Genomic DNA, 144,179 nt, shown 5'->3' with positions numbered 1-144,179 from the left:
AAGATCCAGGGTGGATAAAATAACAGTATAAGTCATTCTCATAGTGAAGACAGCAACAGTCAGTGTCTGTATAAAAACTTGTGTAGAGTCAACCAATATATTGATTTCTCCTACATATGTATTGCGAAAAGGTCATGAATTCAAAATTAAAGAAAATCCAGCTCGCTGTGGCCTACCAACAGTAATTCTTCCCGTGCAATACTGGCGATTAGAACAGAAAAGGGGGTAAGTGACAATGGTGCGTGAAAGTACCCTCCGCCATACACCATAAGGCTACTTTCGCAACAAAGATGTAGATACAATAGTGGATGTAAACATTTTCCATCCATCCTGAATCCTTGAACTTTTTAATATTTTACTTCATTGATTACTTGAAAAAGAATTGATAACATCGCTTTTAGAAGACCAGTAAACTTCCGCTTCTTTGAACTGTCATCTATAAAACAGCTTCAAACTTTTTATTCCTGTGCAAATGAGTCAAAGTATTAATTATTTGTCGTTTAAGCGTATAGGCGAGAAGAAGTTTAGTAATGTTTTGAAATTATGTTTAAAGTCTATCGAAAGTTACTAAATGCTCTATTAACAAACACAAAATGAGTATAGTCTGGGTAACTTGCTCTCCGCTTCGAACAAAAGGCAGTTTTTCACGTATCTCGAAGTTTATGACATCGTACTCCTGAACTATGTGTCGCACAACGATATAACTTTGTCGGCACATTGAGTGTACTGTCTGCTAAATGTGTTGAGAATAGAGTTAGCACTAAAGAAGTGGTAAATTATAATGTCATGCCTGATGCGTCAGTTTTACTGCATGAACGGTGAAATTATAGTTAGCGAGAAAATTTTTTCCTTTCGTCATTTTGTGGGAGGTGCCAGCGAGAAATGTTTCTTAAAGGTTTGAAGTTATCAGTAAAACTTGTGCATCTTACTAAGTGATTTCATCTTCAAATACTGGATAAATGTAGTCTGAGTATGTGCGTGCGGTGATTACGCTGCGTCTAGATATAGACACGATTTTTAACTGCAATATTTGTCTTACCGTGATAAAAGTTAAATGTAAGATTATACCTTTTAATAAGTAGAATATCACAGGATTTTAAATTTTTAAATTCTGTCAGTTATTGTGTGAATGATTGAAAATCTATTTTTTGTTGGCTCTGGAAGCCGCTTGACGGGGAACCTGCAACGAGATTGGATGCAATGAACCGTATTAGCCGTTTACCAGTATAGCGACTGAAACTAAATGGGGTCTGTTTTGTTACGTTTAAAAGACACTGTATTTTCGGTTAACCACATGGTGGGGTTAAAGACTTAATCTTTTATGTACTGGAACACGTCTGCAGAGTTTGCAAACACGTAGGAAAAAATATGCGAATCATGTATCATTTTTCTCTTCCAGATCCAAAGCATCAAACACCTCACCTTCTCTGCATCCTTTCACTTCACGCTTTGTATGGTGAAAAGTTTCTTCTTTTCCTTCTACCTCACAATCAACGCTTCACTTCAATACATTACTCTGGGGAAGATGTTTGGTTTCAGAAATTTACCGTCCAGTTCTTGGAAGCTCAGAAAATAGTAGCGCATATGAAAACTGTCGTCGTTTTACACTGCAGGAGTATTCAGTACTGTGGAAACGGTTGGTTTTTTATGTCTTCGTAAATAGCTCACACAGATGCTACGTCTGTTCATTTTGGATTTTATCAGGCAAACCAACGGCAAAGTTGTTTAATTAAGAACCCTCATGGGTTTGCTCAACGCAAGCGTACCACATTCATTAACTTACCTCTAGTTAACTACAGCTTTCTATTCGACGACTGTATATAATTTTCAAGCCTTATTAAAGATTCATCCAAATGCACTCGTGAGGATTTCACACAAGGTGTTTGCTCTCCACTTCCCTAAATCGAATGATCGACATGCAAATAATCTTGCAACAAACAGTCATCATTTAATCGTGTTGATCCTACAGTAAAATTAAATTCATCACGCTCTTTTCATTCATCACTGAGGATTTCTCTTAGACGCCTTCGTATTGATAGCTTTAGCTACTTCCCCAAATGTTGCTTTTCGTCGGGTGCTATTCACTGCTTGACACCCCTCCTGCGAGCGTCTCACAGTCGTCTCAATCTGTCACAGAAGGATGTTAACGTGCCTTTGTGGCTGACGGCAGTAAGTGAATTTCTTTGTGAGTGGCGGAAACATCTGCTACCAATCTGAAGACTATTGTTTGGCTTACACCACACAATTATGTACCAATTTTTCGTTTCCAGTGACAATGTATATAAAAAAATGGCTTCTTCGAGCATTATGTATCGCTAAAAGCGTGTAAAGTCTGCCCATGCATTATCGCTGCTCGCCAAGCCAGGTAGGCACCGTCCACAGAACGTACGATTCTTCAGAGCATCTGTCCAAAATGTCCGGTCGGTGGCATCTATTGATTGGCCACAGTACCCACAAAATATTCCAGTTACCACGAATCGAGGCGTCAGAGTACCCCACATTATCACTAAAATCGGCCATGATCGGACAATCAGAGTAGCCTATGTTCCGTTTTAAAAGCATCTTTCCACTTTCTGCTTATGACAAGGTGTACTGAAAATAATCGTTTACATTATGTGCCCTCTCACCATAAAACTTGTATTTCTGCTTACTGAACACCTACACCTACGACAGCGCCATCTTGATTCACTCTTTGTTACTGTATATTACTAACGTAATGATTTATGTTACCTAATATTCCCTATTTTGTAGAAACTGTATCGATTCCGAGGAATAATGCTAACCGAAGGACTGAAAGCAAGATTATAACCCTATCACTATCGCACAGATAACTACCATGTAAAATAACAATTCGAAAGAAATTTCGCAAACTATTACATAATGCAGTGTATTTACCTACAATTTTGAATGTGGAGCTGAAGCTGTAGTAAATTTGATTACGGAATATTAAATTACGGTTGCCAGCTGAAAACTGTGGAGAAGTTAATAATTGTTAATTATTAAACCGAAACAGGCTTTACATAACTATTCATAGGTATGTAAGTAGGCAGCAGTGGAAAAAGATGCATGCTTAGCTTGAATGGAAAATCCACGAATGATGCAATGGGTTTAAGTTAATTAATAGTGCAATGAAATTGTTTAAATTAATAAAACTCAGAATGATTATGTATTAGCAGTACTAACGCAGATGTACTGAGCAACATCACACACTGTAATGCCGTCGTCAGGTTTCGTTGAGCGAGAGCGCACTTTTGATTACTGTTTTATAATAAATGTTATTTCAGAAGAGCTCGTAATATATTGATTAACTAACAACAAACACTGCTCGGAAACCGATTACGAAAGTCAAAAATATATAAAATATTTGCAAACACACAACGAAATTACAACAATCAGTTTTGTCCACGTTGAATCTTCGCTTTAAGTTACTAGCAATTTGAACTTGCATTTGCTATGCACATTTTTTATTTAGTTGTTGACAGGTTTCAGCACGAGCATCACCATACACACTGACCTTAAGTTAATTATTACTGCACCTAGTTTTATGAACTGATTGTTTTTAAATTAACTGGCAAATGCAATAAAATTTCTCTCAATTGAAATAATGATATCTCTTTTACTTATGATTCACTCAGCAATAATGGTGAAAGGACAGGAACTTGTTGATGGTTAGAGAAGAAGGACAATCAGTGCCACTAAAGGCAATTATAGTTAATCAGAAACACTGCAATTTTCAGAATACACTGCAGTTACGACGCTGGCAAGCTGCGTACAGAACTAAGCAATTAAATGGCTCGGTCTTACTTTGAAGCGAGCGGCAGATAGTGGGACGTAATGCATTGTTTTGCAGTAATTAATGGCAACAGGCTATTCTTCAACAACGAGTTACTTACAATAACTATGACCACTATTCTTCTTCCAGTATTTTAATCACCAATTCTTCTTGCATACTTTACACTGTGTCTTGATATCTGGTGGCTCATCCATTTACAATGCCTTGCCGTACTTAAAACACCATTTCAGCAACACACAATCCATTATCGCTTCAGCACCGCCACTCTGCGCCCATACTTCAGCACAGTTAACTTGCAACTCAACTTCTGTCTCTCTTTCTGTGCGCTCTCGCACCGAATGATATTATGACCATAGCTGAAACATGTTCTTTGGATGTTATACAATACGGATTTCCCTGACTTTGGTAGCTTTTCTACCACAAAATTTTACAATTTCATTTTCCAATAGCACTTGAAAGTTTCTCAGGTTAATACTTAAACTCTGGTTTTTATGTGTCTGTTTGGTATCTGAAAAACTGCTATGAAACTTATATTGATATCGGAATGTGTAAATCGCAGTGCATGGCGACATAACTGCGTTAAAATTACATTTTGAACAGAAATATTCGGAGCTCACGCTACACGATGCGAAATCCAGACTAGTCAGTACATCTAACAATTCACCTGCGATAAAGCAATCCGTTTTCAATTAAATTTACGTGTGCTAGATGACTGCAAAATAAATGATTCAGGTTAAAATGTTGACTCTAGATATAGCTAAACTTCATCTTAGTGTTGTAAACAATCACTGTAATTATTGTAATTACAGAGCAAATGAACATAAAGATTAACGCATCTGACTTTCTGAAAAAAGAACTGCTTGGAAATTCACAAGATAGCACTGTACTGAAATCTTCTACTGATATTCTGCTTCTGAACTTACATGATATCATTTTCATAAATACACTCTGACAATCACTGTGCCTTACAATGGGCGTGATTATTGGTGATAATTGAATTTATTGGCTTATCTGTGCGCACGGAACGATCGTCTGTCCTGCAACCTGATACTATTAGGAATGTTGATCTGACTGTCCAAATTTCGTTTACCGTACTTGCGATATGCAGTGCAAGACTGTATTTCACCAATTTTCACAAAAATGCTTCTGCAGCATACAATTCGCGATGTGCAGTGCGAGTATACAAAACACATTCATAAAGGTAATGAATGAAAAATGAGGAAACAAACATAACGACTGATAAATGAAAACAAAGACTCCAAGTATGACTGTGCTTCATTAAATCATAACTACAGTACACGCTTTCATAAAGTTCTCACATCTAGATAAGTTAGCAAGATATTTCTTGATAATTTTTATGTGTACAATCACTTTTCTTGACACTAGTTTCAACTGTGAAACAAAACCGTATGTTCCATTATAAAATTTCAGCTGCAAACTTCAGCCATACGCAATTTCCTAGTAATAAGAAACTACACAATTACAAATATGAAAGAAGTGGATTACATTAACACTTCAGTTCGTAATCCTTTCATTAATATTTGCTCGATATTTTCAATATTCCTCAAAACATACTATCACATAATCCGTTTTGAATAATGCTGCCTCCACTACACGGCAGGCCAGCTTCCATCCTTTTCAAACCAAGTACATTGCCAGACTGTCTAACACACATTGCCTGCTTCTCTCTTCAAAAGAAGCAACCTCTCTGACCAACGGGTCTCAAGAACAGACTTACAAAGAATATGGTTTTATGGATATTACAGAGTTGAGTACATTTATCAAATTCACAACTGCCTTGACATTTATGGTCAAATGTAATGTACGTCCCCTTTCATTCTTCGTAAATACTAGAGAGCTTTTAAAGTAATGAGCACTGACAAAATTAATAAAGTACACACACAACCAAGAATTTACATCGAAATTACAGAATTAATTAATTGGTAATTATGAGGCACTTCGTTGCAGTGTTATAGGCGCCTCCATTCATATCAAAAGTAATATCGTCTACTGACATACGATAATATATCGTCACTGATGTAATAATAGTTCATTTTCTCTTTAGACGAGTTCTCCCCAGTTTAGAATCAATAAAAGTTGGAAGTCTTTGAGTAAGCAGTGTACGTATTCAGTGTTTTCTAGTTTTTGCGAACAAACCAAACTTTATACTATTTACGTTGAGATCCTATACTAAGGGGAAAACTAATTCAATTACCGCGGAGGACTGAGGCGTCCGTTACCTCTGGAAATTAGTTACTCTTTCCAAATCAAGAAGAAAATATAGTTCTCTTAACACAGTTCACCAACTTTCCATGAGGGACGGGCTGCTTTGTTATTTCCTCTCTCCTCTCCTCTATGCAAAGTTTGTGTGCAGGGTGAGGCTAATCTCATCCGGTCATTGAAACCAGTTTTGAGTGGGCTAAAATAAAATGTAAACAAATAGCATCATGACATTAATTAAATATATATGAATGAATCTGTGGAACTAAATCAATGAAGATCTATGATATATATATATATATATATATATATATATATATATATATATAATATGCGGAGTATCCCATATATATATATATATATATATATATATATATATATATATATATCGTGTATGCAGAGTATCCCTTGTTGCCAGGTAAGTGACGGTCTTCCACCGACCGTTTTTTCATAGGTGTTGTTCCCACATACCCGGTGGGATAACCTCTGGTAGCAGCGTTCGAAAACCGTGTGTGGGAACATGACTGACGATGAAAGATTGCGTCATAGATGGTTCATGTAGCCTAAAGTCATAATGGTTAAGACGACTGCTTGCAAAAATCAAGATACCTGACTTTCGAGTCCTGGTTTTCAACTGACAGTAACTATTCATTAAATAACCATCATTAAATGTTGAAAGTCTACTAGTTGCCCTACTGCAGACTAAATTTTGGGAATGGGCTCCTCTACTATGCAAACAATTGTTCTTTTTAATGCCCAAACATGTTTCAGCTCCATTGTGCCATCACCACATCAAATGGAACTTTAATTCACTTCTGTAAAATACACACATGTTTTAAGTAATAATTATTGTAATAAAACTAGGCCTAAATTTTTATGTCTGTTATGATTATTACCTTATTTTCCATAATGCTAGATGGTTTCAGTAGGACTACTGTATAAACGAAGTGAACTGAATGAACACTTTAGTGTTATGCTGTTACCTGGATTCCGTGTGTTCGTTAACGAGGCTGTCATCGTTTTATTCAGGAAGCCAATTCTGACGGCCTTGCTACTACCCGAAAGGAATATTCATTCCACACACCCATGTATAGCAGTACTTTCTGGAATACTACTACCATTTATTACGATATAGAGGTGTTGCCGAAACGGAAGCAGTAGACGCTGAGATATTCTCCTGTATCATCTCAATATCCAGATATTTAACAGTCTAGACGGTTTCGCTTTACTACGTGGGCATCTGAAGTTCTCCGAACGTACATTGTCAATGACAATTGGCATTGACTTCCGTTGGTGTTTGCCACATAGTGCGCTTCATTGCACCATGGAACACGCATTAAGCCATTTAGATAACGCAGAACATTAGACAAATTGGACTCCCAGTCAGTTTTACCAGAGTTTCAACACCTTAGTGTATTTTAACTTGTTTGAATGTTCCTTTCAGTTGTATATTTATCCGAATACTTTCAGTTATTTTCATAGTATCTGTCCTCAACTGCGTGCTCATTTGCTAGGAAAATAAACGCAGAAAAAAACAATACATTCCTTTCCAGAACCATGTTCATAAGGGACGATTTTGAACTTCAAAAAACACAGTGACACAACATACACAGAAAGATTTTAGTCCTAATTTTGCCACATAATCGTTACTTAAAATGTGTCTGTATTTTACACAATAAATATGCTCTCCGATAACGACACAAATCTGTTGAAACGTGTAAGCGTATTTAAAAACACAGTTTTCGGCCTGGTAGGCTGATCTGAATTCCCTCTGTTCATTACCTATTATCGTTCTTAGAGTAACATGAAACGTTCAGACCATTCACTTCCGGTTAATTCGTTCTTTTACTTTACTGGACATTAAAATTGCTACACAACGAAGATGACGTGCTGCAGACGCGAAATTTAACCGACAGGAAGAAGATGCTGTGATATGCAAATCATTAGCTTTTCAGACCATTCACACAATGTTGGCGCCAGTGGCGACACCTACAACGTGCTGACATGAGGAAAGTTTCCAACCGATTTCTCATACACTAACAGCAGTTTACCGTCGTTGCCTGGTGAAACGTTGTTGTGATGCCTCGTGTAAGGAGGAGAAATGCGTACCATCACGTTTCCGACATTGATAAAGATCGGATTGTAGCCTATCATGATTGCGGTTTATCGTATCGCGACATTGCTGCTCACGTTGGTCGAAATCCAATAACTGTTAGCAGAATATGGAATCGATGTGCTCAGGAAGGTAATACGGAACGCCGTGCTGGATCCCAACGGCCTCGTATCACTAGCAGTCGAGATGGCAGGCATCTTATCCGCATGGTTCAAATGGCTCTGAGCACTATGGCACTCAACTGCTGAGGTCATTAGTCCCCTAGAACTTAGAACTAGTTAAACCTACCTAACCTAAGGACATCACAAACATCCATGCCCGAGGCAGGATTCGAACCTGCGGCCGTAGCGGTCTTGCGGTTCCAGACTGCAGCGCCTTTAACCGCACGGCCACTTCGGCCTCTTATCCGCATGGCTGTAACGGATCATGCAGCCACGTCTCGATCCCTGAGTCAACAGATGGGGACGTTTGCAAGACAACAACCATCTACACGAACAGTTCGACGACGTTTTCAGCGCATGGACTATCAGCTCGGAGACCATGGCTTCGGTTACCCTTGACGCTGCATCACAGACAGGAGCGCCTGCGATGGTGTACTCGACGACGAACCCGGGTGCACGAGTGGCAAAACGTCATTTTTTTTGGATGAATCCAGGTTCTGTTTACAGCATCATGATGGTCGCATCCGTGTTTGGCGACATCGCGGTGAACGCACATTGGAAACGTGTATTCGTCATCGCCATACCGGAGTATCACGTGGCGTGATGGTATGGGGCGTCATTGGTTAGACGTCTCGGTCACCTCTTGTTCGCATTGACGGCATTTTGAACAGTGGATGTTACATTTCAGATGTGTTACGACTCGTGGCTCTACCCTTCATTCGATCCCTGTGAAATCCTACATTTCAGCAGGATAATGCACGACCGCATGTTACAGGTCCTGTACGGGTCTTTCTGGATACAGAAAATGTTCGACGGCTGCCCTGGCCAGCACATTCTCCAGATCTCTCACCAATTGAAAACGTCTGGTCAATGGTGACCGAGCAATTGGTTCGTCACAATACGCCAGTCACTTCTCTTGGATTCTAGGCGCTCAGTCCGGAACCGCGCGACTGCTACGTTCGCAGGTTCGAATCCTACCTCGGGCATGGATGTGTGTGATGTCCTTAGGTTGGTTAGGTTTAAGTAGTTCTAGGTTCTAGGGGACTGATGACCAGAGCCAATCACTACTCTTGATGAACTGTGGTATCGTGTTGAAGCTGCATGGGCAGCTGTACCTGTACTCGCCATCCAAGCTCTGACTCAATGCCAGGCGTATCAAGGCCGTTATTACGGCCAGAGGTGGTTGTTCTGGGTACTGATTTCTCAGGATCTATGCACCCAAAATTGCATGAAAATGTAATCACATGTCATTTGTAGTATAAATCTTTGTCCAAAGTATAGCCGTTTATCATCTGCATTTATTCTTGGTGTAGCAATTTTAATGGCCAGTAGTGTAATTTTTTGAAAGAGTATTCATATTTTAATCTGTGTCTCTGTCTCCTGTTGCTTCTGGTGAAGTGAGGAAACGCGGCATTGACGTGTGAACTTGTGACAACAGTTGTGGGGCGCCATGGCCAGTGCTACGAGCCTGGAGGATCGCCTGCGGCCGCTGTGGACGGAGGCGGAAGCGGAGGCGGCGGCGGCGGCGCTGGCGGGGGCGGCGGGGCCGGTGGGGGCGTGCACCGATCCTGAGGACTGCGCCTTCCACAGGAGCGTCCGCGGCCGCGGTGGGCACCCGAGGGTCCTCGAGGTCGCCATGCCCTGCCACTGCCGCCAGGAACACTCCTTACAGGTCTGCGGTCTTTCTCTGTTCTCTCACGTACTGACAATGACTTGTCCTTGGTGAGGGCTCTGTAAAGGGGATAGCTTGGTCAGCTGTGCAGCTATTAGAAATAGAACTAGCGATTCCGATTACTAGATCAAATATTAACACCCAGGAGAACAGTTTACCGAACGCATATCTCTTTAGTACTGCCATAAGATGAGTCTCACTGCTAGGTTTGAGAAAAGTAAGCCAAAGACCTACAGGGACAGCAGTACTACAGTTTAACCGTGACTTACAGTGCGCGAATATTTCTGCGCATTGTAGCGACACAGTCCTCCCGATCCGCTATTAAAAAATAAATTAAAGTGCCCAGGAACTTAGGTCCTGTGTTATAGGCTCGCGATATCGCTTTGCAGATCAGAGAGACCGCAGATTCTCGGAAGCGACGACCCAGAAGGCCAATGAAGCAACTTGACCGCCGCGCGCTAACGGGGCGTCAAGCAATGACTGCGCGCCAAACAGTGTCTCATCAGTTCAGGAAACAGAGATAATTAGAGTATTACTTCAGCAAATAAAACTAAAGTTTATAAGAGAGAAAAAAATGGCTAAAGATCGAGACAAGACAGATTGACACAAGGGAGCATCAATATCATATGATAAATATTAAAAACTAATGTCAGAAGCAGGCCGAGTAGGGGGTTGGGGTGGAGGGTAATAGCCAATCTGTGAATGGCTGGCACTTCTTAAGAGGTATTTTCCTAGCGGAACGTACCATGCATTCAGTCTCATTTCCGATACAGACTTTTTGATGCACACTTCCCAGGGAGACGAGGTAAAATTCAGTTCTGGCGAAGACATGATGGTATTCACTTCTCATACTGATCTAGTGAATAGATGAAACCGGAGTGGTATGTGCTCTGGGTAACTGGTAACGGTATTCGAACTCGTTTCTACCTGCAAACCTAAAACCACGTTTATATTCCTGGAACAGCTGTGAGATGTTTTGGATTCTATCACTAGAAACATGTTTATGTCCATAATATTGCGCTATTCCTCTGCTTAAAGCGTTAGCAATGCGGCTCTAATAACCTTTAATGTACATAATCACGGTTTTTATTGGGATTTTCACGTTCCTAGCGAACGGGCGTTATAAGGCTGTTGATGTAATTAAACTTTCAGTCAGCTTCCTGTCGTTGCGTAACTTCTGCCAACTCAGATGTAAGCACTGGTACTAAGGCAGCAGATTTTTCTCACCGGTACACAAACATCAGTGACCTAAAGTACTCTCATAAGCAATTCAGTTGTGTATATATTTGCGAGTTATTTACAGCTAACGCCGTTTATCGCTTCTTGAACCCTATTTCCTTAGCATTTAACATGCGGAAAGAGCAAAGACAGTAGTCACATTTGCTATGGAGTACGAGCAATAGTCGCTGTGCCACTGTCTTATTTTAACTAAGAGAAATCGTTATTTGTACGTTTTTAGTCTATTTACGGCTTTCGGCCTGTGTTTCACGCAAAAATGAGCGAGTTTCAGGTCCCTTTAACAGTCCTGTTTGACGTACTAGTTGCCGGAATGATTCGATTGTTACCAATGTTCGGATATAAGTTGTCTTGCACATAATGTAATTGAAAGAAATTGAATGAAATAACTTCATGCGATGTAGTCAATTAGTATTTACCTCCAACTACGCTCTTCTTCCGGATGTAAATAAATTATTAATACCACGTTTCGGAGTATGCATATCAGAAACACGTTCGCATCAAAAATAATTGGTTCTATAGGCTGTGTCAGCGTGACAATAGACACTCACATGTGTTGAACATAACTGCTTTTTTTTTTTTTAAACTATGACTCATGATTTTCATTCAGTGTGGATGATAATAGGAAGTGTATTTCAACGAAAATGTTTACCAATCATGTGAAACATCGACACTGAATACAATACTAAATGGAGACAAGCTGGAAATACTTGAAACTGGTCACACATTAAATAAATAAAGTTCTTCCAGCCCAGGTGAATGGCTGTTGTTATTCAAATATAAACTATATTTCACAACACTCACAGAATTCCTTTGTTTTCAGGTGACGAATTTTTGTTGTAAACGTTTCTCGAAAAAATTGGACTACTTTTAAACCGTATGCTTTTGACACCCACTACCAAATTTCTGTGGTGAAAGGCACTGAACCTTTTCTTCTCACACTACTCAAGCATATACTAATTGCTGTTCGCATCTTTTTTTTTTTATTTGAGTGCCACCCAGTTGCATTCTGTTGTACACAATTCTCTAATTCGCCGGCAGTTCTCCTGCCAAGCAAGCGCAGACGTTCGCCAGGCAGTCTGACTGGCAGGCGTACTGCTGAGAGGTACAGAGGGGACCGGTGTTATGGGAGCGAGCACCCACGCAGACAGAAGTTGACACGGATCCGTACAAAAGAACAGTTTTCGTTCTCGTTGTCCTATTTACCGGTCTTTACTTTAGAGAGAGAAAACATAGCTTATTAAGGACGATGTGTGGAACAGCCTACTAATGGCTCTCGGCCTGATTTTCACACATAGATAGTGAATTTTAGATCCTTTTACCTGTCCTGTTTGATATACAAGGTACCGCAATAATGCGATTGTTACCAATATTTAACTTACAAATTCTGTCTTTTCCAGTTCAAGAACTTCCATTTAACTTCCCTGACAACTATGTTCTCCTAAGGCCCATACCAAGTTAGAGGTACTGCACGATTTATTAAAGTTATTCTACGACTAATTTCACTTGTTCGATCCATTTGATATTGCTCCTTAGCGTTGCTTTGACGTATTTAAACCACACTGTGGGCTCCAAGCGTTTACCAATAATCTTGTAACCTGATACTATCAGTTTATTCCTTGTCGTTCTAGGCATTAATTGGCATCTCGCATTCGTCCAGAAAGGGCCTTGGAGTTGATCATGTTTCAACACTAGCGGCTAAATATGGAGACAAAGTAATACAAAATGACCTTACAAAATTGTTTACAGAATGCCTGCAGAGGCAAAGAATTCCAACAACCGAGAACTAGAGTAGGCTGTAGAAACTGGTGTGATATTACGATGATAAAACTTGTTCCGAAACCAGAATTGTAAGCGATTCCAGGACAGTGTGCAGTGGTCACGAGTAAAGTGTATTCGTATTTAGCAATGGGCAGGTTCGTGTATGTGAGGAAATTGAGAACTCTGTTCTCTAAAACAAAAAGGAATCGCAAACATATCCGAGAATGGAAAATTTTTCGAGTACAACCTAACTACTATCAGTACCTAAAGCTTTATTTAACCAGGAAATAGGCTGTATTCGTAGAATTAGAGGTTCTCCCTTCTCGGATACGTATCTTTCGTGCCGGTGTCCATAATATCGTATTTCACGGTCTTTGCTGGACTCTAAAGAAAATAGTCTTATGTAAATGGATAAAAGGAACACAGTTTCTGACATTCGATTTCCGGTAACAGTTTAATTTTTGCATTAAAAAAAAACACTCGTTTTGGATTAGCGTGTTCCATTTGCTAGGCATTCTTTGTCATATGATTTCTAAGAAACATATGAGGGCTATTCGAAAAGTATGAACCGTTCGGTTGGGAAATGGAAACCAAGTGAAAATCCGATGAAACTTCGGACAGATGAGTTGGTCAGTGTCTCTGGTATGCCTGTCGATCGCGTCACGTCACTCTTTTCAATTCTGAGCACACAGTGATCACGTAAAGATGCTTAAAACAACAGTTCCTCCCTCCAACCCGGACTTGGCTCCCTCTCATGTTCATCTCTGCTCACATGAACCGCTGGGTATGAAGACAACATTTTAAAGACAGTGTGTAAAAGTGGGGGATGGCGAAGGGGGCTGCCTTTTATGACGAGGATATTGATAAGTTGGTACAACTCTACGACAAATGTCCAAGTCGGAGCGTCAACTATGTACAGAAATAGTTGGAAGGCGCAACTAATTGTTGCAAATATAACATTCTTGATTTTCACTGTGGTTTCCATTTCGCAACGTTCGGACTTTACTTTCCGAATAGCCCTCGGGTTTCAGTGCACCGATGTTATCTGTACAATCATTTCTCGAGTTTTCATAATAAGAGATATCTGCAAAGAAACAGACATTTCTAAAACCTGGAACGTGAAACTGGTCTCCAGAGTCGCCGATTTGAGCCGTTTCTCGATGTGGAAGCCTTGTGAGGCGTAGTGCCCTATACCGATCCTGCCTTTGAGGCGGTTAAGTGGGAGATGTGCCTCAGAGCTGGATAGTGACAGAGGGTGACGCGAGACTGGACGCGCACGTAGTTTATGTGTCAGCCGATAGAGGACAATATTGGATAGGGTGACTGTGATTTTAGTTTCGATTGTGCCCATTAGAGTGCACTAAAGTAATAGAATGTTTTTCATAAACTGTGCTAGTATTTTCATAAAGTGTTATTATGTCTTTTTGTGTATGAACAATGTTATAAATGTGTTTTAGCAGTATGAATGATGCGTGAGTGTGGTTTAAGGTTAATGTGAAGATAATTGTTTAGCGAATTATGTAGTAGGATTTAGTGTGGGAACATTTAGAAGAAGTATGGATGTGGACAAAGTGGAGTTTTGTAGAATAGATTGGTAAAGTAAGTTTATGGTAAAGGATGAGTAAATTCAGGTATAAATAACAATAGTAAATAACTTTATGGTTCAAATGGTTCAAATGGCTCTGAGCACTATGGGACTCAACTGCTGAGGTCATTAGTCCCCTAGAACTTAGAACTAGTTAAACCTAACTAACCTAAGGACATCACAAACATCCATGCCCGAAGCAGGATTCGAACCTGCGACCGTAGCGGTCTTGCGGTTCCAGACTGCAGCGCCTTTAACCGCACGGCCACTTCGGCCGGCAATAACTTTATGCATAAACAAGACTTCAGCATATTAGATAATTACGTCGGTAAAAAGTGCTGTCGTTAGGTTTACTATTTTGAGATTGGTTATTGATGAAAAGCGCGGACTGACGCGGGAGAATGTTGTTTTGCTATTGGCTGTTGAGTACACTGAGCGATGGTAAAGCAATATTCTTGGCGCGCCTTTCTCTGCTGGTAGAGAAGACTGAGAGTATTCTAGAGAAGAGTGGGAGCCTAGCCATGAAACAGTTCGGACGTGTGTAGTAGAAGTTCCGATGGAAACGATAAGTTGCTGGATCTAGCATTGTTTCAATCATCAAAAGTGTTGGAAAGTGACGGCAAAATTGTTCCGATATGTGTGCAGAAGTTTCGGAATTTTTAAGTGAATTTTGTGACGAGAAAAGACATATATTCGGCGTGTCGTATTGAGCAGGTCGGTGGCTAAAAACTGTGACTGCATTTGGTACCGACAGACTTAATATTTGGCGAGCATTATCAATCAAAAACAATCAGTATTTTTGTAGCTATTACGTTTTCGGGAAATGCAACACCATAAACTTGCTAACGTGAGTGAAAGGGATTATCAGTGACTGCGTTAAGACTAGCACGGGCTTGGCAGTGATACTTGTTCACCTAAGTTTCAGAATATATTAATTAAGGACAAAATTTCCAACCTTTCATTTGTGTGAAAACTTTCTCGCGAAACGTAGATTAGTGACTTAAATTGCAGTCTGGTTCACGTCGACGTACAGTAGTTTTCACTCGGCTTTCCTACTGATGATCTGCTGAGACAATGCTCTCAGGTAGGTGCAGGTCCGTCGTAAAGGGACGGAAAGAACCGCGCAGCCGCACTTGTTCTCGAATTTGGTATCCGACTCGACACCAGTTCTCGAGTGCACCGAGGACATTTCTCCGGCTGATTGTCACCAGTGAGCTGCTGAGGTGGGCGTGTGCCGTGTTGCAGAAGCTGGGCGTGGGCCACTACCCGCAGCTGCTGCGGCAGGTGTCGTGCCGGCGGGACGCGGCCTGCTGCCTGGAGCCGTACCGCTGCCGCCAGCTCAACCACAGCGTGCTCGTGCTCGTCGACAGCCACATTGTGCCCGACGAGCTGGACGAGTACAGCGCCGAGAAGCTGCCCAAGGAGCTGCGCGACTCGCACTGGAACTTCAAGGCCGTCAGCGTCGGAGTCGGCTGCCAGTGCGTCATGGACGTGCTCGCCTCCTAGGCAGCAGGTGGGGCCTCCATACACCCACCCAGCGCCCCACACACACATCACACTTTCCCCGTTGTCTTTCCAGTGAATAGATTTCATACCTGAAGTCTCATCCTGGAGGTCTTCGAAGCACCATTCAGCAGCTGTCACAAACACGGAAAAAAGATGACAATCAAACGCCTTAGTTTTCGAACTGTTGATGAAGAAGAAAGACGATTCTCATTTTTCTTTTCGGATGCAGTCTTCCCCTCACCTACTCCTTCCGCTAGTTGAAAAATGCGACCTGCATTGTCCTGTCGTTTCACACTTTGTTACGTAATAATCAATAACATAAATCCTTATTGCATCCCGGAAAACACAGGCCATATAACGTCTTCCAGATTAAATCGGATGTGTCTGCATTGGAAAAGAAATTTCACCTACTGGATTCAGTGGTGTTATGCTTCTGGCATGAAATGTTGGAGCTACGTTTTATTCACAGTTACAAATCGGAGATACAAACTAAGACAGTTCACACGTTACTCATAAATTCATTTTCACCTTCGCTTTTAATGAGTAATTAACATTTCCACAATGATTTCTCATTACTCTCATTATTATTTAATGCCTATGGTGTCATTTATTACGCAAATCATTAATCCCCGATCGTCCAAAATTTCTCAGTATTTTCATCTGTGGTCACAGTTTTGGTAGAACTATCATTTAGCTCAACAGTCATTTAGGTTACAGCAAAAGAACACAACCACTTCTGAATTGTCATCCATTCATAAACTGTTTAAAATTACGTAACGGCTTTTCGTTAACTTTAAATGAATTTCCCCCGGCGACAAACAGTTCAGAACAAAAAATTTCATAATGACACTGTATTTTGGCGTATACACTTGAATGAAACACACACAACACAATTTGTTTAAAAAATAAAAAGAACTAACCAAAGCTATTGCGTTGATCCAGCACCAAACAACAGCTAACTTTCGAAATAGCGAGAAATCTGTGCATGATGATTATGTTTCCTTTATACTGATGTGGTATATAGAGAACATTGATTCCCCTAAAACAGGGACAAAAGATGATAATATCTAAAACTCAAAAACTGAAGTGCTGATTGAATCAAACTGAGTAAAACCGTAGAACACAGGGGGCTACGTAAATGAAACATGAAGCCATAATTACAGAAAAGGTATTTGTGATCGATTTTAGAACATGATTCAAATGTACAAAATTCTTTATCGGTTTCTTATACCATCTGTAGCGGTAATACAAAGCACGAGGAGCAATCTATTTAAATACAGCTATATGCGATGTTTTATACTGCGTATCGTGCGCTTAATGCTAAGGTAATTACTTTTGTGCTCTCACGGATGTTAGGATCTGGAAAAGAGTACTTTGAGTGACAACAAGCCACCATGAGGCATTCCAGATATTGTGTATAGGATTTAAATCACGAGCATGAGTTGGAGATTCTTATGAGCTAAACTGCTGACTGCTTGCACCATTGGGAGTTCTGAATTGGCAGTCGGACAATATAAATATTTCGTTAACGCTGTGCCATAGTTTTTACCTGGCTGATTAGGAAATCAGAGGTGTTGAAAGTACGTAAATTCCGAATAGCTAACATTATCTGCATCATTAATCAAGTAACAAAGTTTCTCTATACAAATGATAAATTTAGAGTCTTCCTTAGTTCCTTCCCCGTTTTTATTACTCATTGAATTTCTGTTAGAATTAATAGTTAAAGATACGATTTTCGCAAATCAACTCATTCATTGTATGTTTATTAATACCTGTATGTAATATGCATTATATTCTCTATAAATCGCTTTTGACAGTGAACAAGTGTTCTCGTATTTTTATCACAATAAATTAGTTTCAGTATTACTACTGACTGAGAATATGGTAGAGAAAACAAGAAATAAGAAGCAACTAATCCATTCTAATAAGGCAGTACCATCTCTTCTATTCAACATTGAGTACGCAATGGTTCGTAGAGTCACCGATATCTCTAATAAAAATCTGCATTTTTCCAGACAGGCCTGAATTTGCTCTCTCAAATTTCGATACAAATAGAATGACGTGCCATGTCGCTGAGTGACAACACCACTTTCATCATAAAAAAATACATTATCCTTCTTCAGATGCTTTCTTAATAGTTCTTACCTTAAGTAAAACTATCAGAAGATAAAATAACACACACACAGTCAATTTATTAACCACCTGCAATTCAACAAAGGAAAACTGTCGTTCATACCAAAATTGAATATCGTATTGCATTACAATATATGGGATGCAACAAAACGATAGCACCGTCTGATGGTATTTCCGGACGTGGGTTCCTACCCTCAGTCCGCCCTCTAACAAAGGCCGCTCCAAGCTGGTAGGTGTAGTTCACCTTGTATATCGCATGTATTCTCAGCACCCGAAATGCCGACTGTTCAATTAAGAGCAATGAATGCAGTGAATGAAGACCTTATCGTTTAGCAACAATCTAGCTTTTCACTTTTAGAGGTTGAAACAATGAGCCATTGTTGATCGTCTTATCACGGGATCAAATGCTGTTTTATTCGGCAATTCATCGTTTTCAGCTAATGTGTCCTACATGTTCCAGCTAGACCAAATAGCCAACCCGTACCGGCGCAGACGTAACCAGCTCTCCTTATTCTGATACATATCCACACAGTCAATAAAATAGTGGCATTTATGATGGCAAAGATGCATACCACTTTGCTAGTGACAGGCTGTTTATCGCAAAGAACAGAACGTTATGAGGTCATTTGAAGAGTTTTGTGTAGTCACACCTGCTTTCGCAAGAAAGCAACTTGCCTGCGTGCTTCCTTAGCTTGGGTTGCTAACCGTAGCAGCTAACGCTGTGTTGAGGGGGTCATCCTCCTTGACTGTTCAAAGGACGCACTCTGGTCGTGTCCAGGCAGCTCACCTCTCCTAACACTTTCTCTGGAGTCCCAGTCACATACAGTGAATTTGCAAAGTGGAATGATACGGTCGACAAATCTTGTTGCGCACTGAAACAGTTTTGATATGATGTCATGTTAAGGAGCCAAAGTTCCAGTCGTACTTGCGTATGCCAGAATTTGACTGAGTGCCGTTTCCTTGACAAATTACAGAAGGAAAGAGAATTCATTTCAGAGAGTATAATATGTATATGTGTATGTAATATGTATATCAGTTTTATTTTTCTTAGCTTACTCCCATGTTCTGTTGCAGTATGGGACCCCGCACCTGGACTTCTCCCACAGATGACCTCACTGCTATGTATCTGGCCGACGTCGGTGTATTTACGCTCCGCACGTGAATTGATGTGTCGCAAACACACTTTCAGTATTATACATTAATGTGAATTAAGAAATAAATAATTTTGGAACCTAAACTAGACTAGAAGTAGATCTCTTATACGAAAGACTGACTAAGACTGAAGCACACCATTATTTTTTAATTAATACTCATGCTGGTTTTCAAAGTACAATTACAGTTTACCATTACTGCACTTTACTCCATCTAAATTAACAATTAATGTTTCTTTCGAGCAGAGATTCACGAAGAGAAATAAGAATCGTCTCATTACTCTTGTTAGTAAGCAAATGTATACCTTTATGTAAAGAAACACTGCAGTATTCTGTAACTGTACACTGTGGACATGTATAAATCTCAATAAACTTATTTCGTGACTAGGATATTCGAGTAAGTGTTAGTGAATGTAAGGCAGCAAATATTCTAGTAAAGTTTTTACTAGGTAGGCCACATTCTTCTTCTTCTCGCCATCCGTGTTATACCATGGTTTAGAAGATATTTTATGTCTAATGAAAGACAAGACTTTAATTTTAAATTTCCTGCAGGATTCCCTCCTAAGGCGATGGAGATTGAATTGCTTCGTTCTTCACCTACATGTCGTATATAAAGTAACCATATTTACTACTTTAATCATTAATTTAAGAAAGGTCAGAAAGAATATCGTTTTGTTTCAATAAGTGTGTCTGGAGTATGGCTGATTCTGAGAATAGGTGATTCTTAAATCGATAAATAAGCAAGAACTGGAAGGGACTAAGCGCGAACTGAAAGGAATGAAACGTTTAACGATAGCAAAACGAAGCATAACTTTTTTGACCACATATTTGTCGGGACACTTCAGGGTAGTACAAACTTAGAGGGTACTTTATTATATTAGGACAACGAGTCTTTCACTCTGAAGAGAATTGTATTCTGTGATGGGTTTTCTGATAGCGATCTGAAGCAGCAGCTTTGTTTTACCGAGTGAGTCATTCCATAACTTAATTCCATGTTTTAATTTGACATGATCTCTCTCTTACTCCACCAAATTGCTTAGAGAGTCTCCTACATACAATGCTGGATTACTAAGACGTATGTTTGGTGTTAACTTTCAGATGCTTCATGTTTTCTTTGAGACAGCAAGAAGCAGATTGATGGTGCGTCTGATAAACGTTCTAATGTTTTGCATCTCACACACGTGTACGAAATGCACAGGTGAATTTCTCATTTCATGTTGTAGTATGTAATTTTGTCTTTCATTTAACAGATTATATGTTGCCAAGTTTACACGATGCACACCAGATAATTCACTGAGTACAAATTGGATATAGTTCTCTGGTACTTCAATTCTATTTGAGCGGTACTTTAATCCATACAAGAGCCACTATCAGAAGTTTCATAACTTCAATAGACGCCACTTTTGTATCAAACTATCTTAGAGTGAAAATGTGATCTGTTGTCGATCAGTTTTTTCGAAAGCCAGCAGAATGATATTTCTATATGAATATTTCTATATGATATTTATATGAATGGTTGTTATTTTCTGAGGATAGTCATAGACAGTACCTTGTAAGTTACATTCAGCAAGGTGATGCCTCTGTAGTTACCTGTCTTCAGATAGATGGCATGGGGGTTAAGAGAGTTCGCCTCTTCAAACATTTGGGATCTTGGTTTACGAGCAATAACAGCATAGAAATGGACATCAAGGAAAGAATAGCGGTAGAAATGAAATACATGTATTCTCTCAGGAGACGCTTAGCTCATAACCAATATCAGCGAATACTAATATGATAATGTATAACACAGTGATATACCCAACAGTCATGTTTGGTTCAGAAATCAGGAGTATGACTAAACGAGAAAAAGAAAACTATTAATATTTGAAAGAAGAATAATGAAAAACTCAGGAAGATGTGAGGACTGATCTTAGATGAAATAAAATAGAGAAGGAGACAGAGTGAGGAAATATACCTTTTGATGTATCAACCAACAATACTATCGAAGCTGAAGAGCAAACGAATCCAGAGGGCGGGTCATGTAGCCCGTATGCCAGAAGAAAGAAAGGTGAAGAAAGCACTTGAAGGGAACCAAACACCAGACGCCCTATAGGTCGACCAAAGCTGCGCTGGATGGACGACCTGGCGAAGGACCTGGTAGCCCTGGGGATCGATGACAGTTGGAGGAAACGAGCAAAAAAACAAAAAAGAACGAAAGCAGCGATTGGTCTGTAGGGTCTGTGAACGCTGAATGTGTGTGTGTGTGTGTGTTTATGTCTGTACTTACGATTATTAAAATTTTGTATTCTTACGTTATGACTGTGTGCCTTTACTGCTTCACAATAACAATGGCAGCAGTAATGCGACGGATAGTTGGAAAATTATGAACGATCGGTAGCGAAATGGAAACCACAATGAGAATCAAAACTGTTCTATATTCGAGCAGAGATGACAATCAGACGGAGCCAAGTCGTGGCTGGATTGCGGGTGATCAAACAGTTCCCATCGAGAGCGCTGTAAGAGAGTTCTCATTGACCCTTCAGTGTGCAGCAAAGAACTGTCATGAAGAAGGAAATGCATGACAGTTACGTTATGAGGCGTTGCACGAAATCATGCGAAATTTCTTGTCAGGCACCCATACTTGACGTGAGACACTATGTTCTAGGCATCTTCACTCTATGAGTTTATAACTGGGAAGAGAGACGTGACGCTAATTATGGGCATACTAGTGACACTGCCCAAGATGTCTGCGCAAAGCTTCACCGGATTTTAACTGTGGTTTTTATTTCACGACCGATCTTTCCTTACTGTCCGAATAATCCTCGTATAATGTGAACATACTGTCTTATTTTAGAGGACAGGGTTGTTGTCTTCCATAGCAAACGCAATTTATTAGTCTTAAGGTTACTTCGTTAACTACTTTTATATTTTAATAAAAAATAAGAAAAACAAGTCCGATGAACGTGGGTCCGGAAACGCATACTTTCAGAGATAAACAGATGTTTATAGGAAGGGCTAAGCGAAGCTTGGTTGCCGACGTTAGTATAGTGTTGCATTGGCGCTACTTCAAATGTCTCGGCAGGGTATTTGATGTCGTATTCATAGTACTCTGCCTACCATTAGGTGGTCTGCAGTCAGTTGTGTGGTTCGAGTCGTGTTGTTGGCCACGGCAGTATGTCACGTTTGTGTGTCTGACTGTACAGTACTGTCAACCCTGGATACGTATCTTCGCGTTTCATCTTCTTCCAAAGGTGGATTCAGTTACGTTTTTATTGTTATTGCATTTGTACGTACAAATGGTGTAGCACATTTACATTTTCTGTCTTCCAGCGCTTGTTAGAAATGGAGTGTTACTACTCAATAAGTGACATGGCGGATGTGATATTCTGCTATGGTTTAGCACTCGGCACGCCTGACATGGAGGATCCCTGCAGAAGTATCGAACCATGATGCCTCTATAGCCGTCCATAACTACTAAGTGTTACCGGTGCAGGATTTTGTGGACTAACTGACCTCTCGATAATGTTCCTTAAATATTCGATGGGATTCATGTAGGGTGACCTGGGCGCCCAAATCTTTCACTCAAATTGTCCAGAATGTTCTTCAAATCAGTCGCGAACAACTGTGGCCCGGAGATTGGCGCGTTGTCAACCATAAAAGTTCGATCGTTGAATGGCTGGAAATGGTTTCCATGTAGACGAACATATCCATTTCTAGCCAATGATCGATTCAGTTAAACCAGTGTAGCCAGGCCGTTCCATGTAAATACAACCTACATCATTGTGGAGCCTGCACCAGTTTGCGCATTGCTTTTATTGACAACTTGGGCCAATGGCTTCATGGGGCCTGTGCCACACTCGAACCATCTGAAACAGGGACGCATCTGACCAGACCACATCCAACAGATATGGTCACGAGCCCAGGAGAGACGGTGCAAGCGATGTCGTGCTGTTACCAGAGGCACTCACGTCGGTCGCCTGCTGCCATAGCCCGTTAACGACAAATTTCACCGCAGTGCCTTAACGATTTGTTCATCGTACGTGACACGTTGATTTCTGCGGCTGTTTCCCATAGTGTTGCTTGTTTTTTTCCTTTTTTTATCACTGCCAACTCTACGCAAACGTCGATGCCCTTGGTCGTTAAGTGGAGGCCGTATGCCTCTGCGTTTTTTTATAGTGAGAGAGGTAAGGCTTGAAATCTGGTGTTTTCGGGACACTCTCGAGATTGTGGATATCGGAGTATTGAATTCTCTAACGATTTCCGAAATGGAACGTCCAATGTGTCTAGCTCCAGCTAGCATTTCGCATGCAAAGTCCGTTAGTTTCAGTCGGACGGCTATAATCACATCGGAAACCTTTTCACATGAATCAGTTGAGTACGTATGATGCATCCACCAATGCACTGCCATTTTATACCTTGTGTACATGATACTACCGCCACCTGTATATGTGCATACCGCTATTCCATGACTTTTGTCTTCTCAGTGTATATTTGTGACACACGCGAATGATTAGGATTGCAGCACAGTTTATGGAGTATGAATACTTCAGAAGCGTATGGAGCACCGTAGTGTCGTAATAAAGGCCTGTAAGTATTGAGCCAACGAGATCCTAGCCAGGGCCTTTGGAAGTTCATCATGCGGTTTGGAATCCATAAAGCATCGTCAGTTGTTGGTGGAGGACATTAACGATAAAGCTGCCAACTGACCATGTTATAGGCCGGCCGGTGTGGCCGAGCGGTTCTTGGCGCTTCAGTCTGGAACCGCGCGACCGCTACGGTCGCAGGTTCGAATCCTGCCTCGGGCATGGATCTGTGTGATGTCCTTAGGTTAGTTAGGTTTAAGTAGTTCTAAGTTCTAGGGAACTGATGACCTCAGCTGTTAAGTCCCATAGTGCTCAGAGCCATTTGAACCATTTTTTTGACCATGTTATAGATATGTTTGTGGCAGATGTATGACAGATTTCAGGCGAAAGTGCATGGCACGGAAGCATTGGCTCTCGTCGCTCTTCTTACCAGATTTGTACGTTTCTGCCAACAAATGACCAGGAATTGCCCCTCTGAGCTGTGGCGTGTAGAGTCGCCTGATGAAAGGTCAGGGTCTCGGGTCTAAGTAACTCTCTGATGTAGCAATAGCTATTCACGTTTCCTTCAATACGTAGGATTCGAGAACTAGTGTTGTGGCATAATGATTTTTGTCTTCTCTGCCGCTTAGCAATGAAATTATCAGATTGAGGTCAAGCTTTGTCTAATCCATATACAGCCGTCACTGTAGGATAGGATGAAGTGAAACATATTCGACAACATTTTTGGAAGGTTACTATCAACAACCGTCAAGTAATGTATAAAATGCTTGTTTGACCATCAGCTCCTTTTGTTTTAAACACAAATGGAGACCGGTTTCAGTCACAGACCATCTTCACGGATTACGGTTAAACAGTTAAAGCACAACATCACATCTGCCATTACTTAAATATTGGGCACGTCTCATGTGTAGAGCATGTCATGAGTTCCAGTATACAACATAGTCGTAATGTCGTGGATTAAACTGTTTTAACCCTAATCCGTGAAAACGGTTGGTGACTGAAACCAGCCGATAGTTCGGTTTAAAATAGAAACAGCTGATGGTCAAACATGGATTTTATACATGTTAGACAACTCCACGTGAATACTGCCAGTCCGGCGGTCAGAATTACCTGTCGAACCCTCAACGCAGCATCTGTCTTTTGTAGCGCTTTAAGCCAGCCAACAGTATGGGCACGCCTGTTACGTACGTTATAGCCATACGAAAAGATACTCGGCTGTGGCCACAAACGCTGTTGTGTACAACACTCTTCTGTTCACTGATTCAATACAGGCATCGATGTTGTACCATTATCCTCAAAGTTGCTTGAAATGAAGCTGTAACTAATAAATTATCATTCCCAGAGCTGAGACGATATCATTCTGCCATCTTTGTTATAAACTCGCAATCAGCGAGAAGACTCCGAATCAAGGTTAGATTAGAATTTTGTCTCATAGATCCATAGTGATGAGATCCTCAAGGAAGGAGACTCATCTCATAAAACAAGAATGTGTAATGCATATTGACAAAAAAGGATAACCTGATATTTCTTTCACAAATTGTAAGTTAAATGGACCTTAGATGTGGAACCTGAAACATGTTTTTCCTTTAAGAGGTAATAACAAACTTGTCACAAAACATGTAAATACACAATAAATTTAAATGAATATGATAATTCTTAGGTTATTGGAGTTACGCATCATCAAAGAGAATTTTAGTTTATAAGACTCTTTTATATGGGTCAAATTACCGTAATGAAGCTGTAAATCAGTCAGATTTAACGCAAAAATCACGATATTTCATACTAATAACAAATGCACTTCAATCGGTTCTGCTAACGAGGAGAACACGGCAAATGCCATAATATACATCTACGTCTACATACATACTCCGCAATCCACCATACGGTGCGTGGTGGAGGGTACCTCGTACCACAACTAGCATCTTCTCTCGTTGTTCCACTCCCAAACAGAACGAGGGAAAAATGGCTGCCTATATGCCTCTGTACGAGCCCTAATCTCTCTTATCTAATCTTTGTGGTCTTTCCGCGAAATATCAGTTGGCGGCAGTAAAATTGTACTGCAGTCAACCTCAAATGCTAGTTCCCTAAATTTCCCCAGTAGCGATTCACGAAAAGAACGCCTCCTTTCCTCCAGAGACTCCCACCCGAGTTCCTGAAGCATTTCCATAACACTCGCGTGATGATCAAACCTACCAGTAACAAATCTAGCAGCCCGCCTCTGAATTGCTTCTATGTCCTCCCTCAATCCGACCTGATAGGGATCCCAAACGCTCGAGCAGTACCCAAGAATAGGTCGTATTAGTGTTTTATAAGCGGTCTCCTTTACAGCTGAACCACATCTTCCCAAAATTCTACCAATGAACCGAAGACGACTATCCGCCTTCCCCACAACTGCCATTACATGCTTATCCCACTTCATATCGCTCTGCAATGTTACACCCAAATATTTAATCGACGTGGTTGTTTCAAGCGCTACACTACTAATGGAGTATTCAAATATTAAGGGATTCTTTTTCCTATTCATCTGCATTAATTTAGATTTATCTATATTTAGAGTTACCTGCCATTCTTTACACCAATCACAAATACTGTCCAAGTCATCTTGTATCCTCCTACATTCAATCAACGACGGCACCTTCCCGTACACCACAGCATCATCAGTAAACAGCCGCAAATTGCTATCCACCCTATCCAAAAGATCATTTATGTAGATGGTAACAACAGCGGACCTACCACACTTCCCTGGGGTACTCCAGATGACACCCTCACCTCCGATGAACACTCACCATCGAGGACGACGTACTTGGTTCTATTACTTAAGAAGTCTTCCAGCCACTCACATATTTGTTAACCAATCCCATATGCTCGTACCTTAGTTAGGAGTCTGCAGTGGGGCACCGAGTCAAACGCTTTCCGGAAGTCAAGGAATATGGCATCCGTCTGATACCCTTCATCCATGGTTCGTAAGACATCATGTGGAAAAAGGGCGAGTTGCGTTTCGCAGGAGCGATGCTTTCTAAAGCCGTGCTGATGCATGGACAGCAACTTCTCTGTCTCAAGGAAATTCATTATATTCGAACTGAGAATATGTTAGAGAATCCTGCAACAAACCGATGTCAAGGATATCGGTCTGTAATTTTGAGGATCCGTCCTTCTGCCCTTCTTATATACAGGCGTCACCTGCGCTTTTTTTCAGTCGCTCGGGAATTTACGTTGGGCATGAACCATGGACCCTGCCATTGGTGGGGAGGCTTGCGCGCCTCTACGATACAGATAGCCGTACCGTAGGTGCAACCACAACGGAGGGGTATCTGTTGAGAGGCCAGACAAACGTGTGGTTCCTGAAGAGGGGCAGCAGCCTTGTCAGTATTTGCAGGGGCAACAGTCTGGATGACTGACTGATCTAGCCTTGTAACACTAACCAAAATGGCCTTGCTATTCTGGTACTGCGAACGGCTGAAAGCAAGGGGAAACTACAGCCGTAATTTTTCCCGAGGGCATGCAGCTTTACTGTATGATTAAATGATGATGGTGTCCTCTTTGGTAAAATATTCCGGAGGTAAAACAGTCCCCCATTAGGATCTCCGGGCGGGGACTACTCAAGAGGATGTTGTTATCAGGAGAAAGAAAACTGACGTTCTACGGATCGGAGCGTGGAATGTCAGATCCCTTAATCGGGCAGGTAGGTTAGAAAATTTAAAAAGGGAAATGGATAGGTTAAAGTTAGACACAGTGGGAATTAGTGAAGTTCGGTGGCAGGAGGAACAAGACTTTTGGTCAGGTGAATACAGGGTTCTAAATACAAAATCAAATAGAGGTAATGCAGGAGTAGGTTTAATAATGAATAAGAAAATAGGAGTACGGGTAGGCTACCACAAAGAGCATAGTGAACGCATTATTGTGGCCAAGATAGACACGAAGCCCACGGCTACTACAGTAGTACAAGTTTATATGCCAACTAGCTCTGCAGATGACGAAGAAATTGGTGAAATGTATGATCATATAAAAGAAATTATTCAGATAGTGAAGGGAGACGAAAATTTAATAGTCATGGGTGACTGGAATTCGAGAGTAGGAAAAGGGAGAGAAGGAAACATGGTAGGTGAATATGGATTGGGGGTAAGAAATGAAAGAGGAAGCCGCCTGGTAGAATTTTGCGCAGAGCATAACTTAATCATAGCTAACACCTGGTATGTTTGTACAATCCTCCTGCGTGCAATATTTCTAAAATGCTAAATTTAAAATTTCAGCTTTCGTTTTGCTGTCTTCCGTTGCCAGGACAGACTGATCAGTCAGTGACTGGATGGAAGCCTTCGACCCGCTTACCGATTTTATGTAAGACCAGAATATCCTTGGGTTTTCAGCAAGATCTTTTGCTAAGGTATGACGGTGGTAGTGGTTGTATGCTTCGCGCATCGCTCTTTTTACAGCAGCACGAATCTCTACTAACTTTTGCCTGTCCTCATTCTCCCGATCTTTCTTGTACCGCGAGTGCAACTGTCTTTTCTTCCTGTGCATTCTCCGAGTTGCGCTGTTAGACCACGGTGGGTCGTTTCTGTCCGTAACCCACTTTTTTGGCACATACGTGTCCAATGCGTGATTTACAATGTGTTTAAAATTTTCCAATAATTCTTCCACGTCCATCGTACCGGAAGTAAATGAAGTCGATTCATTTACTAAATGGGATGCTAACAACTGCTCATCTGCTCTTTGTAGTCAGAATACTCTCTTAGCCTTCTTGACCGACTTCTTAACTTTCGTAACCATAGTCGTAATGACAACATCATGATCACTAATCCCTGTCTCAACACTGACACCGTCGATGAGGTCTGGTCTGTTCGTGGCTACCAGATCTGAAATATTTCCATTATGCGTTGGCTGTCGATTTAGCTGCTCAAGACAGTTTTCGCATAATGTGTTCAAAAGTAATTCACACGACGGCTTGTCCTTACCACCTGTAATGAATCCATAGACATCCCAGTCTATACTAGGTAGGCTGAAGTCGCCTGCGACTAATATAGCATGATCCGGCTACTTCTGCATTACAGAGTGTAGACTCCCTTTGAATGATTCTAGAACTGACACGGTGGAACCTGGTGGCCGGTAATAACTCCCAACAATTAACTTTATTTCTCCTAGCCCTGTTAAACGTGTCCAGATAACTTCACAATCACACTCTACTTCGACCTCAGTAGACACAATATTTTTGTCAACTGCAATGGAGACACAACCTCCTAAGGTGTCTAATCTGTCTTTCCGACACACGTTCCAACCCTCACTAAATATTTCAGAACTTCCTCTCTCAGGTTTCAGCCAGGTCTCAGTCCCGAGAATAATTTGCGCGCCACACGCTTCCTGGAGGGCAGTAAATTCAGGAACTTTATTCCGAACACTCTGAAAATTTACTGCTAATATCTTGATAGCTGAAGTGTCTCTACACTGAGCGCGTCCTGATTTCCCTGCCTGCACGTCGACTGGTGAGTGTTCATCAGGACAGCTCGCACTACTGCCTAGCCTAAAAAACCCCCATTTACACACCAAAAGTACCCTGCTACCCGAGTAGCCGCTTCCTTTGTGTAGTGCATCCCTGACCTATCTAGGGGCATCCTGCAATTCCCCACCCAATAGCGCAAGTCTATAAATCTGCAACCAAGACCGTCACAGAGTTGACGAAGCCTCTGGTTGAGACCCTCCACTCGGCTCCAAACCAAAGGACCCCGATCCACTCTGGGAACGATGCTGCAAATAGAGAGCTCTGCTTGCACCCCGCGTGTGAGGCCAGCGGTCTTCACCAAATCCGCCAGCCGCTTGTACGAACTGAGGATCGCCTCAGAACCCAAGCGACAGGCATCATTGGTGCCGACGTAATCAACTACTTGCGGTAGACTGCACCCCGTACGGTCGATAGCCGCAGGCAAGGCCGCCTCCACATCTTGGATGAGGTCCCCCGGCAGACAAACCGAGTGCACGTTGGAATTCTTTCCAGCCCTGTACGCCACTTCCCTAAGGGGAAATATTTCCCAGAAAGTTCTCTCTCTCGAAGGGAAGTCAAAATAAACAAAGACGTTTCTCGGCTTGTCCGACCGGCCGTTTCCGTAAAAACGACGGTCAAAAGTTTTCGAGGTATTTATGTGCCTCTTAGCGAGCAGCTAGTGCGAGTGCAGCGGCGGCGCAGTGGCTAGGGGCGCGGCTTCACGCTTTTGCGCCCAGTGTTCGAAACTTGATTATTCTATTTATTTTTGTTTTTTATTTATTTATCCTTGTCCATAGAAGAGTACTACACGAAAGTCTTGCAATGTATATGGAAACAGTGTTATCCTTGTTCGTCTCCTAATTATATGTCTAGTGAATGAGTTTAAAAAAAATGAAAAATATATAAGCGAGTGTGAAAATTATTTGAAATTGTTGTTGGTAAACGTCCTGAAGTGTATTTTGATTCATAATCAATTGCAAGCTCCAGTTTTCGATAAAGTGATCCGTTCTGCGTGGTTTGCCAATGCGTTAATTCTTCAGCGATGTTAATGAAGTTTGTTTCGCGAGTGAGATTCATACGAAGAAATGTCACACTGTCAAATTTGCCTATGCTCGAAGCTCGTGGTATTCGAAATTTCTATGTTTCGAATGTTACTACGATGGGCACCAAAGCTTCCTGAAGAATAAGCATAAGAATTAATATAAGAGTTAATATAAGAATGAAGTAAAAGAAATGAGAATTTTTAAATAATTGTAACGATGCTTACATAAATTACATAATAAATCTTTGACACTTATTGTGAAGCCGAACTGTAATTTTGCAGTTAATATAACACCGTAGTAATCTCTGACAGGATAAGAAACATACGTGTAACAACCTTCTGCGTACTTGGGTAGATAAATGAAAAAATAAAATAAATAAAATTAACAACCAGGTTGCGAACACGGGGCGCAAAAAGCGACAACCTGCAACGCTAACCACTGGGCCACGATTTCGACTCAGATTAGTACACACTGAAGGTCTTTGAACTACGTCAAAAACTCTGACCGCTGTTTTCTCTGAAACGATCGAGTGTTTATGGATTAGCCGAGACACGTGTTCGATTATTTTGACCCCTGTTCCACTTGAGCAGTTAAACAGAGAACCGACTCGTGGTGATAACATATTAGACCTTCTGGTGACAAACAGGCTCGAACTATTTGAAACAGTTAACGCAGAACAGGGAATCAGCGATCATAAAGCGGTTACAGCATCGGTGATTTCAGCCGTAAATAGAAATAGTAAAAAAAGATTTTTCTGTTTAGCAAAAGTGACAAAAAGCAGAATTCAGAGTACTTGACACCTCAACACAAACGTTTTATCTCAAGTACAGATAGTGTTGAGGATCAGTGGACAAAGTTCAAAACCATCGTACAATACGCATTAGATGAGTACGTGCCAAGGAAGATCGTAAGAGATGGAAAAGAGCCACCGTGGTACAGCAACCGAGTTAGAAAACTGCTACGGAATCAAAGAAAACTTCACAGTAAACATAAATATAGCCAAAGCCTTGCAGGCAAAAAAAAAAAAAAAAATTACGCGAAGCGGAATGTAGTGTGAGGAGAGCTATGCGAGAGACGTTCGACGAATTCGAAAGTAAAGTTCTATGTACTGACTTGGCAAAAAATCCTAAGAAATTTTGGTCTTATGTCAGAGCGGTAGGTGGATCAAAACAAAGTGTCCAGACACTCTGTGACCAAAATGGTACTGAAACAGAGGATGACAGACTAAAGGCCGAAATACTAAATGTCTTTTTACAAAACTGTTTCACAGAGAAAGACTGCACTGTAGTTCCTTCTCTAGATTGTCGCACAGATGACAAAATGATAGATATCGAAATAGACGACAGAGGGATAGAAAAACAATTAAAATCGCTCAAAAGAGGAAAGGCCGCTGGACCTGATGGGATACCGGTTCGATTTTACACAGAGTACGCGAAGGAACTTGCCCCCCCCCCTCCCCCCCCCCCCCCCCCCTTCTTGCAGCGTAGGTCTCTAGAAGAGGGTAGCGTTTCAAAAGATTGGAAAAGGGCACAGGTCATCCCCGTTTTCAGGAAGGGACGTCGAATAGATGTGCAGAACTATAGACCTATATCTCTAACGTCGATCAGTTGTAGAATTTTGGAACACGTATTATGTTCGAGTATAATGACTTTTCTGGAGACTAGAAATCTACTCTGTGGGAATCAGCATGGGTTTCAGAAGAGACGGTCGTGTGAAACCCAGCTCTCGCTATTCGTCCACGAGACTCAGACACGGGTTCCCAGGTAGATGCCGTGTTTCTTGACTTCCGCAAGTCGTTTGATACAGTTACCCACAGTCGTTTAATGAACGAGGTTAGAGCATATGGACTATAAGACCAATTGTGTGATTGGGTTGAAGAGTTCCTAGATAACAGAACGGAGCATGTCATTCTCAATGGAGAGAAGTCTTCCGAAGTAAGAGTGATTTCAGGTGTGCCGCAGGGGAGTGTTGTAGGACCGTTGCTATTCACAATGTACATAAATGACCTTGTGGGTAACATCGGAAGTTCACTGAGGCTTTTTGCGGTTGATGCTGTAGTATATCGAGAGGCTGTAACAATAGAAAATTGTACTGAAATGCAGGAGGATCTGCAACGAATTGACGCATGGTGCAGGGAAAGGGAATTGAATCTCAATGTAGAAAAGTGTAATGTGCTGCGAATACATAGAAAGAATGATCCTTTATAATTTAGCTACAATATAGCAGGTCAGCAACTGGAAGCAGTTAATTTCATAAATTAGCTGGGAGTAGGCATTAGGAGTGATTTAAAATGGAATGGCCATATAAAATTAATCGTCGGTAAAGTAAATGCCAGACTGAGATTCATTGGAAGAATTCTAAGGAAACGCAGCCCGAAAACAAATGAAGTAGGTTACAGTACACTTGTTCGCCCACTGCTTGAATACTGCTCACCGTTGTGGGATCCGTACCAGATAGAGTTGATAGAAGAGATAAAGAAGATCCAATGGAGAGCAGCGCGCTTTGTTACAGGATCATTTAGTAATCGCGAAAGCGTTACGGAGATGATAAACTCCAGTGGAAGACTCTGCAAGACAGGCGCTCAGTAGCTCGGTACAGGCTTTTGTTGAAGTTTCGACAAATACCTTCACCGAGGAGTCAAGCAGTATATTGCTCCCTCCTACGTATACCTGGCGAAGAGCCCATGAGGATAAAATCAGAGAGATTAGAGCCCACACAGAGGCATACCGACAACCTTTCTTTCCTCTAACAATACGAGACTGGAATAGAAGGGAGAACCGGTAGAGGTTCTCAAGGTATCCTCCACCACACACCGTCAGGTGGCTTGCGGAGTATGGATGTAGATGTAGATGTAGAAAGAAGTTTCTGGGAAATCGGTTTATGGCTCTTACCGAGTTCTCCTAGTAATGAACTCATCATTGGAGTAAAATTAATTGGCTCCTCTTAACCTAAACTTCATTTTCGTTGCGCTATCGACGTGTTAAAGCACACCTAAGACGAGTCAGGGAGGCGTAATTCTAAGATTAACAGGAACATTGTGTATACCACCAGTAAAATGACTGTTAGAGATCTGGGGAACGTATCATGGCGATATAATCTTTACGTGCAGACCTGCATATTACTGGCTGCTGGGCGGAGACAATGAGAAGATGAAACAAATCACTGGGGTCCAAGATTCAGGTGAAGTTCAATTACTGTCCTGGGCAACGGTTATTTAACAAAGACAATGGGACAATAAGGATACCGGCTGTCATGTTTACGAACTGTATCCAGACAACTGACAAAGAAACAAACTACAGTACACAAACCGGAATAAAGACATGATCCTTTTCATAATGGGGCATGAATCGTGCCAAACAAAAAGTGACGAAAGACTGTAGACAAGTGTGAATGTGCCGAGATCGGCACACTAGATAATGTCGTGTTTGCTGTGTCGCCTAAAGGGTCATATTAGGGGCTACCAAGCTGCAAATGTAGACTCTCGGTGTGAATTAAGAAAGCTTGATTACTGCTAACTATAAATAACATTGCTAACTAATAATTCATATGTAACTGCTAACTTTCAGGAAGAAAAGAGTGTAAATATCAGAAGCGTGGAGCACTTCTGACTTCATTGTTTTATTCACAGCTGTTATTTTTTCAGCAACTGCAGTATATATTTCAGAATAAAATTAAGTCGTTAGTTGCACAGACAGTTTTATTTCTTTTCACCAGTAGCAACAAATCACACTGTCTTCTTCAGAAGTCTACAAAATTAGGGATATTATAAAAGATTAGACCTTGCCCACATTTATGTAAAGTATAAGAAACGTATTAAAGTAACTTACTCAGCATTGGTTTAGCAGATGTCATTATCTTCTTCACAGAAGTATGACCCCGTGGCATGTCCAAAACTGTGTATATCGTATGTAATTATTGGAAACACGTATTTAATAGTTGTTTGTATTTCATTTTTATCTTGTATAATAGCTTCTAATTTGATTCTATATACCAAATATTGTTAGCATAGGCATACCGTGTATAGATGATTATATTTATAAAGTATTAGTGGCAATGTATATCCGGTTTACGATCTTTCATTCTTACCAGCAGCTGCGTGGCAGCGCCATCTAATGAGGTGATTCTGCATTAGGCATCAGTACTAGCACACGACGCTGTGGTACATTATGCTAACTACTAAAGCCCCATCTTATTCTATAATTTCATCCTGTGAACGTGTACGCGTTATGCAGGTCTTGGAGTCACTCACGTCCATCTAGAAAGGTAAGGCCTTATCATAAGGCTTCGGCAATATGATTGTATTTCTGAGTGTCCGATCATTGGTCAATTATCTAATCCGTTTTTACTATTTTATATTTCTAGTATTTACTGAGTTTAACGAAGGCGATGTTGGCCCGATGTACTCGACGATACCCTTTAGCAACACTGTCTAAAGGATCATCCAAATAAATACAAAATTAAGGTATTTGCTCTTTCAGTATTTGATCTGTTTATACATGCTTTTAGGTTATCCATGTCTGCACAACGCGATGGCGATCCATAAATAGATGTATTTGTTCTCTGTTTTCTATGTAGATCAGCCTGAAGATGCTAAATAAGGTGAAACGCGTAGTTGATAAATAAAAAAAACTAAAATTGCAACCAAGACTGTATTTCAGCTAGTACTCTTAAACACTGGTTTGCTGATTCATGCTTCAGATGGATTGGAAGAATTTCGACAAATATTTAATTCCTTACTAGATTTCATTCTGATTGTTGTCCAACAGTAGAAGTATCTGTGCGATAGCGATCAAGTTATAATCTTGCTTGCATTCTTTCGGTTAGAATTATTGTTCGGAATCGATGTTTTTTCTGAAAAATACTGAACAGTAGGTAACACGATCATTGATAATTAATATACCGAAGAATGTGGGTGGGTTATAGACTTACATAGCTGGGCTTAAATCCCTCTTCGACTATCAAGAGTTAGGTTTTCTTAGAATTTCCTAAATCAATTAACCCGAATATTTGGATAGTTCATTTGACCCTTTAGCTACACTGTCTAAAGGATCATCCTAAGAAATACAAAATTAAGGTATTTGCTCTTTCAGTATTTGATCCGTTTATACGTGCTTTTAGGTTATCCATGTCTGCACAACGCGATCGCGATCCTTAAATACATGTATTGGTTCTCTGTTTTCTATGTAGATCAGCCTGAAGATGCCAAATAAGGTGAAACGCCTAGATGATAAATAAAAAAAACTAAAATTGCAACCAAGACTGTATTTCAGCTAATACTACTAAACACTGGTTTGCTGATTCACGCCACAGATGGATTGGAAGAATTTCGACAAATATTTAATTCCTTACTAGATTTCATTCTGATTGTTGTCCAACACTATAAGTACCTGTGCTATAGCGATCAAGTTATAATCTTGCTTGCAGTCTTTCGTTTAGAATTATTGTTCGGAATCGATGTTTTTTCTGAAAAATACTGAACAGTAGGTAACACGGTCATTAATCATTAATGTACCGAAGACTGCGAGTAGGTTATAGACTCACATTCGCAATAGCTGGCTTAATTCCCTCTTCGACTATCGAGAGCTAGGTTTTCTTAGAATTTCCTAAATCAATTAATCCTAATATTTGGACAGTTCGTTTGAAAAAGATGCAGCAGATTTCCTTACCTGTCCTACTTGTACCTGAGCTTCAGCTCCCTCTCCAATGACCGTGTCGTTGATGGGACGTTAACCTAATCTTCCTCTCTATATGTGACCGATAGATCAGTTATTAAATTGAATAGCTTCATCGCTCTGTTACATCGGTTATCTGTTTCATGAAAATGTATTGCAGCGAGCGCTTTAGGCATCTGTCAACCAAAACATCCATATTGCATTTCGTTGAAAGCTAATCGAAAATCAATAGATCAAATCTTTAACTTTTGCTGTCCTGTCGTCCTCAGTTGAGTGTAATATTATGTTGATAATTATCACTATAGTTCCTTCTAATTACAACTGAATAAAATGAATTTTTCACATGTGCGTTTCGCCTTCTGAATGACAATGTCGTTAGTGCCTTGAAAGATATACATATTTGTGTTTATACTATTTCGTTAACGTACTGTTGGCTTAGGTTACAAGAAATTCTAACACTTATTGATTTTCTATGACGTAATAGTAGTTTAAATTATTACTTACAAATATCGTGACTGCTGCGCTACATGTTTTCTTATACCGATTTTAGAGCTGTACTTCTGCTTACTGCCATTTACACAGCACTAGGAAATAAACACTCATTTACTTCATGTCATATTTTGGATGTTACTGCCAACTTCGAATGTATGTTTCAATATATTTGTGTGTGTGTGTGTGTGTGTGTGTGTGTGTGTGTGTGTGTGTTTGTGTGTGTGCGTGTTGTCGCCAACTACTGAACGTTATTGCCAGCTTTTGAATGTGTATCTCGATATCTCTGTGTGTGTGTGTGTGTGTGTGTGTGTGTGTGTGTGTGTGTGCGCGCGTGTGAATTTGCATATGCGTGTCCGTGTGCGTGTGTGCGCACGCGCGTTTATGTGTGTGTTTGTGTGTCCTACACTGTGTGAGATTCATTTTTCATTTATAGGTGGACGTTTCACACGCTAACTATCTAACAAATTAATCTGCTGATAATGTTTTACATGACAGTCCTTACGTTGGTGCATGGTTCCACTACACATTATCTATAGGAGCAGTATCTGGAATCGTAGAAGATAGTATTTAATGAAACCGTTTATTCAAGGGTTTTAACTACGAAAACACATGATTAAAAATCCAGTTCATCATTATATTTATTAGGGTACGTGTAGGTCTGATGTGGTAAGTACTAACTACTGATTCCCAAAATATTTATCTCATAATGAAATTTATCATAAGTAACGCATTTCTTTTTAAACCATCAACTCAGTTCATGGAATGAAAATTAGAAATAAGAATAATCTTCACAAAGATTTTAAGTCACTTACTTTTGCCCGGAAAGGTGTGCATTTTTCAGGAACAAATGTTTTCAGCAGCTTTCTAGCATTTATAAAAAGTTTAACCACTAATAAAGATCAGTTTAAGAGGAGCCTATAGAATTTTTTGCTTGGTAGACCCAACTGATGTGTATTTAAGACTGTTTGGAAGTGGCGTACCCGTGAAAGATGGGGCAACACTTCAAGTTATTCGTCAGAGAAAGATCTGCTTAATGTAATCTTCGACGCACGTGTTATCTCGAAGGTTTTCCATATGCATGACCTACAAGATCATTTGATCTGAATTCATGTGACTTTTGGCTCGGAGGATACCTAAAAGAAAGCGTTTACCACGGACACGATCTATACCTGATCCAAAGGCCTGTATACAAGAAGATGCTGCTCGGATTCCACAGGAACTGCTGCAAGCAACTGTTGATCACACGGTTTTAGGATGCAGCATCTCGTCGACATCTCTCGTGCTCATATCGAAGAAACTGTGTGAGCGCCGTATAGTAATAGAAGAGCTAAAGAAACTGGTACACGTGCCAAATATCGTGTGGGGCCCCCGCGAGCAGTCAGAAGTGACGCGACACGACGTGGCACTGACTTGAATAACGTATGAAGTGGTGCTGGAGGGAATTGACACCATGAATCCTGCAGGGCTGACCATAAATCTGTAAGGGTACGACGGGGTGGAGGTCTCTCCTAAACAACACGTTGCAAGGCACCCCAGAAATGCTCAATAATGTTCGTCTGTGGAGTTTGGTGGCTATCGGAAGCGTGAAAACTCAGAAGAGTGTCCCTGGAGCCAGTGTGTAGCAATTCTGGACGTTTGGGGTATCGCATTCTCCTGCTGGAATTGCCCAAGTCCGTCGGAATGCACGATGCACATGATTGGATGCAGGTGATCAGACAGGATGCTTACGTACGTGTTCAAAAATGGTTCAAATGGCTCTGAGCACTATGAGACTTAATTTCTGAGGTCATCAGTTCCCTAGAACTTAGAACTACTTAAACCTAACCAACCTAGGGACATCACACACATCCATGCCCGCGGCAGGATTCGAATCTGCTACGTTAGCGGTCGCGCGGTTCCAGACAGTAGCGACTAGAACCGCTCGGCCACTCCGGCCGGCTACGCACCTGTCACCTATCATAGTCGTGTCTAGAGGTGTCAGAAGTCCCATGTCACTGCAACTGCACACGCACCATGCCATTGCAGAGCCTCCACCAACTTCCACAGTCCTCTGTTGACATGCAGGGTCCATGGATTCATGTGGTTGTCTCCATACCCGTACACGTCCATCCGCTCGATACAATTTGAAACGAGAATCGTCTACCAGACAACTTGTTTCCAGTCACCAACAGTCCAGTGTCGGTGTTGAAGGGCCCAGACGAGGCGTAAAGCTTTGTATCGTGTAGTCATCAAGGATACATGAGTGGGCTATCGGCTCCCAAAGCCCATGTCGATGATGTTTCGTTGAATGGTACGCACGCTGAAACTTGTTGATCCCCCAGCATTGTCATCTTAAGGGGTTGCGCTTCTGTTACGCTGATCGACGCTCTTCAGTCGTCGTTGGTCCAGTTCTTGTAGGACCTTTCTCCGCCGCAGCGATGTCGGAGATCTGACATTTTACCGGATCCCTGATATTCACGGTACATTCGTGAAATGGTCATTCTGGATAATTCCCACTTCATTGCTACCTCGGAGATGCTGTGTCCCATCGCTCGTGTGCCGACTATAACACCACGTTGAAACTTACATCTTGGTAACACGCTACAGTAGCAGATCTAACACCTGCAACAGATATTTGTTGTCTTATTTAGGCAATACCAACGGCAGCGCTGTATTCTGCTTGCTTAGATATCTCTATACATGAATATGCATGCCTATACCAGTTTTCTTTGCGCTTCAGTGTATAGTGTACATTATACGTCTTGCATTTGCAGCGCGAGATTTGCACCTGGTGGCCAAAATTGGAACTAATTTTTTCCCCAGCTAGAATCGGCTCCTCAATAACACGTTAGCGTATCTTCCAAGTACCGCTGCCAAACGATGATTCCAGCCCGCATAGGACCTCTGTGAGTAGCTGCAATTTAATAATAACCCAGTAGTCACTGCCTCTAAAATAAAAATACGTTTTAAGATTTTTTTGACTTATTCCACACCCATGAGGAACATTTAAATTATAATCTATAAAAAGGATGTTACCATACATCGTTTTTTTTAAATACGTATTATGCATTCTTATTTTACGATGTGTTCTACGTGCTTGAGGGTCTCCTCATTATGGATCTGAGGTGCAAGATGTATACCAATCTAATCTAAGGGACAATGCATTGATAAGCTGTGAGAAAATAGTGAGTGAGACCTCAAAAACCCTCAGAAGGGAGTCAAGTATGTTCTAATGCAGCCATAGAGGGAGCTACGTGGGGGTTTTCCAGCTTCAGTCCTCGTACCAGCCTCCTCGTCGCCTGCGCCCTGATCCAGTGCTGCTCGTCGCTCGTGATGGCTTCTCAACGCCACCGCATTCTTCTTCTCGTCGTCTCTGCAATCGTGGTTGTATTTCCCTGGCACGTTCTTTCCGTTGATTCCGTTGCTCACTACAGACGATTCCACGTGTCTGTATAACTGTCCTGAGCTGTCGTATTAAGAACCTGCGGCTCAGCAATGGTAGGCAGCAGTAAGATTTGGGTGTGTGTGAGTAAACGAGCGATGTGAGCGGTTACTGCATGATTCTTGTAGGCTACTGGTGGTGCTATATTGCTTAGTGAAAATATCCGACGTGGTGGTTCTATCTTACTTGTGTGTTTCCATTGCGTCGTACCTATCGTCTTAAGAATATCGTGCTGTTGAGTGGTATTGATTATAACATCTACTTCAGCATGTGAAGTTATGAGGATCAGTACCATTTCGGGATTGGCACACCAGGATTAACAGCCGGGACACCTCGAGTTGGGTGGGTGGCTCGCTGGAGGACGGCTGCCGAATATTCCTAAACATCCCTGGCCGCACTTGAGTTCGTAGCTCGAATGGAGATAATGTTCTGCAGCGGACGCGATCTGTGTTTTGCTGGGCACAATGTCTTTAACAGTGGTCGCTATAATGGTTTAACTATTTTATTGACACTGTTTCACTAAATGACAGTATAAAAAATTGAATGTAGCAAAAGGTCTGTTGCCTTTCTTACGTCATTTCCCTTTCGCAAACACAAGTGTCCGGCAAATTGAGGCACAGCATAGATAACATAATCGGTTTTATCATTCAGTCTCAATCACACAGAAGGCAGTAGCATCTTAGGATGATACACATAAACTCATAAGACTAAGGGTTTTTTTCATTAAATTCTTGCTAGCATTCCTTTCCTCAGGATTAATCAACAGATCAGAGTAAATTACTGCATTCAGGATGACAAGGACCATTTTTGAATACTGACTTCCGTCTTCGAAAATTGTTCCACTAGGGAAGATTTGACTGTAATCACTCTTTTCAATCCTCAAATGAACACTAAAATGATGTGTGCCGAATTATAAGTGATTGCTAAACTGAAAATAAACTAAACTCATTCAAAAGAAAAACTGGTTGCTGAGTCTGATGGACCAACTATTCAGCTCTACACAAATTACTGGAAATTACTTGCACGCCTACGCTAACATTTAACGTTAGCTTGTAACACCAAAACTTCATATCATTCATATTTTACATCAGTAGTAAATAAAAAATGTTCTGTGTTTTACATGTATTCGGCCGCTATTTATGTTTATTTCTGGATTTTTATTGAATAGGAACCATTTCCATAAGTGTAATGTAACCTGTGAAAATATTGTGACGTCCACGTACGTGGTCGACAAAACTGTAACGATAGGATAAGAAAAACTATAGGCAAGTCTCTCTGTGTTAAGGAAGCAAAAGTGCACAAATACGAAAGGTAGAAGCCGCGTGGAGAGCACGCCAACTTAAGGAATAGCACCAGTCAGTAGCTAGCCAGTATAGTGAAACCACCTTGGATCGAATACAAGGGTTAAATCTAGATAGATGTGCTGGAATATTGTCTCGAACGGTCGTTGGCTCCGATAGCAAATATGTGGAATGTTTAAACAGTGCTCCGTAGAAACAGTTAATTAGAAGAAGAGTCTTGTATATGGTGAGGCGGAAATTACACAGTAATGCAAGATGTAGATGTAGTGCTTTGCATCAGTGGCTCCAGATAGTGTACTGTAAAATATTCTTTACTATTGTAAGTCACGTAAGTAGAAGGATCATATTCCTTCCAGCACATAGTCAAGCATCCATTGCTTGTAGGTGGTGCAGTTGTGGAATCCAAGCAGCTGCTGCTGGTAAATTCAAAAATAAAAATGTTGTTCGTGAGAAATTTAAAAATGGAGCATGATGGTGACAGGAAATTAAAAAATGCAAGATTGTGCGACTAGTCCGGTTGTTTTAGTGATAAATCAAAAAAAAAATTAAAAATCCAAGATGAGAGAAGTTGCTCAGTTGTGTGAGTTGTCATTATGGTGCTATGTTCAAAGATATCTGAACAACTTATGTAATTTATGAAAATAGGTTACTTTACTCAAATTATGTATGTATTTCGCATGATGTTAAAAAATATCCAAACGCTCTGAGTTTTTAACTCATTAAAAGTATCGAACTGACATGAATTGTTCGACATTTTCAAAAATAACTGAATGATCTGAATTTTGCACCATGTTCAAAAGTATTCAAACAACCTAAATTATTCGTCAAAAATATGTAAAAGGTTGACAGTACAGAATTTTCATTTCCCTGCCTAAAATTACTTTTTTGTCTATAGTTCGATTTCTGCCTGTCCAAATATAGAAGCTTTGTTAGCAGCACATATGCACACAATCACTCATACAATCGCACACACATGCACACAAACACACACACACACACACACACACACACACACACAGACACAGACACACACACACACACACAAACATCTGAATTTTGGCCCCTGTTCAAAAGTATGCATGTGTCTTGTATCATTTTTCAACAGTACATATGCCTCATCTAAACTGCATAAATTGGCAGCATGGTCGAAGTAGTTGGATGGCCTTCATTATTTATCACAACTATGTGATGGGAGTAAGTTAAGATATAATCATGTCCAAAATCTGTGAGAAAAATACCTCAGTTACACAATGTTTATATCAAGTGTGACACTGCTACTTTCACATCCAAAATACAGGCAGAGTGTAACTGACACTATTTCCACATATAAATGGTACTGTAACGATACAGAACGCATGTGTTCTGGTAAAATAAAACGCTAAGCAGTTAGTTGTAGAGCGGATATAAAAGCAAAGAAACCAATGCAGGTAGTGAGTCAACAGGCGTGGCTTTCGAGTGGACCATTGATGTCAGCTAGTCGTTGGGGGTTGCTGAGGAGTTACTCATGGCATCCAAGTCATGCTGTCAGCGATAGGTAGATACCATCTACATTCTCTTTTAGTCGTCGGTATCTGGAGACACACCTTAGGCCTAAGCGAGATAGTAAACAAAAAAACTGACCACGTACCATATTAGGGGGAAAGAAAACAACAATACACAAAGTTCTTATATGAAGTACCACAATGCTATTTTCATGTTCAAAATGACCATCAAAATACGTAACGCGTTTAACTTACAGTGTTTCCATGTCTAAAATGCATATCAAACAAAATATCAGCAACACACGCAATGTTTATGGTAAATGTTAGAATGATATCTCCACATCTAAAATATCTGTCAAAATATGTAAAGCATGCTGACATTCTGGTCATAGGTTTACGTAAGAATGTATGAGCACATCAAGCACTATTGTAGTGGTAGGGGGTAAGATAGTGCATCATGTTTACACCATAAAAATATAATTAACATTATTTCATGACTAAGATAGCTTTTCTTCATTCTTTACATGACTGATATTATGGGTCACAGATGTTCTGAATTTTGACATCACTTTTACGACGATTTAATACAACGAATCTACTAAAAACTACATGATTTGATGAGATCATTAATGTGTTTTACAAGTTTTCATTTAATCTAGATATTTCCATAAAAATATGTCAAATACGAAACATAACCAAAAACAACGCTGGAAGAAGCGTCCATACAAAGATGAAAGTCTGATAATCTATAAAAAACATACCTTTGCACTAAAATGAAATTATTCATCAGAAAAATAAAGATTTCAAGTATAAAACGCAGTCAGGTTTCTTATCATAATACGCAAGTACAGTTACAGGATTATGACTAAAGACAAAAATTCGATCTTGCACAAAAATAAAAATTATTTATCAAAATGCATAATGATTTCGTGTACAAAACATGCATGACACTACCTTCGCAACTGAATTGTTCTATTAACATTAACTAATACACATCACTGGCATAAAATAAATACTGATAAAACTTACAGTTTAAGCAGCACATGTCCACACATTAAACTTGATGTCTGTAGTATACTGATTAAATATTTCCATGCATGAAGTGTCTGTATTACCTATCAAAACCTATGTAGTTTGCTTACTGGAACTGCTGCTGTGACTTGCTGGTTAGTCATCACCATTAGTTTGATCTCTGTACCACAAGTGAAAGAAACCAAAACACAAAAATATTTGTTCAGTAACTACACGAGATTTATGGATACCACTGCCAATCTAACTTACAGCTTAAAGTGTCCTTGGTGAAAAGAATAATTTGATTCTTGTACTAAAGGAAATATGCTGTCATACAGTGAAGACTAAATGACACTGATGAAATAGCATCCCGAGCAGTTGTAATAAACGTCTTTATCAGTAAGAAACGATAGTTCCTATTCTTTGAATTACTTCTTAAAATAGTCTGGCGATATATTTTGTACGTAAAACTGGCATGATGTCGCTTGACATAAGAATTGTGGAGCTGACATATTTTTCACACACATCTTAGACATGTGGACAGTATAACGTACACCCTTTACATATATTTTATAACTAATAGTTGTTTGGATATCTTGACATGATGTCCTTTTATGCAATTTATGTGAAGCTTACGTATTGTTGATAATTGATACAAGTGGTTTCCGTTCTTTTAATTATGGCTTATATCAAGTGTGGCACAGAGATCGAGCTATGGATGTCAGCAAGTGGTTCTTAACTTTTAATTTTGATGTGGAAATGAAAATATTGTATACACTCTTATATATATATTTTGATGAATAATTCAGGTTGCTTGAACAGTTCTGAACATGGCACAAAATTCAGGTCATTCAGATACTTTTGAACATGGCACCAATTTAGACTATTCAGATAAAGCTTGCATGTTTTGATAAATAATTCAAGTTATTCAGATACTTTTGAACATGGTGCCAAATTAAGATGCTTTGGAAAAGGTACAAAATTCACATCAATTGAATACATTCGATTAAGGAGCTAATTTATCAGATTTAGATGAGATTTACTAATTTTAATAAATAATACATCCTTAAGATATTTTTGAATATGTCACCATAATTACAGTTATCACTAGTGAGCTAGTTGCAACATCTTGCATTTTTAAATTTACCTTGAGAACCATCACGGATTCTGTGTCTGCAGCACCATAAGAATAGTGACAGATGCTTGAACTATGGCCTAGAAGGGACACAGCCCTTGTACTATTTATTGTGTGCTCTTGTATAAATATAGTTTAATTTGTATGTGTGTACAGATTGTTATTGACTCAAGTCATGCAACCTGTTATAGTCCAAGGCCCATGTCCTCTAAAGCACCTTAGTACCATAATTACAAAAATTCTGTCATATTTTATTAACTTTGTATTACCTTGGAAAACTACTTAGTGATTTAGTGTCGTTAAAAAGGATCACCAATTTTGATTGTTACGTAATGTTGTAATAGAGTCAGATTTCCATCAGATGTCAGCTAGTAATATGGCAGTAAATTAATTCTGGGAGATTTAGCCAAAAAAACATTAACAGAAACCATCAGTTCCTTTTGTTTATTGTCTCATTGGTTGCAAAGTGTGGTTAGGTTATGCTCATTTATGTATACTTGAAATTTATGGACATAATTGTAAAGAATTAGGTCTGCAGATTAATTTCTTTGGTTCCCTTAGTTATTGTTTTGTTCAGCACCATACAGGAATTTTCATAACCATTAAAATGAGGGAATGATTTGCTGATTATTTAGTGTTTCACAGTACAGTTCATAATTAATATTACACATGAAAGTTGGTTCAATAGCTTCTCATGAAATAGTTAATACAGACAGTTAGTAAGTAATTGTAAATGTGGGTTTAATTATTGTGATTCCATAACTCAACAGAAACCATGTCCAAATGGGACTGATGACACACTGCTACAACACATAATCACAGATTAGTGTGACCTAACAGAAACTGTTTGTAATAATCATTGTTTTGTGTGCTAATTATTATGATATATTTGGAGAAGAAAAATTAATTTTGCATTCGATTGTCTAAATTAGCCCCCATGGCCAAACTTTTCGTTAAAAATTAGCTCTCATAATTTCTATAACTTTGTGTGTGAAGAAGTGTTCAACATGGAGCCTTTGTGACAGGACACTGTACACATTTCAGCTTCTAGTGGCATTACAATGTTGTATTGTAGTAAGAAACGAAACAATAAAATATTTTCTAGAACTTTTAAATTGTAAAAAGTGGGGAATGTAAGCTGTAAAATGCAGTACAGCGTGAAGTTAATACAGTAAATGATGATAATTTGCAGGCCAAGGAAGCACTGACTAGTGACAGGATTGTGGGGCACTGTAACACCTACAGCGCCTCTCGGTGTTGAAAAAACAAAAATATCTCCCAAATTAGCTCCCATGTCCTTAAAATATCAATTCACAAAATGACCCAAGTCCCTCCACAAGTAATAATTACGAAAAATAAATAAAAAACAAATAGAGGGAAATATCTAGTATAGAAAACAAAAGGAAAGAAAAGGAAAATTTAATTATAAATTTTAGAAGCATGGAAAGGGGGAAAAAGTAGAAAATATTAAAATATTTGTTATTCCAATACGTAAGAAAATCAATATTATAGTCATAGAACTTAGGTCTGGGCCACCAAAGATAGTGTTTATTAAAGTATAAACAGCCATACATTGTAATTACGATACTCCAGTCTCTAGTCTGTTCTAGTTCGGAAGTTATTTAGGACGTACAGCTTTAGAGAACAACAACTGGGACTTTATTAAACAGGGATCAAGAACAGATCGTGACCAGATTGTTTTTGAGGATTGTCAATTCAAGACTTAAATTTGGACATTTATCAGATTATATAAACGGGAAGGTGAAAAGTAATCTCTTTGGCTTTAATGTCAATTCGTGTGAATATTTAAACACTTTACTGAATTGAGAATTTAAACCGGATTCGGACTTCACGCGACTAGTGATCATAGTTAATGATTGTTTACGGATATTAAATAGAAATAACTTATTTTCCGAAAGTGACAGGATATTATCTAACATCTCTGATGCTAGCGGGAATCCTACTTAGATATCTAATTAAAGAACTTCTTTGACTGAGATCGTATATGTGAACCTATTTATTAATAATTCTTGTCAATAAACTGACTTTGTTAATTTGAAACATAATACAAGTCTTGAACATTAATTTAACTTAGATTAATAAACGTTAAGGTTACATGATCTACGCCAAGAACAAACTAGCGATTCGTAACTAAAACAATTGAACAAAACGTTAAAGTATCGTCGTCTGTAAACATTGGTAGTAAAGCTACTAAAGATTTTTTCTCTCAGAGTTGGGAAGACTATACATGTAGTGACCCACGCTTAACATTGGTTTTTAAAAGTAATCAAACTGATACTTAGCTGGGACAATATTAAATAAAAGCAAAACCCTTCAATGACAGTCAATGTGTACAAAATAAAATCAAACTTTCACCTATTAGACGAAAAAGCGACAACAAAAAAAGGGCTGCTACAGCACCCAGTGCAACTGCATCAGACAGAAAATGCCACAGACACATTTGCACTGCAAGAAACTTATGTAACCAAAGTTGCAGGCACACTGAATATGGGCCGGCTGGAGTGGCTGTGCGCTTCTAGGCGCTACAGTCTGGAGCCGAGCGACCGCTACGGTCGCGGGTTCGAATCCTGCCTCGGGCATGGATGTGTGTGATGTCCTTGGGTTAGTTAGGTTTAATTTGTTCTAAGTTCTAGGCGACTGATGACCTCAGAAGTTAAGTCACATAGTGCTCAGAGCCATTTGAACCAACACTGAATATTCTGCAACTAAAACAAGATGCAATTCTGAAATAGTGAATGGCTTGATACGTGTGGTACTCTGTTGTGGAAATAGTAAGGATAATGATTACGTTCTAATGTAAATTGATCGTAATACACATTTACTTTTCCTTATTCGTGGAACATTAGACGAAATGATGCCTATATTGATTGTACAAAAGCATGTGCGTAGTTTGTTGTTATACTGTCCAGTGTATAAGGTCTCCAACTGAAAAACATCTAATTGTACGTGTACATAAGAAAACCAACTTGAATTAGGCAGTTGTAAGTAATAATATAACTCGTTTTGTTCGTATTAAAAGATTTTCTTCTCAACAAGAACTTAGGAGTGCTAATATTTTCCTTCTTTTAATGTTCAAATGAATGCACTAGTGAATAATAAGTTTCACATGTTTTATTTTTATAAATAAAGGTACAAGATGTTTCATAATGGAATATTAAATCTCACCAAAAAGTATACATATGAAAATTAAATACGATAATTCTAAGTAATCACAATTTTCTAAATTATTTAAGCACGCTAAACTTGTCATGTCTCTATTTCTATGTCTAACAGTCTTAGTGTACATATAGGCGCAAGTCTGCTTACATTAGTTACAGATTTCAGACCTAAACCTAGTAGTGATAAAGCTGGAGGTCAGCCTTCTCTAAGAAACTACAACAGTGCTGGATGTCCGCAATGCACCATTCCACACCTTGTGTGTTTCTCTGCTGTGAAAAGCTCTACTGTGGCATCACTTTCTATGCTGATAATTTTGTGAGGATGCTAGTGTAAATACACTACGATTCTAAGGAGTGTCGCTGAGTGGCGTGTGTAGAGAGGGTATAAAAGTAGAGAAACCAATGCAGGCAGAGAGTCTACAGGGGTGGAGTACAGTGGTCGACTGATGCCAGGCAGTCGTCGGTGGTTCCTCAGGAGTCACTCGCGGCGTCCGAGTCTTGCTGGCAGGTAGATGCCGTCTACATTCTCCTTCACTCGTTGGCCTCTGGAGACACACCTGTTGACGAGATAAAAGCCATCCGAAGCAATTTAGAAAATTACTATTCTTGAGTTTTTTTCCACACGACTACATTGCAAAAACAAACAAAAAATGAGTGAATATCAAGCAGGACAGATAATTTCGTGACGGATGCCATGTCATAGGATCCGAGACATCAGTCTATTAACAACTGAAACACATCATCTGAAGCACAATGTCTTTTGTTAACGACTATCGGTTTTGATCTGCCCTGCGGATTATCTTCAGGTCTGGTTTCTTAGTATCGGTATGAACAACATACAGCTGGTGCCACTCGCACCACTGCTGACAGACTTCACCGAATGGCGCCAGGCCTCAAGATGGTATCCAGGGCAGACCGAAACTGGCAGTCATCAATAAAGACACTGTGATCCAGACGGTGTTTTTCGTTTATTAAGAGCTGAGGTAAGACTGGTCCACCGCTGGACATATTCTCAATCTCGAAACCATCTTATAAATCCACAATGGTGAAGGAGTGTGATCACCTCTGTAGACTTAAAAATATATTATTCAATAGGAATATACTATTACCCATATTAAAAGAATTAAAAGTAACACAAGAAAAACAGAACTGATTAAAGAGCAAAAACTACCATGTCAAAAGTTAAACTGTTAGGCGAAATATCAAGTGTGTAATGTCAAATGTTGTCAGAACTTGCGAAAGAAAAGTAAACGGAATGATTGTTGGCATCCCAGTCTACGTGAAAATAAAATTTATTTGTAGCGCTTGGTCTTCACATACAGCGTTCCATTTCTGTCCAGCAGTACAAAGAACCGAAGTACTCGCCTGTAGACCATCAGGAAATTACAGCAAAAGCAGGACTCTGAATCTTTTACATAAAGCTCCAGTACGTTGAACTCCTCAATACCGTGGTGAGATTACTCATTTCGACAGACATCTCATAAAGATAAACTGAGATATTTTGAGGAAATCATCCAATCTTTAGCAACAAATTGTGAAATAAACAACCACAAAATGCTTAAATTATTTAAAGCTTACAGAAATACCAGCAAAAGATACAGAGTTAGTATCCCATGAGGCGTAGTGTCTTACACCATGGCCTTTGACATCGCACATAAGCAGTGAACAGGCATACAGCAAGAGAAGAGCGCAGGGCAGGTGGCGTCAGGTGCCAGAGTATATGTTGTTTCATTTCGATCTGGCAGAGCTCACTAACTGATGGACACTGTTTGTGCTGCAGGTAAAATACTGTCGTCTTTATTTACAGCTCTGTTTTTCTTTAATTTTCTAATTGTTTATTAATTACTATTATAATTGTGCTTCGTTATGAGGGAGAATGAAGGTGTGAATGTGAGATAATGTTTTATGTAAAGTTTTTATATTATACAATTAAGTAACTGATGTAACTCTTCTGGCCTTCCCGGCGATCTAATGACATCTTGGGTTGTCGGGTGTTCTGCCGGATATCAGCGTCGTACTTGCACGATATTTCGGTCACGTAGCTCGTGACCCTCATCAGGTGCGACCTGAGACTGCTCCTTGAGTGGACCCGGTCCCGTATTTATGCCTTTGGCCTTCCCCCTCCACCAACGGCTGCAAGCGCTTCCTCTGTGGTCCACGCCCATTCCCTGCGACCTGCTGGAGCGTTGCTGCTCCGTTTTCCGTCCGCTGCGGTTCTAGGTGTTCCCTCTGCGGTCCGCGCTCACCAAACCCGCTCCTGGGGGTTTCATCTACGGTCTGGGGTACCAAGCGTTCCCCCTGCGGTCCGCGCCCGCTCACCACGACCTGTTGGAGCGTTGCCGCTCCGTTTTTCGTCCGCTGCGGATCTGGATGTTCCCTCTGCGGTCCGCGCCCACCAGTCCCACTTCTGGGTGTTCCATCTTCGGTCTGGTGCGCCTGGCAGTCCGTCAGGGGTTCGTTTTCCATCTCCATGTCTCTGGTTCTTCTGTTTGTGTAGTGTTGCAGCTGGCCCCGTTGCTCCTTTAACAATTCCAGAGCCGGATCCCAGGCTCTGCTTAGCTGGTAACCTGTGTCACGGTTCATAAGATCGTCAGCCATTTTAATTTCTATCGATTCTCTTATAACACTGTCCCACAATCTGGGTGTTTGTGCTAGAATCTTGGTATCCTCATACTTCATGGCATGATCTAGTTCTAGACAGTGTTCAGCAATGACTGACTTAGTCACATGTATTAATCTAGTGTGCCTCTGATGTTCTTTGCATCTGATCTCCACAGTTCTTGTCGTCTGGCCAATGTAGGACATGACACATTGACAAGGTATATTGTAAATCCCTGGTTTTCGTAACCCCAGGTCGTCTTTGACACTCCCCAGCAGTCCCCCGATCTTGTTGGATGGACTGAAAACACACTTGATATTGTGTTTACGGAGGATCCTACTGATTCTGGCAGAAATAGAGCCAGCATAGGGCAGATATGCCACCTTCTTTGCTTCATCTTGGTCTTCTTCAGGAACCTGTGGTATAGTGGCTGGTTGGAGTGCCCTCTCAATTTGTCTGTCCGTGTATCCATTGTTGGAGAAAACTATTTTGAGACGTTCTATCTCTATAGGTAGATTCTCTTGGTCCGACAGGGCACATGCTCTGTGGACCAAAGTCTTCAGAACCCCATTCTTCTGTGCAGGGTGGTGACAGCTGCTGGCCTGCAGATATAAATCAGTGTGTGTTGGTTTTCGGTACACACTGTGGCCAATTGATCCATCTGCTTTCCTCTGGGCTAGCACATCCAGAAATGGCAGCTGGCCATTCTTCTCCAGTTCCATGGTGAACTTGATATTAGGGTGGCATGAGTTAAGATGTTCAAGAAACTCATTAAGCCTGGCCATCCCATGTGGCCAGATCACGAAGGTGTCATCCACATACCTAAAGAAGCATGTGGGTTTAAATGTGGCTGTCTCCAATGCCCTCTCCTCAAAACTCTCCATAAACATGTTGGCAACCACAGGGGACAGTGGGCTGCCCATAGCTACACCTTCAGTTTGCTCGTAATATTGGTTTCTGTACAGGAAACACGTGGATGTCAGTGTATGACTGAAGAGGTCCAACAGAGCACCGTCAAATTTCGCTGCAATCAGTTCTAGTGAGTCCTTCAGTGGGACCCTGGTGAACAGCGATACCACATCAAAACTAACCATGATGTCCAAATCTGTGATGTGCAGTTGCTTGAGGCATTGCAGGAAATCTTCTGAGTTGCGGATGTGATGAATACATTTCCCCACATATGGAGACAGGAGACCTTTCAAGTACTTGGCTGGTACTGATTGCAGAGAAATTTCCTGTACAGAAACCAATATTACGAGCAAACTGAAGGTGTAGCTATGGGCAGCCCACTGTCCCCTGAGGTTGCCAACATGTTTATGGAGAGTTTTGAGGATGGAACGATAGATGCATTGGCAGCCGTTATCTAAAGAGCTGCACTGACGGTGTTGGGCGGTAGATAGTATCCCAAAAACTGGTATAACTGGATCAGAGAACGGAGCCACTGTTTCAGAGCGCTGATACTACAGTCGACAAAGATAGACAAGTTGTTTGCCTGTATCAAAAGACTTTTTAAAATCGAAGGGAGTGATGATTCTGCAGTTTTGAAGGCAGAGGATGTGATTGAGTCTGATGTAAGTGCCAGGCAGACAAGCACTATAGGGTAGAGAAATGTGAGTGAATTAGAAATTAATGATGTTTCAGTTTATAATTTACACCCATTATCTACAATTGTGGGGGAGAAACAGGGACGAAATGTTACAACAGATGTAACTATGGGAGAGGGTACTAGCTATTTTAATAATAGATTTGGTGATTTTGGTGATTCTGGATTATTTGACGTTAGCTAGGGCGACGTAAATTAACTGGAGACCAGAGAGGCAGATGCTAAAGTTCATTGTTGCAAGTAAAGCAAACTTAACTGGAAAATGTAAAGGAAATGATAGTACCATTAATGCTTAGCATCAATGAAGCAAATAAAAATTTAGCTTGGGGTCTTAAGCAATATATTAATAAAAAAGTTGATAATGAGCGCAGTACTTCTAATCAATTAGCTGGTTAGCTTAAACAGTTCAGAGATGAAATTGATACTAAGTTAGAAAACAGGCTTCTGATCTAAAGGAAATTTGGCAAAAACAATTGAAGGCATTTGATGAAAATGTCGGAGCTAAATTTTCTCAATTTGAGGAAAGTTGCAAGAAATCCTCAGACAGTGTAAAAGAGGATTTAACAGAGACTATACAAAGGGCAGTTAATGGAAGGAAGCAAAGAATGGGCCAGATCCAAGAAAATGTTCAGAAAATAGAGTATAAAATAGCTACAGTTCTAGGTATATGTGAAAGTGAGCATAAAATTTTGAATCAATGAGACAATTAAAAATTGTTTAAAAGCTGTAGAGGTTGTCTCTGACCATGTGAAGAAAGTAGAAACCAACATGTATCATTTGACCGATCAGATGTGGTTGGCAGCAAATGAACTACATGATCTTAACAACAGACTAATTTAAGTAGAACATAATATACAAGTTGGTACTAATAGAGTGGGTGGCAGTCTGATAACAGAGTTGGATGGAGTAGCTTACACTACTAACAGACAGTTCTCACGTTTTGGTCCTGATGGACATGTGCCTCCAAAGGAATTTTGGAATGATTTTGAAAATGTTTTACCACGATCGCAGACCGATAGGCAAAAGGTCGGCTTTATTTCATAAAAATTTATGGGGGAAGCCAGGACCTCGAGTGTGAATGCTGCTGAACGATATGATACTTTACAATAGCTTAAAGATGCATTTTTCACAGAATATTGGGGTAAACAAAAGCAGATGGATCTGCACAACAGTTCCTGGGCTGGGGAAAAGTTTAATCCCAGAAAGGAGAGTGTGAAAAGATTAGCTTTAACGTGTGTTGCTAATTTATCTAACATATTAGAGGCAGAACAGATTACAATGTGTTTAGATGAAAAGCTACCTATGAACTGCCTTAACAAAATAGTTACTGCTCTCAGGGACGTTAGTAATAAATTCATTAGTTATCTGAAAAGAGTAGATAGACTAATGCAGTAGGAGGAGCAGGATAATAGATACTTTAGGCCTCCAAATAATGCAGAACCTAGACAGAATGTAAATGTAAACGGAGTGAATGTGTCTTGAGGTAATGGTAGGAGAAGAGAAGGCATAAGACGCTGGCGCCATGCTATGGCAGATAGGCGAACTAACTCCGATCAAGGACGTGCTAAGATCTCCAGTATATGAAGATAGTGATGTGCAAAACAGACAACAGAGGGAAGTGCATCCGGAAGAGAGCACAGAGTCATGGAGTATGGAAAACTACATCCCGTCTATAAAGATGCTATCGTTTGCAAGACAGGTAATGGTAGTTTAAAACAGCTAGAAACTCTTTTTGTGCTGTATAATGAAGAAATGACTGAATTCGGAAGTAATGACACGGGCAGTACAAATGAGGCAAGTGAAGCAAATAACATCAAAATAAGTGTTATTAATGGTAGCTTAGGCGACTTTTTGAATAGGAACAGGTGAAGGAAGCACGGCAGTAATGAAGAGTGGATGTCCATAGTGGGTGTCAGTCAACTAATTGATTACAGGAGGTTCAGGTAGGAAAACGTGATGTGTCAAGGTGTTTTGATTTGTCATTAGTGGACAGACTGACTGCTACAAAAGAGGATAAATACTGAAAATAATACTACAAATATCTGTGTAATTTCGAGACGTGGGGAAGGTTTTGAGAGAAAGGAAGTTGTACATGATTTGCTTCGTGAATCTGAAGTCAGCAATAGTGGGGAGAAGACAAGATAACCTGTAGTGGGGAAGAAGTGCAGCGTTTAACTGCAGTGGCAGTGATCTTTGTGCTGTTAGTCAAAAGTGGTTAGATGCTTTGCCAAACAAAGAGGAATTAGTAATAATGCCTGTCAAGGGGATTCAAATAATTATAGCCACAGGAAAGGTTAAAAAAAATGGTTCAAATGGCTCTGAGCACTATGGGACTTAACAGATGTGGTCATCAGTCCCCTAGAACTTAGAACTACTTAAACCTAACTAACCTAAGGACATCACACACATCCATGCCCTAGGCAGGATTCGAACCTGCGACCGTAGCAGGAAAGGTTAAGATACCTGTCAAATGTGAAGCGTTGCTACCTCTTAAAATAAGTAGTATGCGGTAGTATCATAATTTCCTGGTAAGGATTAAGTGTGGACATGTTGATAGGGGTGGCCTTCATCAATAAACACAGTGGGAAACTAGATTTGAATGAGAATTCTATGATGTTGGAAATACAGGGAAGAAATGTAATTATACCATTTTCTAGGAAAAAGAGTCTAACCACTGAGGAGAGTAACAGTTTTCCATTAGGTATTGCAGAAAAAGGGAACTTATGTAAGAATATAATAAATGTGGCACTGAGAAAATGGGGGTTGATCCGGAAGACTTGCTAGTTGAATAGGACAAGGTGTAAGGGAAAAGTCGAAGAAGATCACATCAGAAACAAAGAAGTTTATGGATGAATACTTGGGTCCTTTTCGGGTAGTAGAAAAGCTGCACCCAAATGTTTACAGATTAAGTGCCAAGTTTACTTGCGGAACCATCGAACTATCTATGTTTCGTACATACGCGTATTCTGCAGTACAACATCGTCATGAAATTCTGCATTCTTGAAGGTTTATCGCCAACAACAATTCTTCCAAAGTTGGTGAAACTTTATAGAGAGGCGATTCTACATTTTCAACGATTAGGAAATTGATGGCTGAATTTTAAAGTGGCCGTACTTCTCTTGAAGGAGATCCTCTCGAAGGAAGCTGCAAAACCGTAGCCACAGATGAAGGCATGTAGAGAGTATACAACACACTAGTGGACCACCTGTTTGCAATCGATGAAGGGACTAAAAATATAAAAAAGAAAGCTGGGTCTGACTTCCAATTTTCGAGACATGAATACGATAGTCGCCGTATGAAATCACTTCAGATGATGTAATTAATGAAGTTGACAACAGATTATTTGTTTAATGAATAAATAGAGTTTGGATACACAGAGAGGGTTGCTACGTCAGTGATATCTAGATCTGGGTCCCATTTTGGTTACGGAGTAGTTTGTTTCTTTATGTTGCTAAAATGGAGAAGGAGAAAGGAAAATGTTAGAAACCTGGCTGGCATCTAATAGCTTACAACTTTCAATCCGTAAGAAGACCGTCATCAACATTGGCAAGCGAAGGATTTTACAGAGGCTAACACGCATCAGTTCAAATACACTCCTGGAAATAGAAATAAGAACACCGTGAATTCATTGTCCCAGGGAGGGGAAACTTTATTGACACATTCCTGGGGTCAGATACATCACATGATCACACTGACAGAACCACAGGCACATAGACACAGGCAACAGAGCATGCACAATGTCGGCACTAGTACAGTGTATATCCACCTTTCGCAGCAATGCAGGCTGCTATTCTCCCATGGAGACGATCGTAGAGATGCTGGATGTAGTCCTGTGGAACGGCTTGCCATGCCATTTCCACCTGGCGCCTCAGTTGGACCAGCGTTCGTGCTGGACGTGCAGACCGCGTGAGACGACGCTTCATCCAGTCCCAAACATGCTCAATGGGGGACAGATCCGGAGATCTTGCTGGCCAGGGTAGTTGACTTACACCTTCTAGAGCACGTTGGGTGGCACGGGATACATGCGGACGTGCATTGTCCTGTTGGAACAGCAAGTTCCCTTGCCGGTCTACGAATGGTAGAACGATGGGTTCGATGACGGTTTGGATGTACCGTGCACTATTCAGTGTCCCCTCGACGATCACCAGTGGTGTACGGTCAGTGTAGGAGATCGCTCCCCACACCATATGTCGGTTGTTGCCCCTGTGTGCCTCGGTCGTATGCAGTCCTGATTGTGGCGCTCACCTGCACGGCGCCAAACACGCATACGACCATCATTGGCACCAAGGCAGAAGCGACTCTCATCGCTGAAGACGACACGTCTCCATTCGTCCCTCCATTCACGCCTGTCGCGACACCAGTGGAGGCGGGCTGCACGATGTTGGGGCGTGAGCGGAAGACGGCCTAACGGTGTGCGGGACCGTAGCCCAGCTTCATGGAGACGGTTGCGAATGGTCCTCGCCGATACCCCAGGAGCAACAGTGTCCCTAATTTGGTGGGAAGTGGCGGTGCGGTCCCCTACGGAACTGCGTAGGATCCTACGGTCTTGGCGTGCATCCGTGCGTCGCTGCGGTCCGGTCCCAGGTCGACGGGCACGTGCACCTTCCGCCGACCACTGGCGACAACATCGATGTACTGTGGAGACCTCACGCCCCACGTGTTGAGCAATTCGGCGGTACGTCCACCCGGCATCCCGCATGCCCACTATACGCCCTCGCTCAAAGTCCGTCAACTGCACATACGGTTCACGTCCACGCTGTCGCGGCATGCTACCAGTGTTAAAGACTGCGATGGAGCTCCGTATGCCACGGCAAACTGGCTGACACTGACGGCGGCGGTGCACAAATGCTGCGCAGCTAGCGCCATTCGACGGCCAACACCGCGGTTCCTGGTGTGTCCGCTGTGCCGTGCGTGTGATCATTGCTTGTACAGCCCTCTCGCAGTGTCCGGAGCAAGTATGGTGGGTCTGACACACCGGTGTCAATGTGTTCTTTTTTCCATTTCCAGGAGTGTATTTAAGTATATTCCGCATCTCCTTCTAAACCACTAGATCGCTTTCAACCAGACCGCGTATCCCTATCACTTACTGACTGGAAAGAAACTCTGTGGGGGTAAGAACCACCTATCTCTCAAAGAGGTAGAGGTGAGGGTAAAAAAAAGTGAAAAAGAAGCTTAGCTCCAGACAGACAAATACCTAGAATTTATTCGTCCAGTATTTGAGAGTGAAACCACTTAGAGACTTGCAACTAACTTTACTTATAATTTAAAATTTTACGGAACTTTTTTTCGCTCTCTACCCAACAGAATGACGAAAAGAAAAAAGTTTATCGGTTACTACACTTTTGCTTTTCATGCAGCGAAGTTGCCACATCAGGTACGATGCCTTACTTTATTAGTTCTTTATTATAAACTCCAGTTGGAAATTCGTGGTAAGTGCCTCTGGGACCAAACTGCTGAGGTCATCGGTCCCTAGGCTTGCACACTACTTCAATCTAGTTTAAATTAACTTACGATAAGGACAACATACACACCCATGCCCGAGGGAGGGCTCTAACCTCCGACGGGGAGAGCCGTGCGAACGGTGGCAAGGGGCCCTAGACCACACGTCTAAACCTCGTGGCTCAACTCTATTCGCGACAAGTTTTGCAAAGACTTACATCACTGAACGTACTTACAAAATCACATCATTATGCGACACATAAGACGTCATTAACATCTAGCTGCGTGAAAGTGAAACTGCAGAGCCATATTGCTCGAGATACAGGTAAAACACGTATGCAAATAAGAGTGAAATACGTCAAACATATGAGACATGTGAAGCCCTGGATCGATTTTTACCTCAAATTACTTACTACCCACAAAGTAAGACTATGGTGGTGAGAACCACCAACATCCTATTGGGATGAAGGTGATGGATAGAAAAGGGGAGGGCGGAGCAGGAGATGGAGTAGCAGAGAGGGTGGAGGAGGAGATGCAGAAAGGGGAACAGAGGAGATGGTCAAAGATAGGGGGCGAGTAGTAGAGTGATAGGGAGAAAGGGAAGGAGAAGATTGGCAGAGAAACTGGTGAGACTGACAGGGAGGGTGGAGGAGGAGATGAATAGAGGTGGAGGAAGAGAGGAGAGAGGATGGAGCGGGCGATGGAGAGGGAAGAGGAGGAGATCGAAAAGTGGAAGGGTGAAGAGAAGATGGACAGAAAGGGGGCCAAGAGGAGGTGGACAGAGTGTTCAGGTGGAGAAGGTGGACAAAGAGAGGGGGGGGGAGAATATGGACAGAATGGGGATCAGGAGGAGATGGGTAGAACGTCAGGGCAGTGAAGGTGGACAGAGAGAGGGCTGAGAAGGAGATGGACAGAAAGAGGGCACGAGGAGATGGACAGAAAGTAAATAGGGAAAGGAGGTAGGAGAAGATGGATGGAGAGAGGTGGACTAGGTGATTGCTATAGCGAATGGAAGGAGGTGATGGACATTGGATATTCTGCTAGTATTCTACTCTTAATATATAAGAGCCTAATAAAGTCTAAAATCTATTATGAACGCACACTACGCTCCAGAGGCAGAATGAAATCAACGACGACGCAAGCAGAAGTTGAAGAGATAGAAAAAGTATATGAGGATAATGACAAGATTATTCTGTACGTAAAGGGAGATGAAAATCTAACAGGAGATGAAAATCTAATAGTCATGGGAGACTGGAATGCTGTTGTATGGAAGAGGTAGAAGAAAGAGTTGCGAGAGAATATGGACTTCACAGTAGGAATGAGAGGAGAGAAAGACTGATTGGAGGTCTGTAATAAATTCTGTTCAAGAATCACAAGAGAAGGAGGTTTACTTGGAAAAGGCCAGTAGTTACAGAAAGATTCCATTTACTCTGCATCACGGGCAGATAGAGATTCCAAAATCAGATACTGAATAGCTCGATTGTAAGGCATATGCGGGAGCAGATATAGATTCAGATCACAATTTAGTAATGACGAAGAGTAGGCTGAAATTTAAGAGCCCACTCAGGAAGATTCAACGTGCAAAGAAGGGGGATATGAAAGTACTAAGGAATGAAGAAATACGCCTTAAGTTATCAGAGCCTATAGATGCTGCGCTAATGAATAGCTGAGTAGACAGTTCAGTTGAAGAGAAATAGACCTCTCTAAAAGTGCAAGTTGGAAAGAAAAACATAGGCACAAGGAAGGTAACTGCGAGGAAGCCATGGGTAACAGAAGAAATACTTCAGTTGACCGACGAGAGAAGGGGTTACAAAAATGATCAGGAAATTTCAGGAATAGAGAAATACACGTCACTTAGGCATGAAATAAATAGGAAGTGCAGGCAAGCTAGCGCAACATGGGTGTGTGAAGAATCCAAAGAAATCGAAGAAGAAATGAATGTCAGAAAGACTGACTCAACATATAGAAAAGTGAAAACGGCCTTTGGTTTAATTAAAAAGAAGGGCGGTAACATTAAGAGTGCATCGTGAATTCCACTGTTAAATGAAGAGAGAGTGGATAGGTGGAAAGAGTACACTAAAAGCCTCGTTGAAGGGGAGGACTTGCCTGCTAAAGGGATAGAAGAAGAAACTGGAGTCGACAGGAAAGAAATATGGGATCCACTATTAGAGTCAGACTCTGAAAAAACTTTGGACGACTTAAGATCAAACAAGGCAGAAGGACTTGATAACATTCCACTCGAGTTTCTAAAATCATTGGGAGAAGTGGCAAAAAAACGACTTTTCACGTTGATGTGTAGAATGTATGAAGTAACTTGCGATATACTATCAGACTTTCGAGAAAATACCATTCCGGAGACAGAAAGAGGCGAAAAGTGCGAGATTTATCGCACAATCAGCTTAACAGCCCATTCCTCCAAGATACTGCAGGAATAATATACAGAGTGGAGAAAATTTGTGTCACGAAATTTTAACCCTGGATAGCTGATGCCAGTAGGAACCAAAATTACTAGTGTTGTGTAGGTCGACAACGCACCATTTTTAAACTACAGAAAATTGGCGCCACACACTCTGATTGGCCATGAGATTGCCCTGTTGCCGGATGCTCTGAACAACGCATGACCGGGAATGCTTTGCCTGCCGGAGATCACCATGCTTACTATTTGAGTAAAGCGCAGATGATATGTGTGTGCCCCGAAGCGAAGCTTAAGTCTGAATGCCTCTGACGTGGGGTGTAGACAGACAGTGAGACCTATTCGACACGTGTGCGCATCACGTTAGGGCAATGACAGGGCAAGGGACGTTTGTAAGTGTGAACTGACGACCATAGCGCTGCCAGTAACCGACGAACGGCAACAGGGAAATCCCACGACTAAACGGAGCTCGTGACACCAAGCTTCCCTAATTTAAAAATGGTGCGTTGTCGACCTACAAAACACTAGTAATTTTGGTACCTACTGGCATCAGCTATCCAGGTTTAAAATTTCGTGACACAATTTTTCTCCATCCTGTATAAATGAATGGAACAGAAAAATGCAGACCTGATAGATGACGATCAGTTTCGCTTTATGAAAGGTAAAGGCACCAAAGCGGCAGTTTTGACATTGCGGTTGAAAATGGAAGCAGTACTGAAGAAAAATCAAGACAATTTGATAGAATTTGTCGACCTGGAAACGTCATTTTAAAATGTAAAATGGTGCAAGATGTTCGAAATTCCGACAAAAATACGGGTAAACTATAGGGAAAGACGAGTAATATACGATATATACAGGAAACAAGAGGGAACGTTAAGACTGGAAGACCAAGAACGAAGTATTCGGATTGAAAATGGTGTAAGACAGAGATGAGTCTTTCACTTCTACTGATCAATCTATACATTGAAGAAGAAATGACGGCAATATATGAAACGTACAAGAATGGGAATACAATTCAAGTTGAAAGGATATTATTGATAAGATTCACTGATGTCTTTGCTACACTCAGCGAAAGCGAAGAAGAATTACAGGATGTGTTGAACGGAATGAGTGGGTCAATGATTATAGAATATAGAATGAGAACACATCGAAGAAAGTAGCAGAAATAACAGTGAGAAACTTGACGTCAAAACTAGGGATCACCAAGTAGACGAGGTTAAGGAATTCTGCTATCTAGGCAGCAAAATGATCCGTATTGAACGGAACAAGAAGGACATAAAAAGCAGACTGGCACTGGAAAAGAAAGAATTCCCAGCGAAAGGAAATCTACTAGTATCAAATATAGGCCTTTAGGCCTTAATCTGAGGAAGAAATTTCTGAGTATGTGTGTTCGGGAAACAGCAATGAGTGGCAGTGAAACATCGAATGTGGGTAAACAAAAACAGAAGAGAATCGAATCATTTGAGATGTGGTGTTACAGAAGAACGTTGAAAATTGGGTGGACTGATAAGGTAAGGAATGAGGAAGTTATCAACAGAATCGGCGAGGAAAGCAATATATGAAAAACACTGACAAGTAGAAGAGACAGGGTGGTAGGACATTTGTCAAAATATCTGGGAATAAACTGTGTAGTACTAGAGGTAGCTGTAGAGTATAAAAACTGTACGAGGAGACAGAGATCGGAATATGTCCAGCAAATAACTGAGGACGTATATTCCAAGTGCTACTCTGGGATGAAAAGGTTGGCATAGGACAGGAATTTGTGGCGGGCCGCAGCAAACTAATCAGAAGACTGGGAACTAAAAAAAAAAGGAACTTGCTCTAAGATATACAGAGATCAGCCCTTCTCAAGGAAACTAATCCATTAGAAAAGGACGTTATGAAAGGTACCAAGGAAAACGACAATCTCGGAAATATTTGTGTGGATCAAAGGACGCGCTAACATTAAATATAATGAAACGATCGAAGATTTAGCGAAAACAGCGGCTCAAAATTACACTTTTAAAAACATATTATTACTGCCATCTGACCTGAAGACTACGTTATATAGAAGAAGAAGAAGGTGCCAGTAGGAAGACAAATATAAATCATCGATACGGATTGAAAGGAAATACGAGTGCTGTGGACAAATACAACCAAACATTTCTTCGAAGCCTGATCCTCACAATGATGCAAAATAATGAGATTTAGTCATGGGTAATTCCCCAACCATCTACACCGAATACACATTCGTCATAATCTTTACTGTGAATTTGATGTAATAACGGTAGGAGATATAAATCACAAATTTTTCTGATTGTTAACTGTAAGCGTACCTCTAAATTGATTCCATGCAATAGCTAATCAGATCTCACCAGCCGTTACCTACTGATATAGCTCGTTCCTCCTTTATCAAAATAGTATATTAATTTTAAAACTAATAATGCAATTTTTAGATAAAGGTAACCTCATTACGTAAAATTCAAAACTTTGAGAGATAGCTGCATGGCCTTCAGGTCGAAAGTTCAAAATTTTAAAATAATAAGAAAAACAACTAAAAAGATTTTGATAAAACATGAACGGTACAGCCAAGACGTTAGACACAGCAGATATTGTTCAATAATAATGCGAAGAGGGTTAGAGGGGGCCAAAGAAATCAACAAAGAAAGACATCGCTCGTGAAAGTCACTTCGCTTATTTTATTCCATCCACCATAATTTACCATAAAACAGGCTACAACGATGATGGAATCGAGTCTGTCAGAAATTTCTTATGCGAGCAATTTTTACTAGGTGTTGCATGTGGAATTTTCGCTGCTTGAATTACAACAAAAAAGTAAGAATACGGTCTAATGACCGGATATTCGTGGCATGTTTACTAAACAAAGATAAGTGTTTTTGCAAAACCATTGTATTATTACATAAAAACCTCTTCCTTAATCCACTTCACAACATATCAGTGAATTACATTTTCATTAAAATCTGCCTCCTGATTTCCAAACCACTGCTGAGTGCCATTTTTACAATTCTCTTGTCATGCCACCGTCAACGTACGGCTTAAATTTTCTTTCAAGTGCAGGAACAAGGGGTTGTCCGTACGCCCTAGATCATGGCCATATAGCGGATAGTCAAGGGAATTCAAACAACTGCCTATTTGATTAGTTTTGTGCGCTTACGTTTGTATGTTTGGCACCTAGCACGCCTACAATCTCTCGTAGTCTAAGTTTACAGCAATAATTTTTTGAGAAAACCCATGTCGCGACACTTGAGCGAACTCGTGAGATAAGAATGTAATCGTAAAACGTCCGTCGTGTTCAACTTGTGCATCAGCTTTCTGCAACAAGCGTTCAGTGATGAGCTATTATCACCCATTTCGCACTTCTACATGGAAGTTAGTTCTCACATGTTTCATCTTGATCTGCTCTAATCCATTCCTTGCCATTACATCGACCGTAATGTTTTTTTTTTTTGCATACATTTCCATTATTTGCCGATGAGTCTCAACCGTTTTCGCGCCTTTCGCACACAGAACACGAATCGCTGCGGATGTCTCATAGTCAGCAGGCGTTTCAGTCGACTGAGGTATTTTAAATAAGACCAAGGAAAATTAAACACGGATCAATACCTCCGTTATGGCAGCTGCGAGTATCCAATAATACACTCCTGGAAATGGAAAAAAGAACACATTGACACCGGTGTGTCAGACCCACCATACTTGCTCCGGACACTGCGAGAGGGCTGTACAAGCAATGATCACACGCACGGCACAGCGGACACACCAGGAACCGCGGTGTTGGCCGTCGAATGGCGCTAGCTGCGCAGCATTTGTGCACCGCCGCCGTCAGTGTCAGCCAGTTTGCCGTGGCATACGGAGCTCCGTCGCAGTCTTTAACACTGGTAGCATGCCGCGACAGCGTGGACGTGAACCGTATGCGCAGTTGACGGACTTTGAGCGAGGGCGTATAGTGGGCATGCGGGAGGCCGGGTGGACGTACCGCCGAATTGCTCAACACGTGGGGCGTGAGGTCTCCACAGTACATCGATGTTGTCGCCAGTGGTCGGCGGAAGGTGCACGTGCCCGTCGACCTGGGACCGGACCGCAGCGACGCACGGATGCACGCCAAGACCGTAGGATCCTACGCAGTGCCGTAGGGGAACGCACCGCCACTTCCCAGCAAATTAGGGACACTGTTGCTCCTGGGGAATCGGCGAGGACCATTCGCAACTGTCTCCATGAAGCTGGGCTACGGTCCCGCACACCGTTAGGCCGTCTTCCGCTCACGCCCCAACATCGTGCAGCCCGCCTCCAGTGGTGTCGCGACAGGCGTGAATGGAGGGACGAATGGAGACGTGTCGTCTTCAGCGATGAGAGTCGCTTCTGCCTTGGTGCCAATGATGGTCGTATGCGTGTTTGGCGCCGTGCAGGTGAGCGCCACAATCAGGACTGCATACGACCGAGGCACACAGGGCCAACACCCGGCATCATGGTGTGGGGAGCGATCTCCTACACTGACCGTACACCACTGGTGATCGTCGAGGGGACACTGAATAGTGCACGGTACATCCAAACCGTCATCGAACCCATCGTTCTACCATTCCTAGACCGGCAAGGGAACTTGCTGTTCCAACGGGACAATGCACGTCCGCATGTATCCCGTGCCACCCAACGTGCTCTAGAAGGTGTAAGTCAACTACCCTGGCCAGCAAGATCTCCGGATCTGTCCCCCATTGAGCATATTTGGGACTGGATGAAGCGTCGTCTCACGCGGTCTGCACGTCCAGCACGAACGCTGGTCCAACTGAGGCGCCAGGTGGAAATGGCATGGCAAGCCGTTCCACAGGACTACATCCAGCATCTCTACGATCGTCTCCATGGGAGAATAGCAGCCTGCATTGCTGCGAAAGGTGGATATACACTGTACTAGTGCCGACATTGTGCATGCTCTGTTGCCTGTGTCTATGTGCCTGTGGTTCTGTCAGTGTGATCATGTGATGTATCTGACCCCAGGAATGTGTCAATAAAGTTTCCCCTTCCTGGGACAATGAATTCACGGTGTTCTTACTTCAATTTCCAGGAGTGTAGAAGGAACCTTGTGCATTTGAGGCAGATCACCGACTGCAGCGACGCAGCGGCCATACGTCAAAACAGTAACGCCTCGTAAGTTAACAGTCAGTATAACCCAACATAGGGTCTTACGGTACAAGAAAATTCACTGAAAATAATGGGTTTTCGGCGCTTACAAAAGAGGACCCCGACTAAAAATCAACAATCCAAATTGCACGTCTTTTTAGTTACGATCGGTTGACAACGCTCGCTGTTGCTCAGTTGTCAAATAGAGACATTGTGGCTGTTGTTGTTGTGGTCTTCAGTTCAGAGACTAGTTTGATGCAGCTCTCCGTGCTGTATCCTGTGCAAGCATCTTCTGCTCCCAGTAACTACTGCAACCTACATCCTTCTGAATCTGTTTAGTGTATTCATCTCTTGGTCTCCCTCTACGATTTTTACCCTCCACGCTGCTCTCCAATACTAAATTGGTGATCCCTTGATGCCTCAGAATATGTCCTACCACGCGATCCCTTCTTATAGTCAAGTTGAGCCACTAATTTCTCTTCTCCCCAATTCTATTCAATACCTCCTCATAAGTTATGTGATCTACCCATCTAATCTTCAGTATTCTTCTGTAGCACCGCATTTCGGAAGCTTCTATTCTCGTCTAAACTATTTATCGCCCACGTTTCACTTTCATACATGGCTACACTCCATACAAATACTTTCAGAAACGACTTCCTGACACTTTAATCTATACTCGATTCTAACAAATTCCTCTTCTTCAGAAACGTTTTCCTTGCCACTGCCAGTCTACATTTTATATCCTCTTTACTTCGACCATCCTCAGTTCTTTTGCTTCGCAAATAGGAAAACTCATTTACTACTTCAAGCGTTTCATTTCCTAATCTAATTCCCGCAGCATCACCCGGTTTAATTCGACTACATTCCATTACCCTCGTTTTGCTTTTGTCGATGTTCATCTTATATCTTCCTTTCAAGACACTGTCCATTCCGTTCAACTAGTCTTCCAAGCCTTTTTCTGTCTCTGACAGCCGGCCGCGGTGGTCTAGCGGTTCTAGGCGGTCAGTCCGGAACCGCGCGACTGCTACGGTCACAGGTTCGAATCCTGCCTCGGGCATGGATGTGTGTGATGTCCTTAGGTTAGTTAGGTTTAAGTAGTTCTACGTTCTAGGGGACTGATGACCACAGATGTTAAGTCCCATAGTCCTCAGAGCCATTTTTTGTCTCTGACAGAATTACAATGTCATCCGCGAACCTCAAAGTTTTTATTTATTCTCCATGGATTTTAATTCCTACTCCGAATTTTCTTTTGTTTCCTTTACTGCTTGCTCAGTATACAGATTGAATAACATCGGCGATAGGCTACAACCCTGTCTCACTCCCTTCCCAAAAAAAAAAAAAAAAAAAATGGCTCTGAGCACTATGGGACTCAACTGCTGAGGTCATTAGTCCCCTAGAACTTAGAAATAGTTAAACCTAACTAACCTAAGGACATGACAAACATCCATGCCCGAGGCAGGATTCGAACCTGCGACCGTAGCGGCCTTGCGGTTCCAGACTGCAGCGCCTTTAACCGCACGGCCACTTCGGCCGGCTCCCTTCCCAACCACTGCTTCCGTTTCATGCCCCTCGATTCTTATAACTGCCATCTGGTTTCTGTACAAATTGTAAATAGCCTTTCGCTCCCTGTATTTTACCCCTGTGCCTTCAGAATTTGAAAGAGAGAACTCCAGTCAACATTATCAAAAGCTTTCTCTAAGTCTACAATGCTAGAAACGTAAGTTTGCCTTTCCTTAATCTATTTTCTAAGATATGTCGTAGGGTCAGTATTGCCTCACGTGTTCCAACATTTCTGCGGAATCCAAACTGATCTTCGCCGAGGTCGGCTTCTACCAGTTTTTCCATTCGTCTGTAAATAATTCGTGTTAGTACATTGTGGTTAGTAAAAATGAATCGTTTTAATGTCGAACAACTCGTTGCCGTCGTCCAGTGTTATTACAAATATGAGACAAGTTCTTTAGGCACACTTCGAAAACAGTGTACAATTTTCGGCCTGTGCAAGGCAACCAATTAATTCGACCACATGAAGAATAAATGAAAACTTTTAGGAAATTGGTGAGTTGTTGATATTACGACAGGGAAGCAACATCGTACTCGTCTTTCTGATGAAAATATTGCCTCAATATAAGAGAGTGTGGATCGAAGTCCATGGACCTCGACCCGCCACCGATTACAAGAACTGAACATTTCGAGGAACAGCGAATTACGGCAGAGGTTCTACGCCCTTGAAAAGTTACAATTAATGCAACGATTATTGTCAACCGCCCATTAGGAAAAGTGTGGATTTGTTGATTGAGTGCTGGAAAAGCAAAATGTGCAGGACAGTTTTGAAAAAATACGAGTTTTTCAACAAACTTTTGCCATGAGATGCATTCCCAATTGAAAGGCTACGTCAGTAACATAATTGTCAGATTTGTGGTGACGAGAATCCTCGTACAACACTTCAGCAGCTGATGCATGCACATCGGGCAACAGTTTGGTGCAAATTTTAAGCGAGCGGTTTGATTGTGCCCTAATTTTTCGAGAATTCCTCAGATAAAGCAGTAATGTTTAATTTTGTACGTTATCGCAACATGGTGAGAGAGTTTCTTCGATTCAAATTGGGGTGGATTGACCTGGAAAGCAAGTGTTTTCAGCACCAGCCATTAGTCGTACAGTGGGCGAATCACGCTATACTGAAGGGGAAATTCCCAGGTGTATCGTCCCACGCCATGGAGCCAAGAACTGGACATCAAGATCTTGCGACATGAAGCCGTGCTGTATGTCAAGTCACGTGTGTGAACAAACCAAGAACAATTTATAGTTTAAATTATTGAACTGAGTGTGTCATTGAGGAAATCGATACAGAATGTATGACAAAGAAATTGAAAATTTTATAAAAAGAGCAAGATTTTCTCAATAAACTTCGGAAGAAACAAGTGGTTGGCACTGCGCGCTTGATCACGCTATACGGCGGATGGTGAAGGAAACTCAAAGAACTGCTTATTCGATTAGTGTTGAGCACATAACTCAATATTTTTGGTACATAGCACGCGTGTAACTTACAGTAGACTAACGTGCGTTGTATCGCACAAGTAACTGTGATGTACGATGGTGAATTTAAAATAAAAGTAGATGATGTGGCCCATTGAAAAAGGTGTGAGTCTCACGCCATGGGGTCCAGAATTCGACATAGAGATCTTGGGACGTGACGATGTGTGCCTTTTTCCTGTGGTGTTATACATTGAAGAGCCAAAGAAACTCTTGCACCTGCCTAATACCGTGTAGGACCACTGCGAGCACGAAGAAGTGCAGCAGCACGACGTGGCATGGACGTGGTACAATCGTGAAACGGTGGTACGGGAAAGTCCCCACTTCATCGCTATCTCGGAGATTCTGTGTTCCATCGTTCGTGCGCCGACTATAACACCACTCTAAAACTCACTTAAAACCTGATAACTTGTCATTGTAGCAGCAGTGACCAATCTAACAATTGCCCCAGACACTAATTGTCTTGTATAGGCGTTGCCGATCGCAGCGCCGTATTCTGCTTGTTTACATATCTCCGTATTTGAATACGCATGCCTATACCAGCTTTTTGGCGCTTCAGCGTATGAGATCAAGTGCTTACGCCGACAAATAGTGAGCGATTCCTGAGTTAAATGCCAGAATTAAGCTTGTCGTTGAGGAAAACGTTGCAGATCGTACGTCACTGAAATTTTTATGAGAGCAATAACAGTTTTTCAATAAACGTTTGTCCAATATTGTTTTTCGAAGATAACTGTATTGTATACTGTTAAGTTCAAAATAAAGGTGTTTCATCTTTTCAATAAATAAGGTGTTTCATACATAAATGAAATTATGCAACTTTATTGAGACACCCTTTACATCCAGAATTCATCGTACAATGATTAGTTTGGAAAATTTCGACCTGTAAATTTTTGTGATAACAAGTGAACTCTACAAGAATGGAAACTACGCTGTGTAATAAAAATAAGCCGCAGTTGTGAGTTATGGGCGCTAGCAGACAGCGCTGAACGCTGGGGCAGTACCTTGGTGGGCGTGCGCGGTGGTGTTGAGGAAGATGGCGGCCTTATCGCTCTTGAGCCTCTCTGAGCCGAACTGCGCGAGCGCCTGCACCTGCACGAAGTACAGCGACCCCGGCAGCAGGTCGCGCAGGCAGAACCGCGTCACGTCCTGCACACGCCACCACGAAAACAGTAACAAGAGCCACTTATTTATTTATTTACAATAGTCCACTTACTTGCTAACAACAAAGGTTCGTTATATATAGTAACTGCATGTGCGTGAATTTTCAGCATAATCTACTTAATTCCTTATCCCATTTTTTATTTTGTTTAGAACATAAATTAACTTTAGACTGTCTACAATACTGTTTTTCCTTATCTTCGATTCTGTTCTAATACAGTCGCTCTAACATTTGGACAGCTGTCCTGTGGCACTTCTGACCGCTCTTACCCGGAACTTTCTTTGCTGTCATAAAAAGAGAGCCATAGGTTTTCGTTGTTTCAAATCATCTTAATTAATTTACAGTTATTGTCATATATACTCCATTATTACTTTTACAACACCAAATATTACTTCTACAATAACAATTTACCTATTACAATTCCCCAAAAAGGTCTTACATACTACTACTACTACTACTACTACTACTACCACCTGTCTTTTTCTTTATTTTTCAGCAAGTGCTATTACTGCTGCAAATTATGATAGTATTAATACCACTAATATTCCATACCTTTCTCCTATGATTACAAATGATCACAGAATGCAAAAATGAAATACGAAGAAACTTTTTTAAAATCTTATGGGACTTAACTGCTAAGGTCATCAGCCCCTAAGCTTACACACTACTTAACCTAAATTAGCCTGAGGACAAACACATACACCCATGCCCGAGGGAGAACTCGAACCTCCGCCGGGACCAGCCGCACAGTCCATGACTGCAGCGCCTGAGACCACTCGGCTAAACCCGCGCGGCATTTATCTCGTTCATTGACGCGAAAATATGTTAGTACACGATCATGAACCACACCTTTGTTGATGTGGCACATCCTCCAGCAGTGTCTGTAATACGTCAGTGAGAAAATCTTAATAATCGGCCTAAATCATCTCTCTCGCCAAGAATGCCTGTCTTTGCGTTGAGTGATAAATAATGTTGACGCATTATTTCTGCAGTTTCGTGGAGATTGTCATCACCCTTCACATTCAGATTAGTAATGTTCGCAAAGCTTATGCAAGCAATGTCGTTAGTAATAAAATATTATGTGTAGGCATTGGATCTGCAACGCGCTTTGTAAGTACCGCTGACAGACGTGCAACCTGCCGCGGTAGTCTTTCGACATTCTGAAGATAATGTGGATTGTTCAAATACAGCCAAGACAAGACAAAGTCTGACGCCTTACGCTGCTACCAGTCAGCTGCCCGTCAGAGTGCAAGGGCAAGCAGGCTACATCAGTTTTCTAAACCGTACCACAATATCATATCCGCCTTTCGCTTATGCAGTAGTGGGCTTCGACTGCTAAAAAGGTGCGCAAAAGTGAAAAAATATATGCGCTGAATCATTTGTATGTAGAAATAGTGTTAATAGTAACCAAAAAAGAACGAACATTTGTCTAAGTAAAGACAGCATGATACACAGATGCATACGATAGTAGAAGTTCCAGTAAACTTGGATCTAAAACGCAGCCCTTTGCGAGATGATTGCGAATATGTGGTTGGTTCGAGCCGACACTGACTTCTGTATATAATATTGTAATAGATAGTAAAAAATGTTTCAAATGTACACTTTCGAATTAAACCCCATGTAAATGGGATCAAATTTCACCCACGGTCCATGTTTGGCGAGTGTAGCACATGCATGGTGCCACAATAGCACCCTGTTGGTGTAAGATGGTATCTGAGGCGTCAGTCTGGTCCAAGATGGGTAGTTCGAGCACAGCCTTTACCTTGCTCTCGAAGATCACCTGGTCTAGAGCCTCGGGATTTTCCTGTCTGGGTTCATGTAAAAAGTGAAGCGTGCAGTACTCCAGTTGATACGGCTGGAGAACTAGCGTAGCGAATTGTACGGTCTTATCAAGCTTTTCGAATTGATCCGGGCTTGTTTGAAACAGTTCGTAACTGACTTCAAACACGAGTGCTGCGTTGCATTGAACTGCAAGGACGACACGTGGAACGCCTCCTTTAACAGGTACAACGGGTTGTAACGTGCTGAAGAAGCATTACAAATTTTATAAAGATAGATCTTGGCTGGAAGTGTAGCCAGACAGAAGGAAACAATAGAAATGTTTATACTGCAAATACATTTGTACTGATCCTACGACAATCGGCTCGTTTCTGGAGCGGTTTCACTAGAACGCTTTTGCTTACATTATCGTAAGCTTTCAGGTGTTCCAGCTAGTTTGTGTGGTTAGCTATGATACTCCTTGCATTCTCAAATTTGCGAGTAGTCTACTGTACAGTAACACACACTAATACAAGCGAATCTACAGTACAACAAAATTCGTACCACACAGCTGACTGTAGACAGCTTAATACTCGGAGTAATGTCAAGCTAACCTACAATGATAATGAAATACATCAACAGACACCGTTAACTAAGTTTATGGAGAAGTAATGCGCCGACTGTGCTCGTAGCAGCAATCGAACGTCTACTATGAACAAGTTTTAAGATCCCAGAAAATATTCGTTTCGAGACCCATGTTTAATAGTGTTGTTTTTCTTGCTTGGATGAATACTAACACCTCTCAAGAGCTCATCATTTCTATAACACCACGTACCTATCTGTATCTACATCCATAGATATTAAAAAAATGTTTATATGCTTGAACCAAACTTGGTGCACATATTACTTACTGTCTAGAAGAAGCACCTTATGATGTAATAACCATCTACCTGTAAGAGTGATGAGGGGGAAGGGAGGGTGAAAAAGACATGTAGCGAATGCTCAGAATTTATTCATCCGGTATTTGAGAATAAGCGCACTTAGTGACTTGCAACAAACTTTACACACAGTTTCAAACTTTTACGAAACTTTTCTCGCTGAAATACTCCACAAAATGATGAAAGGAAACAATTTTATACCTTACTAAATTTTCACTGTTCATGCACTTGGAACTGCCGCATCAGGCATGACGTTTCAGCTCGGATAAAACAACAATGGACGTTGCAGTATGTGGGTTGGCTTGCGTGCCTCAGCGATACAGGTGGCCGTACCGTAGGTGCAACCACAGCGGATGGGGTATCTGTTGAGAGGCCAGACAAACGTGTGGCTCCTGAAGAGGGGCAGCAGCCTTCCAGTAGTTGCAGAGACAATAGTCTAGTGACTGACTGATCTGGCCTTGTAACATCAACCAAAACGGCCTTGCTGTGCTGGTACTGCGAACAGCTGAAAACAACAGGAAACTACAGCCGTAATTTATCCCGAGGACATGCAGCTCTACTGTACGGTTAAATGATGATGGCGTCCTCTTGCGTAAAATATTCCGAAGATAAAATAGTCCCCCATTCGATCTCCAGGTGGTGACTATTCAGGGGGATGTCGTCATCAGCAGAAATAAGCTCGGTATTCTACGGATCGGAGCGTGGAATATTGTATCCATTCATCGGGCTGGTGGGATAGAAAATTTAAGAAGGTTAACGGTTAGGTTGAATTTAAATAGAGTGGGAATCAGTGAAGTTCAGTGGTAGGAGGAACAGGACTTCTGGACAAGTGAATACAAAGTTATAAATACAAGGTCAAAAAGGGTCAATGCAAGAGTGGGTTTAATAATGACTAAAAAAATAGAAATGAGTGTAAGGTACTAGAACAGCATAGTAAACCCATTATCGTGGCTAAGATAGACACGAAGCCCATATCCTGCACTGTAGTATAATACAGATATTTAGGAACCAGATTTTAAATTGTAAGATTTTTCCGGGGTCAGATATGGCCTCTGACCACAATTTATTCGTCATGAACTGTAGAATAAAACTGAAGAAACAAGAAAAAGGTAGGAAATTAAGGAGATGTGACCTGGTTAAGTTGAAAGATCGAGAGGTTGTTGAGAGGGAGCGTTAGGCAACGGTTGACTAGAACAGGGGAAAGAATACGGTAGTAGACGAATGGAAAGCATCAAGAGGTGAAATAGTGAAGGCAGCAGAGGATCAAATAGGTAAAAAGATAACGCCTAGTAGAAATCCTTGGATAACACAAAACATATTTAATTTAATTGACGAAAGGAGGAAATTTGAAAATGAAACAGATGAAGCGAACGATAGGGAATGCAAACGTTTAAAAAATTAGATTAGCAGAAAGTGGAGAATTGCTAATCAGGAATGGACAGAGGACAAATATAAAGATTCAGAAGAATATTTCACTACAGGAAGGATAGATACCGCCGACAGGAAATTTAAACAGGCCTTTGGGAAAAGAAGCAGCTGTATGAACATCAAGAGCTCAGATGGTAAACCAGTCCTAAGCAAAAAACGGAAAGCGGAAACGTGGAAGGAGTATACAGAGTGCCTATACAAGGGAGAAATTGAAAGCAATATTATAGAAGGGGGACGTAGATGAAGGTGATATGGGAGATGTGATACTGCGAGAAGAATTTGACAAAGCTCTAAAAGATCTAGGTCGAAACAAGGCCCCGGCGGTACACGATATTCCGTTAGAACTATTGGTAGCCTTGGGAGAGCCAGCCATCCCAGACCCTTCCATCTGGTGTGCAAGATATATGACGCAGGCGAAATAGCCTCAGACTTCAAGAACGTATGTAGTAAATCCAACTCCAAACAGATCACCTGCTAACAGTTGTGAAAATCACCGAACTATCGGTTTAATAAGTCATGACTGGAAAATGTTAACAATTCTTTACAGAATAATGGAAAAATTGGCAGAAGCCGACCACGGGAAAGATCAGTTTGAATTATTGAGAAGTATAGAAATACGTGAGGCAGTACTGGCCCTACGACTTCCCTTAGAATATAGGTTAAGTAGCGCCCAATCTACATTTATAGCATTTGTAGATCTAGAGAAAGCTTTTGACATTGTTGACTGGAATACTCTCTTTGAAATTCTGAAGGCAGCAGGGGTAAAATATAGGGAGCGAAGGGCTATTTATAACGTGTACAGAAACCAGAGACGAGCGGGATTAGCCGAGCGGTCTAGGCGCTGCAGTCATGGACTGTGCGGCTGGTCCCGGCGGAGGTTCGAGTCCTCCCTCGGGCATGGATGTGTGTGTGTTTGTCCTTAGGATAATTTAGGTTAAGTAGTGTGTAAGCTTAGGGACTTATGACCTTAGCAGTTAAGTCCCATAAGATTTCAAACACGTTTGAACATTTTGAACAGAAACCAGATGGCAGTTATAAGAGCCGAAGGGCCTGAAGGGGAAGCAATGGTTGAGAAGAGAGTGAGACAGGGTTGTAGCCTATGACCGATGTTATTCAATATGTACACTGAACAAGCCATAAAGAAAACCAAAGAAAGATTTGGAATAAGAATTAAAGTTTAGGGAGAAGAAATAAAAACGTTGAGGTTTGCCATTGACATTGTAATTCTGTCAGAGACAGCAAATGGCTTGGAAGACCAGTTGAACGGAATGGACAGTGTCTTGAAAGGAGGACATCAGATGATCATCAACAAAAGCAAAACAAGGATAATAGGATGTAGTCAAAGTAGTAAATGAGTTTTGCAATTTGGCCAGCAAAATACCTGATGGCCGAAGTAGAGATGATAGAAAATGTAGACTGTCAATGGCAAGAAAAACATTTCTAAAGAAGAGAAGCGGCATATGGTATCCCCTGCGAAATTTGTTGCAAACAGAGCTAGTACCAGAGAATTAATAAATTAAAACATAAATTTTGAAAACATTGTACAGAGGCGCAACAGTGATCTGATGAAATAATAGGGTTAAAACAGGAGTCTCGATCGCAATATTTTTATTTTTTAATAAGATATTATTGGGATCTAGACGGTTGTTTTTGTTGTTGTTGTTATATTCCATCCAGCTCTCCGTGCTGCTCTATCCTGTGCCAGCCTCTTCATCTCCACCGAGCGAGCTGACGCAGTGGCTAGCACACTGGACTCGTATTCGGGAGGACGACGGTTCAATCCCGCGTCCGGCCATCCTGATTTAGGTTTTCCGTGATTTCCCTAAATCGCTCCAGGCAAATGCCGGGATGGTTCCTCTGAGAGGGCACGGTCGACTTCCCTCCCTAATCCGATGAGACCGATGACCTCGCTGTTTGGTCTCTTTTCCCAAAACCAACCAACCTCTTCATCTCCACATAACTACTGCATCTTACATTTTTCTGAATCTGCTTACTGTATTCATTTCTTGGGCTCCTTCGATTTTTACCCACCACATTTCTCTCCGACAGTAAATTGATGATGCCTTGATGTCTCAGAATGTGTGTTACCACCTATCCCTCCTCCTGGTCAAGTTGTGCTAGAAACTTCTTGTCTCAATAATTCTGTTCAGTACTCTCTCATTACTTACATAAGCGATCAAGACTGCTGTTTTAGCCCTATTATTTCATCAGATCACTGTTATGCCTCTGTACAATGTTCTCAAAATTTATGATGTTTTAATTTATTAATTTTCTGGTACTAGCTCTGTTTGCTAAAAATGTTGCAGACAGTATCACCATATGCCGCTGAGTGCACCTACAAAATTATATAATTATACAACTTATAGATCAGGAGATATGACGTCAAAAAACATTGAACTGTGTGATAATGAAACCGCAATGAGAAATTCGCTATTGTTACAGGGGCAATATGACTTACAGATATGTGTGAAATATGTTAAATATAAATGAAATATATGTGATATGTGCGTACATGTGTGAAGCTGTGGGTGAAAAGCTCGTCCTGAGCCCTTGGATAAATTTCAGCAATACTTGGTACACGTAATTCCTACTACCTGGAGAAATATACACTCCTGGAAATGGAAAAAAGAACGCATTGACACCGATGTGTCAGACCCACCATACTTGCTCCGGACACTGCGAGAGGGCTGTACAAGCAATGATCACACGCACGGCACAGCGGACACACCAGAAACCGCGGTGTTGGCCGTCAAATGGCGCTAGCTGCGCAGCATTTGTGCACCGCCGCCGTCAGTGTCAGCCAGTTTGCCGTGGCATACGGAGCTCCATCGCCGTCTTTAACACTGGTAGCATGCCACGACAGCGTGGACGTGAACCGTATGTGCAGTTGACGGACTTTGAGCGAGGGCGTATAGTGGGCATGCGGGAGGCCGGGTGGACGTACCGCCGAATTGCTCAACACGTGGGGCGTGAGGTCTCCACAGTACATCGATGTTGTCGCCAGTGGTCGGCGGAAGGTGCACGTGCCCGTCGACCTGGGACCGGACCGCAGCGACGCACGGATGCACGCCAAGACCGTAGGATCCTACGCAGTGCCGTAGGGGACCGCATCGCCACTTCCCAGCAAATTAGGGACACTGTTGCTCCTGGGGTATCGGCGAGGACCATTCGCAACCGTCTCCATGAAGCTGGGTTACGGTCCTGCACACCGTTGGGCCGTCTTCCGCTCACGCCCCAACATCGTGCAGCCCGCCTCCAGTGGTGTCGCGACAGGCGTGAATGGAGGGACGAATGGAGACGTGTCGTCTTCAGCGATGAGAGTCGCTTCTGCCTTGGTGCCAATGATGGTCGTATGCGTGTTTGGCGCCGTGCAGGTGAGCGCCACAATCAGGACTGCATACGACCGAGGCACACAGGGCCAACACCCGGCATCATGGTGTGGGGAGCGATCTCCTACACTGGCCGTACACCACTGGTGATCGTCGAGGGGACACTGAATAGTGCACGGTACATCCAAACCGTCATCGAACCCATCGTTCTACCATTCCTAGACCGGCAAGGGAACTTGCTGTTCCAACAGGACAATGCACGTCCGCATGTATCCCGTGCCACCCAACGTGCTCTAGAAGGTGTAAGTCAACTTCCCTGGCCAGCAAGATCTCCGGATCTGTCCCCCATTGAGCATGTTTGGGACTGGATGAAGCGTCGTCTCACGCGGTCTGCACGTCCAGCACGAACGCTGGTCCAACTGAGGCGCCAGGTGGAAATGGCATGGCAAGCCGTTCCACAGGACTACATCCAGCATCTCTACGATCGTCTCCATGGGAGAATAGCAGCCTGCATTGCTGCGAAAGGTGGATATACACTGTACTAGTGCCGACATTGTGCATGCTCTGTTGCCTGTGTCTATGTGCCTGTGGTTCTGTCAGTGTGATCATGTGATGTATCTGACCCCAGGAATGTGTCAATAAAGTTTCCCCTTCCTGGGACAATGAATTCACGGTGTTCTTATTTCAATTTCCAGGAGTGTATTTTGAGGGAAGAAGTATGAATCTTATGTAGGGGGCAGATGGTGGACAGGAAAGGGTGGAGGACAACAAGAAAAGTGACAGAGTGGGGGCGAAGGAAGGGATGCACTCAGATAGTGAGAAGAAGGAGATGGACAGTGAGGGGGAGAACGAAATGGACAGAGAGAGTGGGAGCAAGAGATGGCCAGAAAGGGAGAGGAGGAAATGGAGAGAGAGAGTGGGGGGGAGAAGGCAAAGAATGGAGAGAGGGGATCAGTAGATGTGCAGGGGAAAGCAGAGAATGACAGATAAAGGGAAGGAGGGCGTGCTCAGGATAAGGAGGAGATGGACAGAAACAAGGGAAGAAGAAGATGAAGAGAGAGAGGGGAGGGAGGAGATGGACAACTAGAGTAGACAGGGAGAGAGGGAGAGGATGGATAGAGAGAGGCATGAGAAGATGAACAGAGAGAGGGTAGGAGGAGATCGACTGAGAGTGGGGAAGGAAGAAATGGACAGCAACAGCGGGAAGCCAGATATGGATGGAGAGTGGGGTAAGAGGGGGTGGGCAGACACAGAGAGTGCAGGAGCAGGATATTGTCAGAGAGGGTGATGCAAGAGATGACCAGTGAGAGGGAGTTGGAACTGATTGATTGCAAGAAGAAGGAGGCAAAGGACAGAGGAGGGGGAGAAGGAGATGGACAGAGAGAAGACAGAGGAGAAGACTGAATGTGAGAAGTGAGAAGAGGAGATGGACAGAGGGAGAGGGAGGAGGAGATGGATTTACAGAGAGAGAAGCAGGAAATTTACTGAAGGTTCGGGAGGTGTAGATGGATAGAGATATGGGGGAGGAAGATGTAAACAGAAAGAGGGGGAGTAGGAGACTGGCTGACAGAAGGGAGACGCTGAGATGGGCAGAGCGAGATGCGAGGAGGTGATGGACAGATAGGGAGGGTTGAGCAGGAGATGGGTGTAGGGAGGTATTGAAGAAAATGGCCAAAGAGAGACTGGAGAAGGAGACTGACAGATAGAGAGGATGAGAAGGTTGACAGAAAGGGGGGCAGGATGAGAATAACAGAGAGTGTGGGAAGAGGGATGGATGGAAAGAGGCAAATGGGGATAATGGTGAGAGAGAAGGAGGTAGATGGACAGAGAGATGGGGGAGGGGCAGTTGGAGTGAGAAAGGGGTAGGAGGAGACAGGCAGAGCAAGAGGTGTGGAGAGTGGGACAGAGTGAGACTGTGTAGGAGGACTTGGACACAAAGGGAGGAGGGAGGTGCAGATGGACAGAGGCAGGAGCAGGAGATTAATTGAGAGAGGGGAGGAGAAGATGGGCAGAGTTGAGACTTGGAGAGAGAATAGAGAGGTGTGAATATGGACATAGAGAGGGGAAGAGAGGAAATGAGGGGAGGGGAACATGTTCAAGAGACAGGAAATGATTTGAAGGAGAAAGAGTGGGAGGAGGATGACACCGATTTAGAGTGTAAGGAACAAGATGGACACCGACATGGAGGAAGTAGAATATTACCAGAGAGATAGTGATGAGGGAGTTGAACAGACAGGGGCAGGTGGTGGATAGAGAAAGGGGTAAGGAGGAGATGGAGGAGAGAGGGGGAAGAGAGGGGCAGAGAGTTGGCATGGAGGAGATGGGAAACAAGCAGGAAGATGTGGAGATGGTCAGAGGGAGGGGGAGAGAAGATGGACATTGTGGAGAATGTGATCGACTTAGAGATAGGAGGAGGAGATGGACAAATGAGGGAGGTGGACCAAGAGTATGAAGAGGAGGAGATGGACACAGGGAGGTGCAGGGAGGAAATGGATAGAGAGAGGAGGAAGGGGAAGATGGACATATAGAGGGGGAGGGAGGAGATTTTCCCAAAAGATAGGGTGGAAGGAGCTGGACAGAGGAGGTAGAGGAGATTATCAGGAAAATGGATGAGAAGGACATAGAGTGAGGATGGAGGAGATGGACAGCAAGTGGAGCAGGGGAGATGAAATTAGAGGGGGAGGATGAAATGGACAGAGAAAAGGTGGAGGAACAGATGGAGAGAGAAAGGGGAAGATGGAGGAGGACAGACAGAGAGTTGAGGAGGAGAGAATGGAGTGAGAGATGAGGAGGGGGGAATGAAGGAAATGGAGAGGCGGAAATGGAGAGAGAGAAGAATAGAGTAGATGTGTGCAATATTTGTGACATACATGTGCACAGACCAAGTTGTGGGAAAGAAATCAGTATACTATAAAAATGTATGTTTGTGTATGAATGTATATAAATATGCAAGTATGTTTTACATCTACTTTTAACCTACTTGATTGAAGATACAAGGCTCATTTACTATATGGAAAGAAGCACTGTGTAAGGACATCCAACTTTCAGTAGAGATGGGGGTGAAAATGGGGTAACGTAAAAGTATCTCTGAGGAATGGCTACCGCAATTTCATCCATATTTTTCTGTGTACATGGGTAATTATTTTCATTACTTCTGTAATATGCTGTGTGGATAATATATTCCTCCCTACCACCCCAGAACTGGCAGTGGTGACGAAAAGTCGTGACAATATGAAAATGTATTCGATAGCGACGAATAGTATCGATTCCATAGTTGTTGGGGTTGCTAGGCTCATTGGTAGCAGTCCTGAAAACGTTTTTCCCATAAGTGTGTGTGTGTGTGTGTGTGTGTGTGTGTGTGTGTGTGTGTGTGTGTGTGTGTGTGTTTGGGGGGAGGGCGGGGGCGGAGGGGAGGCGAGAGAGGATTGCTAAGACAGAACATATTAGCCCATCTCCACAGAAGCTGAAGCAGTTTCTAGCAAACTGGGCAAATATATCACTTGCAACCAAGAAAAAATTTTCATGACTGTAAGACTCTTCTAAATATCCCTACGGTTGAGGTTGGGAGTGAAAACTGGTAACGTAAAAGCACAACTCAGCCAAATTTGGAGTATACGTGATCAATTTTTTGTATAAAAATATGTGAGAGTGAGATACCCCTACTACCGCTTGGGTTAGGGATGAATGTGAGAAGAGGCTGATAGGTACAAATTTTCTAAAATGGCCTGTTGGCATTTCTTTCCTGTACTTAGTTGATTTAGAATACCTTACAAGTACCGAGCGAGGTGGTGCAGTGGTTAACACACTGGACTCGCATTCGGGAGGACGACGGTTCAATCCCGCGTCCGGTCATCCTGATTTAGGTTTTCCGTGATTTCCCTAAATCGCTCCAGGGAAATGTCGTGATGGTTCCTCTGAAAGGGCACGGCCGACTTCCTTCCCCGTCCTTCCCTAATCCGATGAGACTGATGACCTCGCTGTTTGGTCTCTTCCCCCAAACAACCAACCAACCTTACAAGTACGATATGAAGCGCGATTTGTCTCTTATTTACGCTGTTCAGTTTGTCAACAATATTGCGCTAGAAGGAGTTGCAAGGAGCCAGTGTTTTTGTCAACGTGTGACTCACGATCGTAGCACATGTGTAAATACCACAGATAAAATTGTCACCGTCTTTGGAGCCGTACAGTGTAATACAGCAGAGAATAAGAATGTTGTGCATAGTATCTACGCTATACACGCATGTGAGTGAAGCGGCATGCGAAAGGCTGTTTATGTGTGAATACGCAGACTCGGCTGGCTGTAGCTGGAGGACTCACCCTGGGCACGGTGTGCTGCTTGACGAGCAGCGAGCGCGCTGGCTCCAGCTCGCGGCTCCAGTAGACGCGGTACCTGGCCACCGGCAGGTCGGACTCGGCGGGAGGCCGCCACGTCAGCTCGCCGCGCAGCGTGCCGTTCTCGCCGGCCGACAGCCGCCCCACGCTCAGCTGCTCCGGCATACCGGGCGGCCGCGGCGCTGCAGCCAAACACCACACGTGCCGCCTCACAACACCCAGCTCCACAGCAAATATAGAGGGTCATTTTACTGTGGGATGCGTTAGCGCTGGACACAAAAGTTTTCGAGGTATTGAAGAAAAACGCGTTTGAAAGTCACTTTTGTACATTTATTGAATAATTCGAAAATTACACCTTTAGCGTAAAAGTATCACAGGTCAAAATTTAACTACATTAAATTTCCCACAAAAAGGTCCTGTTCATTTTATCTCTAGGAGTGATAGTTTCTATGCAGTGAGTGAGAGAATACTAAAATCTTGCAAGCCGTATTTGAAGACGTTTGGTTTGCATAAAACCCATCGATAGAGGCCGCTAAATCAGCCTGTATACTCTTGTCACACTACCATCACCCTCAACACCTGATACGCTCCTATTAAAATAACTTTATGGGTAGCTTTCCAGCGAGGCGAGAGGATGCCTTCTATTTTCTCAGAGTCTGTTGGGAATATGACATGTACAAGAGGGCTGTTTTCAGCTAATTAATTTATTCCATGTCTCCTTGTTCTTTGCCTTTTTTCTGTGTCTCTATGAGGTCGTCATTATTATGTAGGTTTTGGTAATGTTTGTGACAGTTAGTGGCCACATGCTCTTCCCGACGCCACCACTACCCCCAGGGTGGAAGTTGTGTACACTATCCGTCTGTGACGACACTAAATCTCATATCCAGTGTGACAGTGTGAAATGCGTTAGGAATGTTTGCGTAGCGTGTATTTGAAGTGAGGCTTGATTATCAGCCAGTTATTCACCTAGCTGAATGAAGAAGACCATGTAAAAATCATATACTGGCTTGAAACTTCCTGGCAGATTAAAACTGTGTGCCGGACCGAGACTCGGGCGGGACCTTTGCCTTTCGCGGACAAGTGCAAGGTTCGCGGGAGAGCTTCTGTAAAGTTTGGAAGTTAGGAGGCGAGGTACTGGCAGAAGTAAAGCTGTGAGGACGCGGCCTGAATCGTGCTTGGGTAGCTAGGATGCTAGAGCACTTGCCCGCGAAAGGCAAAGCTCCTGAGTTCGAGTCTGAGACCGGCACACAGTTTTAAAGTGCCACGAAGTTTCATATCAGCGAACATTCCGCTGCAGAGTGAAAATCTCATTCAGCATATACTGGCTGGTCATCTTAGCAGCCCTCCTTGTTAATCCACGAGCGTTGTGGATAAGAGGCTGTCTCGCGTCCCCAAATCGCTAAAGTGGCACTTTCTTCCATTTATAATGTCAGTATTTCCATGTTACTGTGTCATGTTTTATTATGACTTTAAATTAATCGAAGGGATTTCAGAAAATAACTTACACACATCATCCCACATCAATACAATTGGGCAAAAAGGGTGGAGCATTGTCAGAAAAAGTAGACATTCAAAATTTTCTGTAGATACAATTCTACTTTCCTAAGTACAACACGCACATTACAGGGCGCGACTGAAGTAGCGTGGCAAATAGTAATGTACTTCAGAGTTGAAGTACGCTGCATAGTGCGATACTTGTGGGCAAAATATATAAATTTTACACAGATTCACCATGAAATTCTTGCAGTATATGGACCAAATGCCATGTCATGTTCGGCCATAGTGAAATGGTGCGAGTAAATTGACAGAGGCCTTACGGATATAGTGATGCTGATCGAAAACTCCATGTCTTGATTCATCGATCTCCAGGTTTTCGGCAAACTGAAAGCAAACCTGAAGGAAAGCGATTTTCCAATGATAACGACGTTCATATAATATTCTCGAACGGCTCTATGAGCAGTCAGCCGATTTCTGTCGTCTAGGAACTGAATGATTGGTAGAGCATTCTGACTGATGTTTACAGAGACTTGGTGGCTATCTATCTGGAAAAATAGTGTCATCACTTTCAAATCTATTGCAGCATTCAGTAATATTATTTGGCCTCCCATAATAATGTGTAACTTACTTCTTGAAATTCCCTTGTATGAACACTTGATTTGCACCCTACATACTGTCATCGTTGTCATGAGGAACCAGACATGTCTGCCGGCCACGGTGGTCTCACGGTTCTAGGCGCGCAGTCCGGAACCGCTCGACTGCTACGGTCGCAGGTTCGAATCCTGCCTCGGGCATGGATGTGTGTGATGTCCTTAGGTTAGTTAGGTTTAAGTAGTTCTAAGTTCTAGGGGACTGATGACCACAGCTGTTAAGTCCCATAGTGCTCAGAGCCATTTGAACCATTTTTAGCCAGACATTTCTCAAAAGTCGACTGCTCTAAATACCACTTCTTACGCCGATTTCTTTGCGTAGGACGGCTGAAAGTTGTGAGCACAATGGTATGGACGTCGTAGACCACGAAGGGTGACAAGTTAGTAGCGGCTTTGGAAGGTCAATGATGGCGGGACGCGTGAGGCCAGTATTTTCCCGGCGCTCGCATGAAAGGAACTTCTACCACCCAGTTTCCGGTGTCCGTGATACACTGTAACTGTTGGCCTCGTGTCCAAGTACAAAAACAATGCTTCGTCCCCAAAACTGATGTAACGTTCCACATGTTCCAATACAGGTACAGAAATTCTAATTCATCCACAATGATGAGGCCTGTGAGACACACACATCGCTGCTCAACATAAGAGTGAATAGCGAAAACTGACAGAGTTACTACAGTTTGCACAAAGTGTGGAAACAAGGCTTTGTCCCCAGAACTAAAATGATGTTCCACATGTTCCAATACAGATACAGACATTTCAGTTAATCCCCAATGGCCAGGCCAATTAGAAACACACGTAGCCGCTCAGTAGGTGAATGAGAGGTGAAAATCGACAGAGTTATGACAGTTTGCGTAAACAGTGCAGCTATGAGAGTCAGCCTACGGTATATTTGTTCCAGTGCATCACTTGAGCCCCCTTCTTCCAGCTCTATAGGCAACAACATTCTGTCTTCACTTATCACACAACAGCCAACGGCCTTGTGTCGTTGGTAACACCAGTTCCCTCCTGATCAACGAAGTTAGGCAACATAGGGCCCAGCTAATACTCGGACGGGTAATTGGCGAAAATCGAGTTCTGTTGGTTTTAAGGACACGCAAGTAGCCGATGTGGCGTCCAAGTGAAAGACTTGCATCAGGTTGTGCTGCCACACTACATTTTTTGTTATCATACAGTGGCGCTTCAAGACCGTCCTAGGACGTCAGTGTATGATTCCTTTCTCGGTCTCCCGTGTCTGTATCCAGGTGGCTTCTGGTGGCCTGCTACAAATACACTATTTGATCGAAAGCATACAGAGCCTATTAGTGAATGCGGGGTATGTCCTCCATTCGCCTGTTTTGGCGGCGTGAACACTTTCAGTGAGGCGTCCAACTGACTGTGGAGAAATGGTAGACCATTCTTCCACAGGAGCCGAAGCCATTGAAAGTAGCGGTGTTGGGCGCAGGGACCTGGTGCGAAGTTGAAGTTGGAACTCATCTCAAAAGCGTTCCTTTGGTTTCAGGTCGGGACTGTGAACGGGCCAAACTATTTCAATAATGTTGTTCACAAACCATCGCCTCACGGATGCTGTTTTATGAAAGGATTCATTGTCATGTCGATAGAAACAGTCATCGTTTCCGAACTGTAGCTCTAATGTTGCAAATGTGTCCATATCCTTTCACATTTATCGTTTTCTTAAGCGCAATAAGGAGACGACGACCTAAACACCAGTAACATCCCCATACTGTTACATCACGGCTCTGCTCTTCACTGTTGGCACTACACATGATGGCAGATTGGCTGCGCATCCGCCAATCCCAAACCCTTCCATCGGAGTGCCACAGGGTATAGCGTGAGTCATCACTTGAAATCACTCGTTTCCATTGATTCAGTCTCCAGTGATGCCACTCTTTACACCACCCCAAGCGCCGCTTAGGTCTACAGAAATGTATGGCTTATGAGGAGCATTGTACCCCATTCTCCATACGCTAATTGAGCGCTGGTAGCACGCTGGAACTCATGAGTGATTCCTTCTACAGATTTATTGCCATGTTTCACAACCGCCCTGTCCCCCAAGTACATCATGTCTGTCCCGCTTTGGTTTAGCTTTGGTAATTCCACCGGGTTTCCATATCACAGTCACAAACACCGACCTGGACAGCTTTAGAAGGCTCGAAATGTGCCTGATGGATTTGTCGCTTAGCTGACATCCAATGACTAGTCCACGTTCGAATTCACTGGGCTCTCCTGAACACCCAGTTCTGGTGTCACTGCTTCTCCACTGACAACACAGTATTCCCCGACTGTGCACTTGCTTTGGAAAGCCATAGAGAATTTTTTTTTCAAAAATATTGTTGCTTATTTTGGTGGTGAGATGTCACCCTGTATCATGACAGTTGGCCTTCACAGTTAATGAAATTCTTACAGACAACCTGTGAAGGTGGTCATTGTAACGTGACTCGTCAGTTAACTAGGACATAAAAACTCTGTCTAGTTTGATTTATAGTTCTACTACGGCTGTCGGCTGTGTTGTAAATCAAGCTTTATTTCGGTGACCTGTCATGATTTCTAGTTCATTATTGTGTTTTTAAAAACGCAGAGCTGGTTTGTACACCAAAATGTAAAAACACTGACAATGATAAAAGAAATTACCATTTAAGAATTAAAATATGACATAAAATATACTACTAAGAGAAAAATCTGTTGAATATTAGAATAACGTGTAAAAAGTGAGCGTGTGAAAGAGAAATAGCTTTATTTTATGACAAACTATTGAAATTTCTTCCATAATATGTTATTATCAATGCTGGTTTTGAACAAGGGAACTGAATGCTTTAAAGTTTAAGTAAGGAGTCCAATAGGAAAAAATGAGTATTACTTAATAATAACTAAACATAAGGCACAATTCACGCTATAGTGAATGCCTTAGAATGCTCTACAGCACATTCAGTCAGATTTTCTTTTTCTTTTTTTACTCAATTTTTGCTAAGTCTTTCCTCCGCCTCGTGATGACTGGGTGTTGTGTGATGTCCTTATGTTAGTTAGGTTTAAGTAGTTCTAAGTTCTAGGGGACTGATGACCATAGATGTTAAGTCCCATAGAGCTCAGAGCCATTTGAACCATTTTTTTGCTAAGTCTTGGTGATACAGATAAGAGAAAGATTATTAAACTAATTGATTCACACTCAACGTAGCTATGTGCGATGTAGGAACTTAGACATAATGTAGACATGAAGAAGAATATGTATCTGAAGGAGGATAGAAAGACTGATTATCTGAAGGAGGATAGAAAGTTTGAAGTATAAAAAAAGACACAGTATAAAAACTTAGAATAAAAAGTAAATCTTAGAATGGCCGACAGTACGGTCAGATGTAAAATAGTCTGCAATTGGGAGCTACTGGGCTGGGGTGTTCGCGGCAGCAGTACGCCAGTGGTGGTGGCTATTCTGGTAATATCGGCTCCCACTGTGCTGCCACTTCCACTGCGCCTGCCAGTTTTCCGGAAACTTTTCCGGACACGAAAGTATTTTGATATTTGGTGAAAAAAGTATTTCAGTGAGTTTTCAAGATATGATTTGAAAAGTTTGGAAGTTGTTTCTCGGACGGGAAAGTTTTACCCATTTCAAAAGCATAAACATCGCTCTGGCCCTGATTAAACTATCAGAATAGATTTTTGACATGAGAAAATTCTTGGTTAAAAAATGGTTTAAATGGCTCTGAGCACTATAGGACTTAACATCTGTGTTCATCAGTCCTCTAGAACTTAGAACTACTTAAACCTAACTAACCTAAGGACATCACACACATCCATGCCCGAGGCAGGATTCGAACTTGCGACGTAGCAGTCGCGCGGTTCCGGACTGAGCGCCTTAACCGCGAGACCACCGCGGCCGGCAGAAAATTCTTACACAAATATTTCGCTGATTAGTTGCAGTGTCATTTGTATGTAATACCAAGTTTCCGACGACTTCCTCAGTCACCATCATCAGGTTCAAATGGCTTTGAGCACTATGGGACTTAACATTTGAGGTCATCAGTCCCCTAGAACTTAAACCTAACTAACCTAAGGACATCACACACGTCCACGCCAGAGGCCGGATTCGAACCTGCGACCGTAGCGATCGCGCGGTTCCAGACTGAATCGCCTAGAACCGCTCGGCCATCATCATCAGGAATTATCTGCAGTCCGTGTAGAACTTTATATAGTTAGCGGAATCTTGTCATGTGGTTTCAATACCATAACTCGGCTACTTAAATAAAGAACGACACGGCCCGCAGATAACTCCTGACGATGGCGGCAGACTAAGTCGTCGGAAACTTGAGACTGAGTACAAATACGAAACTACAACAAATCCGTGTAGTACCTATTCAAGGTTTTTTCATGTTCAGACACACCATACAGATCTAGGCATACGTGGATTTCAGATTTATTTCACGATATTTGTAACAGAATTTAAAAATGATTTCCTGTCGCGGTGGAGGGTGGATCGCTTTGAAGTCTACGTGAAGGTAGTACTTGTCGCGGCAACGTCATAAGTCTGAACATTACATGTCAGATGCGAACTAGTTTAAATCAAACGATAGTTAGTAATATTGATTAGGACAAGAGGTGAGAGTGGCATACATACCAAAGGAAGTATTAAAAGGTAAAAGTATAAGTTGCACATGTTGCAGTTTTTGCAGCCAAGATCACGTGTTGAAAAAATTTTTTTCCTCAGTGAGTCTCGCAGTCTACCTGTCATCTTCCGATCTTCTGGAAGTAATGTTATTCTGCACGAGTAACACAACCATAACGACAGCACTCTCCATTTATAAACCAACGGCATCCACTGGCTTCCCATATACATAAAAATGTGTAAATAAAAGCAGGAAAGCAGCTTTCCTGATGTGCCGTAGCTTTAACGGCTCCACGGACGAACTCGCCTCTACTCAGGGGCACAGTGTTAGCGAGATGGACTTTTTATTTACTCTGTTTTATGTATCTGACAAGATTATGTGGGGCTTTTGTTTTATAAACGGAGTGTGCTCTAGCTGTGGATGTGGGATTCAAGCAAAGTAATATAATTCTCAGAAGATCCAAAGATGATAGCTAGACTGTGTCGAAACCGGTCATTGAGAGAATAAAAATATTTCAGCACGCGATCTTGCCTGCAATATCTCTTACTTACCACCAGTAGGTAAATGGATGGGTGAGAGATACTGAGCGGAATTTGAGAAGATAATGCATTATCTAGAAAAAGAACATCGTGAAAGCTAAGAAGGACTGTGTCATTTTGAACGGACAGTCTAACCGACGACATAAGCCGAGACAGTTCTCATTTGATGAGACAGCAAGTTGTGGGTAAGTAGTGCTGCAGCAGGCGATGCTGCCAGTGCAGGGCGCTGAGTACTGATGCGCTGCGGCTGGCAGGCCTTACCTGCAGAGAGCCGGAACGGCGGTGAGGGCTGCGAGAAGCCGCGGGTGCCATTCCTGTTGACGGCCGCCACCCGGAACTGGTACCACCTGCAACATGACGCGCCGGTAAGTCGCGCTGCCGCCACTGTTAGACACAAATTCAGGGCGATTTTGCCAAATGGGGAAGGACTGCGGGAAATAACCCCTGAGACAAAGGTCATACGCACACGTGGCCGAAATATGTTCCAAGGGAGATTCACCTAATGGAAGGTTAGTATTAATTATTTTTCACAGTGTAGGTTTCTATGAGTGAAAACACACTTGAGAACACGTCAGGTAAATGGGAATGTTCTGTCGGTACTAGTCGGTACTCTACAATCGAAAGGGCAGTGAGCTGAATCACCATCACGTAGTAGCCATACTACCCTTGTACTGCCAGACGCATGTGTTTTAGCAGGGGAGGTACGGTCTTGCGTAGGACGTGCAGACTGCCTCGCCTGCGAGGCGTTGTGGATGGATGGCTGCTCACAGAACGCGGTTACCAATAATCCCCTCCCACAGTTGAGTCTGATCCGATGCTGATGGTTCGGCGCTACCTTACCCTAAGTATTTAGTTGAATTTACAGCCTTCAGATTTGTGTGACTCATCGCATAATCGAAATTTAGCTGATTTCTTTTAGTACTCATGTGAATAACTTCACACTTTTCCTTGTTCAGGGTCAATTGCCACTTTTCGCACTATACAGATATCTTATCTAAATCATTTTGCAAGTCGTTTTGATCATCTGATAACTTAACAAGCCGGTAAATGACAGTATCATCTGCAAACAATCTAAGACGGTTACTCAGACTGTCTCATGTGTCGTTAATCAGGAACAATAGAGGGCCTATACCACTTCCTTGGGGAACGTCGGATATAACTTCTGTTTTACTCGATGACTTTCCGTCTATTACTACGAACTGTGACCTTTCTGACAGGAAATCAGGAATCCACTCGCACAACTGAGGCACGCAGTTTGGTTACAAGACGCTTGTGAGGAACGGTGTCGAAACCCTTCTGGAAATCTAAAAATATGCAATTAATATGACATCCCTTGTCGATAGCACTTATTACTTCATGAGTATAAAGAGCTAGTTGTGTTCCACAAGAACGATATTTTCTGAATCCGTGCTACGTGTCAATAAATCGTTTTCTTAGAGGCACTTCATAATGTTCGAATGCAGTATATGTTCCCAAACCTTACTGCAAATCAACGTTAGTGATATAGGCCTGTAATTCAGCGGAGTACTCCTACTTCTCTTTTTGGGTATTGGTGTGACTTGAGCAATTTTCCAGTCTTTAGGTACGGATCTTTCTGTGAGCGAGCGGTTGTATATAATTGTTAAATATGGAGCTATTGTATCAGTATACTCTGAGAGGAACCTGACCGGTATATAATCTGGACCGGAGGCCTTGCCTTTAATAAGTTAACTCTTAGAATAGAATAAATGCCGGCCGAAGTGGCCGTGCGGTTAAAGGCGCTGCAGTCTGGAACCGCAAGACCACTACGGTCGCAGGTTCGAATCCTGCCTCGGGCATGGATGTTTGTGATGTTCTTAGGTTAGTTAGGTTTAACTAGTTCTAAGTTCTAGGGGACTAATGACCTTAGCAGTTGAGTCCCATAGTGCTCAGAGCCATTTGAACCATTTGAGCCAATAGAATAAATAACACTATTAAAAACAGAGAAATAATCTGCTACTCAGAAGTAATTTAAGATATCATACTTCGTACAACATATACAGACTGCGTGCAGCATATAAGCTGCTACTGCTACTGCTGATATCCGCTATGCACAGAGGCTGGAGCTCTACCTGGTCTATGTCTGTTGTCATGCTCACACTTAATTAGAACTCCAGACGCTGAAACAGTACTCTCGATTTGTAAACTGTGGGGCTTACTGGTGTCAGCTGCAGCTAGACATTACGCGGAATCAGTGGCGACGAGTAACAATGTGTACCGGACCAGGATTCGAACCCAGGATCTCCTGCTTACTGAGGGAGGTGCGTTAACCATTGCGCCACCCGGGACACAGCGTTATCGCAGCTGCGCGAACTGCCTCTTCACTCCTCACGGCCGATACACACTTCCATCGAGCGCCACGTATCCTCAATCCCCGTCCATTGATTCCATGTTCGTTACTATGAGATTCCCACGGGATATGGGACGTATTTGTGCATCCGCACTGCAGAAGGTGGATCCATTGCCCAACTAGGCGTATCAGTTATATGAATGCGTGGTGCCTGTTCTTTAGGACATACTCTAGATTTGGCCGTGTTGTATATTATGTCCATTAGCCTTTGCAAACAGTGATTGCAGGTGCTCACCTCATTTCTTATCGCTCCTTTGTACTACTCCTAAATATTTAAACAATGTGAGGTGCTCAAGATGTTCATCACTAATATTTTAAACGGACACTGCCGTGTTTTTTCTCTATCAGACATTATTTTACATTCACCCACATTTGAAGAGATCCGCCAATCATACACGAAATATGGAAATTTAGTCTATCTGCATTTGCTTATGGCTGTCGGCCTTTTTACACGCCATTCGAAGATGACTGTTAAAACCGCTCAAAATAACCAGTTTCTGAAATAACCGATTTTCAGCTTTTGTTCCTCTTATTTTTTGTAATAAAGGTAGATATCGAACAAAGAAATGTGGCAAGTGATTGAATACTAGAGAAAATCACCGGTATATCTGGGCATTACGAATAGTCCGGGCTATAGGGTGAAAACTGAAGTTGAAGGAGGCTGTTTTTCGTGTTCATTCGTTCGTCTTTAAGACATATCATGTAGACAGTGGCAGCAGATCAGCTACTTTCTGTTTTTATCGTGCATTCTGAATCAACAGTCGTAAAGAACAACTGCCAAGATGAGAAACATAGAAGTAGATATCCTCTGTGTAACAAAGCAGCTTAAATCACTTAGCAAAGCCAAGGCCACCGGTCCAGATGGGTATTAGTCAGGTTCCTCTCAGAGTATGATGATAAAATAGCGCCATATTTAGCAAAATTATACAACCAATCGCTCACAGAAAGATCCGTACCTAAAGACTGGAAAACTGTTCAAGTCACACCAATACCCAAAAGGGAAGTAGGAGTAATCCTCTTAATTACAGGCCTATATTGCTAACGTCGATAAGGTTTTGGAACATATACTGTATTCGAACATTATGAAGTACCTCGAAGAAAACGTTTTATTGACACATAGCACGGATTCAGAAAATATAGTTCTTGTGAAACACAACTAGCTCTTTATACTCATGAAGTAATAAGTGCTATCGACAGGGGATGTCAAATTGATTCCATATTTTTCGATTTCCAGAAGGCTTTCGACACCGTTCCTCACAAGCGTCTTCTAACCAAACTGCGTGCCTACGGAGTATCGCCTCAGTTGTGAGACTGGATTCGTGATTTCCTCTCAGAAAGGTCACAGTTCTTAGTAATAGATGGAAAGTCATCGAGTAAAACAGAAGTAATATCCGGCGTTCCCCAAGAAAGTGTTATAGACCCTCTATTGTTCCTGACCTATATTAACGGCGTAGGAGACAATCTGAGTAGCCGTCTTAGATTGTTTACAGATGATGCTGTCATTTACAGTCTTGTAAAGTCGTCAGATGATCAAAACGACTTGCAAAATGATTTAGATAAGATATCTGTATAGTGCGAAAAGTGGCAATTGAACCTGAATAAACAAAAGTGTGAAGGTATTCACATGATTACTAAAAGAAAACTGCTAAATTTCGATTATGCGATGAGTCACACAAGTCTGAAGGCTGTAAATTCAACTAAATACTTAGGGATTACAACTACAAATAACCTAAATTGGAACGATCAAATAGATAATATTGTGGGTAGAGCAAACAAAAGACTGCGATTGACAGAACACTTAGAAGGTGCAACATGTCTACTAAAGAGACTCCTTACGCCACGTTTGTCCACCCGATTCTGGAGTATTGCTGTGCGGTGTGGGTTCCGCATCAGGTGGGACTGACGGATGACATCGAAAAAGCACAAAAAAGGGCAGCTCGTTTTGTATTATCGCGAAATAGGTGAGATAGTGTCACAGACATGATACGTGAATTGGAGTGGCAATCATCAAAACAAAGGCGTTTTTCGTTGCGACGGGGTCTTCTTATGAAATTTCAATCACCAGTTTTCTCCTCCGATTGCGGAAACATTCTGCTGGCACCCACCTACATAATGAGAAATGATCACCATTACAGAATAAGAGAAATCAGGGCTCGTACAGAAAAATTTACGTGTTGGTTTCTTCGCGTGCCGTTCGAGAGCTTAACGGTAGAGAGACAACTTGAAGGTGGTTCATTGAGCCCTCTACCAGGCACTTGATTGTGAATAGCAGAAAAATCACGTAGATGTAGATGTGAAGTTTTTCATTTATTACTGTTACCATAATCTCCTCCCATTTTATTAGTTTCTAGAGATGGCAGACCAATTTTAGTCTTTTAAAGCATATGAAGCATTGCAATTCATTCTTATGTAAATTTATAAAAATATTTCTAGATCTAGGATTGGTGCCATTCTGCAGTACAACGGATGTCCAGCGAATACAGCGAGAAATTACTGTGTAGACTAGACGGGGGAAAGTCTTACACAGTGCATGTGCACGCGTATCTTGAGCCACGACACACGGCAGCAATGCTGTACCAATTCTATTGCCATTTGTTTGTTGCTCGCGTCTGTGGACGTTGTTATTAAAATAGCACTGTTCGCGTTTCCCATTTTCTGAAATAACACATTATTTCAAAATAATGCTATTTTACGTAGAAAAATTACTTCTTTTTTAAAGACTAGTTTACTTAAGAACGAAAAATTTTAGCACTGTTGCTATAGCTAATCGATATTTCTGTTTATCTTTTTTTTTATTCCGTTATTAGCATAAAATGAAAAGACGTAACTGTTACACCAGTGTTCAAACAAATACCGAGAACTACCGGTTATTCGGAATTAAAATACCGATATTGGTTTTGACCGGTTGGTTTTTCCCTACTCTGCTGTCCAGTGAAGATAGTTTCTTGCAACAAACATCGTCGTTGGCGAGGAATCTAATAATGTTACTGGCCCTACCTGGTATCTGCTATGTATCTGGTTGATAGTACTGACAGCTTCCTTAGATTGTTTGCAGATGATGCTGTAGTCTACAGGAAAGTAGTATCACACGAAATTTGTGAACAAATCAATGAGGATTTGCAGAAAATAAATGCGTGATGTAATGACTGGCAGTTATGTCTCAATATTAGTAAGTGTAACCCACTGCGTATAACAAGGCGAAAATCCCCATTAATGTACGAGTACAAAATAAATGCCCAGTCTTTGGAAGCGGTAACGTCCGTCAAGTATCTGGGTGTGACTATTCGAAATGATCTCAAATGGAATGATCAGATTACACAAGTAACGGGTAAGGCGAACTCCAGATTGCGGTTTATTGGTAGAATCCTGAAGCGATGCATCCTCCAACAAAGGAAATAGCTTACAATAGGTTAGTTCGTCCAGTCTTGGAGTATTGCTCGTCTGTATGGGACCCTTACCAGTTGGGTCTGATTCAGGAGATTGAGAAGGTCCAAGGAAGAGCGGCAAGATTCGTGACTTGCACATTTAGCCATCGCGAGATGAAAGTTTGAAGTGGGACACTCTTGCGGACAGACGGAGCGCTAAACGGAAGTCGCTGCTCACTAAATTCCGAAATCCGATCTTCACCGAGGATGTAGAGCATATATTATTACCACCAATTTTCAAATCTCCCAATGATCACCATTCAAACATAAGGGGAATAGGAGGGCGTACTGAGGCTTTCAGACAGTCGTTTTTCCCTCGCACGATCCGCGAGTGAACAGAGGGGGGGGGGGGGGGGGGAATATGACTTTGGGGCGAATTGTGCCCTCCACCACACACCTTTTGGTGGCTAGTGGAGTATATATGTAGATGTAGATGTGTACAGTAAATATCAGAGGACCCATTCTGCTCTCTCTCTCGTCGTCGTTAACAACATAAACCTGACACTAAAGTCTACACATTCGTAACAGTACCTGCAGTGAGTTCATACATCAAGACACAACTCTCGCACTTAGCAAAAGACATATGCTGGGTGCACGATAATGGAAAACCTCTTTGTGATCTCTCAGGCAATGATGTTCTCCCTGATTTCTGCACTTTTTAGAGACAGGTGAATAGCGCTGGACTATGTGCGCCGCAGCCTGGGGACGGCTCACCTGCCGGGCCGGATGAGCCCCCTGGGCAGCAGGCAGTGCGGCCGCACGCCGCGGTGCAGCGGGCCCCAGGCGCCCAGGCGGTCGCGCGCCAGCCGCTGCCCCACGTGGTGGCGCTCCTGCACCACGAACACCAGCTGCGCCTCCGCGTCGCCCCCGCCTCCCCCGCCGTCGCCGTAGGCGTGGCCGTCGTCGCCCGGCAGCCGCCACTGCACGTGCACGCGCCCGTGGCCGCGCTCCGAAGCGCTCACGTTCACCGGCACTGCCGACAGACCTGCGGGCATTAACACACTCGCCGCCACCTGCTACAGCGGCCACGCACCTAATTACGAAGTCACTGCCTACTTAACCCCTCCGTGGTTCATGGGACACGTATGTTCCACTAAAGCACTTTTGAGCACTGGGGAATGTGTATCCCATATCAGGGATAAATTCTTGTGTCCGATTCCTCTCGTCAGCTTTGAGCAACGACGTCATACTAGAGGCACGTATGCTACATAGACGTATTCTCTGAAAGCAGCTGATGATATTCGTAAAGAAAGGAATGTAGCGTGTTATAAAATTACGATCACAATTCACGCGATTAATTACTTAGCCACGAATTATATCGAAACGAACTGAAAATAATGGAAATAAATAAAACAATAGAGCAATATGTGTATCTGAAATAAATTAATAAATTACTGTCGTAACATAAGCGAAGAAGAAAAGCACAGACAACCTTTAATTTCTATTACAGTATAGCGAGTGGGAAAGTGGTAGTATCATAAAATACGTTAACTTATAATAATAAGAATTATTGAATCTAACGGGGCTACAGCGGGAATGTGGGGGTTTTGGGCGGGGAGAAACTAAAATGTAATACGAAACCGGGAGAATGAAATGTGGAAAAACCGACTCATAAACTATAGGACAAAAGTACACAGATAATTAAAATTAACAAAAGTAACGAATATTGAAATCGATACCTAGAATTGACCTTTATGCGTTAATTCTAGTTACCAATTCCCATATTTGTTACATTTTCATAGCAGTTTGGAGAGGAATTACAAGTGTAGAAATCCTTCTACAATTCAGGTCACACCTGCTGCATAAACGTTCTAAATAATGAAGCATGTAATGGATGGAATCAATAACTAGAACTGGCCTCTAATATAGCTTAATTCTAGTCACTGATTCCAATATTTTTAATTTTTTGCAGTAGCTTAGAGGGCAATCAAAAAGCAGAGATCCTATTACACTTCAGTGAACACACCTGCGGTAAAAATGGTTTAAATAATGATCCACGGAATTGTTGGAGTCGGTGACTATAACTGACCTATGTAGGAGGTCAATTCTCGTTACGGAATCCAACCACTCGATGATTCATAATTTTGGACTTCTTTGCAGTGAGTGTGTGTACTCGGTTGTTGTAGGATTTTTAGAGTTTTATTGATGTCGCCATACTCCGAAAAAGTAACAAATATTGTAGCTACGGATTCTGTTTCTTTCTTTTTCACAGTAGTGAAGACAGTAAGATCAAATCTAAAAATTCCGCGACTATCGTGCACACATTTGCTGCAAACATAGTCTAAGTGACGAACCGCGTAATGATTGGAATCGATAACTGTGCTACATTGAGACGGTAATTTATTTCAGACATGTATATTTCTCTTTTTCTGTTCTTATTTATTTTCGTTGCTTTCCATTCTTTTAGATATAATTCGTGGCTAAATAGTTAATCATGCAAACTCTGATTGTAATTTTATCCTGTGTTACATTCGTTTAATTTCGAATACGACATTTGCTGTCAAAGACTGCCTCTTTGCACCGTCTATGCGTTGGGTATGATGTAATTGCTCAAAGCCGACGGGTGGAATCAGACACTAGAGGTAACCCGAGATCTGTCTAGTTCTGTCATCTATCCAGAAGCTTTCAGAACTTGGAGTAAAATACTATGGATCATAGGCCGGATGTATAAAGACCTTGGCTATAAACAGTGGAAGGGAAATCGATGGGAAACAGAGTTATTTCCTGCAAAACATGTTAAGTGACGCGTTTCACTTATATTAGTTGGTAGTTCCACGATAAACCGAGAAGTAGCTCTCTTTCTCTAATTTCAGATTGTCACTAATAGCAACTTTGTGCATCTAATCAGTGGTAAGTGCCAAAAAATGGCTTCCAGTAGTAGTGGCGAGCGCAGTTTTCATGCCTCGTAAATGCTTTTCAGGGTTGATTTGTATAAGTCCGAGAATGACGTGGACATCTAAATCTCAGATAAGAGCCTGCATTTGTATCTGAGCGCAAATGCACTTCAAAAGTAGTTATTAATGAGGTGAGTGGAAGAAGTTTTTTAAAGAAATAAACAATTTTGTGTCCCTTACCATAGTCTACTTGAATTTCATTGACTGGTTGATGGAAGAAATGTTAAGAGCTGTGCTAAACATGCTTTACATGCTGTAGTAAGGCGCTTGCTAAAATTAATTTTATATTGTGCTGAATTCCATATTAATATTGAGGATTTTCGTACTTTATCATGGCAGAAATTGTCAATGCAAATCTTACTATCAAAAACTGAAAGAATTAGAACCTTCTGAATTTTTATTTTTGAGAGGTTTCGTAGTAACGTTTCTTTAAATCGCCCACCAAATAATGAGTGGTAAGTCCATAGTAATACATGTTAAGTGTACTCAGTTTGTAACAATGTTAAGTACCCATTGACTAATTTTTAAGAATAAAAGTTGGGTAGAATATACCATTTCAAAAATATGCCATTGCTGTAAATATATTTGAAAACAATGACTTACCCGAATAACAATCACATTGCATGTACTTAAATTATTTTATTTAGATGATTTTATTGAAACCTTTGCTGCGTAATTTCTCAAAACAACCAGTTACACCCCTACAATTGTTTACAGCCAACGTCTTCATATAAAGGGCTGCGAGTGACGAAGCAGGCCACCGCATGCGGAGTGCACCTGTATTACGAATACGAAATCAAAAGACTGGCTTCTCCACTCCAAGAAAGTCGGAAGTGCGTAAATGTGTTTTCCTACGCATTACAAACATTGTTTGGAAACATTACTACATTCCTTAGTAATTCTTCTGGTTTGTACGTCATTTGTAGTTGGTGAGAACCACAGAAAATTACACAGAATGTACGAGACATTAGTATGTGATACGTCAAAAACATCTTCAAATTTTGAATTGAAACTATGTTGTTGTATTTTATATTTTTCATTGTCATGAGGATAAGTGTGCATTGGTTATGATTTATTACATTTCTTCCGTATTTACTCTCCCGATGGTGCCCCTGGTTTTAAAGAGAGGTCAACTTAAAAAATTTTAACGGGGAAGTATAATGTTGCTTATGACAGAAGACAGTTTTAGACCTCGTGATGAGTTAATGCACCTCCTTCCACTAAATTATATTTTTAGCTCCTCTTTTCAAATTTTGTGACTATGTAGTAAGAGATTTTCCAGCGATCCAAGGCACTCAGTGAGGGCAATAGGTATTCTCAGCACGAGTAGCTTGGACGGATAGAAGATTTTGTTTATTTGGCTAGTAAGTCACGTCGATAATGAGACGGAGTGAAATGGCGCAGTGACTATGGCCATTGACTCGTTTTAGGAGGGAATGGTTAGAAATATACAATCGACCTTCCTCATGTACTGTGCATAACTTCCCCTAGAAACTGCCACTTTGGTTTGTTCACCAATCCTACGGGAAAATCCTTCGAAATACTACGCCTGCACCTACACCTACAGTTACTACACTCCGGAAGCGACTACATAGTCCGACGCAGAGCGTGGCTGCTGCTAAAGTCAGTGACATTTCTGTCGTGTCTTATGGTCCTGTGCGAGTTCCAACGTGGTGGCAGCGCAGTTGTTGGTTTTCTGTATTTACCAACTCATTTTCGAGAGATCCACCGTTATTCAAATGATTACCATTTACGTTCCTTGAGGAAGAGTTACTTTCGCATGGACTGTACGGACTAGTCATGACGCCAACAGCGCGTCTCCAAATTCGTTCGATGTCCGCTGATAGCAGCTCCAAACACTACGGCACTACTCTAGAACTGAATACACTAGTGTCTTGTATGCGATTCCTTTTAGAAATGCACTTCTCCAGAACAAATCCAGCTGTCTTATTCCTCTTCCCAACGACTGGTCTTATGTGTTCATCCCACTGCAGCTGGCTTCGCAGTTTTACCGCTAAAATTTTAAGCAATGTTAGAAACTCATCAAAACATACACTGATGAGCCAAAACATTATGTCTTTGCCCACCGCAACGTTTCATGCCGTCTGGTGGCGTTGCGGGTACTTGACGCAGTAACGAAAGTATGTAAGCGGATCAGACACGGACGGGGGATCACCCTAGCGAAGATATGCGAATGGGGAAACCCATTGCGATATGCGACTTTGACAAGGGGCAGATTATTACTACGGAAAGCCTGCGAACGGGTATCTCGAAAACGGCGAAGCTGGTTGGGGTTCGCGCATTGCTGTCATGCGTATATGTAGGATAGTGGCTGAAGGACGGTGAAGCAACGAGTAAGTAACATGTTGTTGGACGTCCACGCCTTGTCACAGAACGTGAAGACGGAGGACTGCCGCCCCTGTGAAGCAGGTATGGTATCAATCGGTGTAGGACGACAGAGTGCAATGCTGGTGCAAGCACAAGAATTTCGGAACGCACTGTACAGCCCATACTGCTTAGCATGGAGCTCCACAACAGACGACCCCTGCGTGTTTCCAAGTTGGCCCAACATCACCAGTTATGATTGCTGTGGGAACAGAATCATCGAGACTGGACCGTGGATCAGTGTAAACGTGTCGTCTGGTCGGATAAATCACGTTTGTTGTCACACCAAGGGGATGGTCCAGCCCGGATACGCAGTCATCCAGGCGGAGAGCTGTAATTGACACGTATAAAGGACTGTTATAACCAGGGGTGTTTTACTGACGGCTCACTGTAAGACTCCAGTCACCAATACCTCCGCAGCCCACGTCCAGGTGGGGAGACGGCGCTCCGTCCTGCTTCGCCATCAGCCGATTCACCCGCCACCGCTAGGGTCACGTCCCGTCCCCTACATCAGAATGCCAAGAATGAATAGAGGGGAAACAGTCAAATCCTGGACACTTTTGCCATTAGGCGCTGCTGCAATGGCTGCCAATGCGAGATACTTGCCATGATAAGTCAATACATTAACGAAAGTGCACACCATGTGTATCAGAAGGCGATAGAAAATTAGTGTGCGGAAGGTGCGGAGATCAACCTTCTATGGGACGCACGTATTACACTTCACAACGGACGTCGTTGAAATTCAAGAATTGTTCAAAGCAAACCATTAACTCGCTCAATGATCGCTGAATGAAAAATGGTGCGCCACAGTGATCACAGAAGTTTGCACCAACAAGATCGAATGCGAATTCCTTGTGAGTTACAAACGGTGCAGGACATTCATCTAGGTATCCACTTGTAAAAAATGCTTTTACAAACATATTGGTCTAACGGGCTGATGGGAGCTGATGGAACGTGATGGCAAGCAAACGAATGCGAAAGTGTGTGCCGCAAGGCTTATCGTGAAACTGGCCAACCTTTAAAGCGAAGCTGCTATAATATGTTTTATGGGCACGGAAAAAACAAACATCCAGAGGCTGAATTTGTCGTGTGGTTGACGGTGGTATGATTTACAATGTCACACACTTTCCAGGAGGGATAGTTTTCTCTAAAGGAGTACGATTTTGTATACGCAGACCAGGAATCAAGCAAAAGAAGTTAATTTGAGCAATTATTGGCCAGAGGCAGTGTTCATACCGCAGTTATATTTCTCTTACGCTCATTCTCCCACTCTTGCTTGCTGTGACGTAAATACTCCCTACTGCCCTTGCAAGATCACGCCCACGAGAAAGAATCGCTGGCAGCAGAGCACCTCAAGCACAATAAATAACTTTCCAGCCAATTTACCATCCAGATTAACAGTCGGCATAATTGTATACGGATACGTTACGGCATTAATGTTAGTTGATCTTGATACAACTTTCTTCGTACCTCTAATTTCCAGGGTTCCTTTCACACGCATATCTTCTTCAAATCATGAGTGGCCGGAGTTGAAAACAAATTTCTTACAAAACCCTGTGATAAGTTTGTTCATCTTATCCACTAATTTTGGAGCCAATTTCGCAGTTTGCTATGCATCGTCCAGAATTTCGTTACCTTACGTCTTCCAAACCTGTAGCACTGTTTGAAGTTATGCAAGCGTCCGCTGGTTTCCTTGAAATCACTGTACTCTATGCTGCTCGCAATTCAGTGTGCATAACGTAGTTCGTCTCTATCATGCACATCGTGTAAATTGTATCGAGCATCGTCGAAACGCGCAAACACCAGTTTTTGCAACAAGCGCATTTTGTCCTCCCTTGAATATCCACAGTTTTTCTTATGCGCTACACGGTCATACTGTTGAGGACTTATTAGAAAACTAAGTTTCACTGGAGACGAGATTTATGTCTCCGTATCCAACAAGGGTGATGAACTACGTAGCTCGACACGTGTTTTAGTGTCAGTTTCACTTGTTAAGCACGTATCGTCATCATTGTACTCCTCACGTACATTGTTCGCACAGTCGAGCGTAAACCACATCACAAATTACACTGACTCAATTTGCAGAAACGCTGATACAGGTATTCCATCTGCCAATTCTTTCTCACTGTGCGGAATTCCTTGGGTTCCTTTCTGATGAAATGTCAACTTCGATAACTGTTGCTGTAGCTATAATGCAATATTTGCTTTGTTTATCATTGTCATTGTCCTGCTTTTTATAAATACCGCTAGCACTGCAGTACTGTTGTGAGTTGTTTGTCGACTGAACAGTTGAACTACGCTCCGTAGGCTCGTGCTGTACTCACCATTGGATACCTCCAGTTCCGCTTCGTGTTGCGTTAGCAGCCAATAGTGTGGTTGCATGGTAAACAATACGTGGAGCATCGAAAGCCCTAACATCGCTGCCATTTTGCGACCTCGCACTCAGCTCCTTGTTGGACGATGTGTACCCTAACATTCCTCACCACAATCTTTCAGTGTGTCCAAACACCAATACCTAATTAAGCTAAGGCTTCAAAGGGCATTAGATTCTCTCCGATGCTGCGTCCTTCCTTCTGGGGGAGTAATGAAAGATAAGAAGAATGCGCGCTGTGTTGGAGGCGGGAGCGTCTCCCTGGCGTACCTGGGGCCACGTCCAGCTGCTGCGCGCGCTGGCAGGTAGCGCCGCAGGCGTTGGGGCAGCACTTGTCGGTGGCGGGGCAGTCGCCGTCGTGCGCGCACGCCGTGATGCACGCCGCCTCGAACGCCGACAGCGCCGACAGGTCGCCGGGGCAGCTGCCCGCCTTGCTCACCGCGCGCTCCCGCACGCACTGCTCGGCGCACTGCAGCACACCAAGCCCCTCACTTCAGTCTGCAGTCTTCAACCTTACCTCCTACCTGCGCCACAATACACAGTTCAGATATGCTGCACATATCAGCACTCAAATGCTTTTTTTTCCCTATATTGTCATCTCCACTCCCCATCAGGGGCGGGCTGGCAGCAGCATAAGCGCTGCTCTTCAGCCAAGAGACATAAATAGACAGGAAGATATTTAAAAACAATATAAAGGAGACAATATGGCGGAATATAGAAACAAAACAGGCGGAACAGAAGCAAAGAAGACTTACAAAGCGGTGACTGTAATTCGGAGATAAAAATCTAAAAAAGTATGTTACACAAAAAACCACACACACTACATTAAAAGGCACCAGGCAAAGTACGGCCGGAATATAAAAGTCCGTAGAACGCGTAAAACAGCCACATGTCGGACGGCGTAGCAAGGAACTGTCATGGACGAAAAACAGGTAGAGCAAACAATGAAAACCCACATCACTAGATAACACTGTATAACGGCACCGACACTCTGCACTAACGTAACACACTGTTAACGAATAAAAACCTGAGAGGATCTGCAAGGGGCGGGGGGGACAAGGGAAATGGGAAGAAGGGGAAAGGAGGTGAGGAGGAGGGGTAGAAAGGGGGATGAGGTGGGTGCACGCCAAAGGAAGGCTCGGAAGGGAAGGGACAGGAGAGGAAAACAGCTGAGGAGGGGGTGCAGGTACTCAGGGAGGGAAGGAGGAAACTTCGCTGTGGGAGAAGGAGGGGATAGGAAAAAGGGGGGCCCTGGGGACGAAGGGGGCGAGGGGGACAAGGCCAGATTATAGTTGTAAGGAAGGGTATATGTCACGGCGAAGCTCATGATCTGGGAGGGGGAGGAAATTGCCCTGATGAATTAGATGGAGGGTGTGGATGTGGAGAGAGGGAGGGATATAGAGATAGAGGCGCGGCGACGTGCAGGGGGTGGAGAGGAAGGAGTAAACCAGAGGGTGGGGGGGATTAAGCCTGCGGACAGTGTAAAGGATGAAGATATGTTGGAGGAAAAGGAGGAGGTGGGGGAAGGGGATGAGGTCATACAGGAGCCATGTGGGGGAAGGAGGTGGATATGGAAGGCAAGCCGGAGTGCATGGCGTTCGAGGATTTGGAGGGCCTTGTAAAAGCGGGTGGGTGCAGAGATCCAGGCAACGCTGACATAACAGAGGATAGGACGGATGATGGATTTGTAGGTGTGGAGGATGGTGGAAGGATGCAATCCCCATGTCTGGCCAGACAGGAGTTTCAGGAGGCAGAGGTGGGAATGGGTTTTCTGCTGGATGGTCAGGAGGTGAGAGGTGAGGTGACGGTCGAGGGTGAGGCCAAGGTATCTCAAGGTGGGGGTGAGCTGGATGGGACGAGCATAAAGGGTGAGGTAGAAATCATGGAGACGGAAGGAACGGGTGGTGCCGACTATGTAAAGTATTGAAGACATGACTTGACATGACTAAACCACGAGAAAACAGTACCACGCAAAGAATTGATACTCTAGTTCCGAAATAATAACGATAGTACGAAATACGTGCATCACATTCATATGAACAGTCAACATTATGGAGCACAATATACTAAGAACATTGACGGTACACTATATGACCAAAATCATGGGTACACCTCTCTGTAATGCAGAATTGACCACTAGATGTCACGAGAGGTGCGCCCTCCAGTATAAAACGAGGCGGGGAGTATTCTGTTGTCACTCCGTTTCTCAGGAGAGATCAGTGAGTCCGAACGTGAACTAGTCATTGGATATCATTTAGGTAAATACATCAAGGACATTCCAAGCCTTCTAAAGCTGCTCACAGGGGGTTAAACCATAATCTTCCTTCTTCTGAAGCAGCCCAAGGCGATTGTTGGTGATGTGACTGTAAAGTAGAAACGCGCAGGAACAAGTACGACCAATCAGAGACCACGAGGACCTCAGTACTGACAGACAGGGACCGTCGAGTGTTGCCGCAGGGTGGTTATAGTAAAATCGCGTGAAATCAGTGGAAGAAAACAGTCGTGAGTTCCAAGGTGCTACCAGCAGTCCAGCTAGCACAGTAACTGTGTGTAGTGAGTTTGCAAATACCTGGAGAACGTTACCTACCATCATATGAAGTGCCGACAGCGAAGTACGGAACAGGTAGTTTTACGGTATGAGGGTGGTTCTCGTTGTTAGCGTGGCCCGCCTGTTGCATTTAAGGAAGGATATGAACACCTTTTGCAGCTTTTTGTAGTGCGTATACACTGAAGCGCCAAAGAAACTGGTATCGGCATGCGTATTGAAATACAAAAATACATAAATAGGCAGGATACGGCGCTGCGGCCGGCAACGCCTATATAAGACAACAGATGTCTGTCGCAGTTGTTAGATTGGTTACTGCTGCTACAATGACAGATTAGCAAGATTAAGTGAGTTTGAAAGTGCTTCAAATGGTTCTGAGCACTATGGGACTTAACATCTGTGGTCATCAGTCCCCTAGAACTTAGAACTACTTAAACCTAACTAACCTAGGGACATCACACACATCCATGCCCGAGGCAGGATTCGAACCTGCGACCGTAGCAGTCGCGCGGTTCCGGACTGAGTGCCTGAACCGCTAGACCACTGCGGCCGGCAAGTGAGTTTGAACGTGGTGTTATAGTTGGCGCACGAACAATGGGACACAGCATCTCCGAGGTAGCGAAGAAGTGCGGAGTTTCCCCTACGGTGTACTGTGAATATCAGGAATGTGGCAAAGCATCAGATCTCCGATATCGCTGCGGCCGGCAAAAAATCCTGCGAGAACGGGACCAACGACGACTAAGAGAATCGTTGAACGTGACAGAAGTGCAATCCTTCCGCAAATTGCTGCAGGTTTCAGTGCTGGGCCATCAACAAGCATCAGCGTGCGAACCATTCAACGAAACGTCATCGACATGGGCTTTCGGAGCCGAAGCAGGACACAGAGCTTCATGCCTCGCCTGGGCCCGTCAACACCGGAACTGGACTGCTGATGACTGGAAACATGTTGCCTGGTCGGACGAGTCTCGTTTCAAATTGTATCGAGCGGATGGACGTGTACGGGCATGGGGACAACCTCACGAATACATGGACTCTGCGTGTCAGCAGGGAACTGTGCAAGCAGGTGGAGGCTGTGTAATGGTGTGGGGAATGTGCAGTTGGAGTGATATGGAATCCCTGATACGTATAGATACGACTCTGACAGGTGTTGCGTACGTAAGCATCCTGTCTGATCACCTGCATCCTTTCAAGTCTATTGTGCATTCTGACAGACTTTGGCAATTCCAGTAGGACAATGGGACAACCCACAGTCCAGAATTGATACAGAATAGCTCCAGGGACACTATTCTGAGTTTAAACACTTCCGTTGGCCACCAAACTCCGCAGACATGAACATTATTATGCATATCTGGGATGCCTTGCAACGTGCTGTTCAAAAGAGATTTCCTCCCCCTCGTAAGATTTCGGATTTATGGACAGCCCTGCTGGATTCATGGACTCAATTCCCTCCAGCAGTACTTCAGACATTAGTCGAGTCCACGCCACATCGTGTCGCGGCACTTCTGCGTGCTCGCAGGAGCTCTACACGATATTAGGCAGGTGTACCAGTTTCTTTGACTCTTCAGTGTAGTACAAGAACGGTTAGAAGACGATGATTGATTGTATAGCCATGGCCATGCACATGTCATAAAGTAGTACATGTGAGGCAATGATTTGTGGACAACAACGTTCTCGAAACTGTACTAGGTACCAGCCCGTAACCGCGATGCTGCTACGGTCGCAGGTTCGAATCCTACCTCGGGCATGGATGTGTGTGATGTCCGTAGGTTAGTTTGGTTTAAGTAGTTCTAAGTCTAGGGTCTGATGACCTCAGATGTTAAGTCCCATAGTGCTTAGAGCTATGTGACCAGTGCTTAGAGCTATTTGACCATTTTGACCAGGAGTCCTGACCTGAGGAGGAATGGACTACCATTCAATCACACACATTCAGTTGCCTGATGGAAAGTGTCCCCAGCAGGGTTTAAGTCGTTATAACGACGAATGGGGGGGGGGGGGGGGGACACATCATATCAATGTTCACTAATAGGTGTCGGAATGCTTTTTGTCAGATAGTTTAAGTAGTGATACAACCCAAAATATTCTTACATAGTTGCACGTGGGGGAATATACAGGGTGTTACAAAACGGTACGGCCAAACTTTCAGGAAACATTCCTCACACACAAATAAAGAAAAGATGTTATGTGGACATGTGTCCGGAAACGGTTAATTTCCATGTTAGAGCTCATTTTAGTTTCGTCAGTATGTACTGTACTTCCTCGATTCACCTCCAGTTGGCCCAGTTGAAGGAAGGTAATCGTGACTTCGGTGCTTGTGTTGACATGCGACTCATTGCTCTACAGTACTGGCATCAAGCACATCAGTACGTAGCATCAACAGGTTAGTGTTCATCACGAACGTGGTTTTGCAGTCAGTGCAATGTTTACAAATGCGGAGTTGGCAGATGCCCATTTGATGTATGGATTAGCACGGGGCAATAGCCGTGGCGCGGTACGTTTCTATCGAGACAGCTTTCCAGAACGAAGGTGTCCCGACAGGAAGACGTTCGAAGCAATTGATCGGCGTCTTAGGGAGCACGGAACATTCCAGCCTATGGCTCGCGACTGGGGAAGATCTAGAACGACGAGGACACCTGCAATGGACGAGGCAATTCTTCGTGCAGTTGACGATAACCCTAATGTCAGCGTCAGAAAAGTTGCTGCTGTACAAGGTACCGTTGACCACGTCACTGTATGGAGAGTGCTACGGGAGAACCAGTTGTTTCCGTACCATGTACAGCGTGTGCAGGCACTATCAGCAGCTGATTGGCCTCCACGGGTACACTTCTGCGAATGGTTCAGCCAACAATGTGTCAATCCTCATTTCAGTGCAAATGTTCTCTTTACGGATGAGGCTTCATTCCAACGTGATCAAATTGTAAATTTTCACAATCAACGTGTGTGGGCTGACGAGAATCCGCACGCAATTGTGCAATCACGTCATCAAGACAGATTTTCTGTGAACGTTTGGGCAGGCATTGTTGGTGAGGTCTTGATTGGGCCCCATGTTCTTCCACCTACGCTCAATGGAGCACGTTATCATGATTTCATACGGGATACTCTACCTATTCTGCTAGAACATGTGCCTTTACAAGTACGGCACAACATGTGGTTCATGGACGATGGAGCTCCTGCACATTTCAGTCGAAGTGTTCGTACGCTTCTCAACAACAGATTTGATGACCGGTGGATTGGTAGGGGCGGACCAATTCCCTGGCCCCCACGCTCTCCAGACCTCAACCCTCTTAACTTTCATTTGTGGGGGAATTTGAAAGCTCTTGTCTACGCAACCCCAGTACCAAATGTAGAGACTCTTCGTGCTCGTATTGTGGACGGCTGTGATACAATACGCCATTCTCCAGGGCTGTATCACCGCATCAGGGATTCCATGCGACGGAGGGTGGATGTATGTATCCTCGCTAACGGAGGACATTTTGAACATTTCCTGTAACAAAGTCTTTGAAGTCACGCTGGTACGTTCTGATGCTGTGTGTTTCCAGTCCATGATTAATGTGATTTGAAGAGAAGTAATAAAATGAGCTCTAACATGGAAAGTAAGCGTTTCCGGACACATGTCCACATAACATATTTTCTTTCTTTGTGTGTGAGGAATGTTTCCTGAAAGTTTGGCCGTACCTTTTTGTAACACCCTGTATAAGATACTACCTGGAAGACACCTGCTTCGCCTGGTATTTTTTTTTCATTTGTTTCGTGAATTGGAAAAAAAATGTGTGCATCAGTCATCTCATTTGTAAAGCATCTGACATAAATTACATTTGGCGTTCTGCCTTCTTGTGCATAGCCGTATCAGTTTGATTGGTGTCAGACATGCAAACGCGCAAGACAAGCATCATAGTTGCTCGTGAGGGAAATAAAAGACTTTTAAATTTCCTTCGCGTATTGGATCGTTTGTCTTTCTGGTTTATCTTGCAGGAAAGTGGAACTTCTTAAATAAATTCGGCTCATAATTACCGACTTGCCCTTCCGTTTTTCTTAACATAAAGGCCGATCAAAAAATTTCCGTTCGAAGGTCTTACAGTCCAGAATCGCTAAGTAGGCCAGTCAGGAAAACTCGCCGTGATCGTTGATAGAATCATCCAACAGACCCACCAGACTGAGCAAACCCCTTTTGGTACTGCCGCACATCCTTGACCGTCAGGAATCGTCTTCCCTTTAAGCTTGCTTTAAGCGACCGAAGGCGTGATAATCGCATGGGGAGAGATCAGGACTACAGGGCAGGTGCTTGATTGCCTCCCACTTGAATTGTCGTTCTGATGGCTTCCCAGACCACGGAACTTGGCGTGCCATTCCACAAGGTGGTTTTCGTCAGACATGCTGCGCCATACACATTCTCCAGTCTCCGATGGATGTCTATCGATGTTTGTCCTTCGGCAGCCACGAAAAGGATAACAGCACGTTGGCCTTGTTTGGACGCGTTTCGTATAAGGTCGCCATGTTTACGTTTCTGCATTTACCATACGCACATCGGAAAGACTCGAATGCCACATCTCGGTGCTTTTATATACCCATCGGAGTCGCGCTATGTTGCATAAACGCTGCAGCAACGCCCTAAAATCGAAACTTTTTGACCGTCCCGTGTATTTGCGCTTCTATTATGTTGTGTCGAAGCTTTTTCACAATGTCATACCAGGAACACTGAGCGGATTTATGGATTTTGTTGCGAATATTACGCTCTCGCATTTGTTCATAATTGTATCACTGGATTTAAACACTTTTTCTTCCTCTTGTGTCAGTGTTTGGTGATCTGTTTATTGAACTACGTCATTTCCTGTTGCCAAAATGTTTCGCTCATACAACTACTGTTTGCTTACGTAGTTTCTCACTACAAGTGGATACACTTTTTTGTTCAGTTGTTCCTCTGTCTTTACTATGCTGTACAACTCATCGATGAAGATGATTTTGCGAAGGTGCGGATCAGTGTGATATGTGCCATTTCCAAGGAATATTCTAGAACATTCCAGAATATTTCAGGACATTTGAAACGATTTGTTAACGTCAGAGAATATTCGGAAAAGCTCGAGAACATTTTAGAATGATATCTAATTTTTTTCCCTCGAAAAATACTTGATACGAAATAGACAGACGATATTTGGGCAACAGCGTGATGTCGTGGCGACCACGTCAAACTCTTAGCACTACGGTGAGCCTTCTGTCCACGGGCATTCACTTTTAACAGGGTGGACCCAGACAGAATTATAGTATCCATGTCACTGTGTCATCTGCCGGTGGACCATTATTAGTACATCCTCCATCCCCCATGTGGCATATTCTGTTATCGGATCAAGATCGACATCGTCTTTCAAGGTGTTCTACTCCTTTTCCCTATAGTCTTTACTGATTAAGTCTGTACGTATAAATGAATACCTGTTTGCATATGCAGAGCAGTTGGTATCAAACAAAGAGCAAAAAGCTTTCGAAAATGAAAGAATTGATCATTTGAACTAGAAAACAGTAAATGAAGGTATTCTTTATCCTTGAATGAAATTATTCGTACGTTTTACATCATAAACGAAAAATAATCACTATGAGATAACGACGGTGAAGAGTACACAAGCACTATCATTCAAATGCCGCATAACGCGTAGCGGAGAAAAATGTCGTCTATATTGAAACAACTATCATCGACGAAATGCGAAGAGCAGTTAGATTTCGTCAGGAGGGAAATAATGCAATGAGATCATAAATATGATAGGGAAATGTCGATATATGGTGCAAATAATTGTGATGTGATTGTGAAGTCGGTTAGTCATCACAAAACATGAAAGAAGTTCTCTATCTCGAGAGCCATCTTCCAGAGAGTGAACGTAAGCTGTAACATTTACTGAGAAACCTATAATAACGTCGTGATTTGAAATGAATAACTGAACAAACTACTTTTTCGGGCACTCTGTGCGATAGTGAGATGGGTTTGGTCCCAATGACCGATTCTTTAAAAACCACACATCAGAAGGGAGAACATATATAAATGGCTGTAATTTCCAGATAAGTATGTTAATCGAGGTATTGTAGTCCGGTACACAGATTTCCTATTTTTTTAATGATAAAATTAATTTTAATTTATTTTAACTGACAGAATTATTATATGGGCAAAATGAAACATACTATCAGATGATACGTACATGAAAACCATAACGAAGCTTTGTGCTGGTGGTACTGGTGGTGTCGTGGTCTGGCTTCAAATGTCTACCTATGGAGCGGGGCGGGGGAGGGGAGATCGGTGTTTATCGAGAGGAATTTGGACAGATTCTAATGTTTGACCATTCTGCATAAGAAATCGACAAACTCGTCTCAGTAAACGAGGACGTTAAACAACTATTCAGTGACGCTAATCTCGGTGGTAACGGGTTCGAATCCAGGAGAGAGAAGAAATTTTCACCTGGACTATTTGGCTTACAAGGGGAAGAGAGGTGGCGACGTAAATTTTCCGTTTACCCGATTTTGCACTATTCTCCTGGACTGATTTCCAAAATTCTTTCCAGTATCTCATGTAGTGAGGGCGTGTGATACTGTTCATTGTTAATGACGATCCGCCTGTCCGATGGCTATGCTAAGCCCGACGTCCTCGTTTGTTCTGTTCGGGAAAAGCAGTGTTTATAGCCGTAGTGGGCACCATTCTCTTCTTTCCTTCATCATAATACAACACAGACATAGCACCATATTCTACAGACACCCGTTACAGTCATCTGCATTCGTCAGTTAGACTTAAGACACAATTATCACATACTCAAGGCAACGAGTCAAAACATTCTGTAAAATTATGTTGCTTCAGCTGCTGTACGACAGCCCATCGTCATCTGGACATCTCCACTATCTCCAAAGGTAAACCTGAATTAACATCAATGGAGTATGTTAGAATTAATGACTACATCAGCAGCGACTCTGACCTCACGAGTAATGCAATGAGGAAGGATGATAGTCCAGGGATAACAAAGAAACTTTTCTATTTCATGCCAAATATCTGAATATCAAATTAAACAATTTCACTTGTTCAAAAATGGCTCTGAGCACTATGGGACTTAACATCTATGGTTATCAGTCCCCTAGAACTTAGAACTACTTAAACCTAACTAACCTAAGGACATCACACACATCCATGCCCGAGGCAGGATTCGAACCTGCGACCGTAGCAGTCGCACGGTTCCGGACTGAGCGCCTAGAACCGCTAGACCACCGCGGCCGGCTTTCACTTGTTAAGACCAAAGCTGACCAAATACGAAGTTCGAGCGTACGTAGGGAGAAACGATCACCATAATAAAATAGGAGAAATCAGAGCTTCCACCTAAAGATACAGGTCTTCGTTTTTTCCGCACGCTATACGAGATTGGAATAATAGAAAATTATTGTGAAGGTGGTTCGATGAAACCTCTGCCAGGCACATAAACGTGATTTGCAGAGTATCCAAGTAGACATAGATGTAGAACGTCTTCCAGCGGGAGCTCGAATGGGTGTTCGAAAACTCGTATGGTGCACTTCCCAAGTCTGCGTGGTCCACAGTAAGCGCACCAACCTTGCCGTCGACGTAAAAAAAAGCGTAGTCCACGTTTGATATCACGAAGTATTCTTTCGCACAACGCGTCATTGATGACTTTGACGTAAACGGTGTTGTTTAAAATGGACAAATGGTTCCCCAAAATGTCGGAAGTTAGGGTCTTAGCTGTCCCGCTTAGGAAGCGTTCCACTACCAAAGCCTTTGCTCGGGTCTAGTCATTGCAGAAGGTGAATCGTAGTGTGGATTTTCGGAAACGGTTGGCCATGGTTGTAGTACATGTAATCGACCGCCACTGAAAGTAAACAACAGCTAGCGCGCAGGCGGAAACAACAGCAAAAAATGGTTCAAATGGCTCTGAGCACTATGCGACTTAACTTCTGAGGTCATCAGTCGCCAAGAACTTAGAACTAATTAAACCTAACTAACCTAAGGACATCACACACATCCATGCCCGAGGCAGGATTCGAATCTGCGACCGTAGCGGTCGCTCGGCTCCAGGCTGTAGCGCCTAGAACCGCACGGCCACTCCGGCCGGCGCAAAAAATTGTTCAAATGGCTCTGAGCACTATGGGACTTAACTTCTGAGGTCATCAGTCCCCTAGAACTTAAAACTACTGAAACCTAACTAACTAAGGGCATCACACACATCCATGCCCGAGGCAGGATTCGAACCTGCGACCGTAGCGGTCGCGCGGTTCCAGACTGTAGCGCCTAGAACCGCTCGGCCACCCCGGCCGCTCGAAACAACAGCACGTCCACACTGCACGGTTGCGATAGCCGGACTGCTTCTCATGATCGGTTGCCTTAACTGCTTTGGCCACGCGGACACTGTCGCTGGCCGACTCAAATTTTCAACTTATCCGCACACTACTGACGTAGTGCCCTATTTATATAGACGGTCTTCAGACATTAAATCCCTCGAGTTCTACCTGTGGAGGACTTAAAAAACTTAAGTTTATCAACAGAACCCAGCTACACTGTGCGAGCTACGAGAAATTATCGAGGCGTCCTCTGCGGCTCAACAGGCAACACTGACAGCTGTAGTTCGGTCAACAGATCAGCGCCATCGATGTTGTTTGGCTGCTAGTGAGAGTCACTTTGATCACATAAAATAACCTTCCCTCCTGCGCAGGAACTGCAACGGTACGTCATTTTTTTACATTCATATTGACTACCAAAAAGTGCCTACATTTTTATAGACCTATTGTATCTTCTTTAAAATAATTTAGTTTCGTGGCCGAAACACAATCGAACCCTTTTGTTTTTACGCCTCCAAAAATTACATTTTATCCCTCAGGGGTTAATTACCCCCAGGACTACTATTCTAGACGTATTATTCTTCTCTTTTTTTCCAGACACCCCCAAGTCAAGACAGCAATACCACCAAGAAAAACTTTCATTGGTGCCGTAATTATTGCAGCGCTGTTGTTCTGCTCCGCTCAGGAGTTAGCGTCAAAGCTACAGGAGTTTTCTCGCTGCTGGCGACAGGATGTGGGGCTGATCAAAGTAGTCCCCTACTAGCTCCACCCGAACTGACGACTGGGGCGACAGTGTTCTATCAAGCTGCGAAGCAGGAGAACCTGATGCCCTTAGTGGCTGGCACCTTGTCAGGAGGACAACACGGAGGTAGCAGCGCTGACTGCGTGGAGTGCGGACCGATATGCGATGTCCCAGTGCCAGAGAAGTCTGTAGCTGGAGCGCACGGACAGTGACAGTGTCTCGTGCTGTATGCCGCGTATTCAGGACTCTCTAAGTGAAACATTCTTCTTTGATAGTCTTCTGCTTTGCTGTTTAGACAGTGAACTGCCTGAACGTGCCATCCGGCAGTGCATGTAGAACATCATATATCTTCATTCATGTGTTGCAGAGAAATTTGCTGTATAATTATGGTTTCCTGTTAAAATCAGTGAACACATTGTTTCAATATTCTTTTATATAAGATTACTTTGTATGAAATTTGTTATGTGCATACCTCATTTTTATTTTAGTATTTCCTTGTGGCCTTTCTTGTGTATAAGGAAATTCGAGCTAGAGCTCAGTTGGGTTTGATAACAAAGATGTCGTAACTAATAGAATACTTTTGTGCCCCCTTAACCTCCAGTCGTATCAATTATTTTGCAATTGTCGTTAACAGCTACTAAGTCTTTCGCTGCAGAATCTTGGGTTTAAAAAAGAATATATTGTATACAGTCTCCCACGCGCAGTAAAACTTGAAAATCGATATTTGCAAAGCGAAATCGGTCGTTTCATAAATTTTACTTTGCAGTGATACCGTAAGCTACACAATATATTCCGACTACTTGCTCTTGTTCCATGCTACCATGGCATACATTACCAACCCCGAACAAAGTTCTTGATCAACTTTCCGCGTCAAGTACAGCTAAAATTTCCAGCTTTAAACTGTAGCCTCCATCGTCATCGTTAAGAACTAAATCTGGCTGACGACTTGGTCCATACCTCGAAACACGGTGCATTAATAAAAAATTTGAGCTACCTTTTGACAAATGGTGACTGATAGCCGCTATCGGGGAATGTTTTCATTGTATAGCGGCTATTGGAGAATGCTTTAATTGATGCCGATAGGAGTTTTTATTATATTTCTCAGAATGCAAGGAAATTTTGTACGACAAGTAGTAGTGTAACTCTCTCTTTCATTGTCTATCGGGCGTATAGCGAACCACACCCGGCTAGAAGCCTGCGCGTTATGTTACCCGTGAAGCATACTTGCTGACTGGGTTACCGACCCGTCAGGTCTGCGGAAACCGGCCTCGCCCAGAAGAACAAATATGTAAAGAAATCCACACAGAGGACTCGATTATGACATAACCATCATAGAAAAATTTCGATAGTTAATTAATTCTTTTGTTGTAATGATATGTTAGAATAACGTGTCAACGAAAGGTGAAGGAACTGTCAATATGCTTGCAAGAATAATTTTGAGACCTCTGAGCTTTCACGCTAACATCTATAAGCTACTTGTTAAGGGAAGTGAAAGTTACATAAATAGTAGGCAGCATACAGGTCGCATGTGACAAATAATTGAAGATAAAAGGCAGGAAAATGTAACAGAAATGATATCTTTCGAATAGGGCGTACAAATTAGCCAAGTACGCAAGTAGAGGTGGCTGAGAGAATGTAGATTACCTTCCTTCGCTCGATGTTGTACTTCTAAACTACTAGTCATAAGCCATGTGACATTCACTTCTGGATAAAGGATTGCTGGTAGATTTACCACTGTCTTCATCTACGTTGCTCCTGCATGTTTCCTGATGACATATACCCATCGTTTTTTAGGTGGCTCTCTCGGCCTTCACCAATCTTTTGAAATTCAGCAAAGATATTCCTCGGTTCATCTATCAACAGTTGTCATGGCCACGTGTTCAACGAGCCTCCGCTTCATTTTCATTGACAATAATCGTTAAGTATTCCAGCCCAGTCTGATCCATGGTCTAAGGAGCGTCTCCCTGTGACCCATTTTTGAAATTGTTTTAGCTTTCCATTTGAGATCATCGAAATTATTGATTTGCGAACTGTGTTTAATTTACTGAAACTACTGCTCTTTGATTTATTTCTTTTATTGTCCGCACACTCCTTGCCTTCAACTATCCTTAAATAAACAATTTCGTAAATTGGTTAAATGTACTCATTGATAATTTGCGCAATTTTCTTTTCGATATACTTGTTTTGTCTTATTGTAAAGTATTTCCTCCTTCGATCTTCAAATAAAATTATTAAGTTGAAATTGGTTTTCCTAGATCTTAAAGAGAAAATTTTGTGAGTACAGCTTAGTAGTTGAGATAGGTTCCAACTCTACAAATTCCTCTTTCTTCGTAAAGTTTCAAGGATCAGAAGACTGGTAATTAGTGAAATTAAAGAATCCCTAAATTGTTGTAAGATTAAGTCTTGCCTAATAAGACGAAAAACGAACAGGTTTTAAAGAAAATACTCATTACTGGACTTAAAGTTATCTTTTGATTGCGGGTCTAGCATAACGAAACATTATAGTGTGCAAGCATGCAAAATGATACAAACAAAGGCTGGTCAGCATCGCATTTAGTCAGCGCTGGAAATAAAAGTGGAGAAAACGGTATATTTCATAGGTAAAGAAATTCCAGGCACTTCAAGATGTGAACGCGAACTGCAAAGACATAGCAAGACAAAACTGTAGTGGTACAGACATTTCCAAGCGAAAAATTTAATTTCGCTACTACTAGAAACTACAGAATCTCGGAGGTAGAAAATACCTTCACGGCTGTGGCAAGATTTATGATAAAACTAAGAAATCAATTCCAGTTATGAAATGCAGTAGAAAAAGAGTATCTAGATGTACAATTCCAGTTATGAAATGCAGTAGAAAAAGAGTATCTAGATGTACTGACTCCGCTATATCGTTATCTGATGATGAATACAAAGCCAAAGCCGGTAATCAGTTTTAATGATATTTTATGTGACGGAGACACTGACTTTCATAATCTAAGAAGAAAGAAATACTTGAATTTTTATAAGAACCTAAGAACCTGAATAAATGTAACTTAAAGAATTAGTTTATTAGGATATAATCCATGATTAAAAGAAAATTATGAAGAATTGTTGTCTACTGTCGACGAATAGTTAGAAAATGAGTATTTGTTCTGACACGTTGGTGTGTCAGATGAGTAAATCTCGATTATACGCTGCTCTACTCATAATTCTGAGCAAAGAGCAAGGAGGCCCATACCGCCTGCAAAGTTGTTCTCCTTAGAGCGGCGGCCGAAGTTCACCATAAAACTTGCACACAACGACCTGAAGCGTACGTCTGCCGGAAGAGGCCGGCTTACTGTTAAGCTCCGTTGCTGTGTTTGCAGGTGCCTTATCCGTTACTTTAGCACGTGGTAAGTACGTACATAAAATTTTTTGTAGGATAGTTAGTATTTTGTTCAAGCTTTTTTACGGCTGCTGGACACATTATTTTCACTTGTACGTTATTATATTTTCTGGTCCATTACCTTTTATCTGAGGGTTTCACTTCTTCTCTTAGTTCACGCATACATTCCGTTTTAATTTAATCGTCTTTATTCTTTGTCACTTATGACATACATCGGTGGATGTGATGTACATGTATAGACAAACACATGATGGTCCACCTCTGGCTCTTATGCAAGCAGTTATTCGGCTTGGCATTGACTGATAGAGTTGTTAGATGCCCTCCTGAGGGATAACGTGCCAGATTCTGTCTAAGTGGCGCTTTATATAATGAAGAATCTCAATGAATCAAGAAACGCAACACCAAACTGACTAACAAGAGAGAAATACAGAAAACAGAGCAGTGCAACAAGGTCGTCAGAAGTCCCGGGATAGGTTTATGAAAGTAATGATTGCTTATAATACATAAATCCTCAAGAAGTTGCTCATTATGTAGCATCCAACAAGCAAAAGGGTTAGGACATTACAACAAATTATGGTATGAAGAAATATGCAGCGATGAGCTGCTTTTGTATGAAGCTATGAAGCCACATTAGAACGTAAGAGACGACTACATTTATTTAATACGTGCTTGAGAAATGGAAATTTTGCAGCAGAATGGTCACAAGCAAAGGTAATATCACTGTTCAGTTACATGTCGTCGACGAAAATGAGACAGAAATAATTGCGAGAAATACAAAGGCGCCACTCTACTGAACACAGCATGCAAAGGTTATGTGACAACAGTAAAAATAAGGTTAAAGGTCATAGGTGGGAGATTTGTAGGCGAAGAACAAACGGGATTTCAGTGGTGCAAGTCGACAACACATGCTGTATTTATAATTAAACAAATAATCAAAAAACAGCGAAAGTATAAAATGGAAATTCATTTAGCATTTATTCATTTTATCAACGCATTCGATAATGTTAGTAGAGAGAAGCTGTCGAGAATTACGAGGAAAAGAGGATATCCACAATGAACGTTTATGTAGTCCGTGCTAACAACGACTGTGATTTTAGATTTGAATGGTATTCTAACACAGCCTATAACTACAAAATTAACAGAAATTCCGGCCTGAATTGTCTTTCACACGCAGAAGTTGCCGCATTGTTGACGGAGAATAAAGCTGAAATAGGAATACATTTATTAGGTAAAAATTGAGAATAATGCCATTGGAAGATTCCGGAAAACAACATAAAATCAATGGAATTTAAAGGAAAATACATTACACGGAGAAAAATTATGATTAATAATAGATCTGGACAAATATATTTCACTGCAGTCGAAGACAAAGAAACGACGCACCACGGAGGAATTATCTGAATGAGGCAGAAGAAAAAGTTCAAATGAGTTTGAATTCCTAAGGGACCAAACTGCTGCGGTCATCGGTCCCTAGACTTACACACTACTTAAATTAACTTAAAGTAACTTACGCAAAGAACAACACACGTACCCATGCCCATGGAAGGATTCCAACCTCCGGCGGGAGGGGCCAATCAATTCGTGACATGGCGCCTCTAACACAGCGGCCACTCCGCACGACAATTGGGACAGAAATCGGTGGATGTGATGTACATGTATAGACGAACAAATGATTAAAATGTCGTAAAAACTGGATGATTTATTCATGAGAAAGATCTTCACGAACTGAGCATGTCAGTAATGCGTTCGTCCACCTCTGGCTCTTATGCAAGCAGTTATTTGGCTTGGCGTTGGTTGATGGATTTGTTAGATATTCTCCTGAGGGATATCTTGCCAAATTCTGTCGAACTGGCGCTTTAGATCGACAAAATCCCGAGATAATTGGAGAGCCCTTCCCATAACGCTCCAAACATTCTCAATTGGGAATAGCTTCGGGTACCTCCCTGGCCACGGTGCGGTTTGGGATGCTCGAAGACAAGAGTAGAAACTCTCACAGTGTGTGAATGGGCATTATCTTGCTGAAATTTAAGCCCAGGGCAACAAAACGGGGTATACAATATCGTCGACGTACCGCTGTGCCACGGATGACTACCAACGGAGTCCTGGCTGTCAGTCCGAATGGCGGGCAAGTCAGGTTGGTATCCCAGTGCTATCCGAGGCATCTCCAGACACGTCTTCACTGGACATCGTAGCTCAGTTTGAAGCGGGATTCATCACTGAAGACAATTTTACTCGATTCAAAAAGATTCCAAGCCAAATGTACTTGACACAACTGCAAAAGAAATTGTTGGTGTACAGAGGTAAATAGTTGTCGGTGCAAGGAGCGCCTTGAGTTCTGCCCCTTACTGTGAGCCGCCTATCAATCGTCCTTGTGGTCTCTGAAACATCAGTTGCACGTCGGAGTGATAATAATAACGAACATGGGGCTCTGAGTGCCTCTCTCACCACTGCTCTGTCCTCTCTTTCTGTCGTCGCCCTAGGGCGACCGCTTCTTACCTGAAACAGTGTTCGGTCGTGGTTCCCAACATCGTCGCATAACGGCACCGCTCCTATTCAAATGTCGAGCTATTCGCCGACTACCCCATCCGGCATCTTTGAGCCCAACTACTCGTCCTCTCACAAATACTGACATCTGCGTATATTGTTTACGCACCTGTCTCCGAGGCACAGATACTGTCCAACTGAGTACACGAAATGAAATTCGCAAACACTTTAGGCCCTAGTATCGAGGTGCCCCCTGTTTACTATCCCAGCGATGTGCACGGTGAAATTGAGCTGCAGCGTCACACATTCAACCATCGGCCAACGAAGTTTACAATTTTACATTTTAGGCCGATATCCATATGACTGTCAGTTTGTGACCAATTTGCATAACTTCTCGTAGTGCATGGTTTTTTTGCCGTAGAGTGCAGAACAAAAAGAGCACCTGCAACGTTTAATCCGTTAACTGCATATGTTACCGATATTGCAGTGTCTATGTTATTCTGATTACAATTCAAAGTTCCTTTGGATATGCATGGATTTCTAAAGGAACAGGCACTGTGGCGACCACAGTGGTTATGAGATACATTAAACGAATTCGCAGTTGCGAATGAGGACAAACATTAGGTATAGAATGGAATGACGACAATGAAAATTTGTGCCGGACCGGGACTCGAACCCGGATTTCCCGCTTATCGGTTACAGACGAATAATTTTATGGGCAGTTCAAAAATGGTTCAAATGTCTCTGAACACTATGGGACTTAACATCTGTGGGCCTCAGTCCCCTAGAACTAACCTAAGGACATCACACACATCCATGCCCGAGGCAGGATTCGAACCTGCGACCGTAGCAGTCGCGCGGTTCCGGACTGAGCGCCTAGAACCGCTAGACCACCGCGGCCGGCTTTATGGGCAGTCTGTGGTTGGCTGGACATATAATAAAGTAAAATAAAAGTTAAAAAGGTAAACATAGTAAGTAGGCTATAGGTGAATATGACCCATAATAAAATAGTTTACAGCAATACAGGGCTTGAGAACTGTAGCCGCGACATTTATTTCACGCAGGACACACAGTGAACTCATTAACTAGTGTCAGAGAAGGCTGAGCTGTGTGCAGCGACACCTCGTGGCTAACAGTTCAAAGGTATACCTGAGTAGACAGCGATCTATGTTATCTAAGACTTAGCGTGAAAGTTGGACAGGAATTAAGAACTGAATATTTTACCTTTATTCCGTGTACAGAGGTCGTAACTGATACTGTCAAAATATAAGTTGTTCCTGTAACGCCGGCCGGTGTGCCCGAGCGGATCCAGGCGCTTCACTCTGGAACCGTTCGACCGCTACGGTCGCAGGATCGAATCCTGACTCGGGCATGGATGTGTGTGATGTCCTTAGGTTAGTTAGGTTTAAGTAGTTCTAAGTTCTAGGGGACTGATGACCTCAGCTGTTTAGTCCCATAGTGCTCAGAGCCACTTGAACCATTTGTTACTGTAATACAGGTGTCATAGACAATTTTCGACTACAAAAATGAAGTAATATCATATAAAGATTCCGTCTTACTAATTGAAAACAGAGTCATCAGTTACATTAAGAGAAGGACCCTGGACCAACTCATCAAATTCCTTCCTCTCCTAACTTACATCGAACAACTCCGAATTACCTACACCATCCATAAATGCGACTTCAGCAAAGCTATTGTGTCCCCTCTCCTTTCTGATCCTCTTGTGCTGCCGAAAAAAGTTCAACCGTCTCCCTCTACCGGACCCAGACATATACCCGTCCTATCAAACTGAATCTATGATACCCTATCCACTTTCTCCCCCCAGGGATCCATCCACCTCCCCTCTCACTATCAAACGTCGTCCTTTTCCTCTTCCTTGTAGCCCCCACCCTCTTTTACTCTCCAATCTATAGCTGCAAATACCAGTTGCCACAGTCTCCTTGTCGCCACAGGCACCCATATCTTGTCACCACGTCTTACCACTTCTCCATCATCACCACCATCACTCCTCTAACTCCCTGTATACCCAAACTACTTTTTCATCTACAATTCGCCGTTCCAGGGCAGGATCTTTCCCAGTTTTAAAGAGAAGACACGATACTCCCTTTTTAATGGTCGTTGTATCTTCTTCGTACTCAGAGTTTTCCAAGTGTTTTTTTTCAGGTATTTAGTGTTCTAACTGTGTTGTCTGTCCACATTTTTATCACTGTTTTTCAACAGTTCATGGAGACAGCATTGTATTATTTATATTTCTCTCATTCCCGTCACCTTCTCAAATTACTTTAAATTCGTAGTACATGTATCTCCCTGCTTTTTTTTGTGTTAGCATCTAACGTTAAGTTCTACTGGCTGAAGAGCGAGATCTGGTTACTTGTACCAGAGCCAGCTGCCTGCCCTCCGCCCCCCTCCCCCCCCCCCCCACCACAAGTCTACGTGGGGCTAGAGGGGACGAAATAGCAATAAAGGAAAAAACCAACATTAAGATAAACTGATAAACAAAATGACCACACGTGGCAATTTTCATAAAATTTTACTTTGGTATTGTATGCAATAACAAATACGGCTCAAGTCAACGCTCATGCACCTACACACTTCTTTAACTTCTTGTATGTCATGACATTATGTGACTCTAACTGAAAATATAGGTAGTTAACGGGTTGAACATGGTAAGTACTCATTTTACTATGTTTTTGTCCTGGCGGCTGTAACCAATGACTGCTTTGTACTTGTATTCTAATTAGGTTTTCCTGATATGTTCTCAGTTACTTGAAAATGGTCACGCAGTCGAGACGTCATAGTAGACAAAATAAAAATAAAATGAAGATGATAACAGCCAACGCAGAAAACTTATTTGCTTAAAAAACTGTATCACGGCTGAGGACCTGGTTGCAAACAAATGTTTTAGGCAGTTGGCAGAAGTGGCAAACGTCGTCAATACCGAAAACGTGTACAGTTGCTGACTTCAAATAAGTACCCCGCTTCTAGTAACAAACGAATAATGTAGGTCACTCGATAACTGAGATCAGAAGAAAGGATTAATTTCTCTTGAATATTTACAGACATTTATCCGATGAAGTGCTTTGTTATTCATGTCGGGTAGAATTATATAATTGATGAAATAACATATTCGAAAGACCACAACGCTCTGCAGTTGAAACCAACCCGAAAATATTAAAAATATGTCGTGTAAGCATTGTATTACGTTTGGAAAAACGACATACTAAATATTATCAGGGTATCGCCAAACAATGGAAAACAACTTATAGTAATATGTTTGAAACGCAGCTTACACAAGAAATTGAAAATAGAAATAGCAACAAAAGAAACAATAACAAGGAGACGTAGGAGGAGAAGAAAGACAAGAATAAATAACGTGGACTGGAGTTGTAGTCTATATCTTATGCATGAAAAAAGACGCTAGAAAAAATAAAATAAGTATTTGGGTATCCACAGAACTCTGAATTTTGAGGACAATAAAGACAACTGCAATTTGCAGCACTCAAGGCAAATCTTTTGTTTCTCTATATCGCTGCGTATAGCACAATACTAGTTTTTTCTCTTTAGTTTATGAAAACTTATGAAAACAAATTACTTGGATGGAGACCTCCGCCCTTGGAGCACAGAACATCAGCGTGCCTGAGGAGTCCCGTCATCCGTCATGTTTTAGCCAGGCAGAGGGCTTTCACCGGTCTGTACGTGGTTCAGGATTATTTACTTATATCTGGTTACAAAATCTTTGTAGCATTATCGGTGACAATCTCTGTAGAGTCACCAAAAGCTTGCATTACTTCACTAGATAACCAACACGATTCTTTCCTTCACATAAGCTAAGAATTTTGTCATCTCTCTTACAGTTTTGTTCCTGTAAATGGCAACAGAAAGAAGTGAATTATTAATTTAAACTTTTTAAGGTGGATTTACAGTGTATTTCCTGCAGGAAATTAACAAGTATTTGCATTACTATTCCAGAAATCAGTTATCTGCCACATCTAAACAGACAATCTGTAGTACCAAGAAGTGACATCCTGTCGAAACACGTCATCGCCAATGCAGGACGTGTATGTACGTGACTTAGCAATAAAATGCTGGTAGTCAGTGAATCACTTCATATACAAATTATGGGCAGAGAAGTAGGCGCCATTTCACATAGACATCAGTTACAGCACAAAGAGTACCTGCATATTCTGTTCGCAATTTTTATCGTCGGTAGTGGCATGTCTCAGCACTCAATGACAAAATTGTCTGCAATGTTTGTGGCACTCAGTTTCACGATGTACACTTGGTAAGATGATGAGAGGTGCGTCTGTCGCTCGAAAGTCTGACAGAAGGCTCTGTCCGGACACAGGTGGATATAGTCGCGAGCATGTAGCGTTTTCCAACTGGCAGATTTTTGAACGGACGATAACTGAGCTATTGCTGTTGGCGAGATCTGCCGACTACGAAATAAACCACCGTCATCGGAAGGGTAGAAAAGGTTACACCCCGTTTCAAAGCGGAATGTGGAACGGGAAAGCCGCGAATTGTTTCACGTTCACCCCAAAAATAGGACCAATAGTAATAATGCTGTGCAAAAGCTAATAGCACTGCATCATAGAAAGTAACGTGGCGGGAGTGCACGTTTGAAGACCTTCTCTGTAGTCGTAATAGCACATAAGTAACTCCTAAACGTCTTACGCGATCATAAGAAATAAAGTGATCCCTGGCAGCTTTTGACCGGCGCTGTGTAGGTACAATAGCAGATTTTGTATTCAGTTAACACATTCTGAATAAAAAGCCCCAATGTTAATTCACATAGCTCAAAAATTCTTTTAAGTTATAATAATTTGAAAAACAATATGGATAGCGACGATATCAATATATATATATATATATATATATATATATATATATATATATATATATATATATATATATAGTTCTAGAAAAAAATAAAGAATTCCACATCTTTAATTGCTGCATAATACACACTCTAAGACAAAAATAACGATTCACCATGAAAGAATAACTCGCATGGAACGGAAGTCGGTAGATGTGATGTACAACCAAAGTGATTTAGGAGTATATATATATATATATATATATATATATATATATATATATATATATGTGTGTGTGTGTGTGTGTGTGCGGATGCATGTATGTATGTATGAGTGACAGTACATACATTCCACATCTACTCCTAAATCACTGGTCTGATTTCAGGCAGATTTGGTACACATGTCACATAACGTGTGGCAAGAATCGCTCTGGGGGTAAGAACAACCTACCTATCAAAGCGGTGGGGGTGAAAAAGAAGCGTAGGCCACTGCGAGCGTATAACCAGACTTCATTTATGGAGTATTTGAGAAAGAGAGCACGTAGTGACTTGCAACAAATCTTGAACATAATCTGTAACCTTTGTTTAACTTTTTCTGGTTAACAACTTGCACAAAATAGTGAAAAGAAAGAAATTAACGCTCACTATATTTTCGCTCTTCAAACAATGTAGGTGCTGCATTGTGCGTGACGTTTTGATTTATTACTTCTTTAATACGACGCTTTTTCAGGAGATATGACGTCATAAACATTGGGCTGCGTGAAAACAAACTGCAGGGCGCAGTTCGCTAGAGATACATGTGATACATGTGTACAAACACTTATGAAATGTATTAAATGAATGTGAAATACATGTGGTATGTGCGTTTCCGGATAAAACCACGGTTAAAAAACTAGTCCTAAGTCCCTAGATCTATCTGACAAAACCTAGTACTCATGTTACTTTCAATCTGGAATGAAATACTGTGGGAGAAAGAACCAGTAACCTCCTATTGGGGTGGGTGTTATAACGTATAAATGGAAGGGGGCAGGAAGGGGTGGACAGACAGAGAGGATGAAGACGGATATGGATGCAGATATGTGGGCGAAGGAGATGAACAGAGAGAGGGGGAGGGGGAAATGAACAGAGAAAGGGAAGAAGAGGAGATGGACGTAGAGAGAGACAGATGGACAGAAGAAGGCTCTGGCTCGGAGCACTAGGGGACTTAACTTCTAAGGTCATCAGTCCCCTAGAACTTAGAACTACTTAAATCTAACTAAGGACATCACACACATCCATGCCCGAGGCAGGATTCGAACCTGTGACCGTAGCGACAGAAGAAGGGAAAACGTGGAGATAGGCAGTGAGAGACAGTTGGGAGGAAATGGACAGAGAAAGGGAAGAGGAGACAGACATTTGGTGGGCTCAGGCGATACAGAGGGGGCGAGGAGGAAACAGGGGGCTGGAGGAATTAGACATAGAGGGGGGATGAGGAGATGAACGAAGAAGCAGCAGGAGACGAACGGAGAGTGGGGGTTGGAGAAAGTGGATAGAGAGATTGATCCCCTTTGTAGTTACATATAGAGAGGAAGGGGAAGGAGATGGACAGAGGAGGGCAGAAGAGATGGAGGCAGAGAAGGTGAAGGAGATGAGCTAATAGAACTGGAAAAAGATACATATCCAGGCAACGACAGGTACTCGGCTAGTGAAATAATAAATCAGAACAGTAATCTGTATATTTGTAGTTATTATTATTTAATTAATGCTCTAAGTTTTGATAGTTGATTAAGAAATGCGCTAACTGCAGCTTTTTAATCACAATGATATGCAAATAAATCACAAAGGAAGTGACCCAGCAAGAAAACCAGGTAAAAACTTGTCGCATTCTAATCGTCGTTGATGTCCAACTTTTGTTTTAACATGAAATAAAAGTAAATTCATACTGCATGGCTGACTGGAAATCCCACAAAGCGGATGTTCAGCCGCCTTTTCTTCCATTTGGACGGCATTTTGGTGCGCTGCGCGCCCTTAACCTACCCCAGTCATCCTACAGGGCACAAGGGACCCATTGTTAAACGTCGAATCAGAATCATGTGTCGTCCTAGAATATCTTCACATCACTGGGAGGTGAAGGCTAGCGTAAAGGCAAATTAGAAGTTCCGGTGTCTCCAGGTATGCACTTTACTACTAGACCACAAAGCACTTCTTATTTAATCAATTGTTCGCGCTGGGTGGATAAGAGACAATCTCCTAAGCCAAGACCTGTCTGCAAATCTTGATGAAATTGATCTCGTTTTTATTTAATCAGTTGTTCGCGAGTGGCAAATGAGAGACAATCTCCAAAGCAAGATCCACCTGCGAATCACGATGAAAGTTACACATTGCAACATGTCACAGGGATGTACCTGGGCGATGATGTACGTAGATCACGTGATGTTGCCTAGCCGTTGTTTCAATTTAGCGACCAATTTTAGAATCACATAATGAAACACGCACTAGTAACCATCATAAGCAGCTTCCAGCATGTACTACCTTGTAGACATGAGGCTATGTTTTGTGAAGTGCTTGTAAATATTACGAATTCCACATCTTTAATTGCTGCATAATACACACTCTAAGACAAAAATAACGATTCACCATGAAAGAATAACTCGCATGGAACGGAAGTCGGTAGATGTGATGTACAACCAAAGGCGCTATGTTATGAAATGATATGGCACCAGGGACAATCAGTCCTGGTAGTCGCACCGTATGGCGGATGACAGTCAAGTTGGTATCCCACCGTTGCCCCGGGAGTCTCCAGACACGCCCTCGCTGGTCATCAGCACTCAGTTCGGAGCGGTACTCATCACTGAAGACAATTCTACTCCAGTCTATGAGATCCCAGGCAGATGACGTGTCTGGAGGCAGCGGTGAGATACCAAACTGACTGTCTCCCACCATAGAGCCGGAAAACAAAGTGATGGTCGTAGGCGCCATTTCATTTCATAGCAGGATATTTTTGGTTGTCATCCGCCGCACCCTTACAGCTTACAGCACTGCGGTAGGTCGACGATATTCTACGTCCCATTTTGTTGCCCCTCGTAGCAAGCCTTCCTGGGATTACATTTCAGCAACATGGTGCCCACCCGCACGCGACCTTAGGTTCCACTGTTTGTCTTCGTGCTTGCCAAACTCTACCTTTGCCAGCAAGGTCACCGGATCTCTCTCCAGTTGAGAACGTTTGGAGCATTGTGGGCAGGGTTCTCCAATCACCTCGGCATTTTGACGATCTAAAGCGCCAATTGGACAGATTTGACACGGTATTCCTCGTGACGACGTCCAACAAAAAACGTGGTTGAAATGGCTCTGAGCAGTATGGGACTTAACATCTGAGGTCATCAGTCCCCTAGAACTTAGAACTACTTAAACCTAACTTACATAAGGACATCACACACACATCCACGCCCAAGGAAGGATTCGAACCTGTGACCGTAGCGGTCGCGCGGTTCCAACTGGAGCCCCTAGAACCGCTCGGCCACACCGGCCGGCGACGTCCAACAACTCTATTAATCAATACCGAACCGAATAATTGCTTACATAAGGGACAAGGGTGGACCAACGCGTTGTTGACTTGTCCAATTTTTGAAGCTCTTTCTCTTGAATAAACAATAAATTTTTTCAGAAACTGTAATTATTCGTTTGTCTGCACATGTGCATATATATGTACACCGTACCTGCCGATTTCCGTGCCATTCAGATAATTCCTTAGCACTGCGTCGTACTGTTATTTTTTTGTTTTAGGTTGTTTGAAAACTATTCTGAGGGTATTGTTAATTCTGAAGTTACAGGGATTTATGGTGAAAAAATTCTGTATATTTCTAAAACTAGTAAAATATTCTGTGGACGGTTAAGTCAAATTTCGTCAGGCTTCTACCATCCTTCATCTTGAAGTATTTCTTCTTAATTTGATTTCTCTTACTGAATATTATTGGTATGTGGTAGAGTAATAATGCAAACATAAACACAGTATTAACAAGATTCTCTCGACTGCAACACTTTTAAATTTGAACACAATATTTGTTTCTAGGTACATGACCATGTTGTACGTAGAGTACCTTTTCGCATTTGGAAAAGAGTTACTCTTCAGGAGTAATTTTTGTAATTTCAGAAAAAGACTGCAACAAACATAAAGCGAATGCTTTCATTTCAAAATGGAATAAGAAAATTCATTAAACTTTTGTTATAACAGGGCTCGCTAGAGGCTAAAGTCTGAAAAGTGTTCCAAAGCTCGATACTCTCCCCTCTATTTTCATAGTAATAGGTATTTCTTGTTTTCCAACGGCGGATAAACGCCTATACAAGAACCGTGGCCATTTAGGGCACGGCCAGTCTCTCTAATGCGCTCGTAGAGGCAAGACATGAGTGATACAGTGGCTCTTAAAGTGTTTAAAATATTTCGTGCAATAAGCCTAGGGACTCTTTAAATTCTTTTGCGCGCTCGCGGACTTCTAAAAGTTTTATATAGTACGTTTTGGTGGTTCTAGCTCTGAAATGCAGCATGATTTGCAAGAATTATTAAATGCTTGCATAATTTCGCAGATACCAGAACTTTAAACTGTTTTCTTGAATTGTCGCCCTTGTAACTCAAATACTGCACTGTGGAAAAAAGAAATAGTACATCAGCCTGTCGTAGTACTCATTGCATTTAAGAACGAATGAAATAAACATTTTATATATTAAGCTGTGGCCACACTGTGGTAAGGACGTTTATTTACCGCCACCCGTATCGCGCCTGCAATTCAATCAATTTACAGGAAATAGCAGAACCATAATCGTGCGATGCCATGGATTATGTGGACGTCCCCTATCCGGTTACACACGTCTGTTAAGCCGTTACATCCAACGTCTGTAATATTTAATTACCGCATTTTACGTTCGCAGCGCACTTAAATACGAAGGCATGTTGAAAAGTAATGTCACAGAATTTTTTATGTGAAAACTCTGAAAACTTTTTTAATAAAACGCACTTAAGTAACATTCTAAATCTTTACTTTTCTCGTCTATTTATTTCTCAATATAGTGACCCTGGCGACGACCCATTTCTACTAAAGAGAGGCCAGTTTGTTGATACCGCTACTGTAGATTGACTTAGTTGACGGGGCCGCAACCTGCTCTGCTTGGCCGATTCGTCGCTATCAAAGAGAAGTCCTCGAAATTGTTCTTTAAGTTTTGGAAACAATAATCAGATGAAGCCAAGTCGAGACTGATGATCGATGGCAGTGAACTCAACTTGACGGATTGTTGCACACGTTGCAGCACTCGTGTGCAGTCTGGCATTGGTATGCTGAAGGAGAGAGTGTTCCATTTTTGGACAAACTCTTCGAATTCATGGTTTCAGTTTTCTGAAGTCTCGCAGTACCTTGCAGAGTTTATGGTGGTGCCGTTAGACATGAATTTCAAATGTACCACACCTTGAACACCACTGAACACTGTGACCATGACTTTACCTGCTGATGGCATCGTCTTGAACTTTTTTGCCTTTGGCGATCCTTTGTGGTGGAACTCCACTGATGCTCTCTTTTTTTCTCGGTCCAAACGGTGAACCCAGCTTTCATCACTTGTTACACTGCTAATGTTGAAACAATCATCTCCGTATATAGCTCTCTTTTTTCTATGGATTTCAACTGGAGGCAGCTTTTCTGCGGTTAAAAATTCGATTAGAGCACGCTGTTTCTCACGCGCCGACGTTACGTACTGCCGTATTACATGCCACCATCCTGATCCCTCTAGCAGCAGAGGGTTGCGACCTGCGTCAGCGAAGCGGGAAAGTCGATCGAGTGATACGCTTGAAATCTAATACCTCAACCGATACCCAGAACAGACTAAAAAATTCGGAGGGATTACTTCTTAGCATGCCCTCGTAGTATCTAATTTACCGATTTCTACGGCATGTCATGGCATTGTCTTGAAAGACAGTGTGACGAGTGAGTAACACTTTTGTAGTTGAAACTACCTGGCAGATAAACCTTTGTGTCCAAACGGGAACGATCCCCGGACCTTCGCCTTTGCGCGGGCAAGTGTGCTACCTACTGACCTACCGAGCACGATTAACGAGCGGCCCTCACAGCTTTACTTCCGTCAGTAAGTCATCTCCTACTTTCTACAGTTCACAGAAGCTCTCCTGCGTAACTTGCAGGACTAGCAGTCATGGAAGAAAGGATGCTGCGGAGACACGTCTTAACCATAGCGCGTATGCTTGTTTCCAGAATGAATTTTCACTCAGCAGTGGAGTTTGTGCTGATATGAAACTTTCTGACAGGTTAAAACTGTATGCTGGATCTGGACTAGAAACCGGGACCTTTGCCTTTCGTAGATAAGTGCTCTGGAGGTGAGTTACTGGTGGAAGTAAATCTGGGCCGAGAACAATAACGATCAAAATGAAGAGAATTAAAAAGAAAGTTGGTAGAGCACTTGCCTGCGAGAGGCAGTGGTCTTGGGTTCAAGCCCCGGACCGGCACACAGTTTTAATCTATCTGTAAGTTTCATATCAGCGCGCACCCCCCTACAGATTGAAAACTAATTTTGGAAACTTAATAGTTTGCCTATCAACGTATGGATCATTATCAAGTTTTGAAATCATATAGAAGAACTGTTATCATTTTTTACATTAGTTATCAAACAGTTCATTTTGTTCTTCTTCAGAAACCAAAATGATCCAATGCACAGGAACCATGTGGCTTCTAATACAAAAGCATTTTCTTTTGCGTTGTAGTGACACTTAGTTTCTTCTCTAATTACAACATAGCGGCCACCAGGTACGGGGATCTCTGGCCAGAAAATTCACACTGCTGGCGTTCGACACCCAATTTGATTGATATATCTAATTTAAACCGTAGTGCAATGAGCATAGCACATTTCTTACGTCGCTGACATACCTTCAGTATAACGCTGTGTACATTGAAACTTTTTTATTACAGTTATTTGTCCTGTTTTGACACATTTGTTTGTTCGTAAAATCAATGTTGTATAATTGTTGGTACTACGAATACAAACAGAACTACGTCAAAGGAGGTAAGATCACTTTTCATTCATAACAACCACAAGTTTCTAATTATTGTTATCATCCTGGTAAGAGATGCTTTATGCACTGAAAATAATCGGAAGAGTATAATCAAGAGATAATGTGATAATGATTTGACTTTATGGCCGTATATTTATGAGACCACATACATTCATTGCTCTGGAACTGTGCTTCTAGTCAATCCATTGAATGTATAAACATTTAGATCAGTTCCAACCTGTAGCCTATAGTTACACATGACAGTTTGAATTATAATTTGCGGATTATGCTCCACGTTGCGTAATTGTTACTAAGTATTGTAACCGTCTCGATATTTTCGATTCTTCCGCCGAGGCTGCGGTACGGAAGCAAGAGCCCAAGCACCTTACCGCCAGTCCTGACCTTGATGTGTGAACAGTCATGGTGCGGTGCTTACCAGACGACCAATGAGCTCTTCCCAAATTAGACTGGGCGAGTTTTAGCTACAGTGAGTGTGGAACGCTACCCGCGCTCTTTGTTACTCGTCTCGGCACACAACGGACCGATCTTGGAGAGATTGAAATTTGCTGTCATGCCTCCCCCCCATATGTAGAGCCTCTGTATCCCTTTTTCCAATAAGCCACTTCGGTATCATTTATGCCCTCTTTATATGACCCTTAAATTCACTGTCTATCCTGTCGCCCCCTCTCCTAACTTTGCCGGTCTGTACAATACAGATCTCCACATCTTTGTGCTAATTTTAAAGTACTTAGACTAGGAAACTGAGGACTTATGACGTGAAGAATGAGTATATGAAATTAATATTTTATTTTTCTGTGGATGTATGGAGAAGACTAAACATGCTATGCCAGAAAGTAAAAACGCACAAGTAGCCTCCTTAGAAATATTTAAGGTGTGATAAATAGCTAATCTGCTGCATGTTGTTGCTCCAAATTCGATGCTTTCTGGGTCATTTTCATTTTGGCGTACTAGGAATCCGTTTCACAATACCACCACAGCGTAATTTATTAAAACAGAAACTCCATGATGCAGTCGAATGCACTACAAAACTTATAAAACTAGCGATATTTATCCCTTATTTTCCTACAACAAAAACATGATGACGCTTGAACACTTGCATTTATCTCTACAAAACATAAACCCCAGTCCAGCTATAAAATGCACACTATTAAGATGCCTATGATACGTGTATACAAAACCGACAGCACTATTTAACTGGGTCTCTCTCTACTATCAACCTAACGACATTAAAAATAAGCACAGCGCTTACGGGCATAGAGTGTAAATATCTCTCGTGTGAGCATTCAGACACGCAGAAGTGATTGTGTGTTATCCACACACATTGCCACTGTGGCCACGTGGTCGCGGAACGGAGTAGTTTTGTCTGTAATGCGTCCTACAAACTTTGAACATCATTATATAGCTTATACAATCAGAGTCCCTTCGTAGGTGCTGTGCATTTGATGGAGGAGTTTTGTAGACACCATAACAATTTGCATTTAATACCTGGATAACACTGGGATTTTAGCTTTGATGAGCAAATTGAACGGGCATCACTTCACGGCGACGTCATATCAGGGTGTATTCACATTGCCCATGACGTTACGTCACATCTGTTCGCTTGGCCCAGTACTGAATGATGAAAGTGAGCTAACGAGTCACCATCCATGACACAAACCGTCAGACTATAATAGTGAAATTGAGAAACTAATATCGACAAAGTTTTTTAATGACCAAAGCAAAGTTCGTAGCGTGTGTTGTTGATAAGTTTTGTTTGGAAATATGCTGGGAAGTGAAACAACATTTCATAACATCGACATTTACTTGCTAGCAACAATATTCACATACAAATACCTCAAACAATAGGTACAAAGGAATAAAAGGAGCCTGTTTAACTTGTCCATTATGTTTATTTCCTTACATAACTAATAACGCCATAAACAACCGCATTGTTCTCCTTCATTAAAGCTAACCTATTCACTTAAAATGTTATGTAATGGAAAATGCTTCGTAGGTTTATGTTCTTATTTATATAAATGAAGGCGTCTACTCTGTTCTGTTTATTGTAAAACCTAAATAATTTTTCGCTTTGAGATATGAGACCCGCTTGTGTATCAACTCTCAATGAAAAAAGTATGCAAGTCGTTACAGAACATTTGCGATTTGTCACGAAAACAAAGCATAATAATAAAATAAAGATTATGAAAACAACAAAGTACGAAATCCACTACTATAATACGAGTGAGTGTGGCGAAAATAAGTTAACTTAACGACACCGTCGAAACTTTCTTCCCGAGAAACCTTAACGTGCCGTTCCACGACGAGACGTGCCGTCCATTCACGACCTGTGTGGATGCCGCCTATTGAAAAGCATTGTGGAATGTCTTGACGTAACATGACGCATCTTCCTGAGATCACATGACAGTTACAGATTAGTGTTGACAACATGCACAGAACGCAATGCTGACTCCAGAGACATTTCTACTCTATGACTGGCTCCACAGATGTTCCCAATCTATGATTTAAAGAATATATGATGTACGTTGATCTGCTTCGCGTCGTCGCATTTTTAAAGTCGCTATTGATTTGTCGTCTCTGAAAACTATCACTAACGAAGGATCTGTATTCGTTTTGAAGATATGTATTGTAATTGTATTATCTACAGCATGAAGAGGTAAGCTGTTATAAATTTTTCATAAAATGCTTTGGCAGTGCTGATAAGTATTTGGTTGCTTAATGATGTGTCTCGATGTGAAGCTACATATTGTTGCCGGCGCTTCAGTCCGGAACTGCGATGCTGCTACGGTCGCAGATTCGAATTCTGCCTCGGGCATGGATGTGTGTGATGTCCTTAGGTTAGTTAGGTTTAAGTAGTTCTAAGTATAGGGGACTGATACCTCAGATATTAAGTCCCATAGTGCTTAGAGCCATTTGAACCATTTAATATTGTTATTTACACGTTCCATATTTCTTGGAAACCTTTACAATCGCAGACAAATGTAGCGTATTTGTTTGACGCGGACTTGTGTATTGGAGAATGCGAAGAAATATAATTTAACAATGCATCAGGCAACTTAAAAACACTGAAGCGGTTTTAGCAATTTACTTCAAACCAAAGATAAAAGAACAATCGTACGCTGGACCTCTGCAAAGCGAAACACGAGGCAACGCATATCATCGTAAACAACACTTCCACAACCATCAAATGCGCTATGCTTTATCATCGTAATAGTGTTTTCTTGCATTGCATAGTCCATAACCCAGTTCTTGACATAGTGGAGCCCCGTAGTTTCTTTTTTTTATTATTTTTATTTTTTTTACATGGACGTCAGACATTGAATATTTATTTAATGAACATTGTGGATGAAGCCCGACCAACAGGCATTACATGCATTGATCAAAAATGATAGTGCATTGAGAATGGCTAGTTTATAGCTGAAATCTATATCTGCCAATAAAAAAGTTAAAAAGGATTAAAGCAACTACCCCTATGTTTCAAGCAGGATACCCTGTTTCACTCGATGCTGAGATGCTCTTTCAATATATTTGGAGAGCCTCTGCAATGCTGTTCGAGTTTAGGGGGAATGCAAAGTGGGCTGAGGCGTGAATGGCAATTTGCATCGAGGCGGGATGCGTGCTAGGGTAGTCCGTGCGGTTGTGCAAAGCCACTGGGCCACGTTGGCATAGCGGTTAGCGCATCTTCCTAGTGAGAAGGACATCTAAGTTCGTATCCTGGCCTTGATACAAATTTTCATTTATCGCTCACTCTGCATATGGACGTCACAGACGTCTGAGGACTCAAAAGGTTCCTGGAGTCTTATATGGCTCTGAGCACTATGGGACTTAACTTCTGAGGTCATCAGTCCCCTAGAACTTAGAACTACTTAAACCAAACTAACCTAAGGACATCACACACATCCATGCCCGAGGCAGGATTCGAACCAGCGGCCGTAGCGGTCGCGCGGTTCCAGACTTTATCGCCTAGAACCGCTCCGCCACCCCGGCCGGCTGGAGTCTTATAGTTTCATTTTCTACTTATTGCCTGTAAGTTTACTGCTGCTGCTATTACTATTTTACTGTGGTCCACTTGGTCTGGACAGTGTTGTCCTTTCAATTACTACTTTTAAAGCATTTTATGCCAATTGTACGCATTACTACTTGTCGTAAGCTTTATATTTATTCCCCTGATACTGGTATGTAGGCAGCTTGGTAGCTTGTGCTCAGGTACGCCAAATACAGCTTATAATTTTCATAATAGGCGAAATTGGCAAAGAGTTGAAAATAAACAGTAATTGCAGCGGAAGGCAGAAAGTGTGTAAGCAGCATTTCGTGAGATGGTTAACGTATATACATAAGGATCTGCAGGGTCAAGTGTATAACAGTTCTGTGCCACTCTGTCTCGTTGGTCGAACAAATCTGTGCATTCTCCGTATATATTCAGTTTCTACTGTTAGTCCTGTTTAGTATGGATCCTACACACTTAAGTAAGATGAATTTGTAAACAGTCTCCTTTGTAAGCTGACGGTATTTTTTCTAGAATCTTGTCAATAAAGCGATGCCTGCTACCTGCCTTACCTACTACTAAACCCATGTGACCGCTTCACTTCATATCCCTACAAATTGTTACATGCAGGTATTTGTACTCGCATTACATGAGAAAGTCCATTTGTGTCTCACTGATGTTGTAGTCATAGGATACTACGTTTTTTCGTATCTTGAAGTACACAATTCTCCATTAGTGAACGTTTACAGCAAGTTGCCAGTCTTTGCGACTTTGAAACCTTATCAAGGTTTGATTGAACTTTTTTGCACCTTTTTACAAATAGAGTCTCATCACAGATAACTGAGTTAGCTGCAAAATGTCCCAGGTTACTAATCATACTGTCTGTCAGCTCTTTAACACACATCATGAATGTCAAGGATCCCAAAACTCTTCTCTGGTGCGCGCCTAAATTTACTTTTACATCTGTCGATGGCTCTCCGTGCTGCGACCTCCGTAACAAGAAATCCTCGTGTGTATTCTAAAATTTTTTCGGGGAATTGAATGTTCGAAGAAATCACGGGATTGCAGCTGATCGTCGTCATTAGGTTCCACGATATTTACAAATGGCACCCGAAGATGACTGACAGGTGTCCAGTTGAAATATCATGGAGAGCAGTTGACGAAGAGCGGCTGCAAGCCCGAAATTTCTTCGACCAAGAAACCCTCTCAGTTCGCAAAAATTGGTTTAACACAACGTATGAGCGTTCATAAGCGTTGGTGCGGTGCTGTGAAAAGTGCTTTTCGGAAGCCAGGAAATACTGTATCTAACTCACTGCTTTGATCATGAAGGCACTTGAGAGAAGAATCGACATTAGATTTCGCATTATCGATGCTTGAAGTACGTCATTATACTGAAGATACCGCATTATGATTGAGATCAGAATATATTTAAGACATTAAATAACTCTTTCATAAGATTTACATACCTGATCAAAAGTATCCGGCCACCTTTTAACGGACATTAATAAGATTAATAAGAGTGTATCCACCCTTTGCGTTTATGACAGCTTTAACTCTGCTGGGGACACTTCCAAAGATGTGTCTGAATGTCTGCGGAGGAATGGTTAGCCCATTCTTCCTCAAGAGTCGAAACCAGATAAGGTGGTGATGTTGGACGCTGATCTCTGGGGCGAAGTCGGCGTTCCAACTCATCCCAAAGATGTTGTATTGGGCTCCTGTCGGGACCCTGGATACGCCAGTTTATTTCGGGAAGGTTCTTGTCCACAAACCGTTGCCTCACAGATTCCGTGTTCTGACAAAGTGCACTGTCGTGCTGGTACAAACAATGCACTGTCACGCTGGTACAAAAAATCATCACCTACGAATTCTTCCTCTGCTGTATGTAGTACACAATGTTGTAAAATGTGTTCAAATGCTTCCGCATTTAGAAAAGAGTGTACCGCACCATAACCACGGAAACCATCCCTACGCCGCAACAGCACCTATTCCATTCTTCACTGTTGGTACTCCACGTTATGGCCGCCAGACCCAAACCATTCCATCGCAGTGAGCCGTGGTATATCGTGATACATCACTCGAAATCACTGGTTTTCAGTCATCGACTGTCCAGTAGCATCGCTTAAGTATCGTGTGGCACCGATTACAGAAATGTATGTATGAACTGCTCGACCATTTCACCCCATTCTTCTTAACACTCCACGCTCGTTCATTGAGCTAGAGATGGACTGCTGGTAGCGCTTTAGTACTCTCGAGTGATTGCTTCCGCTGATTTCCCGCGATTTCTGCAACCATCTTCGGCGACGGTCGACGGTCGCTGTCCGACAAGTACATGAGGTCAGCCTGGTATTCGTTGAACTGTGGTTGTCTCTTTGCGTTTCCACTTCATAGTCACATCACCAGTAGTGGACTTGGACAGTTTTAAAACACTTGAAAGGTTCCTGATAGATTTGTTAGTCAGGTGGCATCCAATGGTTAGTCTACGTACAAAATAACGAAGACCTCCTGATCAACACAATACTCCCTGTCATCTTTTGTACTGGTGGGTTCACCTCACCTGACACCTACTGTAAATTTCGCATTACAGAGGAGTGTCCGGATGCTTTCGATCAGATAATGTATTTCTAGTTCTGTCAGCTCTGACCCGCCAGGATAGCCGATAGGGCTAACGCGCTGTTTCCTGGACTGGGGTAGGCGCACCGGCCCCGAATCGAATCTGCCCCGCCGATTAACGCCGACGGCCGGTGTGCTGGCCAGCTTGGATGTGGTTTTTAGGCGGTTTTCCACATCCTACTAGGAGAATACCGGGCTGGTTCCCACGTCCCGCCTCAGTTACACGACTCGCAGACATTTGAAACACATTCACACTATTTCACGATTTGCCGGCCGCGGTGGTCTAGCGGTTCTAGGCGCGCAGTCCGGAACCGCGCGATTGCTACAGTCGCAGGTTCGAATCCTGCCTCGGGCATGGATATGTGTGATGTCCTTAGGTTAGTTAGGTTTAAGTAGTTCTAAGTTATAGGGGACTGATGACCACAGATGTTAAGTCCCATAGTGCTCAGAGCCATATTTCACGATTTACACTAGACGCAGACAGCTCGGGTCCACTAATTCCGTCCTGGGGGGTACGGGGTGGCGGCAGGAAGGGCATCTGGCCACCCCTTACAATTAACCATGTCAAATCCGTCCTTAACCCTGCCGACCCCGCGCACAATGCGGGATAACGGCTGTAGCAAAAAAAATGTTCTGTCAGCTATGTCCAGTACGGATTTGTGGAAGTGTGACTCACTCGGACTTTTAGTTTGACGGATGTTTCTCCTGCTGGCGCCGTACTGGTAGCCAGTCTGCAAGAGCGACGGCCCTCCGACTTGCTGAGCGCGGAAGCAGACGCTCCTGGCGGGCGTCAACGGCCTAGCGTGGCATTCAGCGCGCGACCCTCAAGGACGTCACACTGGGCGTCATCGTGCGGCCGCTCACTCATGCCGCGTCACTGCCTGGGGGAAACCTAGACATTTCGGACTCGACCTTGAGGGCACCTCAGACTGGCTCTCACAGTACTGGAGCGGTACTGTTAGTGCGCTCCATTCAAACCTTTGCGTTCCAAGGATACTTGACTGCCACTGAATTGACTGCCGAGGTACTTTATAGCATAATAAAATATTTCTAAGTTTAATACTCATCAACTATAGCCTTTGGGTATGAGAATGAACCCATATGTGTCCGGCTTCGCATTTCCTCTCTATACTCTCGTTTGAATGTGTGATTGTATAAAGTTTGAATGTGATAGGATACAAAAAGGTGAGGGACTAATCAAAGATAGTTGAAGGGTAGTGAGCTTGTCAAAGTATAACCTGTCGGGAAAGCTAAGCAAAGAGATTGACTGAGGGCTTCGTAAAAGATCGACAGATTCGAGAGTGAACGTTGCCAAATGGCTACAGCCAATAGGAGACGTTCTTCGCCAAGTAGTTTGAATAAGGGCTGGCTCTGAGCACTATGGGACTCAACTGCTGAGGTCATTAGCCCCTAGAACTTAGAACTAGTTAAACCTAACTAACCTAAGGACATCACACACATCCATGCCCGAGGCAGGATTCGAATCTGCGACCGTAGCGGCCTCGCGGTTCCAGACTGCAGCGCCAGAACCGCGCGGCCACTTCGGCCGGATTGAATAAAGGAACGTTGTCCCCAAGTCCGTCTTGTTTTCAGCATTGCTAGTCGGACTGACCTGAGGAACGGACACTTTTGTGGAGTTCTTGATGGTACGGTGAAAAAGGCATAAAAATGAGTTATATTGTAAGTAGGCTGTTTAGGTTTTTATGTTGGTAACGCCAAGTAGCGCTCTGTACGAAAACCACTGACTGTGCTGTGTGCAGTCTGTGGCTGGTTAGCATTGTTGGAATATTCGCTATTGTAGTGTTGGGCAGCTGGATGTGAACAGCGCGTAGCGTTGCGCAGTTGGAGGTCAGCCGCCAGCAGTGGTGGATGTGGGGAGAGAGATGGCAGAATTTTAAGAGCGGACGATCTGGACGTTGTCCGCCAGAAAGAGTAATTTTTTAATACTGGATATCATGAACTGATATATATATATATATATATATATATATATATATATATATATATATTATGACTTGAACATTATTAAGGTAAATACATTGTTTGTTCTCTATCAAAAAAATGGTTCAAATGACTCTGAGCACTATGGGACTTAACTTCTCAGGTCATCAGTCCCCTAGAACCTAGAACTACATAAACCTAACTAACCTAAGGACATCACACACATCCATGCCCGAGGCAGGATTCGAACCTGCGACCGCAGCTGTCTCGCGGCTCCAGGTTGTAGCGCGTACAACGGCTCGGCCACCCTGGCAGGCTGTTCTCTATAAAAATCTTTCATTTGCTAACTATGCCTATCAGTAGTTAGTGCCTTCAGTAGTTAGAATCTTTTATTTAGCTAGCAGTAGTGGCGCTCGCTGTATTGCAGTAGTTCGAGTAACGAAGATTTTTGTGAGGTAAGTGATTCATGAAAGGTATAGGTTATTGTTAGTCAAGGCCATCCTTTTGTAGGGATTTTTGAAAGTCAGATTGCGTTGCGCTAAAAATATTGTGTGTCAGTTTAGTGTTGATCAGAATAAGTAAAGAGAGTAATGTCTGAGTACGTTCAGTTTCGCTCAGCTGTTTGGAAATCAAATAACGTAGAGGTTTATCAGCACAGTAAATCATAAATTTTTCTAAGGGGACTTTTCAATATCATCGTTTATAATGTTCGCAACGTGTCCTTCAGCATCGTTGTAGTCAGGGAAGTGTTGGAAGACGGTTTAGTTGTCATAATTTTGAATGATGTAGAGTAATACGCAAACTTTTGGTTGTGACTGAGTGTTGGCCATCAGCTCTGCACTATATTTTGCGAATAATTGCGGGTTAAATTTGTTCATTTGAGAAAACGTCCGAGGCTGTTGCATTTTAACTATATTTTTTGGAATAAAGCTGAATTTTATGCAAATTTCTTTGTAAAGTGTCCATGGACCAACGGAGTCCGTTGCAAACTGTGCTGTACAGGTGTGAGCAGCCCTTAGAGGCTCGCCTTCACACATTCCTTTTAAATATTTTGTGACTAAATCCATTCTGGCTTGTTATTTATTTTATACATGACATATAATTACTTTCTCTGTCTTGTATCGTTAGTCAGCTTTTAGACTTTTTTATATAAAAACTTTTTTCTTCGCACAAATTTGTAATTATATTATAGACCACTTTAAATGTCTAAATTCTGATGAAGACACTCTTAGAAGTGTTGAAACCTGGTAAAAAAGACTATAAAATTGTTACCGAGGGGTCATTTGTTTCGATTTTAATAATTTGGGAGTTTTCGGTGAGTTGTACTTGTAAACGGTAATGGACTCCAAGTGTTCCGGCCATCGTGTGTTGCTTCCCCCATGCTTGTTCAAGCAGCTTGTTTCAGTCCCTTAGTATGAAATAATTCCCATTCTAAGCCCAATTTATAACTGTATTACATATTTTAAACTTAGAGCTAGATTTTATTTGTTGAGCCATTCCATCTCAACTACCTTCAGGATCAGGTACGGTGGCCCATTCTGATAGTGCGAAACATAATTTCGGTATTAGTCAATATGCAGTTGCGTAAAACCCCTCAGGAATCGCTGTTTTCCTCCGTTTTCCGACGGTGTAAGAGGGCGCAATTAGTCAGAATACTAACGACTCGCAACAAACCCCTCGCTCCCTACTTTAGTTTTTACTTGTTTATGTCTGAATGTTTCGTTGCATGCCGAAAACTAAGTGTTGAGAGTTAAGTCTTAAATCTCTCCGTGTGAACTTTGATTCTCTTATTTTATTACAATTATTATTTCTCCCTAAGTGCGGCTACCCCGCGTGGTCTTGGGCGCCTCGCCACGGATCGTGCGCCTCCCCTCGTTGGAGGTTCGAGTCCTCCCTCGGGCATGTGTGTGCGTGTTGTCCTTAGTGTAAGTCACTTTAAGTAGTGTGTGAGCTCAGGGATCGATGACTTCAGTAGTTTGGTCCCATAGAACTTACAACAAATATCCAAATTTCTCCCTGCGTAGGTGGGTGCCAACAAAATTTTTTCGCATTCGGAGGAGAAAGTTTGTTACTGAAACTTCGTGAAAAGATGCTGCCAGAACGAAAAACGCTTTTGCTTTAATGATTGCTACACTGAAACGCTTATCATATGCCTGACACCGTCTCCACTGTTTCGCTATAACACAAAGAGATCTTATTTGATCTTTTCTAGGTCCTCCATGAACCCTATGTGATTCGGATTCTATATTGTGCTGCAGTATTCTAAAAGAGGACAAGTATGGGTAGTGGAGGCAGTCTCTTTTGTAGAACTTGTATTTTCTAAGTTTTCTGCTAGTAAAACGCAGACTCTTGGTTCGCTTTCCACACAAAATAACCTATGTGATCGTTCCAATTCGTATTGTCATCCCTATGTTTTTAGTTGAAATGAAAGCCTTTAGATTTGTGTGATGTATCGTGTAACACTCATTTAGCGGATTCCTTTTAATGCGCGTGTGGATGTCTTCACACTTTTCATTGCTTGGACTCAATTGCCACTTTTGGCACCGTAGAGATATCAAAGTCATTTTGCAGTTGGTTTTGATTATCTGATGACTTTACCAAACGGTAAATGACAGCACATCTGCAAACACTCTTAGAGGGATCCTCAAATTTTCTCTTAACCGTTTATATAAAGTAAGAACAGCAGAGGGCCTATTATACTTCCTTGGGGAACGCCAGATATTACTTCTGTTTTACTAGATGACCTTCCGTTAAATGCTACGAACTGTGACCTTTCGGACAGGAACTCACAAATCCAGTAGCATAACTGAGGTGATACTCCGTAGACAAGGAATTTGATTAGAAATCGCTTGTGAGAAGTGGTGTCAAAAGCCTTCTGGAAATCTCTAAATATGAAACCAATTTGAGATCTTTGGCGATAGCACTCATTATTTCGTGAGAATTAAGAGCTATTTTTGTTTCACAAGAATTCTCAAAGTGTGCTATTTACAATAGATAGTATATTTCGAGGTATTCGATGGTGGAACACTATATGCTCCAAAATCCTACTGCAAATGGACGTCAGCGATATGACTCTGTAATTAAGCGGATTACTGCTATTTCCTTTCTTGAGTATTGGTGTGACCTGTGCAAGTTTCCAACCATTAGGTACGGATCTTTCGTCGAGAGGAAATATCCACGTATCCAGAATGAGTTTTAACTCTGTAGCGGAGACTGAGCTGATTTGAAACTTACTGAAAAACCAAACTTGTGCACCGAACTGGGACTATAACCAGACAGTACTGTCTTTACATTTCGCGAAAGGCAAAGGTCTCGTGTTCGAGTCCTGTTTCGGTAAAAAGTTTGTCTGAAAATCTGTCAAGACAGGATCATTTTTCGATTTTGTTCAGTCGTTTGAGTGAAATGTAAATTTGCAAAGAAGTGCTGTAAGTGATTTTATGAGGTGTGTGAGAAAACTCGTGAGATTGATTTTTACCTAGCAAAGTTCTTACAGTTTTCAAAAAACAGCATTGTTCCCCTCAAAGTAGTTCTCTTCAGCAGCTGTAGACCGTTGGAGTCATTTTTCTCAGTCTTGGTAGCAGCGGTGAAAGTCTTCAACTGGTAGGGCCTTTAACATGTAGGTCACATTCTTTTGAATGTTCTCCAGAGTCTCAAGATGACGTCCTTTTAAGACACTTTTCAATTTCGGGAAAATAAAAAAGTTAGAAGGGCCGAAATCAGATGATAGGGGGTTGTGGACCAACAGGAATGCCATTTCAGGTCAAAAATTCCGTGATGGAAGAGGCCGTGTGAGTTATCTGCAACGTCCGGTCTCACACTCTTCTCATGAGCCTTTCAGGGGCACCTTTCTAAAACACTAGGCTGACAGTTTGTCCTGGAGGAACAATCTCATAAGAGTACGCACATGTTATACGTTCTCGTCGGTTATTGAAGTTGAAGACATTCTCGAGTGAGGTTCATCTTCAACGTGTTCTTGTCCTTCCAAAACTGATTTGTGCCAGCGAAAAGCTTGTGTTCTTCGTAAGTAATGTTCCCCGTAGGCAATTTCAAGGGTTGCACTCGTGGATTCTCCAAGTTTAACACAAAAATTGATGGCATACCGTTGCTCTAAATTCCGCTGTTCCATTTTCGTTACACACAACGAAAACAGAGCTTCAACGACGGCGCTCTCTAAAATCACGTGATGGCTGTACGGTGCTGAAACTCGGAATGAGTATCAGAAAGAGATGAACACACCAGTCTATACAAGTAGAACAACACTGCGTTGCCAGATAGCTCGCAGTATTGTCAGTCTCATTACTTTTCTCACACACCACGTATGTTGACTCGGCTCACCACACGACACAAAAATATTCGAAAATGTCAGAAATTAAGGAAACGGCACGGATAT

At 42.3% G+C, this 144,179-nt stretch overlaps 2 protein-coding genes across 2 annotated transcripts; one reads left to right on the top strand and one right to left on the bottom strand.

The window, feature by feature from the left end:
• The first annotated feature begins 9,868 nt into the window (after positions 1–9,868).
• On the top strand, positions 9,869–19,359 carry LOC124602911 (prothoracicotropic hormone-like). Its single transcript, XM_047136355.1, has 3 exons — positions 9,869–9,959; positions 15,787–16,054; positions 19,255–19,359. The coding sequence occupies exons 1-2, from the start codon at positions 9,924–9,926 to the stop codon at positions 16,045–16,047; spliced, it is 297 nt and encodes a 98-aa protein (XP_046992311.1). The 5' UTR covers positions 9,869–9,923; the 3' UTR covers positions 16,048–16,054; positions 19,255–19,359.
• A 28,698-nt stretch (positions 19,360–48,057) lies between these two features.
• On the bottom strand, positions 48,058–102,519 carry LOC124594295 (anosmin-1). The gene is made up of 7 exons (XM_047132661.1): positions 102,484–102,519; positions 102,230–102,428; positions 95,024–95,294; positions 88,778–88,863; positions 81,224–81,420; positions 69,296–69,440; positions 48,058–48,658 (listed from the first exon to the last, which is right to left on the bottom strand). Exons 1-7 carry the CDS (start codon positions 102,517–102,519, stop codon positions 48,633–48,635), a joined length of 960 nt encoding a protein of 319 aa, XP_046988617.1. The 3' UTR covers positions 48,058–48,632.
• Positions 102,520–144,179: the final 41,660 nt, after the last annotated feature.

The sequence above is a fragment of the Schistocerca americana genome, chromosome 1 (assembly GCF_021461395.2).
Source record: "Schistocerca americana isolate TAMUIC-IGC-003095 chromosome 1, iqSchAmer2.1, whole genome shotgun sequence".
Lineage (NCBI taxonomy): Eukaryota > Metazoa > Arthropoda > Insecta > Orthoptera > Acrididae > Schistocerca > Schistocerca americana.
The sequence above is the reverse complement of the archived record's forward strand: the minus strand, read 5'-3'. Positions and strand labels throughout refer to the sequence as shown.

Excerpts from the sequence above, each read along its gene's own strand:
- LOC124594295 (XM_047132661.1), bottom strand. The coding sequence starts at position 102,519 with ATGTGCAGCATATCTGAACTGTGTATTGTGGCGCAG. Across the intron at positions 95,295-102,229 it reads GCAGCTGGACGTGGCCCCAG|GTCTGTCGGCAGTGCCGGTG; the intron begins GTACGCCAGGGA and ends TAATGCCCGCAG. Across the intron at positions 81,421-88,777 it reads GCCGTTCCGGCTCTCTGCAG|CGCCGCGGCCGCCCGGTATG; the intron begins GTAAGGCCTGCC and ends GTTTGGCTGCAG.
- LOC124602911 (XM_047136355.1), top strand. The coding sequence starts at position 9,924 with ATGCCCTGCCACTGCCGCCAGGAACACTCCTTACAG. Across the intron at positions 9,960-15,786 it reads GCCAGGAACACTCCTTACAG|AAGCTGGGCGTGGGCCACTA; the intron begins GTCTGCGGTCTT and ends GCCGTGTTGCAG.